The sequence below is a fragment of the Sparus aurata genome, chromosome 23 (genome assembly GCF_900880675.1).
Source record: "Sparus aurata chromosome 23, fSpaAur1.1, whole genome shotgun sequence".
Taxonomy (NCBI): domain Eukaryota; kingdom Metazoa; phylum Chordata; class Actinopteri; order Spariformes; family Sparidae; genus Sparus; species Sparus aurata.
This window is the reverse complement of record NC_044209.1, coordinates 23,297,160-23,438,364: the sequence shown is the minus strand read 5'-3', so window position 1 is coordinate 23,438,364 and position 141,205 is coordinate 23,297,160. Positions and strand designations below refer to the sequence as shown.

The following is a 141,205-nucleotide window of genomic DNA, read 5'->3' as shown; positions in this document are numbered from 1 at the left end:
TTCTTAACTGTCTCTTCAGCTGTCAGTGTTTGAAATGTGCCTGTTACCTGTTCGGTTTGTGTCGGTAAATGTTAGCTTAGCTTACAAATTGTGACTTTATTTACCAGATTTTCGTTAACGTTTCACATTAAACCTAGCAGACACAGTTCATATTTGGTAGCAGAGGGTTTTCTTTGATTGTCATACATTCAAAATGTTCCTCATGATATCTTATCTTATTATTTGAGCTGCAGCTGATACTTCTGAGTACTTTACACAGTGGATATACTTGGCCAAGAGTTATGTCTTTAATCAAATCGCCTATATTTAGCCAAAGTTGACACCCCATTATGTCTTTGTTAGTGTTGCTTGAAATATTAGAATGAAACCAAATATACAGTATGTAGCTTCATTTTCATATTTTCACATCTAGCTTGCCATTTGGTGTAAATCTACCTATTAGTTATTAGTTATTATAGGTCAAAGTTATGTTATTAAGTTATTATGATCCAACCTTGCAGCATCAAAGCTGACATTTCTGAGTTTTTATGTGAAAATGAAGGTTAAATGTGAACATAACACAGCCATTTTTCTTGTTAACAGTGCAACACATCATGATTTATATCTCCAGTGGATGTGTTATTTTATTTTCATCAATATAATCCACATGTAGGCAAAAGGAGGGGTCTACTCAACTTTTCCAGGGGTTATATAAATCATTAAATTCAGTTAAATTAAATTAAAAAAAACCTTATTTGTTCCCGGACGGCAATTGAAGGCACGTGAAATACACAGACACAAACAAGTCAGCATGTTAGTTACACAGACACAAAACAAGCCCAATATAATAGAATAGACTAAATAAACTAAATCAGTATTTACATGAGATGCTAAGTTGCATTGAGGTAGGTTGGGTTGTGCATTTGGGTCCAATATTTAGGAGACCAATAACAAATATTTTCAACTGATATTTGAGCAACAATATATTAAAGTACGCTTAATGAGTAGAATTTTGAGGTACTTCACTTGATTATTTCCTTTATCTGCTAATTTGTACTTCTATGCAGATTTATATCATTAATTATTTTATTACTACTACTGTTATTATTGTTGTGTCTTATAACCAATCATTTTAATGCGTGTTGTTGTGGGTGGAAAACTGTGTGAGAGGACGTTGCATCGGAGCCAAAGTTGTTAAGTAAGTTTGTTTTATCTGCAATCTGAGAATAAAATAATAGATATCGATAATCAATCAGGCCTATAGTCAACAACAACATTTTCTTCCCATTATCAGGACATTGTACTTATACATGTATACGAGAGCGCTATACACAAAGGCTGCTATCCTCACGAAGACGCCCACATCAAGTTGAAATCATTAACCCGGCCAGCCTCCCACCAGTCTTTTTCATCAGCATTTCAAAAACATTTTCTTTTTACTCCCTGTGGTTACAAACTATATGCACAGTTTCAATTTCAGCAGACTGCCTTTAATGACTTTCTCTCATTTACAAAGTGTTGCAGTGGCAGAACATTTAAAAAAAAAGAGAGAAGTAAGTGTAATGAAAAAAGATTAGCACTATACACAAATGCTGCCATTCCCATGAAAACATCCACATCTGTGGTAAATCATCCATGCAGATTCTTGCTAGTGTTCCACTGGTTAAGCAAACATGGATTCCTCAGGTTGCTGACCCCCAGCATAATGTGTCTAAACAGGCTATATAGTCCAATTTATTAAGTACGTTTTGTTTAGTGTCCTCGTCGTGTCTGTGGTAACGGTCAGACAGCAACAGAAAGGACATAACAATCAAAGACAGGCATTTAACAACAACAACAGCAGCCATCATAAAGAATTTCAGTGCAGGGACATATTTAACAACATTCGCTATGTTTCCTCCAGTAATGAATTTGAAAACAGATGAGGTGCACTTTCAGTGAAGGTTCACTCTGCACATCTTTCCTTAATGACTTCCATAATGAAATCTGACAAAACAACCGTAATTCCCCAAACATCCTGAATAACTGGACTTTCTGCTTGTTTTCTTGGTTTTAAACAAAGTCAAAGGTTGCGCAAATGTTTTACCTGATGAGACTCTGCAGAATATCAGACAGATACGAGCTGAGTGCAGTGCAGGTGATGACTTCAGGGACGTAGTATATTAAGGGCAACCATTCAGTTTATATCTGTTCTGTCTGCCTCAGAGTTCACAAGGCTGTGCTTCTGTACTCAAATGAATCAGGTGCTCAGAGTTGGCTGCCTCAAACCTTGGCACCGTATCCAGCCACACGGAGTGTCCCAACATGGAGGCAGAGTTGGCGGAGTCAGAAACCATGTGACAGAGTATCGTCACTGACTTGTGATGTCTTCACCTGCATTTTAGGGTTGCCAATTTCGAAATTAGGTGTTTACTTACATCTGTTTCACTGGCAGCGCAGCAGAGAGGCCGTCTGCGACAGGAGAAGCCAGTGTATGCCTGAGTATGTGTGTAATGCTGTTGGCCATTTTGTGACATCAGTGGACTGATGACCGACTGAGCAGAGAACAAGATTAAATGACAACCTTTGCCTCTGAAAATCACAGGGAATTGTTGAAGTCATTAATCTCCGAACTTTGAGCATGTGAATGTAGTTTAGAATTAGAAGTAGATCATCAAGGATTCAGTCTGAACAAGTGCCGCTCTAACTCACCTTCACTGTCTGTCCCGCTGCATAGATAAAGACCTTCTCATCGATGGCCACGCTGTGGTCAAAGATCTCCGCTGTCCTGCCTCATAACGAGGAACAGTTTCCACTGCAGTTCAGTGACAAAGTGGAGTCAAGTGTGGTGGAAATGCTGAAACGCTGCAGGCAGCAGCTGTACAGCGACACTACGAGGACCAGCCGGCTGCTTAATGCTCACATCATTTTGGATTTTTCGTGGGAGAAACTCAACACAGGAACATGGCGTGACGTGGACAAAGAATGGAGACGTGTTTATTCTTACGGCTGCCTGTTCAAAGTGGCCGCGCTGTGTCGTGAAGATCCGTCAGCAGACGAGGTCCTGCAGGCTGTGAAGACATGTGACATGGGTTTGCTCATGGGTGCAGCCATCATGGATGATATACTTCAGGTTATTGTTCGGATTCTGCAGAGTGAGGTCAGGAAATCTACTAAAGAGGAAGAAGAAAGTGAGCACTCCCAAGTCAAGGTCAGTGATCTCTTATTTAAACCTTATTCTGAGTTTGTCAGAGGTTCTAAGCAACACATCTGCATCACGATGCATCTTTCAATCAAAATATCCTCAGTTTTAGGGGAGCTGTGTTCTTTTCCAGTCTCTCAATGATTCAAAGTTTACGACCTAGAGTGACTGATGAGGAGGTTGTTGAGAAGTATTACATGTGTTGCCCTTCATCTTGTTTCCCAGCATCAGACATCACCGAAGATAAAGTGCAACAAACACTGAAATGTCCCTTTGTTTTCGATCCCATCAGAATTGAGATGGAGAGTGCAGAGAACGTAGTTGGAATTATCTGGATTACATTTTTCTTCTCTCTTAGCCTTAAAAAAAAACTTGCCCTGGGGTACAGGCCTCGAGTATATTCAAACACCAGAACTATCCGTGTCTAACTGCAGTCTCGAGTGGTTGCAACCAACAAACTGTTTCAGTTATTTTCTCACTTAATCCATCAATTGGTCAATTAAATTCCAGAGAGCCCCTGGTGACGTTTCAAATTGCTGTTTTTTTTATATAACAATCTAATGTAATATAATCAAAATAGTTGCCGATCACCTTCCCCTGCAATCTATTTCTCATTTCAGCTCTAATCTTACAGATGCTTTCGGTCCTGTTTTCACCTTAAAGCTCTCAGTTTTAGGAGTGATTTCAGGACTTTACAGACCCTTGTTATTTTGGCATCATTAACAGAGAATAAAGATCGAGGGCCCACGTGTTCCTGTGATCAAAGAAGAGCTGGCAGTTCCCAGGATAAAGTGTCCTTCACTGGAGAGCTTCAACACGGACTACCTGCTCCCCCTCAAACCAGTGATTTTAGAAGGGATCATCGACCACTGGCCCGCCCTCAACCAACACCCCTGGAGGTTTGTTTTCTTCACGGTGTGTTCGCTTGATGTGGCTTCATCCATCAGTGCCTTTTTTTATATCTCTGTCCAGGTGACATCACCGTGTCACTTTATTTCCCTCTGAAGAACACATGTATCATTATTAGTGTGTTTAACTCGTCCGGTCAAACAAAGGTCTGCCGGAAAATTACAGATAAGTTAAAAGCATAGTCACATAAAGCACATTTTCAGGTATTAAATCACCTCTGTATATGAACACTGTCTTCATGTATTATTATTAGCAGGTACAGCAGCAGTCCTCCATCATGGTTAAACACTACAGCCCTACTTATGCTCAGTCCAGCCATGTAATCAGACTGATTTACACTCGTGATGCCAGCTAAGAGCACTTATCTAGCTGAGAGGAGAGAAAACTGTCAAATGTAACACACAATTTACCTCCGTTTAATACCAGGCATCTACGTATACAGTGGGCGTGTGTACATGCGTGTGCCTGTGTGTGTTCATGTATATATAAATCTTCGATCTTAAATGGATTAGTGAGAGTAATAAACGGTGAGTTAAGGTTGGTTTACTTGTCACAACATCTCTGATTCCTGACTCCTAATGCCTGACACCAGAGTCTGATGTAACTGCCTCTCCATTTAAGAATATCCTTCACTGTCCTCCCTCTCACTGCTGACTCCTGACAGCTGACTATTCACTCTGACATCTGACATACGGCTCCTGGCATCTGACTCACCGCTCTGATGGTGGAGGAGGACATCCAGAAGTGATACACATGATATATTTTTGTGCACTGCTAGAATCCTGGATTACCTGTTTTTTTTTTTTCCCCCCCCTTTATGAATTATGCCGCAGTGTCAGTGTAATGTTTAATTAATTAATTTTCTCCCCCTCTCCTCCCCACTGCAAAGCATAGAATACCTAAGATCTGTCGCTGGTTGTCGAACGGTTCCTGTTGAGGTGGGATCAAGGTACACGGACGAGGAATGGTCGCAAACACTGCTTACCGTCAATGAATTCGTTGATCGGTACATTCTAAACAAAGTAAGTTCGTCCTCGTGTCTCACGCATTAACATGAAGTAGGCAAATGAAGATGAAACGCCTTCATGTAATTTCTTACATGTTATTTTCATTTTCATCTCCCCTGCAAATCAAAATGTACCAGGATGGAGTAAAAGCTTCGGGTTACCTCGCTCAACACCAGCTTTTTGATCAGGTATGGAACTGTATTTACTTTGAAATGACAAGACAAAGGCCCAAAATTAAACAAAGTGTTGTTCTCACTTTAGATCCTGTGGCTGCCAAAAGCACAGCCAACTGTTAATAAGAGCATGCTAATAAATGCATGATAAAATATGTATTCATCTTAGTAAAGCAATAAAAAGCTTGGTAAGTTTCTTATAACGATATAAAAGGTATGGTAGTGAGACTCATAAGGCTTTTATGAACGTTCTTAAGTGTTTCTCATCTAAATGTCACAATCTAACAATAAACATATTTATAGTCTTAACACATAATAATGTTACTAAGCATCTTAAAATGACCTATAAAAAGACTAATATTTATTAACTAACGCTTATCACGAGGACCTTTATATAAAGTGTTGCCATTAATTTTGTCGGGTTACTAAATTATTAATCAGCTGATATTTTTCAGCGCTGTGAAGAATACAGTTTGCCCTTTTTACAGCTTTCCTCCTCACACCACTCTGCTCTGAGCAGTATTGGCTCTTCAGTCCTAATTTTACTGTCCATGTCAATACATCGTCCGAGTTGAACTTTACAAAAAGTGCACCTTGTCAAGCTAAAAGTCATAGTCTGTTGTTTATTTATATGCGTCTACGAACCGGCTTTGCAGTGTCATATCATCACCAGAAAGAAACTAATGCGATGAGTCTGGGTCATTTAACTATTGTTCTGGTGACAGCAATGCTTCATGTTACCTTCCAGAAAAAGTGATCATTGTGAGTATCATGCAGATTTTAAATTTGGGGGAAAGTGAGAACTGTTATTTAATTAATATTGTGTAACAACAGAAACTGTATCATAAATATAGACACCATAATTCTTACCACTAAGACAGAGAAAGTGATCATTGCAGATGGTGCAGATAAACAAATAGGTGACATCCTGAACTACTGTGAAATGTCACCATGCTCACAGTGACAATGCTAATATGCTCATGTGTTGCAAATGTAATGTTCACCATTTTAGATTGCTAACATGCTAACGTCGGCCAATTGGCATGAACTACAAAGGGTAAATGGGAATGTCATCAGTTGTGCAGGTATTTGGTCATCAACTAGAGTAGAAGACAAATTAAGATTTTAACTTAAAGCTATAGGTGTCAACAAAATGATTGCAGTTCATCCTGAGGGGGAACATGAATGTCTGTATAAAGTTTAGTAACAATCCATCCTGTTGTTGTCGAGATATCAAACTAAAATATGTCAAACTTAAGGTAGCACTCCATCAAACGTCAGGGTCACTCGGTAAGCTTCATCCTCTGGAGACCATGATTATGATGATTATGTTTCAGTCTGATCCGAAGTGATGGACAAACTGACAAACCAATGTTGTCGTCCTTAGAGCCATGCATTCTTTAGTATGACTAAAAATACCACAAAGCAAATGTAGAGTATAAAGAGATATGGAATAATTTTTATGTTGCTTGCTTTGGAAACGTCTGCAAATGTTCAGGTGAGAAACAAGGCGCTGTTCAGTCAGCCGGATGAGTCGTAAATGCCCTCTCGGTGTGATTTTGTTTGATTGATGTTGCCTCAGATACCGGAGCTGAAGGAAGACATCCGCCTCCCCGATTATTGCTGCCTTGGCGAAGGAGATGAAGACAATATAACTGTAAATGCGTGGTTTGGGCCCGGAGGTACCGTGTCTCCTCTTCACCAAGACCCTCAGCTGAACTTCCTGGCTCAGGTGACAATAAAACAACGCCGCTTTTATGAATCCAGTTAGTGTTAAGAATCTGTCACGTGGCCGCAGTTTGTTTACCACATGGGATTTTCCCCCTCCGTATACACATTAGGTGGTGGGAAGCAAATACATCCGCCTATATTCCCCGGAGGACACCGACAAGCTGTACCCTCATCAATCCCAGCTCCTTCACAATACCAGTCAGGTGAGATTGACAGTCCACAGATAGCTCACGTTGAGCCTGCAAATGTATGCAGCACTTTTCCAATTTCTCCTTCCGTGCAGGTGGAGGTGGAGAATCCAGATTCTGAGCGGTTCCCGGAGTTTGCCAAGGCTCCCTATCTCGAATGTGTGCTACAGCCTGGAGAGGTGCTGTTCATCCCTGTCCGACACTGGCACTATGTCCGATCCCTGGAGCTCAGCTTCTCTGTGAGCTTCTGGTGGTCGTGACTGCACATCCGTGATGAAATAAATATATATTTTAGCATTAAATATGCGTTTGGCTTGTTTACTCCTGCTGTGAAGGGAAATCAATCTGGAGTTTTTAAGTAATGCGAGGCTAATTCTCATAAATCTTGAGACAACTACTGATCACACAAACCTTTTGATCCATGAACAATGAACACACATTGCTGAATGATTAGTTTAATTGCGCTGCTGATGATTGCAACAACATCTATTGTGTGAAAAGCTACCAGCAGAAAAACAAAAAAAAAACAAAGACAAGAACAAACAGATGAGCAGTTCAAACTGTTTGTGCTCATTTCATCCCGCATATAATTTACAGAGAGGGTTGTTAGTCATCTAATTTGATAGGGTATGTTTCTCTTGTCAAATTGGCTTATTTAATTGCGTTCTCAACCTTATTCCTACAAATATATCCTCAGATGTGTGATTTCCATAATTCATGGAAATGAGGCAAGTCTTTTCAAATTTAATAACCGAGTGAGCTACAGGTACAGAAATGTGGTAATAAACACGGGTCTCTGGTTAAACTGACAGTCTGAAGCAATCAAGCAGGACACAGATGGAAATTAATAAATGAAATGAATTAATCCCCTGGGCACAGACAGACAGACTTTCAAATTAAAACTGTCTCACTGGTTAAGTAGCCTGACAGTACAACTCCTGTCGAGCACCAAAAAACACAACACCTGACAACAAAGACGGCGGCGCCTCATTTCAGATATCAGACCTCTGACGAGCCCCAGTCCTGTATCCCGTAGGTCCATTTCCATCAGGCCCTCTAATTAGAACCGTGAAGCATGTGAGGATGTGACAAACCGAAGCAGATCGGCACCGATGTTCACATTTGATCTGCTTTCCAACCAGATCCGCCGTCAGCTGAAGTGGTGTTGTGGGAAATCAAGGCTGCATGAGGCGGAATACTTCTGAGCAGCAGGTGAAGAGTTCTGTGGGAAGATTTAAGTAAACACAACAGCTCAGGACAATTAAATTAAATTTGATGTCTTACCTGATTTTGATGAGATGAGTGAAAAAGGAAAAAAAAGAGTATGAAACGTGCCTCAACCAGCTTGCTGGAGGGAAAATACTGCTGAATGTTTGTGTCTCACTTTGGAATCACTTTTCTTTAGATCGTTGTTTCCTTTGTATCATATATTACTCAGTACAATAATATAATACTTGGCATACTCATTTTTTAATCACAAATACTTTTTTGGTACAGATACATATTTTTTCCTTCATGATACCGATTTTGATAGCAGGACTTTGTGTATTGGTCAATATGGAGTACCGAGTCACGGAAGCCCATTTCTGCCAGCTAAAGAAAAAAAAAGATGAAAAAATTCCCATTTTAAGTCTTAATTATGAGATAAAAAGTGGTAGTTATGCGATAGAAAGCCAAAATTGAAATCCTAAGTGACTCTTTTGGATTTTTGGATAATAATGTTGACATTCTATCTCACAATAAAAACTTCTTCCCCCTCATAATTTCTATGGGAATATTTTTTTTATCAAGGCTTTTTTATAGACATTTTGTTAAAATAAAAAAAAATAAAACATTTAAAACATTTTCTTTAACTTTGAGAGATGGGCTTCGATACCGATCCAGTAAACATGTAAAAAAACATAGATATACACCAGTCAAAAGTTTGGGATCAGTTAGAAACCTCCTTTTTTTTTAAGAAAATATGTTTTTAAAAATTTTAATGGGAAATATATCCTCAAAAGCATATGGAAGACCACTCTCAGCTACTCTTGTGGATATATATATATACATATATATATGTATACATATATATATATATATATATACATATATATGTATATATATATATATGTATATATATATATATATATATGTATTTGTATATATGTATATATATTTATTTGTATATGTGTATATATATATATTTGTATATATATATTTATATATGTATATATATTTATATATATTTATAATTCACTTATTTCAAGACCTTTTATTTTTACTAATGCATATTCTCGTCTTTCTTTAGCGTCAAGTACAGCCATTAGTCGGTTGCACATTGTATCAATCAGGTCACTCAGTCATTCATTATCTCAGCATCCACCGCAGTGCCGCAAATAAAATGTGTAACATTTCTGTTTATTTATTACATGTAAGGATTTTCAATCGAGGAAACATTGTGGAATAACTCATGTTCGCTGCATTAGACGTGCCAGTGTTCAAGTGTTCAGGTAACGGACTCCTCCAGCTCTACTAACTTTCTGTAAAAGGTCATCCCTCTGGACTGATAATATGAACCCTGCCAGAATTTAACTCTGTGAGTAAATGCTGTATACTTCACTTAGCCCGTCAGTGCTTTGTTGTTGTCAAGTAAGTGGCACAATTGACTTAAGATCACACAAAACTGCTTACTCTCATTATAACGTAATCAATACTCAATTACCAGTGAAGTAATGTGGGACCTCTGGGCCTATAACCCTTTCTCCTCCACCTAGAACCCCTCACCCCTCTTTTGATTAATGGCCTCATGGATTTTCAAATAAATCTGGCAAATCAGGATTAAATCCAGGAGATTTATCTTGTTTTGTGCTCCAATAAAGTGACGGGGTACACCGGCTGCTTTTAGGTACGTAAATCTGAAACACAGGCTGATGTAAAAACTGTTCTCAGTGAAGTTGTTCAGCAAACCTGTATCTCAAAACAGAGCCCTCTGTCTGATTTACAGTCACAATAGGCACTTTAATATTCCCCGACATTATTTATAGATCAAACGTCTTAAGTCTGTTGTTTTTCAGTGGCTTCGACGGTGTTATACATCGACAGCATCCGACCCGTCAATACTTCTGATCTCCAGTTTCCATTAAATCACAGCAAATGCAAAATGCGAAGAAATTTATTCATCAAAGATCCACGATCCGGGATTGTGGAAAAACACTGACGTCATGCAAAATGTACAAAAAATAAAAAGGTTAAGAACAATGATTGTCTGGCATTAATTAGTTAGTTCTAAAAACATGACAATAACAATGTTGCATTATTTCCTCTCGTCTAGATATATCAAACACAACTACTCTGACAAGTATTTAGATACATGAAATAATTTCAACAACAGTCTTTAATGACGAAACCTGAGCTGGAAGCGATGCAGATAAGTAAGAGATAAGGCGAGTGGCTATTTTTATAACCCTACGGTAAGACCAACAGTGCAAAAGTGCAGTAGGAGCATAAAGTTGATGATTAACGATGAGAACGTCTAGTGTTCTGTGTGCAGAGAACAATCTAGGCCCTATTGAGAACTATAGTATAATGTTCAAAAGTTGCATTAAGGCAGCTCAGTTTCAGTTGTGGCATTAACCTGTATGTGACTGTTATCCACATTTCCTATGACCAGCAGTGCATTACACTAAAAACAGATTTTTAAAATGAACCCCTGTAAAATGAGAGATGCAGGGTTTGTTTTCTCTGGCGGCCTTACTTCCTCCCACAGTGTCTCCGGTCTAACAGAACAATCGGAGCTGACACAGAAATGTTTTCCTTCTAATATTCCTGCAGATCTGCGGAGAAGTTCTGCATCCTCTCCACCACGAAGAAGCAGAGTGTTCCGGTGAAGCCCAGGAGGACCATCAGCAGGAGCTGCCACATCAGCAGGAGGTAACCGCTGTAGAAGAACGCCACCGCTGCGAAAATAGACTGACGGGGGGAAAATAGGTGTTATTTTGCTGTGATAAAAATGTCTTCTCCGACACTGAACAGCTAACCCGACTTCACCGCTGCTTTTCAAACTACATATCTCAGCAGTGCAGTTTACTAAACCCTCCAGCAAACATTGAGAGTCCAACGCCCTGTTTTGGCTTCATGTGCTGCGGCCGTCGGCAGCTAGTCAATCACGAGATAGCCACGCCCTGTGAGACTACTTAACTCTAAATGGGACCATAATTACTAAATAAGCATCGTGCTGTATTGAAGAAGACTTGAAACGAATGACTGAAACCATAAACTGGTGAAAAATCCAAATGTTCACTGAAGAAATTATTCAAGTGAGATGTAAAGCAGGCTAATTTTCTCATAAGCTTACGTATAATCAGACTTATTTATGCAACCAGTAGAGTCGCCCCCTGCAGGTCACTAAAAACAATGCAGGTTTCAGGCACTTCCACACTGGCTTCACTTTTCAGACCCGAAAGCTATGTCCATATTTTGCACGGTCAGTGGTTTTAGCGTTGGCTTACCCTAAATAGCTACAGCTGATCAAGTTCAGGCGACAAAACAGAATATAGGCTAGAAAGTTCATTCCAGCTCTTAGCCTGAACAAGTTCTCTATCTGAGTGGACAGTATCTCATCACATGAATGCCTCACTAGGGGAACCAAGACAATCAAATATATAAATAATATACATTTCTCCCTTTTTATTGCTGATATTTTCTGAAAGGACAACACAGGACTTGAACAGATATGTGAGCTGTAGCCACAATCCCCCAATTTCTAAGGTTTATTTCTTCTAAGAGACCAATTTGGCCTCAAAACAAAACGGGAGATTAAGCAGCGAATGCGACTCTTGTTCTTTTCCATTTTAATGGGGCTTCAGGTGAATTTATTTCATACCTGACTAGACAACATTTTAACCCAGCTTTGCTCGGCTCCGCTAACAACGTCTGAGAATTGGCAGCTCGGGATTACCTGGATGAATTTGAAGATGGCGAAAGCGGGCGTGCTTTGTTCAGCATAGACATGGCCTAAAATGCTGTAGAGCTGCGTGTTGAAGCAGCTGTCCCCGAGTCCGAGCAGGAAGCTGCACAGCAGGGCGATGGATACACTGAGAGAGACAACGGAGATCTCGTTAAAGCGGAACGGAATCGTGACTAGCCTTCCGCGTGTTCACTCCCCCTTTCGTTGTTGAATTGTTACCTCGGAGTTAGATACGGATTCTTTAGGGTGTTGGTGTCAAAGACGACGGGGGCGTCGTTCGGGATGTTGAGGAAGATCAGGTAGAAGGCGACGAAGTGGACGACCATTCCCAGGAAGACCACGGAGGTCCGTCTGAAGCGACTGTTCTTACACATCAGTCCGAACAAGCCTCCACCTGATGAGAAAGCACATGGTAATGAATTCAGTTACCTCAAGTGAACTTCAGATCACCCGAACACACTCCGATCGAGGGACTTCAACTCACCCACGATTTCTCCAACGCCTACCACGATCCCAGAGATCCCAATCAAGCCTTTGGCTGCTTCTCCGAACTCTGAAGTCGCTCCGATACACGTCCCATACACTCCGCTGTAGAACGATAGCTCCAGGCCTGCAGAACAAGGAGTTCACGCTGTAGCTTCAAGCCCAACTGGAGGCTAACACACTTACAATATTAATGCGATCTCCGTTCGACTTACCGCTGTACGCCATGCAGGGACTCAGGAGCAGTATAGTTTTATCCTTCACAAGTCGCAGGATGGTTTCTGAACAGGAGGAAACACAATGCACTCATTTGAATTGCTAATAAAAATACCTTTTATATTCCAAACACTTACTTACATCTGGATTGAGCGCAGATAAAAATGCAAAAAGGCCTCATTACCCTCTGACAATGCAGATAGAAGATGGGAAAATCTCAATAAGCCAAAAAGCCACATTTAAATGCAGGCGGAAAAAACACCCAGGAGAGGATTTCACTCAGGCAGTTAAGGGAAGTTCAACTTTAAAAAAAAAAAAAAGAAAGAAAGAAAGAAAAGAAATCCCAGCAGCCTGGTTGCCCTTCTTGACATGAATCAGCGTGCGTTTTTTCGATAAACCCGAAAACCTTTAAGGCAGGTGTACACAAGTTTACATGCGCACAAGATAGAAGCGAGACAGAGAGCGATCTGATCATCCCGACAACTCCGGGCCGCACTGACGGCGGGCGCGAGAGCAGCAGAGTCTCCTGTTGACAAAGAGAGATATGATCTGAAATAAAAGTCGAGCACAGGCGGTTTTCGTGTACTCGGTTGTAATGCTACGAGAGTTTTATCCAGGCGAAAGCAATTTTCACTTGAAGGAGAACAAAACTGCCTGCTTGTTTCAGGCAGCGAGCGGCGAAGTGTGAACAACTACAGGTGACCCGCAGCATGCCAAACAACTGGGAGAGAAAACGAATCTAACACTCATTTCTGGAAGATCTTGAGTGCCTTTTTCTGTCTTTTCTATACTGAATGTGAAAAATGTGTTCCTCAGATGACACGGATTCACACTCCGAGGAAAACGCGCAAGCAGCACAGTCTGCCAGTCGGGCCAGTACTTCGGTTCAGATTCTAATGTGATCCCAGAGGAGGAAGCTTTGTGACTGTGGTGACCCCGAGACATTTCGTCTAACACCACCTGCAGGTTTAGTGGTTCACACAGCATCACCATTAGCTGAAATGTGTCAGGAGCTGTTGGGTGGATCGCTGCGAAATTTGGTGCCAGTTTGGTGCGACGTTTCCATCATCCTCACGTGTACTTTGTGTTTTTCTTGTTGGCAAATGTTAACATGGTAAGATGCTAAGAGCCTCCAGAATAGATGGAGACTCTCAGACCCAAAATCCACACTGCTAATCGTCATTGCACACCCCCAAATCCAAAGGTTGGTGAGCGAATCATTGTATTTTTGTGAGGTAAAGATGCTCTTTTAATGTGCACGATCCCTAATTATTAATTCATTTTCATAATCTAAGCACAGCAGGCAGAGACAAACTTGAAGAACTGTCAAACTGTCCAACTATTTTGTTCCCCTGCTCGTATTCTTGCTCGCCTCTCAGGTCGGCACACACTGCGACATGTGTTTGCTTTTGACCCTCCAAAGGAACAAAGTTTGGGCGACCCTGCTTTATACAAACATGTGGTGAACTTTGCTCCACCCTCGATTCACCCTCGACTGAGCCTTTGGATGTCCCTCTCATACCAAATCACTTTTTTTACCCCGTCTCAAATCCAAAATAAGAGTTTGTTTACAATATACAAAGAAAACATAATATTTACGTTATTATCATTCAATATATTGTCCTGTATTATATTTGTACAGGATTGTATGAGTTGTTTCAATAGTCTGTGTCAGAAAATGATAAGCAAATTCTTACTTATTTACATTTCACACAGTTCCGACCTTTTTTGTAACAGAGGTTTCATATTGTTTTAGCAGCAGTATGCAAGGAAATCAACAAACTTTAAATGTTCTGCTAAAAGGAAATAATACAATACATGTGATACATCATCTGAATTTCATTGATAGTTTAACTAAAATGTGTTCTGCTGTGACTTTACATAATTCTTTTTTTTTCCCATTGTCTTCCCAGCACTCAATTTATTTTAACCTCTCCCAGCTGAGAGCAGAACCTTCATTTGCTTTCGTGCATTGCATCACGGGAGAACAATGTGCCACCTACAGCACGCTCGCAAATCGATTGTATTTAGTATGCATGCTGTGTGGCTGGAGCATAATTCAATTTGTCACTTTTCCAGTGTGAACACAATGAAAAAAAAAAAAAAAAAAAACTGCCAAGAATGAGTATGGATTAGGGAGACACTATTAGTCTCGTTACTACCTGAGGTTAATTAGATAAACGAGCAAAAAAATAGGCAAATTCATGAGCAAAATTCCAAGATTTACTTCGGCGGAGCAGGTGATACACAGTCTGGTGATCCAAGAGCGCTGACAAAAAAAAAAAAAAAAAAAAACTTACGGAATTCTGTCTTGGCATCCTGCACGGCGGTGTTCGCTCTGTGCTTGTACCTGAACAACAGAAAAGCAAATCGATTTCAACTTCCTCAAAGCCGAAGTTAATCAATAGAAATACTCTGCGCACACAAACAATAATAATATCACTTCCTTCCAGGGAAGAACAGGTGAAGTAATTTACAAATCAGAGAGACTTTAGCTGCACAAAAAGATCGCTGTAAATCCCAGCGCACTGTGGGAAAAAAGCGTGTTTTTTTTTTTTTTTTTCCTGGGTAAATGACGGCTCCCTGCAGGTTTCCTTGTTATGCTGTTGGAATCATGCAGACAGTCAAACTCAGCCAATACGCGGGGATCAAATACCTGCGCCTCTGAGATACCAAAACAGTTTGTAAACACAATCTGCTGCCAGGAAAAACAGACAGAAACCGGCTGAGAGGAAAAGGATTGAGCGGTCTCACGAGATGTGTGCATGATCTAATTTCAGTCTCATCGCTCATTACCCAATTTTTGTTACCGTCCTCACTGGCCCTGTCATTTTTCCAGGACCTTTTTCGGGTCGCCACTCGCGCCCGCCATATCTTCCATTTTTCTCCATCGTGTGATTTGAGCCGCTTGACGTCAGAGAAAAAATTGAAAGATGTCTGAAATAAAGGTCGAGGGTCTCTAACGGCTGTCGCTCTCGCTCTCAACGAATCTGCCTGATCGCACCCTCCTCGTGCAAAAGTGCGATGATGAGGCTCGGCCGTCGAAAATCTCAGTGATCTGGAGAAAAACGGTCAGCGTCGATTTTTGTCTAAGTTCTAACACTCAGAAACCCCTCGAGAAAATTCAAGGTAAAATTCAAAGCAATCATTTCTGAGGTGGTTCGGTCAAAAGGTAAAATAATCCAGTTTTTTTTTTTGGCACATTCGCTCTAACAGCCCTCACAAAAAAATAAAAGTTGATTCAAGTTTGCTGGTAGAAGGGTTATTTGGATATTTAGCAGCAACCACAGTCTACTATCTCACATTTTATGCTTCACTAGAGGTTCATACCTTACGTTTCCTTTTTCAGTTGTGGGTTTAGACATTTTTACATATTCTGGGTGGCTTTCGTGAGGCTGCGGTCAAAAGCGTACACATAAGTATCTAAAAAAAGATATTTATTTACATCATCCGAGTTGAGAGCAGCGCCTGGCCTTCCTCTTCGGAGAGCATCTCCTCGTCGTGATGGCTCTTTCTCAACACCAGGAAGCTGAGCGTGCCGAGCACGGAGGCGACCATCAGGGACAGAAAAATGTTTTTCCTGCTGCCGTCTGAGAGAGGAAGATTAAAATAAACCGCTTAATTAAAATACACAAGATACATTAACAGCATTAAGCCGGAGTGAATTCAGAAGAACCAAGCAGTCCCGTAATCCTCTTGATATTTTGCTTTTCATCATCACGCCGGATTTTTGCTTATTGTGCTCATGACAGCTCTTAATGAAGTCGAACCCCACCTGATATCTCTGTTCGTCCATTCCAGTCAAAGTAAATGTAAAGATTGCCAAACAGCATGCTGTAAACAGGAGGAAAATGGGGTCAGTCACGGGAGCATATGACAGTAACACACGACAGTGTCCATTGCTGCAGCACCTCTATTCACCCTCTGTCCGCTGGCTCTGTTTGACTGACAGCTATCGCTACCCCTGCTAACATCGATGCTACTGCTAATTTATGCGAGTGGCGCTGATACTGCCAGAGAGGAAGTCTGGTTACAATGGTAATTACTACGTATGACGATTAACTATGCCCCCATTCGTTATTTCCGAGAGAAGGTTGATGGTAGACGGGAAGAAAAGCCGACTCGAGGGGGAGGCTTAAAATCCCAACTCGAGGTCGATTTAGAATTTGCTCCGGAGCTTTCATAATTACGAATTTGCTGTGTGATCCAGTATGTCAAAAATAGGCACCCTTTGAATTCATACTCAAATCACAAGAGTAATCGCTAACTGCTGCGAACTGTAGCTGCCATTAGCTCAGTTAGCCGTGCAGCTAGTGGTCCGGACTGGGAGCTTGGAGACCCAGCAGAGTGTTGGTGTTTACACAACTGGCACAGGAGCTTTGGACCAGAGCCGAGATGGGCTAGCTGGTTAGCATGTTAACCTCAGTAGATACCTCTTCAACAGCAGTCATCATGTCAAAACTGTTATTTCTTCACGTTCTACCAACACGTTTGGTTTCAGTCTAACAGCTGATTGTATTGCATTGCCTGTGGAGGTTTGTTTTGTCCAGCACATTTCATGTCAATCAGAGCTCTGGTGAAGGACTCCGGGGCTTTCTCAGTTTTTGACCTTTAATTAAGAGCGCCCATTAGGTCAATCACTGTCTAAGCACTCGCTATACACGTCTGTCCGTAATGTCATCAGAGAAATCGCGTTTGACGGACAGCAGAAGCAAACGAGGAGGACTTTTCGGAGGTCGGATCAAACGCCAGCTCTCTAAACACGATAATCTGCATCTCTGCCTCTGAGAGTGCTTCTTTTATTTTTTTTTCTTAAAGCTGTTTATTTGCCTTTCATGGCGAACAGTGCCCTGCTTTGAAAAAAAAACTAAAAAACTGCGGTCTATTTCTGCCTTTGAATAGATTTTCACCTAAGCTTAAAAAATGTAGATGAGCAATTAGGTTCCCCCAAAGTCTCAGTGCGGGATAACGGGGGGGGTTATTTCTGAAAAATAACTGCGCTCCCTGTGTGTGTTTGCGTGCTGGGAGGAAGTGACTCGGAGTTTACCGGGGCAGGGATCACCGCTGCAGAGTCAGATTAGCATTGCCCTGTTGTGAGCTTTGGCGCAGGTGACAGCCAGTACAATTATTATACAAAAATCAATTTGCATATTTTAAACAAACACAAACGAGTTGTCCGAAGCCAAGCGCGCGAGAACGGCGAGAGATGAAAAGGCCAAAACGCTCACCTGCAGAACTCTGTTGTGAGAGGCTTCGGTGTTGTTATCTTTTGATGGATGACAATTTGTTTTTCTTTTTTTTTTTTTTTTTTTTTTAATAAAGCACACGGTAATATCCTGTCAGGCTAAAAATACAGATCGGGTCGTGTTTTGGCTGCTGAGGCGCAATTATATCCGACATCAACCGCAATGGTTGCATCAAAGAAAAAGAGAAAACAAGCAGGAAAAACACGGTCAGGAATCGTGTTTTACGCACTGAGTGGAACGACTGGAAGAGTATAACCTTGGTCTGGTGCCGATTAGGAGGATTTTTTTTTTACATTCTCGAATTTAATTTTACTCACTAAAGGTCAGAGTTAAATTATTCTTGGAGTATTAAAAAAGCGGTGCGGATTAATGAACCTTTAAATCTTAAATGAAGCAGTGCACGGAGGGGACGGTTTTGGGGGGCTGGATCTATCACAGCTGAACTGACTGCAGGACCGGAGTCTGTTAGTAGTGTCGGCAGCTGCGCACCTGCACTGTAGGAGGCCCCAGAACACTCCCGTGTTCCTGTTGATGGTGGAAGCCTCTGAGTTTTCCACCAGAAAGTGTCCTTGAGCTGTCCAGAGCACTGTGGGAAAGTGAGTGAGAGAGGTGATTTGAGGGGGGGGAGAGAGAATTAACCAGTCAGTTAATTGGCTGCACGAAGTGAGAAATGATCTTTCTGTGTGAGCAGCTCTGGGACGAGATCAAAATTCATCACATCGCAGCGACTTGATGCTGCATTAGAAACAGCCAGCGGAAGCTCATCATCAGAGGCCCGTTTTCTCAGCGTTTCCACTCACATCTCCGGGACGGCTCAAAGTGCCGCAGACTATTTACAGACACCGCTCCTAAACCATTTAAGGTCTAATTTGGGATGTAACGTTTATGCGCGTCAGCACGACCCAGTCATGATAATCCCTGTACGCATGATTAAAAATTATTTGGATGTGAACACAAAAACTGAGGTTGCAAAGGCTGCGAAGAGCAACAGAGTGGAAGTATTTATGTGCCTCAGTCTCTTGAGCTATTGTCTGCACACTGTTTCTGCTCCAAAACCTGTAAGCTAACACTGAAACAAAAAGTTGATGAATCAATTAGTTAACCAACAGGAAATTATTGTTCTTATAAACTGTTTTTAATAATGTAATACTTATTTCTGACATTTTTCAAGCATAAATTCCAAATATTTTCCTGGTTTCAACCTTTAAAACGTGAGGATTTGATGCTTTTCTTTGTTCTGTATGCCAGTGCTTGGGGTTTTGGAGCATTGGATGGACAAAACAAGACATTTGAAGACTTCATAATGAGTATTTTCATCCGATTTAATACTCAAAATTGATTAATTTGAAAACGAAAGAGACAGATTGATCCATTATGAAAATTCTGTATTTGCAACCGTAGTCTAAGCAAAACAAATCTAATGACACTCCACATGTCCTGTCAAACTGTAGACACAGTCGAACTAATATTGGAAAATAGAATAACTCAATTAAAGGGCAACTCTGCCAATTTTACACAATAAAGTGTGTTTACAGGTCTAAGGGAGTACTACTGCACATGTGGAGAAAGTTCTGTATGAAGCCTTTTGTAACTCCACAGGAAGTTAGTTGCATTGTGGGTAATGTAGGCGCCAGGTTTTGAAAGGAAGAACAACACGTGGTTGGGTCTGATTTGCAATTTGCTCAGATTTGGGAATTTGCCTGGAAACTGTTACAGTATTGTCACACACAGCCTATCACCTCCTCCTGAGGTTATCTCAAAATTAGAGCTGCACAATAAATTAAATCAGATTGCAATTATTTTGGCGGATATTGCAATTACGATGTGATTCGTGGTTAGTGGGAGTGATCATTTTTGTATCATCTTCACTGAAGCCTGTTGAAACCATGATGATGCGACATTTGTTGGAGTCTGTATAAACAAACATGTTTTCTTACATCTGGATCTGCATCTCTGCAGCACGACAGCACTTCACTATAATGCTGTTTTGTCACATACTTAACATAACATAATCCTGCAAGTGCAAACATATAAAAACAATTCGACGCCTGATGTCACAGTAGAATTCATGCGAGGGGGAACTCACTGGCTGCTCCGATGCCGATCAGCACAGAGGTGAGGTAAAAGGCCCATGTTGAAGGGATGATGAACACGGCGATGTAGCCACTGGACAGAAACATTTAGAACAGCAGTGAACAACAAGCCTCAGCTGCAGCAGCATCCTGTATGTAATCACCATGACCATGGTTACCTGTAAAGCAGGCCACTGAAAAACATGGTCATTTTCGGTCCAATTACAGTAACGACTGTTGGCGCAAGTAAATTGGAGAACGAAAACACCCCATAGATGATGCCCAGACTGTAAAAGAGGCAAAGTAAATTATTATTATTACAGCTGTAAGATTTATTTCCTCCATCCTGAGCTGTGAACTCGCTCGACCTACCTGTTGTACCCACTTCCACTGAAAGTACCATTCTGCAGGCTTTTCACCACAGTTTGCTGAAAGTAAGATAAAGCATAAAACTCTGTGAGGCACATGGTCAGACCGGACAGCGTGGCTCATAATTAGGTCCTCAAGTCATTCATCAGGTTTGATAATTACACTGACCATTGAAGAAAACTGGAAGCACGAGATGCGCCTGACTAGCTGCTCTGATTGGCCCGTTTCCTACCCATTACGCATCTTCTCACAAAATGTGCGCCAAGAAAAGCACAAATTTATTTTTGACTTAGCAATTCTTCAGAAAGTATTACACAAATACATAAAAGTGGAGATGTGATGATGTCAACATTGGATCCATACAAATTCGGCTAATGCCAATTAGACATCTGCAGCTGGATTGTTGGATGAATTTTTTATGACGAAATGTCCGCCAAAAAAAGCACAATTTAATTTTTATTCGCCAATTCTTCTGTATAAATTATATAAACACACAAAAGTGGAAATTAAATGGTGATTACAATAACTCCATAACAATTCGGCTGTGTTGTTATATAATTATAATTATGATAACACATAACATATTCTAGATGTGTTTAATAGCAGCATGGGATAATCTTTGATTTTTTAATGACAACACGTCCGCCAAAAAGAGCACAATTTAATTTGTATTCGGTTATTCTTCTGTATAAACTACACAAACACACCAAAAAGGAAATGAAACGATGATAACATTAACTCTACAAGAATTCGGCTGTGTTGTTATATGATTATAATGACATATGACAGATACTAGATGTGTGTAACAGCAGCATGGGATTATCTTTACATTTTGTATGACATGTCTGCCCAAAATAAAAAGCACAATTTAATTTTTATTCGCTAATTCTTCTGTAAAAAATAGACAAACACACAAAAGTTGTAATGAAATCACGATAACATTAATTCCGTAAGAATTCGGCTATGTTCTTATATAATTATAATAACATGACAGATGCCAAATGTGTTTAACAGCCGCATGGGATTATCTTTAAATTTTCTAATTATTTCCACAGAGCTGAGAGGCGGGAAATCTTTCAATCCATTAAAAAACAATACTACAAAAACAAAGATATGACTCACAGTCTTATGAATGACTGCTATGAGGTCACAGAGTCAAACCTACCTCAATGTTCCCACAGGTGGTGAAGGCGGTAAAAATGAACAGAAAGCCCAAACCCAGAATCACAACGTTGAAACTCCTTCTGTCAGCCATGGCTTCGTTTGTCCTGCTCGTCCTCACAAAACACACCTCACATTTAAAGTTGCGCTGAGCTGCAAAAAAAAAAGTCTAGGAGAGAGTCCCGCACGGATCCATGAAACAGTCGGACAGATCCATCACAACAAAGTTGACTTTTCTAACAGTTCGGTTCCAGTTCGAGGCGCAGACAGTGAAGGACACACACACATACACACACACACACAGTAGTCCTGTTATGAGGCCACTTCCCTCCTGTCACACCACGCACGCATGACTACTTGTGACTTTTATTAGAACTAATTTTTTTTCGGTCTTTCCTTTCTCTTCTTCGATTTCTCCGTCATGGTTGTCTTCCCGCAGCTTCTGCTTCTTCTTCTTCTTCTCCTCCTGTTAATTTGGGCCCATCAGGCTTGTGCTGCCTTCCAGAGGTAACCCGGAGGATCTTTCTCCCATGAACAGGGAGAACCGTCCTCTGGCAAAGAGGGATGACGTCACCGAGGACGGATGAGGTCACTCACTCGCTGTTTTATTGTTTGTTGTGTCTGTTTGGGTTTATATTTCATGACCAAGCACAAAGGGCCCATAATAGCACAAGCCTGAAGGGCTAGAATGTAACTAAGTACTTTTACTCAAGTACTGTCAGATAGAAATATGAGGTTTGTACTTTTTGTTTGTATTTCCTTTTTATGCAACTTTACACTTATACTCCACCACATCTTAGAGGTCAGTGCCGTGTTTTACTCCACTACATTTGACAGCTTCAGTTACTAGTTACTTTTCAGATTACTTTTTTTCCCCCATTGAAAACCACGTGTCCAAATTTGGTGATTTTGAGTAAGAATTGTTGTATTGTATGTATTTGTTCTCTCTTTGTACTTCTCATGTTTTCTATTGCATATGATCTGTGGTTGGTATAAGTCACATCTCTTTGTATATCATCTTTATTCCGCTTTAGGTGCATGTATGTTTTTACCTACAACTCCCTATTTACTTCTCTTTTAAACTTGAAACTGTTTGCAGTTTGTTGTTCCCAAATTCCGAATCGAAGAAGGGGGAATTAATCTTTCAGGTTTTTGGCACCAGCTGCATGGAACAATCTACAGACTGAACTTAAACTTGTCACACTGTACCACTGAACAGCTTTCAAACTGTGGTGCATCAATTGAGTCCAGGTTGTGTGTGTGCAAATGTTTTCTCTCATTATTTTTTCTGTTCATTCGTTGTTGTAACTCTGTGTTGCTGCCATTCTTGGTCAGGTCTCCCTTGATAAAGAGATCTGTGGCGTCAGTGGAGCTAACCTGGTTAAATAAAGGCTAAAAACACATTTCTTTATTATAAAAGTCGATAAAAGTTGTCACTGTTGTTGATGTAGAGTTGGAATCTTTGTAACCTAGGTTTAGAAAAGTTCCATATAAATAAAGTTTATCACCATTAAGTTATAAATGCTTAAAAATTTATGAAATCTAAACATTGTTTTTCATGTCATACGTTCACATGAGCAGAATTTCCAGTTTATATATAAAGAATGTAAATTCTTGTAATTTTCCAAATAGATATAAAAAAAAAAACAGTAAAAACCAAGCTGTTAACACTTAGACTACGTTTATGTAAGTGAGGTTTTGAATACAGGACTTGTGCTCATGGTGGAGTTGAGTTAATGGCTCTTATGCTGTAGTGTTGATGCTTTACTTTGCTAAATGATCTGATGCATCCTCCACAACTGCGTCCCTGCAGCTCCCGTAGGGTGAAAAGAACCTTAAAACCATGGTGAAGATAGGAAACGCACACCAAATGAACAGCATCATGTGTTGTACTTTAAAGCAGTAGGCCAAGGAGAGTTAAAAGTCACTCTTCATTTTCAAGCCATCAGAAAGAGCTGAGTGGTTCAGATGTGAGTCCATCAGCGTGGAGAAACTCTGCTGAAACTGGGCAACCTGCATTTTGCTAATGTTTTTAGGGCTATTAATCTTTTTTTCTGGCCTAAATTTCAGATTCACACAATTAGGTAAGTGGAACTGGCTGAGTTAAGTAATTTCCCAAATTATTCTAATGCCAATAAAATGGAGCCCTCTGCTGACATAGACTCAAAGATAGCTATAAAGAAGGCTATTTGTCCTTAAAAATGACTAAAGGGAGATCTATCATGTCCGTCACAGTCTGGGTGTTGATGGTTTGACAGGTTTTAGAGGGGGGAGAGGTACATTTTAATTTGCCATGGTTGGAGATGTTCCTTTTCTTTTCTTTTCTTTTTTTTCTTTTACTTTGTTTCAAATAGTCAGCAAACAGTGACAACATGGATAGAAATAAAACATTGAGAGAGAAAGACCAGAGCCACTGACAAACAGAATAATATGACGTAAAGAAACAAATTCAACAAAAGAATAAGAAAATGAAAAGAGATTACGATGCATGAGTTAAAAAAAAATAATTTGAAAAAGGAAAATCTAAAAGTATCACACATATTGCAGAAATCTATAGTTTTTACTGCTTTTGTCTTTTGTGCAAAAGAGATGGTAGATGTGTGTTTCTCCATTTCCTTCATAAGCATTTGGAGACGTTTCATAGAATTCAATAGTTGGCGATAATGCATCATCTTAAACTCCCACCGTCAAAAGATATAAAGGAAGAAGAAAAGCGAGCCAATAGCCTCTGAGTAAAGTGCCACCTCTCGGTGCCTGCTTCTGCTGCCACAACAACAGAGAAGCTGGACGGAGTGAGAGTAGTACCAACCGCTCACTTCCGGGTTTGCACAAATTCCCGTATATGGTAACATCGCACGGCCTGAGTTTTCAATGATTGCAGTGAAGATACTGCCCTTGCCCCAGAGTTGTGTGACTAACTTATATTGACACATTATTTCTTTGAATACAATTTAAGTCTTTTGGTATCAATAACAACTTAATTTGCAGTGACTTCAGTTAGTTTCATTGACGCATGCGCGTTTCAATTCTGTCTTCCCTTCCCCCGGCTAACTGAAACTACAGATGTTTTAACGTCGTGACGGTAAGCATTTTTAATACCTATTATACCATTCATAAAACATGTAGTTATTTTACTTCTTTCTGGGCTGGCATGTACGTCTGAGCGTGACTTTCATCACTGTCGACTTTCTCTTCCTGAATATCAGAGCTCATCCCGCTGTCTGTAGTCTCTTTGCCACAACCTACAACAGATTGTACACAATCATCATGGCGACCCAGGATGGTGGGTACTGAGAAAATGCAGCAGTATTTCCTTCATATCTTTACATTGAGCCGTGACACTGTTAATCAAATGTCACTTGTTTGTTATTGGCATGTTAATATATGACCATAGCTTTGCGGTGTGGTGTAAATTTACGTTTCTACGTTACGTTATTCTCTAAATGTGGTGTGGCTAGCTAACGTGAACGAAAGCTAACATCAGTCAAATTTAGCTTGATCTGTGGAGGACTGGAGCTTCTGGTGAATATTTAACCGGTGTCAGGTTCGAGTCGGTTGAATGTCGCTGCTAAGGAGCTAACTGGTTAACTGTTAGGTTATGAATGGTAACGACTAACGTACCAACGTACAGTATGTTGCGTTCACGGCACCCAGTTTGGGACCCAGTAAGGCCAGGCGTGTTAACCTACAAGATTCTGTGTTTTGCGAGGACATGTTTCCGTCTGAAAATAACGTCTGTCCAGGGTCAAACGAGGTTAACTCGGATATATCACTTAAAATTGAAACACAAGTAAGAACAGCTGCCTGTATAAAAAATTCAGCGATGGAAAGAGCTAGAAAAACCACGAGACAGAGAAGGGGGGGTGACGGTAAAAAGCGAAACTAGACTTTATGACATTGTTTATGGCGTTAACTCATAGTAATGTGGGGACGTGTGGGGAATCCCATACAACGTAGACATCATTTATACTATAATATTTTTTTTTTAAAAGTTGCTTTCAAAATAAACAACCTACCCAATGTCTTTTAAGTGAGGCTCTAGAATTAAAATACTTGGGACATTTTAAAATAAATAAAAAAACTTACTTACTACCTGGAAATTGTCTAAAATTAAAAGAGATGTAATTTGTTAGATTTCAAATGTGATTTGTCTCCAGATCATTTCAGTATTTGTATTGTAGGATCTTTATTGTTGTGTCGTTCTCTGCTGCGTGTCTCGTCGTAGGGCTGTGATAATGTTTTGTTAATTTGCTCGTCTCGCTGCTTGCAGGCAGGAATGTGGATCAGTTTCACTGTACCGGACGGACGTAACTTGACTTTGTTCTGCCGTATTTCATTGGGGGTTACGAAACAAAAGGAGAGCAGATAGGAGCCCTAGAAACACAGATATCAGCCTCGCATAATCTGAGTGACACTGTTTAAACACAATTATAGCAAGTCACAACTGATGATTGGATCAGTTGTCAATTATTCGATTGATTTCCAACTAATTTGATAGCTTATTATTCGCTTAGGTCATTTTACCCGAGTTAAAAAGTCCAGATTCTTTGAGTCCAGCTTCTTAAATGAGAGTGTTTTCTGGTTTCTTTACTCGTTTGTTACAGTAAACTGAATATCTTTGTGTTTAGAACAAAACAGGACTTGGATTTGAGGACATCATCTTATGGAGAAAATAATCAACAAATGACTTGACAGTGAAAAAAATAGTTAATTGAAGCCCTAATGTTATTAATCTCTGTGGTATATTGGACCTGCCAGGTGTGTATTTCTGAATATTTGAGTCCACGCTGTAAAACCATGGGATATATTCCTCTGAGAGCGAACAGCTTCCTACTAAGCAGCTACATAAAGTTTAATTTCATTGATCTAAATGGATGTCCTTTCATGCTCTTCCAGGAAGTGAGGAAGTCATAATGGAAACCGAGGCAAAGCCAAAAGAAGCTGAACCGCTAGTTGAAGATGCAGAAGCTACGTCTCACACAGATGCAGGAGACACCACAACTCAGGACTCTAGTATTAGCAATGGGGACGACGCCGACGACGACGACAAGGAGATGGTGGACTTGAAGATTATCTGGAACAAGAATAAATATGACCTGAAAATTCCTGTTGATAGCACCGGAGCCAAACTAAAAGAGAGCATCCATTCTCTCACTGGTGAGCGCGAGTAGTAGTTCGCCTTTAGCTCAGCGTTTCGGCGGCTCAACGACGTAAACCTGTAATAAACGTTGTTTCTTTGTCTTCCGAGGTCTTCCACCGGCAATGCAGAAAGTGATGTACAAAGGACTGCTTCCAGAGGACAAGACGCTACGTGAGATAAAGATTACAAACGGTGCAAAAATAATGGTGGTTGGCTCTACAATAAATGATGTATTAGCTGTGAATACACCCAAAGAGGTCATTCAGCAGGAGGTGAAAGCCGAAGAGAACAAGAAAGAGCCTTTATGCAGGCAAAAGGTGAGATTAACGACATTTCTGCAGAATCGAGTGAAATATGAATAGAGTGCTGTGATTTTAAAACGTGCACTGTCATTCCAGCAACACAGGAAAGTTTTGGATAAAGGTAAACCAGACGACATAATGCCAGCTATTAAAGGAACAAAGGTGAGAGGAGATGAAGGGGAGACGATCCTTATTTTTCTGTTTGTCTTGCACCGAGTGCCGCCGAAGCCCCGAGGCTGTTCTTCGTTTGATAAATGTTGACTTAACTGTCTTGTTCCACTAACAGGAACGATTACCAACAGTGCCTTTATCCGGAATGTTTAACAAGTCCGGAGGAAAAGTTAGACTCACATTCAAACTGGAGCAAGATCAGTTGTGGATCGGAACAAAGGGTGAGATTACAGCCGGCCTCGCTTCGCTGAAACCGCTGCGACGCAAACGCACAGATGATTAAATGTTCTTTGTTTTGTGTTTGTGGTTTTTTTTTCTTTACAGAGAGAACGGAGAAAGTCCCTATGGGCTCCATTAAAAACGTAGTGTCCGAACCCATCGAAGACCATGAGGACTATCACATGATGGTAACTGTTCTTGCCGCTGCCTGCATCTCACACTCATCCATATCATGAAAAGTCCTGACACAGAATGCCCCGAGGCTGACGCAAACATATACGTACGCAGAAGGGGGAGTTACAAGATCATTGTTACAGCTTTGTTGCAATTGATTCCACTAAACTAAGTGGCTATAAAAGATACTCTGTTGGAGGGGGGAGTGCAGGTTGAGCTGTCCAGTGAAGTCACTGTAGTGCGCGTCCATCAGAGTGATGGGGCCATCGTGTGCTGTTTGGTGCTCTGCAGCGGAGCGGGAAATGTCAACGCTCTCTCTAGATTAACCTTTCTGTCTCGAGGCACTTCTGTTCTTCACTGTCAGTGAAAATAGAAGTTCCCAGAACAAGGAACTTAATTGAATGGGGTTGTCTCATGGATATCAAGATCTGTTTTCAGTTTCATAACAGCAGCCATACAAGTAATGTAAAGGTTAGGAGAGTATCTGCTGTTACATATATTTCTTGTAACGTGAACTTGAAGTGAACATGTGGAGAAAAGAAACCTGGTAATTAAAATTTAGTACGAACTCAGGGTGAGCATTATTTTAAACCCTGAAACCAGAAACCTCAAGTACAGGCATTAAGCATCTGCGCATATTGTTTTCAGGATAGGCGACAATTATGAATGACGTATTTTCGTTTCCTCCCTGGAGCTGTCCAAAAAAAAACGACATTATCTTCGGCATTCAGTCTGCTAAGCAGACCAGTAGCATGCTAACAGCTGTCGTAGCGTATAAAACTTACCCGTGACTCATAGGTTAGCAACAGCCTTGAAAATGCCACATTAATTGATTGACAGAAAACGCTGTGCTAAATTCAGAGATGTGGTGCATCGTTTATGTTTTTGTGTTGGGTTAAGTCGGCGATGTTCAAACTTTGTGCTCGGTGCGCACCAAAGAGCAAGCAGAAATCTCAAGGCACGGCTGTGTTCATATCCGTGTATAATCGGCTCTTCAACACGTGATATCAAATCACTCTGCTAATGTTTATTTTTATCTACTGATACCAAATAACATTTGCTAAGCAACTGGATTACTCATGAAATATTTATTAACAAAGGGAATCAAAAATTAATTTGAAAATGTGTAAACTTGAATAAAAGCAGAAACACGCAAACTTAAACCAGACAGTTAGAAACGTTAGAAAAGACGTGAGAAAACAATTAAAATATTTGAACAATTACTTTAATTGTAGTGAAAACTGAGACAACTTGATAGTGAATGTTGAGAACCAGGAGATATTTGTCAGCCATCCAAGCTGGACACCCAGACAAACCTGCTCGTCTGGTTAATGTACACAAAGCGGCAGTATAATGTGTGGATTTGCAAAAAAAAAACCCAAAAAAGTTAATCATGAGATTTAAAATCTAAGCGACCGTGTGAGTAGACATTTGAAAGAACGTCCAGATTTTCCTCCCTCCTTGTTGTTTACTACCACCTCCCACTGACTGAACATGTAGGTGAGATCGAGCTGTGTAGCCAATAAAGATGTGTGGGAGTTTATTGCCTGAGCGGTTCAGCTGTGTTTCATGTTATGGATCCCAGAATGTACACCGGACTGAAAGTCTGTTTATCTGAGTCAGTGTGTTGTCACGCCTGAAGTGGTGAACAGTGGAAGTACAATGACTTTGTGCTTTTTTTAATGTTTTGGCCCAAAGCATGTTCCTGCATCACTGAGGAGTTGATCATGTATGAGGAATAGATGGAAGACGGGATGAGGAAGATTTCAAATGTCAGTGGGCAGGGAGCGTATTGTTCTAAAATAGCATCCCGGTCATTGATATTAGTGATCCATCCTGTTTACCCTCACTTCTTAAGGGGAAGCGAAAAAACTTGATGTTTTATAGGAGTGAGCAGCAGCACCGGTGAATATGAAGGTCACATTTTTTTATTTTTTATTCCAGACTGGCTTTTGGAATGATTAAGTGGGCTGTAATATACTGCGGAAGAGGTCTTTTTTCACTGAAAGGTCTTACAAGAGGCAATATATTACACACAGTATACACAGTGATCAGTCTTTGAATGTTGAACTATTGAATAACTTTATTTTTATTCCATCTGATCATATTTTGAAAGGTTAAATGTTATTTAATACCTACATATGTCATGTTGCATCCACACCCATTTGTTGGTATTTGGTATTTACGTGAACTGTAAAATAATTAAATGTGTTTTCTCTTTTTTTTGTTGTTGTTGTTGTAGGCTTTTCAGTTGGGTCCGACGGAAGCGTCTCAGTATTGGGTCTACTGGGTGCCTGCACAGTTTGTCGATGCAATCAAAGACACAGTCCTTGGAAAATGGCAGTATTTCTAATGTGCCTCTTTTTTTCGATGATGAACTGGGATTGAGAAGAGGAGCCAGGTAATGAAAAATAATGAAACTGGAGTCAGCAGTGAGGCTTAAGGAGCGTCTTATTGGAATATATTGGAAGGAAACAGACGGATGCCTGTGGACTAATCATATTGTTTTTAGGTTAAAAGTGCACTATGTGGCAGCATAACATTTCTCAGCCCTGTTGATCATTCAAGGTTTGCAGCAAATCCGAGAGAAAATGATGAAACAATTGTACAGAAATTGCTAACACTTTTCTTCAGTTATTCTTAAAGAAATAAAACTTATTTAATGAAATGATTTCACTGTGCTGTTGTTGTTTGTCTCCACTCAAACTTAACTTCACACTTAACTTTTGATTAACTTTATGTTGAAGTTTGCACATTTTGGCTTGGCAGGTCTTCCAGCGCTGTAGTTTCAGGTCCTGCCACAAATTATTGATTCGATTAAGATCCAGAATCGGACACCCCAGGACTTTGAACATCTGTCTAGCGAAGAAATAAAACTTCCAAGTAGCAGTTTCCTTGCTGACTGCAGCATATTTCCCCCCATAATTTCTCTGTATTTATCTTTAAGCCTATCAGGCCGGCTCTGATCTATAGTGTTTGGCTTATGTTAAACATAACTTTGAGTATTATGACCAGAGTGCTTGATCTTGGTGGCAGACCATAGAGCTGGATTCTACTTTGTTTCAGTGTATCGCGCATGGAGTGCTTGATCCAGCACAATGCCACAAATGATAAACATAAATGTTTTGTTTCCGAAACAGCCTTATTTCCCTGGTCATTACTGGGGTGATAGAAATGGAAAGTATTTTCATGCATCTACGTGTGACTTGCAGGGTTTATTGGAATTTTAATGCAAGAGAGTAAGACGGATAAAAGCTTTGTAATTAAAAAAAAATTAAAGCAAGGTCAAAAGCTGCTTCTGTTCATCTACTTTTTAATTAGCAGTGCAACCTGCCCGTTCATGTTGTTGTAATGAAAGCTTTTTTTCTGAATAGCGTTCATCAACAGGGTTTTACCATTAATTCAACATCAGCCATCCCTAAATTTGTAGTTCACACCACAATTTAGATTTAAATTGCTAAAACTGATTATGAATAAAACAATGCAATTACATTTTCTGATAATAGTAATAATACATTTGTGAAAACAAGTGAAAGAACCTACAGACTTAAAAAAAAAACAAAACAAGTATAAACTTTCACTGAAGAAAAAAAAGATTTCACCAGTTCTCGAGTCATAAACACAAGAGAAAAAAAAACATAGGACACAATTTATTTCAGGAGAAAAAACACTTTTTTTAAAATGCACTTGAAACTTTTTTTTCAGACATGAAATTATTTTACTCTTTGAAAGCAGGAAATATAATATTTTCCGAAGATGTTTTTCTCAGAAATAAAAACATTCTTGTGAAAATCTTTTTGTTCTGAAAGACAGTTTTTTTTTTCTTGGTCAAAAAAAAATTGGATTTTGGATCACCTAAATAAATAAAGAATGCTTTTTTTTTAAAAAGCTCTTTTTCAGACATGAAATTATTTTTTCATGAAAAAAATAGGTCAGACCTACAAAATGGATCACCAAACTAAAGAAATAAAGACAAAAAATGTTCAGGTGAAAGAAAAGCTTTTGTTCAGGAAAAAATAAACTTTTTTTTTTTCAATTATTTTTTCTTAGAAAAATGTCTTTCATTTTTTTCACATGTTCATACTATTCACAGATGAAAAAAAAAAAATAAACTTCTAACCAGTTCTCAAGTCATCACCACAGGAGAGAAAAAGTAACCACATGAAAAACTTTTTTTCAGCTATGAAATTATTTTTTCATTACATAAAAAAATTGGATCACTCTCTCAAGAGTTTCACATAGGGTTGGGCCTGCAAAGTGGATAAATAAACTAAATACTAAACTAACAAAGGTGCTGTATAAATGTTTCTATTTGTGCTTGTGTCTGTTTCAATATGAGTGTGTGTGTGTGTGTGTGTGTGTGTGATTGGTTGCAGGTGTGTTTGAGTGATTGAAGGTTGTCCAGGGAGCTGATTGGTTCCTGCCTCGCAGCCAGGAGTTTAAAGGCCGGCTCCGGAGTTTTTTCATGTTGCGCCAGGGTTTCCCCTAGGCCCTTGTTGTTATTTTTCATTTTTTTCACATATTCATATTTTTCACAGATGAACAGATCATGCTGATCACCAAAAAAAATAAATACTAAACAAAACAAAAAAAAAATTGGGAGAAAACATTTTTTTTCAGGATAAGTTTTTTTAAAAGCATGTGAAAACCTTTTTTTTTCCAGACATGAAATTACGTTATCTTCTGAAAGGAAGAAAAAGGGGTCTTATGAAAATATCTTTTTCACAGATGAAATAACAAAACTTCTCAAGTCATTAACACAAGAGAGAAAATAATTTTAGCGTGAAAAAAATGTTTTGGGGGAGAAAAAAATTCAAGAGAAACATGTTTTTGAAATCATATAAACCCTTTTTTTCAGACAAAGCAAGAAAAAGTAAAATCCTTTTTAAAAAAAATACCTTCTCCTCAGGGGATGCTTTTACTTTGAAAGATTCCACACCGGAAGAAAAGCTGTTGCTGTCTAAAAGACACGCCCACAACTTCCGGATTGATTAAACGTTTGGCGGGACGCGGGTAGCTCCTTCCTCAGCCCTGTAGGAGCCGGAAGGATCAGTGCTGGGAGACAGCACAGGTCGGTCATGTTGAAAACAACCGGAGAGAGGAAACGGTCGCCGCCCGTCAAAGTGCTGTCCGGTCAGCTGAGGACGGCGGAGCGGAGCGGGACAGCCGACTGCGGAGATGCGTTCACGGTCAGGCTGCGGGGCGGCCGCTCTCTGCTGGCCTCTCTGGTGTGGATGCAGGGGACGGTGCTGGAGCTGCAGCTGGACAGGAACACCGTCCTGCTGATGGACGAGACCGGGACGTTTGCTGTCCAGGGTGTCAACAACATCCCCAAAGGAAAACCATGTTTGTCCCAAGGTGAGTTAATCAGAATGAAGCTTGTTCCTGATCAGTGAAGAAGTCTTAATGAGAACTTCTCAGGTGTGATACAGCCACCTTTAATCTGTGGAGGACTGTCAGAAATAAATATGTCCATTAGTTACCATAAATGTAGGCATTCATTCATTTAAGTTGATATATTTTTCTTAATTTGCTACTATTCATTTACCTTTTGTTAATTTCCCAGTTTCTTTACTTCCGTAAATAAATTTAGATTTTATTGATTAATTTACTCATTTTTTAAATGTATTGCCTTAACTATGTATTACTGTATTTATTTCTGAATGGTTGCCTTATTCATTTTAACACCTATTTATTTCTACACACTTATTTCTGTTTCCTTTTACATTCATGCTCTATATTACAAAATGACTAAAGACAAGGCCCACTGTTTGTCAAATAGTCTCAGTCATTGTTTGTGAATATGCACAACAAGGCTGCAACTAATTATGATATTCATTACTGTATAATCTTGTCAGTTGTTAATTGATTCATTATTTAGTAATCACGTCCTTGCAGCTCTAACACTTTTAGTGTCTCATCTTTGTCACTGAGGAACTTAAAGCTGTTCAAACTAAGTAGTCTGCAGCCATCATTAATGTCATTATTTACACCTGTGTTGTGTATGACAAGAAATAAAGTCTGCTGTGAGAGTCTGTTCAGGCTTTTGCACAAAACACTGCAAATTCATAACCTTAGAATCTGATTGTAGTTTTAAGAAATAAAAGCAGTTTTTATATAACGATAATCTCTTATTGATCCTCCAGAGGGATAATATCAGGTTACAGCATTTCAAGGACAGAATGAGCAAAGATAACTAGAGAAATGTGAATGTGTGGTGACGTGATCATTCATTCTGGGCTTATTTACATGAAAATCTACCCCAACCAGCCCCGAGTATGACGAATGTGTGTTCCCAAAGCAGGAGCGTTAGGCCTCAAAATAATGACTGCACATGAATATCTTCCTCTGACAAACAGTCACGTCCCCCCCCCCCGAATGTGTTGTCACTGAACAATCGACCACCTGCTGCTGTTTTTTTTACAGGCACATATGTCATGGTGATGGGTGTCATCCAGGCCGTCTCCCCGGAGCCAGTCATCCGTGCCGTGAAGATGGCAGACCTCTCCGAGCTCGCCGCGCTTCACAGACGGATGTGGAAGCTGGAGGTGGAGGAGCTGCAGCGGCTGCTGGCCTGAATGCAGAGAGCTGCCGGTGGAAACGCTGCATCCGCCTGGCAGCAGGACGACCCGCTCCTGTCACGCGTGTCCGGCTGGGTTTGCACTGTTCCAACTGATTCTTGACAAATGGGAAAAAACTATGTCGCAGGACTGAGCAGCAGCAGCAGCGGCACAATCTCCGAGGGTGTCAGGCTTGTGACCGGGAGGCGTGATGCAAGAGTGACAAAGACTCTGACACGAGGAAACAGTATTTACACTGTGATGTGTGACGCTTGAATAACACAAGTTATTTCCCATGTGGCTCCTGCTCCTACAGAAGTGGAGCTGCTGGCCTCACTACCGGATTTATAAATGTGTTTATTCCGTCGTGTCTGCAGTGCTTTGCCTCGGGACAATCCCTAACGCACAATGAAAACATAAGTTATCCGGCTAAAGACATTATCTCTCCAACCACCGTACTTAAAGGGCCAGTTCACAACAAACTAAGAAAACATTTTCCTCTCTTCTGTTGTGCAATTTATGAAAGCGCAAACAAAGAAGATCTCAACAGCAGTGTCTCTTTCCAGAAATGATGACCTGGTTATGTTTTCTTTCCCCGTCAACACACAGAGGGAAACATGTTCGTCATGAGCATGAATCTCGTGACACGGAAAGAAAACTGAAAACAGCTCACGACAAGGTCCGTGGATGATCTTTAATAACCAGTTCATGACATCTGTAAAGAGACAGTGTTGTCTAATCCTAACCCCATTATATTATATTATAGAGAAGTCAGACGTCTTAAAAACTCAACAACTCACACCAGAGTAATCTAGATGGATAAATAACGTCGCAGGTAAGAGGAAAAATATGTATTTCTTGATTCATGGGTGTATTGACGCTTTAAATTATCAACACTAGAATTGAAATTTTTGTGCTCGGTGAGGAAAAATATCTTGTATTTTAACTGTGGAAAATTTCTTGTCAGAATCATTTCTGTAATAACTTGAATATAAGATGTGGGATTGTTTTATAAATATTAAAGATTCAGGTTTTCAAGCACTCTGACTACTTTTCTCTACTAAAAACTGAACTATTACAATCCTAAAGGAAGTTAGTCTGTGTGTGAATTTATGTCCAAGAGGGAAATATTGGACTTTTTTTTACTCAAAAGGCAACAAAGATTTTAAATTTAAGTTTGTAAGATCTCAAATATTACAAATAAAACTACCAAACTGTGTGTAAAAGTAGCTTCACCTCCTGCTTCAGTAAGAATATAACATATAGAATAACAATTTTTTTTTTCTGCATTGAGTACTTTTAGTACACTTTTAAAAACACCTTTAAAGTGTTTTATTACTGCATTTAATGAAGGAACAGTTCTAAATCCCTTCCCCGGTAACAGAAGTGTAATAAAAACACGCAGCAGTTTAAACACAGATTAAAAAAGAAGCTTTATTTCTTTTGGTGCCCATTACACTGGTAACACTATTAGATAAATGGAAAGTGTGAACTGAACTCTCGATTTAAGTATTCAATACTTGAAACTTATTGAAGGGTAAAGATCTTTAACATATAAGAAAATGCTTATGAAAAGAAATTACTCGTTTGTTTGTTTTTAGGTCAACTTGTAAGAACACGTCTCTGATCAAGGTTTACACATGCCGTTGTCATCACCAGCTTCAGATATTCTACCGAACGGTGCATAGCAAAGCGTCAAGTGTCTATTTGCTGTTAACGATAACACTCCTGCAGTTCAGATCAGAGTAAACCAGCCACCAATCAGAGTGCCCCGTCCTGAACACCCTCTTTAAAATCATGCTGTGATCAGGCTAATTTCCTGTGCACCTCAGAGGCCCTTTAAAGGATCACCTTACTGTTTTGAATACTGCATTACTTGCAAGTGAGCGCGAGCATTGTCATCACATCATTATATAATGTCTTTAAGCAGAAAACTGTATTTTCCAAAGTCATTGTCATTTGGTGCTATAAGATGGTCTTTTCTGGCTTTGGCAAGTTTCATCAAAAGGAATTCCCTGCGCTCCATCCACTCTTTTAGTTCCTGATCCCCGTGTGCCAGCTTACACAAGTCATCCTCTGTGCACGTGCCTTTGAGGAACCTGCCAGAAACACAAGGTCAACCGTCAAAAAGAGCCGCCGGAAACATCCAAGTATCCTCAGACATGCAGCGTTCTGTGACTCATAATCTCACCTCTCACAAACTTTGAAAGTGCCTGTGGGAAATCGATACTGCCAGCAGTTCTGATCATCCTCAGAGTTGAAAACTCTGTCTTTGTGTTTTTCTGAAGTGATGTGCTGCTGCCACTGTTTCTCGCTGTTGCAGTTCTTACCACACAGCCAGCAGTGATTGCCAGCCTGCAAAAAAAAACCACACACAGAGTAATCGCATTTACACAGATGACTAATAACCGCCCGTTTCTTAATCACCGATTATTTTTCATCACTCGGAAAATAACAAGATTTTATCGAAATGTTGACACGGTTTCATCATTAGGCACTAATAGTTTTTTACTGCATCGACAGATTCCGACAACTAAATGATTCTCCACCGAAAGCAATAAATACAGCTGCTAATGAGTTGGTGTTTTCCTGGCAGCACAGTGAAACACTTAAAGATATTAAACTGATAAAAACAAAACTGCAAACTAAGACAGGAAATTAACATTTTGTCAAGTGCAACAAAAATGAAACATTCCTCTGAACTGTTTGTACACCGACCTTGATTACTTTGATTACCGTCACACAAAAGCATTGATATCATTCCAAAGTTTTTCCATTCTCAATTTAATACGAGTCATTTTAACAGCATATTCCCTTTGGATATCCACAATTAGGCTACAGTCCAAATATATAATTGTCCGATTAAGACACAGAGATATTATTCTGGTTTTAGGAACAGTCTTTGGACATGCAGCACATTCAGAACTTTACTAGTTTACAACACAAGGTCACTTGCATGTTTACAGTTAACAGGATCCTTTAACACAATAACAGTACATATAACTATTTATATTAAAATACAATACTGCTGCAAAGAGCAGTAAACTATATTGAGTGGTTGGTCTTTGGGTAAACCTGCACAGTGTTCCTTTTTTTATTTTTTATTTTGAGGGCTGCTGTAAGTGTGTTTCAGTCTCCTGAGGCTGAACACAACCGAGTTAACAACTTAAACCCAACATGGGGATGTTTGTCGTGGGTGACTGGGGAGAGTTTTCTCAGCTGAGTGAGTAACAGTGACTATTGTGACATGCTATTCCTGCCCCTTTTCCACATCGATTATGATAAACGATGTGACAGTTAACACAACTGCATGTCAACAGGAATATTATTTTTAATCAGCCATGTAAACTGCTTTGTTGGAACTTGATTTTTCAAAAAAGTGCAAAAGACTAAATGTTTTGTGCATGTAAACGGTCTCACTGTGTCATTTTTGCTGGACTTTTTAACTCACCACTTCCTCAGCGTAGTCTGTTGGCATGTGGATCTGTTTGCCGTTCTCCCGAACTGAGTTATTGGAGGTCTCTTCGCCCCAGCCAGGCTTCTGAGACTGCAGCCACTGCTCATAAAGCTGATCCATATCTGGAACTAAATGAGGGGATAAAAATGAGCGCGATTACTTCTGGTGCATCACATACTAATTACATCCTACTAATTAAATTCTACCAAGGAGCAGAGCCAATCTCCTTGACAAACTCACTGTTGTTTTCCTTCATGTAGGTCCAAAGGTCTCTTTCTTCAATGCTGTGAGCAAACGTGCAATTCCCAATGTACTGACACTTTTTGCCAGCTGTCACGTGCATGCAAATCTGAGGAAGAGAAGCTGTTTGGTAAACACTGCTGGAAATCTGTTTCAATGAGAAAACAAACTGTCTTGAGGTTAAAATAAGAAAAGGTTGGACACATACCTCGAACTGAGACGGGATGGGTTTTTTGGTTGGAAGTGGTCTGACTGTTGTCCACTTTTTCCTTTCATGGGAACTTACAAGCACCACCCGCCTGTCTTTAGCCCACCTGAGACAGAAAGATAGAACCTCAGTTTCTATGTATGTATTGTATTGAACTATTTGACTTGTTAATTCACCTCCTGTCCACAGTTCACATGTTAGAGACCTTTGTAACACTCACGTGTGTCGTGCCTTGGCTGAGCAATACTTCTTGTTTTTGTCAGCCTCGCTGAGTTGGCCATTTCTCCAGCACTGGCCGCAGACAAACATCATCTTCAGATTTGGAGGGCCAAACCGTCTTTGTACACTAGAAAGCTGCTGATAAAAATGCATTAAAATCAGGTTAAAATCTATCTATGGGTTTAAGCAGTGATAGAAAATACAACAATCAAGGGAGACACTTTTCATGTCTTCTTCCACTCTAGTACAAAGAAAACATCCAGAATACAGAAGTTGCTTATTTTCTTTTCTTAAACCTTCAGAAAACATAATACAAAAAGTTGTTAATACAAGTCATCAGCTGGGGAAATTTCATGATTCCATTTTTCTTTCTTACTGTATCCACCATTTTTTTGGTCTAAATTTTTAATGCATATATTTAAATTTGATCAAATTCATTTTTTTCCCCTCGGACCCTGAGCCACTTCAGTAGCACTTACATGCACCAAACCTTGCTGTCATTTGATTTATTTACATTTTATCCATTAAAACAAGGCAAAATCCTATATTTTTTAAGGCAGTTGAAAGTATTTTCTGATTGTGGATTGATAAAAACTGCTGTCCACAATTCCCGATGTAAATAAACGATGACTAATACGTCAACAAAATGAAAGCAGAATTTTGAACCCGGCTTTATCCAATAATCAGATTCTGTTCTGAAAATATTTGCAAGTTGGTGCATTTTTTTTATCAAACGATGCCCTATTTGCATACTTAAACATAAAGTTTCATTTTAAAAAACATAATGTAGTGAATGTAAGTAATCAACAAGGAAGTATATCTCTTTGAGATATCTCTGTCTCCCTTTATTCAGCAAAGCCAGATCTAATTGAAGTCAAAGTCAATTAGCTGTAGCTGTAATAAAGGCAACCTCAGGCTGACAGTAAAATTAGGACATGTTACAATAAACATAGAATCAGAGGCCTGTTGGGCTTACCTGGGCTCCTTGCAATGATGCTGTTGCATTCCAAAACTTCTTTGCCTCCTGGACAATACTTTCATGAGTTATACCTATGATTAAAAATAAAAAGGGGAAAAAAAAATTGTACACTTGAAGAGTACTACAAAATGTGTTCTTGTTGGCAAATGGAAATTATTGGAACATTCTAAAAAGAGCCCTGGCAAACAGTTTTTCTAAAAATGTTGTTGTAGAAAAAAAAAAAATCTGTCTTACCGAGCTCGTGCTGCATCATCCAGACCTTCAGCTCGATGAGGCTGTGGGCGTAGAAGCAGTCGTCCTCTCTCACGCAGCCGTAGCGGACTTCATGGCGACACAGATCCAGCTGACACTGAGAAATCAACGGTCGGATTTTGGAATAACGGACCGTATTCTCTTTCAAAATGTGGACCAGGCACCTTAAAGATAATCAGGGCAACAAATCAGCACAAGTGTATCCTGCTCTCATTTCCACACGTATTTGCACAGGGTATATTGCTTAAACTATAATTTCACGGGGGGAGAAGCCGGCTTCAGATCTGTAAAATGCGAATTAGCTTACTTATGATCCTCAAAGACGTGCTTCGTCACTGGATGAGAGCAAAGCGAAGGGTCGTCTTTGTTGGTTTTGCTGATTATTCTGGGCTTGTGGTCAAAGCACACCTGCAAATTAAACAAGATGTTTTTAGGAAAAATGGCAAAACTCGATAAAAACAGGGCAGATTTACTACAGTGATGACAGACAAGGACACGAGCCTCGGGGGAATACCATCAAACATCACTCTTAAACTCCCCGACAACTGATCCAAGTACGCCAGCTGCTAATGAGCAACACGCAGCAATGTTTTTTTACAAAGACGCAAAAAGATGAAAAGCGCAGCATTGCATTTCTCACATACCATTTATCACATTAACATTTTTGCATTTAATGGCCTTATTTTTCTGGATAAGAAAAAAAAAAAAAAAAAAGCACTGCTCGGTAATGTTGTGGCTCATTGTGAGCAACCATCTGTTGTCTTGACAGCAGAAGAAATTGTTCCACTCCTCCCCGCTACATATCCATTTACAAATTAGTTGGGCACATTTTCTTTCTCCTCACAATGGGAGCAAAACACAATATTGCAATTTGGCGTCACTGACGACATCGGCGCTGCAGTCACGGAGGTCATACCGGCTGGGAATTAAGAAACTAAACACTCACTCCGCACAGAAACATGAATATCCCGTGATGCTCCTGTAAGATCTTGGGGACAGTCAACCTGACATTGGTGTTTGGCCCGTAGGGATCGAAGAGAAGTTCTCTGGAGATAAATCCTTTTCTCTCCAGAGTCCAAACGTCAATCTCTTCCTGGCAGTATGCAAATGTGCAGTGGCCAGGGTACAGGCACTCTTTCCCAACAGCCACCTCTGAAACAACACCGGGAACATGTTTTTAGAATCAGATTTTATGCCAGCGTGGCAATAACAAAGTGTTAAAAGCTGCCAGAAACAAAGAGCTGCTTGAATAATGTGAATATTTATGTGTAATAAACAGAAGTGTCACGATTCCATTCCACTTCCGATCATTATTATTTATTTGTTTCGGCACTGACGGCTACGCTACAGTTAGACTTAGCTTTTGGATTTGTCTGTCAACAAATCATTGGTTTTATGCTCCGACAAATGTAATTTACATTTTCAAATCTTCTTTAAAAAGATGTGGGCATTTTATAACAGCTCGATTTTCTCCTGGTGGATTTTTGTATGCTGGAGTTCAGCGAGTTCAAATAATATTCAGCAAAAATAAAGATTACAGAGTTCAACAAAAAATATCCTTCTGCAGCGATTCAGCAACAACAAAAAAAGATAGAAATCGGTTTGTTGCAAGGTTCAATTTCTCAAATCTGTCCAGAGCAAACTCTCTTCCTGATTAAATCAGCAAAGGATCTCTAGCAACGATATCACTTCTGCTCAGTTAAGTTCTCCTGCCACGAGTAAACCCTCTTCTCCAAGAAATCAATAAAGGATCTAAGAAACATCATTTAAAATCAGATTCCCTGACCCTAACCCTACTAATAAACAAGGATAAACACACAATCGATTCTCTAAACCATGATAATAAATAAGACATTTTATTTATAGGCACCTTTCAGAGTACTCAAGGACAAATGACAAGATCGAGTACAAAAAATATAATAATTAGGTATAAAATAATGAGTAAAAAAGCTCAATGTGAGTGTAACCTGTACAGTCAGAATCAGAGGTGTATGCCGTTTTGATAAGGTGCGTTCTGGGACAGGATTTCAAGGTCGAGAGAGTCAATACTGTGAATGAATGTCTTGTGGGAGAGAGCTCTGAAGACCACACGGTAGTACAGCGGGGAGACACTGTAGTGGGTTGGGTGGCAGAAGAGGCTCTGAGGGTGTGGGAGGGTGTGTATATGAATGAATTCAGAAAAATACAGAGGAGGAGGCTGATGAAGGGCCTTAAAGGTGAGAAGCAGAATCTTAAAATCAGTGGGAGCAAGTGAAGCTTCTGAAGAACCGGACTTATTTGATCTATGGACAGAGATCTGGTAATGATATGGGCTGCAGAGTTCAGGACCATCTGAAGTCTTATGCAGGCATTTGAAAAGGGAGAGCAAAGAGAATAGAGCTGCAGTGGTTTATGCAGGATGCAATCAGGGAGTGAAAGAGAATGGCAGTGATGTTTGGAGTAAGTGACGGGAAGAGGCGATTATTATTCAGGAGATGAAAGTACGCAGACTGAGCAACATTGTTGGAGTGACTCTTCATCTGAGGGAGGATACCACGAGGGAAAACTGTCACGACATTGAGGGCATAACATTTTAGATTTTTATCTAAAATATAAAGCATAACAAGGCTTGTGTACGGTGTGTTAAGAACACCATCCAAGTTAATTACAGCGGCGCAGGAGTCAACTCACCGTTGTAGACAACAGCCAGAAAACACGGCTAGTTATGGTGTTATTGAAAATGCGAGAAATATGTAATGAAACGGTTAAAAATATTCAGAATCGACATCAATATGTTTGACGACACTGACTGCCGAAACTGACAACATTTACCAAGGATTTTACCAGGATTTTGGGGTTAAAGAAAAGGAAGAAAATGGTCCATGTCAATATTCATTAAAAAGTAATGACATCACAAATGTTACCTTTGCAAATGTAATAAGGTCCGACATATTGGGTTTTTGTTGGTCTGGGCCGAATGAGCTTCCACGTTTTGTCTGGAGAATGTTTGATTCTGCCGAGCAAAGCGTCCTTTTTGCATTTGTGCTCCTCTGTATGAAGTGTGTAATCCAACACGCCGGGCCCTGTGAATAATTACACAAAATAAAATATTAGCCCAACGCTTAGACACACACACACGCGAAACTTGACTGTGACAACAATCCTCACCTGTTTTAACGTAGCAGATCGAGCACGCTTGTTTGAATTCATGTGTTTCTGCTAAGGGGTTCTTCGCTAAATCCACAGCAGCAGGAAGGAGACCCTTCACTTCAGGCATACCCACAGCCATTCCCATAGGAGTATCATTATTGTTCAGCTGTCAAAAACGCATGAAATATGACAAAATATAAGCGTGTGACCACATCCTCACTTAGAATGCCTCATAATTAATGCCATAAACAAAAATTACCTGTGGAATGAATGGACTTGGAGCAAAATCTTTTTTTGACAGAGGGGAGAAAAAAAAACACAAACTAAATAAATGAAATTAATAAGCAGGTTAAATATCAGTCAGCTGATATTGTTTTTGGAATTAATATGTACAATATTCATTTCGATCCCATGATTAAGCGGGCTACGTAGCAAAGAACAATACCTGTTTTATAGTCTGATATGGTGAGACTATCCAGGGAGTCCAGTGGTGGGGGGAGGGCGTCAAAAGTGTCCATACCAAAATACGCACTTGACCCTGACTTGTGATACAGAGGGGGCAGAGTTACAGTGCACTGCTGGGTGCTGCTGTGGAGAAATGGGTTGATGTGAGATGGCATCAGGAATGGACTCGACATGGAACTGCCCGAGGCAATACTGGTTGGCAAAGGAAGAGGCCCCTTCACTGTCGGTATGACCTGGAGAAAGACACAAAATAAGTCACGCTTTCGTCCAGATAACGACGCGCTGATAAAATGTATTTATCAGTGGCGAAGTGACGATCTCAAGTTATTTAAGTTGGAAGAAAATTGGCAAAGACAATGTGAATGAGTGCTTGTTTCCATCCGCTACCGTTACGTAATAATGAGTTGGTTCAGAGAGATAAGCAGTAAATGGTGCCAATTCTTCTGTACGAACACTATCATACCAAGGCAGAAGAAAAGGGTGCTACAAGATGATGTCAAGGAAGGTCCCACATCAGCAATGAGAAGAAGCTTCAATCGGAGCACAAAAAGCTCTTTAGTCATGTGACTTAATTGTTCAGAACTTAACCAGAAGAGGTTTTCATCTCCTGAAGCGAATAACTCTTTTCCAAAAAGGCAAAAACCACTTCAAAACTTGTGTGCGCGATGGAAGTTATCACCTTTTCTCACGGGTACTTCAAAATGCATGTGAAAATATGTTGATGGAATTAGCTCATAAGCTACTAAGCTCACTTACCATGGCTGATTCGGGGCCAGCTTGGTCCAGCAGATCATCCAGGTCATCCCCGATGATGTCCGCGTCAAAATCTTGACTGGTCTGAAGAATTGGGCAAGGCTTACTGGTTCTGCACCCGTTAACAAATGTGGGCACAGGAAGAGGAACCGACGTGGTTACAGACACAGGCAAGGAAACGGACTCGAAGCCTGGTGGCTCAGACGGGGTCACAGACGAGATACTGTTGGTGGGTGTAAGTTCATCCACCACCGCTTCTGTTAGAGGCGAGTGAACTGATACTGGAGGCTGGATTGGAGATGGGGCTGGAGCCACGAAACAGCCATCCTGGGTGAGCTTAGGCACTTCTAAAAACACATCAGGGAAAAACAAGGTGAGTGACTGCTGTCCTGATCATCTTTAATTATCAACGAGAAGCTGAAAAAGTACAAAACGTACCCGTTTCTATATCTTCAACTGAAGATTCCCCATGGGAAAACTGAAAAAAATTAATTTGGTGAATGACACAATTTGGGAAAGTATCAAGGCATATTTCAGATTATGTAGTGATAAAGTTGTGTCTTACCTTTTCACATGATGCATCTTGATAACTTGATCCTCGCAAAACATTCAAGGCAGGCTGTTAAAACACAACAACAAAACTGAAGAACAGCCATCGTTTCATGGGCAGAAACCATCAATAATCAAAAGCCATAAATCAGCGTACGGTTTCAAATGTGTTATAATATTAAGTGATTCCTGAAACACACACACATACCTTACTCCTTACATAAGCTTTACGGATTTTCAATCCCAAAATTTTGGCTAGGTCCTGAGTCAGCTGTGTGACGCTGGAATCCTGTGAAAACAAAACATAAACAACTTTTATTATTTATTTACATTTTATTATGCTCATCAAATGGTAGAAATGATTTGATTTGAATATTTTAGGGCTGCAGCCAACGGTGTTTATCGTTGATGATCTGGTATCTGTTGATAATTTCCTCGATTAATTGATTAGTTGTGTGGTCAGATAATGGTGAGATGGCGAAAGATGACATTCTCAAATGTCTTGTTTGTCCACACCGAAAAGATATTCAGTTCAGAGCAGTAAAGATATCAGAAAATATTCACATTTAAGAGACTGAATTTAGACTTTTTTCAATTATAAAAATTACTCAAACCAATTATTCAACTATCAAAATGATTTGCCATTACTGATTAATTCAAGTAATTGTTGCTATAGTATGTTTTGTTTTTTTTAATATAATTTTGGTATATGCTACATACCACTTATTTTCCGACGTTGCTTTCGCTGACTTAACAAATGCAGCATCCACACACTCCACTCGTCATGCAACTCATCTTGTCAAACTGCAGCACCTTGGAAGCGTCAAACTTATCATTACCAAGTGCTGTTGTTGGTTTAAAACTGCGCTCAAACTTCAGTATTTTATAATACTGAAGGCGAGGGAGGTCAGTTAAGTCCTGTCAAAATGTTCCTGCCACAACATATCCAGACAGACACTCCTCTCCATATACAGGATTACATTAAACACTCCAGGGATGGAGCTGCAAGGCTATCAACTTCTTAAAGTACAGCAACACAGCTGTCAAACGTGCCGCTTTCCTAAATTTTAAGTAGGCATAATTCTGTATTTGTAGGACCAACTGAACGGAAATGTAATGCGTTCGGACTGACCGCTGCAGCAGCAGTAAGAAGTCATTCTAACCAGAGGGGGACATCTGCAATGCAAATTAAATGTAGCTGCTGCTGCTGCTTACACCAAAAAAGACTTGCATCACTTTGATCTAAAATGCAAATTAAAGGTTGTGCACTAATAGTCAAATGTCTTTTAATGTCGAGCTACTCTCTAATGCAGCTGGAGTCAGGCGACATGTCAGAATGACCAGCACTCCACTGGCTGTTTTCTCTTCCTGCTGGCAGCCTGGACAGCATGTCAGCTATTTTCTTGAATCTTGTTAAATTCACAGAGACAGAAAAGTGAGTGGATTTCCACCACACTTTTAATAAAATACCATAAATACACACAGACGTTAAACCTTACCTGAGGCACTGCTAGAGAGCATTTGGCAACAGCCTCATAGGCCTCTTGATGTCTCCCCAACTCCTTCAAAGATTTTGCTTTTCTGTACAGTGCTTTGTGGTTCCCCTCATTCAACTGGAGAGCCTTTTCACAGTCTTCTAGTGCTTGGTCATACAGTCCCTTGGAAAAAAACAAATACAAGTCCCACAGTTAGAAAAAAAGGCACAGTGAACACAGAACAAAGAAGAACATAAATGGACTTTACATGTTGAGTGAGCAGTGTCAGGTATGGGTGTGGTGTCCCCGAAGACAACAGAGTGTTTTTCACGGCCATGTAAAATGATTCAAAGCAGCCAGACACGGACAGGGAATGTTCCTCTGAAAGCATCAATTTTCTACAAATTGACGTTTTCTTGGCAGCTCCTCAGCTGAGACTTGCTGTGGAATATGCCAACAGTGGCTTGGTCATATGACACCTCTCACCACTGAGTGAAGAATTTCGTTAAACAAGTTTGCAATGTTCAGCAGCACAGCCACCATTAACTCAACGATGCCAACATTTTAATTCGACCAAAGCATTAACGGCAGCAACACTCTGAAACACAACACCAGACTTTCCAGTAACTGTCTCAGAGCCAGAACAATAAGTTGTTTCACACGAGCTGTAGGATTCTCATTCTTTTAAAACATTATCTATATATCTATTTTTAGTTAGTATTCTAACCAAACATAGGGACAGTGTTGACCGAGTGCAAATGGTTTTTTTATTTCTATCAAATGTAAGCTTGAATTTTTTCTATTTATATTAATGCATATTTGTAATTGTTTATATTTTAATGCAACTCGTTTTCTTCATGAAATGTGTTATACTGTATTCAGTGTCATGAGTGGATCCCAGGAGGGTTAGCTGATTGCCATCAAATAGCTATTGGGAATCCCTTAAATAAACACATGTTACAGATCTAAGAGATTATCACGACAATGCAAATGGAAAGGATGGAGCCATTATTTACCACCGTAAATGATCAACAGTACGTTAACATGACACTTGAAATGTGTCAAAGACATGTTCTGATCCAGTGGAACTTTGATGTTACTGTTCATCACATGATACTACAAAGTCCACTGAATGTAGTTTATAGCTTAATTATATGTTATTGTTATGATGTAGTAAACCTGATGTAATTTTTGTTTTAAACTGTCCAATGAGTCTGCCTGTGTTGTAGGAGTGTAATACTTGGCTAGTGAACTGCTTTTCAAAACTGCTGCCTACATTACCCACAACACAACTGAGGCACTAGGTGACAACACCAGATGCGGTCATTTATCAGATTAAATGCGGTGTTCTCTGGAGCCACAAAGATTTTCACCTTTGCCACAATACTCATTCATTGATTCATTCATACTCCCTGTGACCTGTGAATACACTTAAAGGTGTGAAACTGGGGGGGTGAGCCTTTAAGAGCAACACTGTTTTTGCTTTACAAAAGGATCAGTTTGTATTTTCAGGATATACGCTTATTTGCTTTCTTGCACAACACTAAGATGACAAGATAGTGAGCCTCTTTGTCTTGGACAAAGACTAGCATGTAACTAGCATTAGTGCTGGCTTTCTTCCTTTTCAGTGTGACAGCAGCCACTAGTGTTTCCATAAAGCACTTTCTGCACATTTTGAAGAATGTTGTATTCGTATAAATTTTATGGAAATGGAAACATTCGAAAAAAAATATCCTCTAATTCACAAAAACATTTGTATGCTCGCTTGACGTGTTCTTGCCTTTTGAAAATCAGAGTTAATTTAGTTAGTGTTTGATAGAAACAGATTTGCCGAATAAACTCTGACGTAGCGAACATTCAGCTCATGACTGCTCAGCTGTTGCCACTGTCTGCTGCGTGCATTATAATCATTACATCACTTCATCTCCGGACAGCATGCAACATGTCCAGTGCTAGCTGACATGCAAGAACAATTGCAACTTGCCCTATCAAAAGTAATTCCAGAGGACCTCTCTCCATTTTGTCTCCTGGTTTGTTTACCTCTAGCCTCTGTTTACTTCCAAATCCACCTGTGATGTAGCCTACACCGCGTTATCCTCTGATGAAATTACACATTACATGGCCCAGTTCATTTGCTAAAAACAGTTTATCGAAACGTTTTTTACAATACTGACCATTACCACCCAAGTTAGACAGGTGGAAATGTGAACGTATCATAATTTGTCTGACGAAATATACTGGCACTTTACAAAGCCGATCAATTACAAGTCTTGGTGAGGGCAGGAAAACAGCAAATGTGATGTGGTTCAATCAATAATTGATTGCAGAGAGAGTGCAGTCATTTATGATACATCTCTGAAGTTATAGCACAATATGCTATGAACATGTCCTAACAAAACCAGGAAAAGGTTAATGCTGACTAATGGGACAGAAACTGTAGACACCCAACTTTGACAGTCACTACCTACTCACCGGAACAATGTTAAGGTACGCAGCAGCTCGATTTGCATACAGTTTTTCCATTAAACCTGTTGGAACACAGATTTCTTCTGAGTCGGCATAGTCTGCTATACTCAAGGCTTCGGTGTACATCTCTATGGATTTTGTCCATTCCCCTTCTTTAAACACATCGTTTCCTTCTCCAAAAAGATTCCACACGAGATCCTTAATGAACACCTGAAAATTGAAGAGAAACAAATCAGTACAAAATATAAAGAGTGAAGCTGGTTTGCCCTTCCTTTTCAGACACATCTATTTCAAAAAAAGAAAAGTTACAGGTTGCCTTTCATGTGATCCAGTCAGTGTCCTTATATCAGTTCAATTCAATACAGCACATGTGGTGATTGCAGGCAGAAGCTGGAGACTTAAAATAAAAAACATTTACATAGCTTACCTCATACTGCTCTTGACTTCCAGGAAACGGAAGGGTTGATCTAAAAGCAAAAAAGAGTTTCAGGTTACAAAAAGAAATGTCAGCAACAGAAACACGCACAAACTGGAGCGACAAATAAGGTTCACTTTCAGGACTAATTAAGTTTGATTCACTGAAAAGTAGGACTAGTAACGATTAATCTCACAATTCCTTTCTTGATGAATCATATGGTCATCCTACACATCATAACATCTACTATCTAAATGTTTAAGAAAAGCTTAAGGTGAATGTATTCAATGTGTATTGTATACTTTGGTTGATTTGAATGCCTCAGTATCTCAGTAACACTACAGGTGACACTATGCATTAAGTTATGCATCGTCATAAATTTTTTTTTAAAAACAGCTGAACTTGAGAAACCCCATGACATCAAGACAGGAGGTCTGTGTTGTTTGTGGTTTACAGTGTTGCTGTGTGTGTGCAGGTGCTGACGACACTGGCTGCTGAAAACATTCTGTAAACAACCCTTCACTCTCTCCATCTCAAAAAGAACGAAAAAAGGAGATTAAACTGAGCTCTGAAAACATCTAATTGTTACATTTTGTTTTTCATTTCTGAAGTGAGGGTTACTGTTTCCAATTATATCAAAACATAATAAAAACCAGGTAAATATGGCTGTATTTACTACAGGTCTGTATGCTGACACAGAACTGAAGTTACTCTCAAGATTAATATATTTGCCAAATTGGGCGCATGATTTGTTTTAGCTACAGCATATTCAAAGGTCAGGTCATTAAATGTCATGATGGAAAATTCTTGCAATAATCACTGTAAAGCTGTTTTGTTGTGCCGGTTTCTAGTTCAGCTGCTATCTGGCATTAAAAGTGGTCTTTCCTCTTCTGCACACTGGACTTTTACTGAGACATGCTGAGCTCGTTTTCAGACTCACGAACAGCCACGCAAAAAACATGAAACAAAGGCAGTCTGTATATTCATCTTACAGAAAACACAATGACCACATGCTTGCTATGTTTAAAAAAAGAAATCTTATAAAATGTTGTGACCTAATCCATTTCCTGATTTCACATCCTAAAAACAGCTGCTTCCCATTCTGATACATTTCTAGTATCAATTATTAGTCTACAGGTTTTAGGATAGTAGACTGATAAGAGATGGGAGTATTTACTGATATAATATGCATCATTAGAGGGTCACATTAGAACATGTTTACAAGTCTTGTGGAGTCCAACTGCATTGGTGAAAGAAGCAGTATAAAGCCTTCAGTGGCTCGAGAGGAAGCTGTTATCTGATAAATTTGTTTCCAGCTATGTCACTCAAATGGCCAAGTTGCTTTGTGGGAAATGTGGGCATCTGGTTTTTAAAAAGGAAGAAGAATGCGTTGAATAAAAATGGGGATTTCTCCGGTTTAGTTTTAAACTATCTATGAGACCATTTGGAGTGAAATGCTAGACCAGTGGACTGCTTACAAAACCTGGTGTCTACACTAGGCAACCTAACCACTGAGTGACATCCCCAGGGGAATTTAACAGACTTCATGCACCTTCCTCTCGAGCCACTTTTTTCACATGTGCAGTGGTACTTCCCAAGACATGTAAACACACTGTAACTTGGAAAACTGGTGGAGTTACCCTTTAAAGTGACAGCACAACACAACATTAAATCAGTTAAGTTGCAAGCTGACTCTACAGTGAAGTATTTTAAGTATCACTTTTGTTTTAACGATAAAAGGCCCTGTCAGATTAGATGAGACGCAACACTGCGCTGCCTGGCATAGCTCTGAAACAAACATGTGAACATAATGCCAGCCGGCCCGATGCATGGAGACAAAGCTCAGACCAGAACAGGAAATATCCAACATTAAAAGCCAGTAATCAGTTGTCTCGCTGACACCCAGCTGATCCGCACAACAACACCGGATGACAAACCGTTCTTGCATCATACAGTCTGTAGAGGCAGCCAGGCATGTTTTAACACAGGCGACAGCAACAGACAAGCACTGATTAGATCCTAAAGAAATCCCAGCTGATGTTTATCCTCTGCAATATTTCCACGTGAGAAAGACAAAAGACAAAGCAGGAAATGTCCAACTCTTAACGTGTTAAATAAAAGTAAAATTCAGTTGCTTTGGGATCCTTTGGGGGGGGGGGGGGGGGGGGGGGGGGGCATTTTCACAATAAATGCTCTAAAAGAAGACACTTACTGGATGAACTGGAGGCCCTTCTGAATCTCCTGCCAGCGAATCCTTCTGTCCTGACACGCTCCGGACATGTTTGCGTGTTTAGATATCCACTCCTAAGTCAGCACCTGAAATGATGATTTACAGTACTGTATCAAACAAACACACACAAGCATACACAAAAAAAAACAAACACAACAACATCAAAAACCCCCCTTGCTCATCATTATTAATCACCACAAGCAGGCTGTCCAAATGGTTGCTGACAGATCATAAGCTCAGTGTTGTAATACTCAAAGATCCTGCCAGCCCTCACTGTTTATAGCTTCCGCATTTAGTCATGACGACACACGTGTAGTTCCGGAAATTAAGGCGAGACACTTTATGTTAGCTCGCGAGCTTATAACGTGAACAAAACAGCTGTTCGCTGTGTGCTACAACCAGTAATACACAGACAATGAAATTTCTGAAGCTGGGGATGATAAAGGGTGAACTTATTGGCCCGGGGAAACTGTTTTATCGTAGCATCTGGACGCAAGAGGTCCATTATCGGACATCATGTCGATGGTACTGATTGATTATTTAGCTTTTAACGTCCGTTTTCTAGCAAATAAAAGCGATTCGGGGCACACGGATTACACATAGTGCCCATGAAGTATGTGGATGAGCATGTAACGTTATTTTCATCCGTTTAACGTGTTAAGATAAGAAGGACTGAAGTCAGATGCGACCAAAAACCGCCAAGTCAAACTATCATCCTGCCTCGTCATAGCTCATGTCCAACACCCACTGTTGTTTTCAGCATTTCTCCTTTATGTCTTTACTCAAATTAAGATCTGGGTTATAACTCATGACTCAGGGAGTGGGTGATATTGTTAGCTTCAGACGGATGCTCACATCTACGTTTCGACCACAGCAAAGTCAACATTAACTTTATTCTAGCAGCATTTATCTTATTTTTTTTCATCGCTTAACAGTCGTGGCTAATTCCGATTCTCAAGCAGTTAAAACACCCTTTGTGTGAAGTTTTATTGGGGTGAGGAAGAAGCTCGTACATGGAGGTGTCCGATAATGGGCTCATGACAGTTAGCGCACGTGTGTTACCCGCGGCTTGGGACCACCGAGAGTAGACTTCTCGTTAGCAATCATCATCTGCTAGCGACGGTTAGCAATGTGTAGCTCACATAGTTTAACCGCTGCCTGAACACACACGTACTATAACCTGAGAAACAGTTTTCTCCGCTCTTGGAAATACACCCGACCCAGCCAGCTACATGACGCCACCCGACAGCTAAGTTTCTAGGAAGTAGACTGAACCTAACAAAGCATAGGCATGTCCAAGTTAAACTAGTTCCCCCAACGCAAACAATAGCGAGCAGTGGATGTTTAGCTTCTGCCTCTGAGCTGCTACACACCGCACAGTTTTATTAAACGCCGGCTGCTGTGTGTACTTACATGAATGGATCTTTATTCCAAACAAACCTTACGTCGGTTATCTCAAAGGAGGGAAAGTGGTTTTTCGTTATGGCTAAAATAACTTGGCTAGATTGTGCTGTGGCTGTGTCGCTGAAGGCCGCCCTTTGCCTCTTCTTCTTCTTCGGTGCTCAGAGGCAGAGCGAACATGGACTCCAGCGCAGTGCTGCACCCTACACAGAGGGGCGGACATGACAGCGTCCCACGTCTTCATCAAGCATGGACCATTCATATAATAATGCTACATAAATATTTTAAATTATGGATTATTATCATATCTATTATTCATATTCAAAACGTTTCTTCTTCTTCTTTTTCTTCATCTTCATCTTCTTCTTCTTCTGCTTCTTCTTCTGCTTCTTCTCATTATACAAACCTCCGCTAAAAAAGAGAATCGGAGATCTCCAGTGGAGGATTTTACATGGTGCCATTGCAACCAATGCCTTTGGTTGGCAGAGATTTTTAATGTTTTAACCCGTGTTTTTTGGTGTCCTGTTTACTGCCCCTGTTTTTATCTGTGGAGTTGGTTTAAAAAAAAAAAAAAACAGAAAAAGCAAAGTGCCAACTCCTGATCTTTTTAATTGGCGAAGCCAAAATGTCAGTCTACCTGACCGTAGGGACAAACTGCAGGGTGGGCCGACTCTTGACCCTGTGACCTTGTGGAGGCACAATGTGAAGGCCAGACTGAGGCTGGAGTTCTGCTTCAACAGGATCACAGGGAACATAGATATGTTTGAACAACAGTGGGCTCATGAGGAGCTGTTGTGCCGGGTGATTGGTAGAGATATACAATTTGCATCTTTCCTCAACTTATTTATTGATTATACAACTGTCAGTTTGTTTTTAAACCAACTGTAAATAAAGTGCTGTTAAAAAAAAAAATCTTCTTCTACTTTTTCTTCTTCTTCTTCTGCTTCTTCTTCTGATACTTCTTTCTTTTCGTCTCTTCATCTTCTTCTTCTTCTTCATCATCTTCTTCTTTTGATACTTCTGTTTTTCATCTTCTTCTGCTTCTTCTTCTACTTCTTTTTCTTCTTCTGATACTTCTTTTTCTTCTTCTTCTTCTTCTTCATCATCTTCATCTTCTTCATCATCTTCTTCTTCTTCTTTTTCTTCTTCTGATACTTCTTTTTCTTCTTCTTCTTCTTCTCATTCTTCTTCTGACACTTCTTTTTCTTCTTCTTTTTCTTCATCTTCTTCTGATACTTCTTCTTCATCCTCTTCTTCTTCTGATACTTCTTTCTCTTCTGCTTCTTCTTCTTCTTTTATGCTATCATATAATAATAACAATACTACTACTAGTACTACTACTACTACTACTAATAATAATAATAATAATAATAATAATAATAAAAATGCTTACGTTTTATTTCATTTGTCCCCTGTGTTTGTTAATGAAGATGATTTTCTTGTTCGCAATGACTGACTGACTGACTGCGCGGATCCAATGTCTTTACCATCGCGCCGAACTCTCTGCTGCATTAGTTGTTTTGTTATTTGCAAACAAAGCTAACTTGAGGTTACACAGGAAATCCTTCAGGGAAATGACAGAGAGCTGCCACATTGACGGAAATGAATCTGAAAGTCATGCCTTTGCAGGAAATGAACCTTTTCATTGGCCAAGACGCTTATCAAAAACTTGCTACGCTGACGTCTAAAGTTCAGGGCAACTCTAAGATGATCCTTCCTCCCTGTGATGCCATTGCTTGCAAGAGAATACATAGCAATGTGACAATTAATGCCACCATATCTTTAAAATTATTTACCCAAAAATATATGGCATTGAAAATACATATATTAAGTCTAACACTGCCAATCTTTCCTATATTGCTAGGACTCCCTGTTTCCATGTCCTCAACCAAATCTGTAAAAAACATAACAATTCATACTGTTCATGCCTGAAGCAATGAAAACTCTTCTTGCCTTCAACTTCTTGTATTCCTTTGAGAATTCCTGCTTGGTAATTAATTCAATATTTCAACACACTATGTCTCTAAGAACACGTGCTCCTGTAAATGTGGAACAGTGAGCTCCAGAAGTGCTACATTTTATACTTTAAAATGTTTTGAAATAGTTTTAATCGGATGAATTATTATGTTACAAGAGTTGAGTTTTACTTTTATAGATTACAGCCCGGTCAGTGATTTAAAAAATGATAAATAAAACAACAGTAATTCTCTTTTGGTACTGATGAGTTAGAAACGGTTAACTTGGAGGGTTCTTTCGCTGTTCTGCATTTTGTATGTATGAAATGTCAAACCAATTACCATGAAAACAGCAGATAGTTTAGTCAGTCTGTTTTGTCAGAGTTGTGTTTGTAATGTGTTTCTGAGGATTTCCTCCTAAGCACACTCTTTAAGAAAAGAAGTAAAGAGTCATAATCCTCTGGATGTTTCCGGTGCTTCTTGTTTTAATCTGCAAAATGTATTTTGGACAGCTTGTTTTAGTCAAGTCTCTCTGTTGCATTTTACCTCAGCCCTCTGAAGAAACCCAGGATTGAACACCCCAAAGTGTTTCACCCACTGTTCAGTTCAATGTGGCTTATTCAGGCTTCACAGTGACATTAAAATGTTCAGTCAGGTGTGTTGGACGTGATACAATCTAAATGTTGACTGGATGTTTTGAGACGATGGATTGTCTGAGCCTCAGACGATCAGATACAGGGGGATCGAGGGACGCTTCTCCTCTCATGCAGTGCAGTCATCCCGGCAGCTACAATAACTGCCAGGAGGAGGCGCTTATCTCACGTCGTGCAGAGGCATCACTGAGGAACTAAGTCACAAAAAACACTGTGAATGTGTCCCCCTGTTATCACAACCCTGAGCGTGTGCCTTTTGTGATTTAGCCGCCCTGACATTACCACATTATGAATGACAACAGGGTACGGCGCGGCGGAGCTGAAAAAAAAAAACACACTCAGAGAAACATAATAAAAAGATGAAATGCAGTGATATGACACAATTCAGACCAGGTGTGCAATTTGTCAAATAAACAATCTCCCCTGTTAAATCCAGACACTTGCATTGCGGCTGAGTAAGTCATGCTGACAATACAAACAGCGACAGTCTGTTTTTGTAGAGTTTTCTTTACAGCGAGGAGCGGCTTCTGTTCACCCCACGGACGTGTTTATTTACAACAGGAAGAAGAAAGTCTGGAGGAAAAACCGTATCACAGGAGTGTAATTACCATAATCTACAAGTCTGGGTGCATTTGTTGTGAGGCAGTGAAACCTTATACGGTTTTGCTTACAGTGAGTAAAAATGTGCTGTGTGGGCGACAGTTAGCCCCCGAGCTCGAGACGTCTCTTTCTTTATTTAATTTGCGCCGTCTTAATCATCGGCTCTACACGTGTCTTCATCAAACAACTTTTGACACGATTACAGACTTACAGAATTTAGATATAATTACTTTTAAAGGAGACCTTTTTTTGCTTTTTCCTTCCCTTCAGTGTTTTATACAAGTTCTTGAGCATGTAAAGGTAAAAAAAAGAAAAAGGTTAATAAGGTCAATGTCCTCACCAACAGGAACTCCTCTCTCCCGCATAAAAAGGTGCCTGAAACGCCCTGCAGTAGTCCCGCCTTTTATTCCGTGACTTTGTGACATCACACTACGCCACCGTGTGACACATTTGCATCTAGTTTGGCATGTAAGAGTTGATTTAGCACGGCTGCTCTGTTGTTGTTAGTGGTGCTGGCTCAGGCCTGAATGAGATTTATCATGACAAACTTTTACACAAATGTCTGATTGGACAGAATGATGAAGAAAGGGCGTTTTTTATCCGAAAGGTCAAATATCATCATCACTGTGACATCATAATAAATGAAAGGTTCCAGTTCACTAATAATCAGCGCCTCAGCTCAGGAACAGCCGCCTGACCGCTGCTCAGGGGCTCAAAATGACTTGAGTTTTATGTGTAAACCATTCATTTGAAATTAAGATTAGCATCCAGAGTGACACATCTGTAAAATGTATAGTGTTTGATTTGCCTTCCTGCCTGTTATGTAACATCTGGTTCAGTAAAAAGAGTCGCAAACTTTTCCCTTCAATCTTGTGGCGCAGGGTTGGTACAACACCCCAGAATATCTTTTAGAGGCGAGGATGAAGACAAAAAGAACATCAAGATAAAACAAAAAAAACAGTGATGTTACGTAAAGGAAACAAGTCCTGAATGGTGGACATATAAAGACAAACATGTTTCCACTGCTACCTGTACACATTTGATTTTTACAAAGCTTTAAAAAAGTTACACCCAATGTATTTTATCTGCCACAAAGGACACCAGCGCAGATGAGATTTGGAGTACAAACACGGAGACTCTGGTCTAGCTGAGGAGAGGCAGTGAAAGCTTCAGGCTGTTTCCTCCAGGGGGCATCGCCATGGATTAGCCTCTGGCCAATGGTGATGCTCAGGAGATTACTCAAACAGCGTCTAAAAAAAGCTTGCCACTCAAAGCTGCACTCAGAGTGTGAGTGACTCTCGTGTGGAGTTCAGCTGCCTGTTGCACACCATGACTGCGTTTTACCGGTTACTTCTCCTGCTATCAGGTAAGTTCATTATTTACTTATTGGCTATTGTGGATCTCTCATTAGTTTTGAAATGCAGCAAACTTCAGAAGTTGTTTCAGGGGATGCAGAGGCATTCGGTGCAGGTAACAGCCTCGAGGGGACACAACCCGTGTTTACATCTGCTGAGCAAACCAGTGAAAGTGTTCATCTGAGGCAGGACGTGCAAGCAAACCAAATTACTGAGTTCTACAAGATTACAAACGCTGCCATCATTTAAAGTCTGAACGTCTGTCCAGACAGAGGGCAGATTCCTGGTGTTCATGAGGTGTGAGATGTGACTCAGTGTAAAGTCAACCCTTGGAGTCCTTTTTTTCCCCTATAGCACTGCAGAAACACACACATGTGTCTTATGAAGGAAGACTTAAATGTGCATGTACCTTTCCATTATGTGACCAGGGTTAGGGTTAGGAAATGGAACTTTGTACAGTCAGCTGCTGGTTTATCAAGTACACCGAGCTTAAACACAAATCAATCCTTCCTTCATGAGACTGTGATGTTTGTTTTTTGTTGAACCTATTAAACAGAGGTGTTGATTCAGCCGTATTATACTCACAAGTATTCCGGTTATTCAGGTTACCCCTGTTGATACAAGTGGGATGGACAAAATAACAGAAACATCAAAAGCTGTAATGATTAATTGATTAATCAGCTAGTTGACAACTATTTTGAGAATCGATTAATCGGTTTGGTTACATTTTGGATGGAAAGAAATCTGATTCAAGCTTCTTAAATGCAAAAAAATCTGGTTTATTAATCTAATCTAATTAATCTATGAGACTTAAAGTATAATATATATCTATAGTATATATAAAGTGAATATCTTTGAGTAATGGACAAAAAAACAAACATTTGAGGATTTCAGCTTTGGTTTGGGAAACAATGATGGACATTTTTTCAACTAATCAATTAATTTAGAAAATGATCGACCTGTTAATGGACACAGTATAATAATCATGAGCTGCAGACCTAGAAAAACGTCCCTGTCTACAGTCCAACAGCACCACAAACTACAGCACTCCTGACATAAACTGAACATTACGGCCTTCAGGATTCAACAGTGGCGGACTCAGGATGTTTGAGGGGCAGGGGCAAAAAAATTAAAAAGGGCACCAGCGTGATACATTGACAGTAAAGCGATGGCACTTCACACTCGTTTCTCCTCTGGAAGGGCACGCTAGAGGACACTTTATTCATTATCTCTGTTGGAAAAAATGTGAGAAAGTACTTCTAATGTATATTTAATTAAGTGGTTACTTAATGGCCTTTTTCTTTGTTTATTTCTCTCTACAGTGGCCGTGGCCTCTGCGGCGGCACGCAGGACCCAGCGGACAAAGCGGGGGTTACTAGAGCTGGCAGGAGCCATCAAATGCAGCACCGGGAGATCTGCCCTGGCGTACATGATGTACGGATGCTACTGTGGGCTCGGGGGCCACGGCTGGCCCAGAGACAGAGCAGACTGGTGAGGAAACGGCTTTTAAAAAGAACGGAATTCAAGAATATCACAGCCGGGCACCTGATGATAGTGTGCAGCAAAATGTAAACACTCAGCTGACACTCTATATAAGTCCCACCTATACATTATGTGATGTAGAAGATATATAATTGGGCGTGCAGCGGTGATGGTTAGCCCTCCTCTCACACACATGTTTTCCTCCCCCTGGTTGCCTCTGGTTCTTCCCTGTCATCCTACGTATAGCCTACACACAGTTTCCGCTTCTGAATGAGCAGACCGAACCACAAATGCTGGGCGATGGGATGGAAAAGGAGGGGATGTTATCCAGATTGAGCAGACTCACTCGGTCCGTTGGGTACTTGAAAATAGGTCCAAAAATTCCACACCCAAATCCTAACTGCCGGCTGTTGCTTTTCCTCGTTCGCCGCAAGGCATCGAACCCCCTCAAACCAGTTAACTGCTAACTATCAGTTGTGAAAACTCATGTGGCGATCCTGCCCTGCCTTCAAAATAGCTTTGGTGTGATTCTAACCACAGGGCTGTGACTATTGCCTTCTCGACCCTGTCTTTGTCTGGTCTGGAGTTCAGCTTTCCCAATAAAGACATTTTATCACGCTGTTAATCTTTCTGCACATGTAAATAGGTGCTGCCACAGACACGATTGCTGTTATGGGGATGCAGAACGCCTCGGCTGCCAAACCAAAACAGACCAGTATCAGTGGACGTGTGAAGACAAGACAGCTGAGTGCGGTAACACATTTTCTTTTTAACGCCTGTGCAAATATTTGTGTGTTTGTATTTGGATAATAAGACAGCTGCTGCGATGATAACCAGTATAAAGCACCGACTCAGATCAGGCTGATCTACAAGTATCCACAGTGTTTATGAAGTATCAGTATGCAGGCAGCTGATTGGAGGGGATAGACGGGAAGTTTATGACATATAGCTAATGGTATTTCAAGCCCGCGTAAACCCGCTGTTATTTCTATAGATAAATAGCATCAGCCTCAATTAGATTTAAACATATTCATTCATCCATTCATTCATTCATTCAACCTTTGTTATAATCTGCAATCACTTAAAACTGATTAAACAGACAAAAAAGTACTTTAAAGGAAACAAACAACAGGACAAGGTTACATTCAAGAGCCGAGTGTAGCCACGTGTGTTGCTAAATGTTTAAAATGTTCATAAAGTACGGCTTACACACCAGACTTTGAGCATTAACCAATCACTTGGTACAGAAAAAGACTGTAACTATTCACTCCAATAAAAGTTCAGTTCAAATTCAGGCATCACCTACTCAACCTCATACAAAACCTTTCTGGAGCTTCACAGCAAAACTGTGTCGCAGCATTCTCCTTAACAACTGAGGTAGACGGAGACCTGTTTTGAAATGTGAAGAAAATACAGTTTGTCTGGCGTAAACCAAGTCTCTGGAAAGCCCCAAGGTCTCAAATTGATTTAAAAAAACCTTATTTACACCTTTGACGTCAAGTTGTGCACCCACTGCAGACGGATTGCGTGCTAATGCTTCTAGTTTAGCAGCTACAGTGAAGATACAGGCTTATAAAAGAGTGTCAACACCGATCTCATGGCTTCCGGGGACTTGGATTCTGTCGTACAACCTGAATGGAGCCATTTTATGCATTTTTAATGCTCTCGAACTAGTACCCCTTCAGTTGTTTAGGTCAATGCTACAACACTGTTTTGCAATGACACAGTAGAAGCATTTTGTGGACTTCGAAACTTTACCTGACTTTCCATCTGCATGAGGGTGGGTGGATATTATAAAAGATATTTTTAGTTTGGGTTTTCCTTTAAGGGCTTCATAAGTAAATAGAAACCAATGCCTGCCATCTCTAAATCGTACAGAGTGTGTAGAATAACAGTCAACAGCAACGAATGTTAGGATGACTGATACCCTGAATCTAGAATGGAGGCGAGGGCTCGTCTATAGATTATATCTCTGTAATCCAAGACAGACATGGAGACGTGATTATCACAATCATGTCACAAAACAATTTTTGGTACTTGAAAAAATCAATATAAACTTAGATTAATAATATTCACAATTATTGTTTCTGCAGCGCATGAACCATTAGGATGCAGAATGAATAAAGTCTTTGAAAGCATTGGCGCAACGAAAAATGTCACAGTGGTCGTGTGTGTTCTTCTTTGCAGATGATTTGGAGGACAAATGTGAAAAGCTGCTGTGCAAGTGCGACAGAAACGCTGCGAGATGTTTGAGGAAAGCTCCTTTCATCCGGAAATATGCCCTGTGGCCAGATTTTCTCTGCGGTTACGAACACCCCATGTGTAATATTTACTGACAGAACTGCATCCGGGTGTCCCGTGTGCCTTTTGTAAATAGAGCATGTTACAGTGAAAATGTTAACGGCATTGCTGTAAAAATAACCAATGACACTTGTGTTTTTTTGTAAATGTACATAAAATAAGTTCTAAGTTTCTCCCTGCTGTAGGAACAGAGACAGGAACTTTTAATCAGGTGAGGGCTCTTTGTAATCAGTGGCTCTTTTATTGTGTTTTCGCACCTTTTACATCGAATACCATTTTAATAAAAGACAAAAGAGTTTACACTGCATTAAGAAGCTGCATTTATAGTTGTGATTTTACCGTGACCGCCTTGAAAGTCCTGAGGTTTACAGCCGCAGCAGAGTCACACAAGGAAAAAGGTAACTCGAGCATTTCTCTGTCGAAACTCAGTCAAAGCTCAGACTGAAGGTCGAATGTTATTCAGCCAGAGAGAGATCAGATAGCCGGTCCGCTCAACAGTACTTTTATTTGTTGGGAGCCCGGTGCGGGTCGCTGCCTGTCGTGTTACTGTGAGGTCGACTCCCTGTGCTTTGGGAATGCCTCTGACTGCACTTCATTCATTGGGGGTTTTAAAAAAAGCCGTTTGGAAATGTAGTGAGCTAATAAGGCAAGCTGAGGTTTTCACTGCGTGTCTATTTTAAAGTCTGCAGTGACACGTGTTTCTTCCTCTTTTTTTTTCCCCCTCTGAACCCAGTGTTTTAATACTTCAGCTGCATTGTCTGCAGATGCAGTAGAAGTACACAGATCCTAGCAGTAACACAGTGTAGAAATACACTGTTATACGTTAGAGATGTGTATTAGATGTTTACCTAAGCAAAAGTATGAAAGTATTACCATTAAAATATACTTGAAGTGCCAAAAGTAAAAGTAGTCATTATGCAGAGTGGCATAGAATAATAATAATGCGTTCATTACTTTCGTGTTGTAGCTGGTAAAGGTGGTTTACGTACCTCTACTACTTATAGTTTATCTTGGTAACTTGTGGATTTCCTCTCTGGGGTCAATAAAGTTTTATCTTAATCTATGATATTACATCATATTTACTTGTGGATTATATTTGCCTCTGAGTTGTACCTCAAAACTGCACCGAAGCAAAGCTCCACCACCGGCTGCACTATGTCACGGACATCACAGCCAGCTGACGGATTCAGATCTTATTTCAAAAACTTAAATCTTACAGTAAAGATGTGTGATAACTCTTAGACCCTTTCCTTTCCTAAGAAGGACATGAACATTCCTTTAAGTTGTTTTGATAGCATCACAGCATGCTCTCAGATTGTTGTTCTTTAAGGAGATTTTTTCAGGAAGTCTACGGTCGCTAAATAGCTGTTAAGTGATCTCATATCCCCTTAAAATTATGAGCATGTGCGTGACCTCATCGGCTGTTTCAAGTCAAGTCAATTTTGTTTCTACAGCCAAGAATCGCAAATCACGGTGCCGCAGTGGGCTTTACAATCCGTACAGTGCACAACATCTTCTGTCTTAATGCCCTCGAGTGGGTGAAGAACATTTTCCCCTAAAAAATCTGTGTGGCAGGAAGAAAAATAGAAGAAACCTCAGGACGGGATTTTTCTCGCTGGCAGGAAAAAAACATTCAGTAGATGTCACATGTAGAGGACACACCAACAAAACCACAACATATACAGATTACAGCAGCGGAAGTTCAGTCACAAGTCGAAAATAAATGTGAACAATGTGAATCAGGAGGACGATGGAGCAGACTGAGGCGTCGCCAAGTGGCACCTGTGACGTACGACCTCTCCGTAATGGTATATACTCTGTATATACTCTGTTCTTCACATTTGCAAACAGAAGAAATGCATTTCACTTGTACACACTTTGCAGAGTGGGAAGCCTTCACCAAAGAAGTAGCAGAAAAATCAGCTGGATTGTTGTGTGTGAAGTTTGAATATTCACCTGTAGATGGTGCCATAGGAACTAAACTTCGAGCTCACTGACTCAACAGGAATTGAGCATTTACTGTGTGTGTAGACTTCCAAACAATGACAGAAATTGCACCATATAATGATGTTAAATGAAGCTGATATCATTGTTATTTTGGTCTTCATAAAACACATTTTATGTTATGAAGTCTGTAAACGAGCTGCCTGTTGCTGACTGTGAGTTTGAATGTTTAACACGCAGTAAATTACTCTATTTTGGTCCACCACAGTTGGTTTTGGGTTTGGCTCGGTGAGACCCCTTCAGATCGAACCGCTGATAGTCGAGTCAAAGCCTTCATTTTCCCTCTGACACCCAGTAAACAGCACCACCATCAGGGCTGTAATCACAGTAAACACAGTCCTCCCAGATGTTGCAGCTGAAGTGAACGTTCACGCTCCTCAACAGCGTCTGCGAGCTCACACAGGAATCACGGTGCAGCGCTCAGCTCATGAGTGTGTGGACTGAAATGGGAGATGATGCCGTCGTCCAGTGTCCAGCAGGACGGGGAGTAAGTATCTGGGTCATGGCCCACAAACACTTGCCCGATTGTGTCCAACCTTCAGCAAGGAACGAGCTCTGAAAGTTGTGGAAGTCGTGCGCTACATCTCAGAGGGTGGTTCAGCGTCCCACTTTCCTGCTTGTGTAGGCTGTTCTACCTCTAATTTGTGCAAATCAAAATAAAACTTATTGCAATTAAGGTTTTGCTGGCATTGCTCTTCTTACCACAAATTGCTGTATATCCAATTTAACTGAGAGTGTTTACATGCAAACAAACCCATTTTATATCAGCGTTAAGAGAAAGAACGTGTTGTTTCTGTGGTGTTAAAACTAAAAATATTTATTCAATTAGTTATATTCTTAGCTCAAGTAGATAATTTGCCAGTGGCAGCTGTTGGAGTTCGTGTGATCTGAAGCTAGATATTGCTTCACAGTTGCAGAGCCCTCATCTGTTTAGCATTCCTAACAGAGGCTGCGCTTTCTAGAGCAAAAATAATTTGATCTTAACTTTTTCTTTTACCAAAAGGAACATTGCAGAGTTTGAGTCACCAGAGCTGCTGAGAGATGAGCATAAATTTGATACCTCTCATGGATTGTACTTTTCTGGCAACGAACCCAACAGCCTATCCACATGCAAACCTTCACAGTGATGTGTGGAGGGGGTTCATTAGTTTCTAAAACATCAAATGTCTATATTCCAGTGCTCATTCCATGATGGACAGAGGTCGAAGTCAGAACAAAGACGACGCTTTGAGTGTAGAGATTGGGAAAGTGCTGAATCTCAGACTGGTCCTGTTGGTTAGAATTTCATAAGTAGAGCTGATAAAGACAAAAACACTCAGACAACACTGAAAGACAAGTCTCAGTTATGTGTCAGGATTGAGTCCACTCACATCCCCAGAAAATAGTTTTTAAAGGGCCTGCGTTATGCTCACTTCCAGGTTACATAATTTTAAAATTGAAACATTCTTTATTTTCTTATGCTGTTCATTGCTGCAGCACCTCCATGCACTCTGCCTGAGCGCTCCGTTTTAGTTCCTGTCCCTCAAAGTCTGCTCTGATTGGTCAGCTCTCACAGGCATGATCAGGCACCGTCCGCCATGTTTCTGCGTCAGTTCTGCCGGTGGCTTTTCTACATAAAATATTTTTATAAAGCACCTAGACCTGCTTTTAATCTCCCTTTCTACACTATATGACCTTTAATTCAACAGCTCACATAGACTGTGTTCAGGTTTTAAAACATATAAAGCATCTTTATCTGTTTACAGGACTGTGATTGAATTTAGAAAATTTAGAACATTTTTCTTTTTCTTTTATTCTATTCTTTGTATTTTTTATCAGGCTGTAATCGAGGGGTTTTCCTTTTTGCATTGAATAGAGAGTTGTTGGTTACAGCTTAGTCTTTAAATCACCCATTTTCTGTGTGTGTGTGAAAAAAGGCCACGACTGCATATCATTGTGCATTCCCGCATTGCATAATGACAATAAAGCTGAAACTTGAGCCCTTTGTAACTCCCCCCTCTTCTTTTTCCTGCTCTCACACACAGTCCGCTCCACTCTGTCTACGTTTCCTCCTTTCCTCTCCCTCAGATCTACAGATTGAAGATGGGTGTAACTAACATGGGGGGGGGAGTACGAGAGCAGACAGGCCCTGCTCACTGCTGACAACACATTGTTTTCAGATCGGCGCTAAAAATAGTTTCACTTCTGGGAAAGTGAAACTCACAGAGCCGTTGCCACAGAGAGGTGAAATGGCGGAGAAAGCAGTCCAGCTGGAGAGGGAAACCTTCTCCTGTTCGATCTGTTTGGATCTACTGAAGGACCCGGTGGCTATTCCTTGCGGACACAGCTACTGCATGAACTGTATTAAAAGCTTCTGGGATGAAAAGGACGAGAAGAAAACCAACAGCTGCCCTCAGTGCAGGCAGAGCTTCACACCGAGGCCTGTCCTGGTGAAAAACACCATGTTGGCAGCTTTAGTGGAGGAGCTGAGGAAGACTGAACCCAAGGCTGCTCCTGCTGATCTGAACTGCTACGCTGGACCTGAAGAGGTGGCCTGTGATGTCTGCACTGGGAGAAAGCTGAAAGCCCTCAAATCCTGTCTGGTCTGCCTGGTGTCTTACTGCGAGAAACACCTCCAACCGCACTATGACGTGGCTCGGTTAAAGAAACACAAGCTGGTGGAGCCTTCAGAGAAGCTCCAGGAGAACATCTGCTCTCGTCATGACGAGGTGATGAAGATATTCTGCCGCACTGATCAGCAGTTTATCTGTTATCTCTGCTCCATGGATGAACACAAAGGCCACGACACAGTTTCAGCTGCAGCAGAGAGGGCCGAGAGGCAGAGAGAGCTCGAGGTGAGCCGGCAAAACATCCAGCAGAGAATCCAGGGCAGGGAGAAGGATGTGAAGGTGCTTCAGCAGGAGGTGGAGGCCATCAACCGCTCTGCTGATAAAGCAGTGGAGGACAGTGAGAAGATGTTCTCCGAGCTGATCCGTCTCATACAGAAGAGAAGCTCTGATGTGAAGCAGCAGGTGAGATTGCAGCAGAAAACTAAAGTGACTGACGTCAGAGAGCTTCAGGAGAAGCTGGAGCAGGAGATCACCGAGCTGAAGAGGAGAGACGCTGAGCTGGAGAAGCTCTCACACACAGAGGATCACAACCAGTTTCTACACAACTACCCCTCACTGTCACAACTCAGCGAGGCTACACACTTATCCAGCATTGAAATGAGTCCTTTGAGGCACTTTGAGGATGTGACAGCGGCTGTGTCAGAGGTCAGGGATAAACTGCAGGACGTTCTGAGTGAGAAATGGGCAAATATCTTAGAGACAGTAACCAAGGTGGAGGTTTTATTGTCAAAACAAGAACCCAAGACCAGAAGTGAATTCTTAAAATATTCACGTGAAATCACACTGGAGCCAAACACAGCACATCCTCGGCTGGTATTATCTGGTAGGAACAGAAAAGCAACTAACATGGGTAAAAATCAGTTTTATTTTAGTCAGCCATACAGGTTCACTGAATGGCCTCAGGTCCTGAGTAAAGAGAGTCTGACTGGGCGTTGTTACTGGGAGGTGGAGTGTGGAGGTAGAAGAGTTGGTGTAGCTGTCGCATAGTATCAGTATCAGCAGAGCAGGGGCGTGGAAAACATGTGCATTTGGATACAATGATAAATCTTGGGCGTTGAGATGGGAGACACACGGTTTTGACTTTTGGTACAACGATGTCAAAACCCCTGTCTCAGGTCCTTGTTCCTCCAGAGTCGGAGTGTACCTGGATCACAGTGCAGGTATTCTGTCCTTCTACAGCGTCTCTGAAACCACGACTCTCCTCCACAGAGTCCAGACCACATTCACTCAGCCTCTCTATGCTGGACTTTGGCCTATGGATATTGGAGACACTGCTGAGCTCTGTACATTGAAATAGACTGAAATAATTGAAGGCACAGTGGATTGAATCATGAGGTTTAAATCTTTGTTAAGCAAATATTGAAATGTTTTGCTGAGACCTCATTGCAGATCACCTGTCAGTCAAACATTACCTGGTGGCACTTTGTCTTCTCATTTGTTGTTCTGTATAAATGCTTGAGTTGCTTTAGGTGGCACTCCTTCCTTTGTCCGTCCACTGCCCATGAGGACCAAAACCTTACTGCATGGGAGCATAAGCCTCTCTGCGCTCTGAATGTTTGTTGGTTGTTTGCATCAATATTTTGGGATGTTATTGTTTTGGTTCCCACTGCACGGTTCTGAAGATCGAAAGCAGATCACAAATGTGCAAAGAAATCTCTAATCACATTTATATTGATATGTTTTTTCAAATCCATATGTTGGTTATGTTCAAAGTGATGCACAAATGAGGCACTATGATGTATTATGCAATTGTAATATTCTTGATTATTATTATTTTCCTTTAAACAGCTGAGATTCTGGTCAGACAAAGTGATTGTGGTGAGATGTTTGAACGAGCTGAATGATTATATAATAAATTTAAAGAACAAAGTATTTCTCTTCTTGCTTTCCCTCCAGGGTGTCATACCAAGCTGAAGGTGACACCATGAAGCTGAAATGTGATTGTGACTGAGGCAGTTTCTCTCCCAAAACGCCACAAACTGACACATAAAAACACACACAACAACCCGCGCTGACCTCGTGTTAACATTTCAGGAGCAGTGTTGCGCTCTTGAAGAAAAAAAAACAGCAATTGAAGAAATGCCAGTCGCCCATCCTACATATGCATGACAGCGTGTTTGTCACAATGAATGAGCGCATTCTTTAATCCCTGCCGGGGCGAGCCGACAGAACCTGTTCCACGCTAATTGCGTCCTTTAATCAACTGTTTGGCTCCCCAGCCGAGAGCCAGATGGCACACAATGAAGTCTTGGCTTAAACGGCTCCAAACATAAACAATAACAGCCATGTGCCGAACAAAGTCTGACTTCCCATCAGCACAAGTTGTGTGTTCCTGCTGGGACTCTCCGGGCACTTTGTTTTCTTTCAAGGACAGCTTTGCTCGACTGTCCACTGATGTGCTGTGTTGTGTTTAATTATATAAAATCCACAAAATAACATTTGAAGAGAAAGTGTTGAAGGACTCCAGTCTCGGTTCAGAATGCTGCCGCCCACACGAACGACGAGGAAATCAATGTGTGTGCGGCCGGCAGCAGCAGACCAGGTCCTGCTGCCAACATCCTGCATGTTACACACTCTTTCATCCTCCTCCTCCTATTTTAGCCCTTAAAGAGAATAAAATAAAGAATATAAAAAAGTTGTGTGGTTCCATCACAAAAGTAGAAATGCTTGTATAATTATAGAGGCCTGGTAAATTAAATTAAAATCTGCATAACTTGACAGGAAGTGTGCAGCACAGTAAAAATGTAATTTTGTCTATAAACATTCAGCGTCGTAAAAAGTACCCAAACGTTATACTTAAGCAGAAGCACAGATATCGTGTTGAAATATTACTTGTACATGTGAAAGTCGCCAAAATGAACAGTATGTAAAAGTCTTGAGTTGTCTTTAAGTGTTAATATAGTTTAAAGTAAAGTCTTAAAGTATGCAAAGTCTTGAAAATACAAGTACAATATATTATACAGGCTACAACTGATTGGCCTATTTGATATCTATAACTTTCCTGGTTATCAGACTAGATCAGTTTGAAAATGTGATACTCTGGCTATGATGCAACGTGTTATCTGTAAAGTAACTAGTAACTGAAGTTATCAGATAAATGTGGGAGAGTACAAGAACAGTATTTGCCTTGTGTATAAGGGAGCAGAACATGGAATAATCAAGCAAAGTACTTCATTGTATTTGATTGAATATACTTATTTACATTCAATCAATGTAAATATTTTAAAACAAATTCAAGAGGGAAGACACCATACTAGTTACAGTTTAATACTATTATACAATAATAGCAAAAGTGTGAAAGTGATTCTGATTAATGACCAAGTTTAGGGAGGGGGGAAAATATGCAGCACAAAATCTGCACACAACTCATTTACAATGTTAAGTAGCCAGTAATAATTACTGATATGCAAAAGTTTATTTGGATTAATGTTTCCACCATCTGTCATTACCTCAGGCTGCCACCAGGGGGCTGAATTTACTGTAATTTATGAGTCGATCAAGAAAGGAAGCAGCCAGAGGGGTTATATTTCAGCATGACACATGGGAAACACAATAACAGTGTAACATAATGTGAAAATGAAAACTGAGGTGAAGAACGTGGTGACTAAATCTGACCAATTAGCTCCCTCAGGGACACACACGTCTCCTAATTGGAAGGGCAGTGCTTATCTGCTTTGTTAAACCAGCTTAGTGAGGACTAACAGAGATCTGTCTACCACACGGCCTCCATCTGTGCCACAAAATCTCCAGGAAAAAGGGCGGCGAGAGTCTGATCATTGAAACGTAAAGAATGCACACACTTCTCCCGTTGCTATATCCGGAGTTTGAACAGCAGGTGTGAAAAGGAAAAAACTATTTCGAACGGTCCTGATAATTGCTTTCCTAAGCTTGTTGAGGAAATGTGACGCGACATGCTCGTTTCCACCAGAGTGAGATCGTGTCATCTGCTCCTGTAGGTTCACGTTTATGGTGAGACATTATTTCCGGATGACATTCTTGTTTAATTCAAACTGTCTCCAGATCTGTTCGTCCACCATAAGGTAATATTAGGTAAGGTTGATGGATTGTAGAAAACAAAAAACATAAAAAAATAAAAAAATAAACAAACCATGTCAGTGTATTTGTTCTCTCACCATCTGTCCTCCCAGGAAATCCTCCCGGGGAGGAAAAAAACAGAATAAAGTGTTGTCTCATATTACTTTCATAGATTATGGGATCAGTGTTTTTTTTTCACTCTATTATTATTATTGATACTATTCACATGCACACACACACACACACACACACACACACACACCAGCACAAAAATCATACAGGTTACCATGGTAACAAGCTGCTGGCACTGCAGCATGTCAATCACAATGGCCTTGACAGCACGATGAGCTCTTTTTTTTTTCCTTTTTTTCGTTAGAGCTGCTGTGGAAAAATGATCTTGAACGATTAAGAGAACAAATTCCTCTTAAACGAGCTCTTTACCTCAACGTTGAATCATAATGTGAGGAGACATAACAGAGCCCTGCCGTGTTAATCAAACCCTCTGTATATTTTGTTTGTTTACATGCTCGCATCGTGTCATAAAAGACAAAGATGAATAACATCCCGAACCGGCAATTTCACCATCTGGATCTGATTTGCAACGACCAAGGTGCTGATTTACATTCTAAAAGCAGCATTTCACCTCACAGCGATGGCAGTTGGAGGCTGGACATTATCCACCAGCGATGTGCTGTGGATGTTGCCGACTACGGTTTTTTTTATTTTGCAAAACACTGCAGCAGCTTCCAGTCGTTTCCCTCCCAGCATCACGCATCAGTTTACAGCGGGTCACTTACAACAGATGGAACGTGATGATACGCTGCAGCATGAAGCGGATATGAATCATTGATGCCATACAATGAGCGTTACCCAGGAAACCGCGCTAGACTTCCTCCAGATGTGTGTGCACACTGGAATACTGTGCAAAACACTGTTAAATTACATTTGATGAAATTCTGAAAAATACACAGCTGATTGATGAAATGTGAGGGGAGGTTGTTTCACCTCTAACCTTAAAAACATACCTGCTCAACTTCAGGTTAGAAAAAATGGTCTTAAAAAGTTCTGCAGGAACAACCGCAATAATATTAAAGAAAAGGGGGGAAATCTGAAACTAAACTTAAAGAAACAGCTCACCCAGAAATGAAAGTTAAGTCATTAACTAGTCAACCCCATGCCGATGGGAAATATCAGGTGAAGTTTCATAGTCAGCAACACATTTCGTAGGCAACTGGACATCTTTCAGTTTCATGAAGACGTTTCACCTCTCATCCGAGAGGCTCCCTCAGTTCTAACTAACTTCAGGCTTCTGAACTCTGTGTGAGAGTGTCCTTACCTGTTGACCCAACAGGCCTCCATGTGGGTTGCAAGGGCTAGGTGAGCCCAGGTGTGACTTGTAGTTAAACTGTCTGTACTGCAGTGTAGGTGGGTGAAAAGTAATGTCGTAGGCCACCTCCTCCACTATCTGTCTTCTCTGGCCAAGATGGCCTACAGCTCCCCTCCAGTGATTAGAACTGAAGAAGCCTCCTGGATGAGAGGTGAAACGTCTTCATGAAACTGAAACATGTCCAGTTGCCAACGATACAGCACTTGGATTTGAGTAAATAAGATATTGTATATATATTAAATATATATTTATAATAGACCAGACCTCTGAACACTTGATATTTTACTTACATATTTACTTTTACTTACTTTTACTTACTTACTTTTTTTTTATACCATTCTTTTGTTCTTCTAGTTGAATGTTTGTTATGTTATGTTTAAGTTCATGTTCATGTTTACGTCTGTACATTGTGAGCAAAGGAAAAAAAACTGTGTCAAATTCCTTGTGTGTGTTCACATACTTGGCCAATAAAGCTGATTCTGATTCTAAATTTTGATTTACATTTCACTGCACAATCCTGTGTTGTAGCATTACAAAGAAATAAACTTTGTCATGTGTCAAATCAAAGCAGAAATACACAATGCTGATTGGTCAGTGTGGCTCTCTTCTTAAAAATAATAAGATTGGTAAAAACATGAAAAGGTGACTCTATTGAATAAGCTGTGTACAAAAGGCACGGACGGGGTTCGAACCCGCGATCTTCGGTTTACGAGACCGACGCCTTACCACTTGGCCACCGCGCCTGCGCTGATTTCCAATCAGTTGCCTTTAAGAAGTTCTCGTTTCCACCCTGTCTGTGATTGCAGGCCATAAATATGCGGGCGCGGTATGTTGCCATTGTTCTTTACATGATGCAGAGACTCGACTTCCTCCCCCCGACAAACACAAGAACCACGTGAGCTGCTGAGACAGGCTATATGGATACACGCGCTGCTGTAACCTGACCACCAGGGGACGCTGTTACCTACCGTGTGCGCACAGCGTGTGTCTGTGTCGGTGGCAGCTTCCAGCAGCAGAGGTCTCTGCTCGCCTTCCTGCAGTGTCAGCAACAACAAAGAAGCACAAAGGAGGTGAGAGCTCACTCATTACACTGTCATCCCTCTTTTTTCTCTCTCTCTTTTACATACACGCGTTTAATTAATTGACAAACAAAGCAGTCCAACACAAGTAAAGGTGACGCCTCCTACCTACAGGGAGGGGAAAGCAGTAAATCATACAGTTGTGCAAAGCAAATTCAGCAAGTTTAGTTTATGTTATTTAAGAAGTGGCAGTAGATATTAATAAAACACGTGATGACGCATGAGTGAATATGGCAGCATTACCCAAAAAGCTATTTATTAAGTGTTACAAAGACGAAGCAAAATAAAAGACAGCTGTTAAGATCAGTGGAACCAGCAGTGATATACATACATAGCAAGCAAATCTCTATCTGTACATGTTTCAGTGTATAATGTGGTTTTGAATTGTATACCAGTAGGCTACGTTGTTGGTCATAAAAGAAAAGCCGCTGGTTCATAAATCAAATCCAATCAATTGTGTTAATATAGCCCAGGATCACAATCACATTGCCTCAGTGGGCTAATATCAGCTGATTATATCACCAAACTAATATTCTATCAGACTCTTTAGCCCCTGAAGTACTCGCATACAGCACTAATGTATGACGACAGAAACAAAACACAAAGCAACATCTTGTAAAAAATGCTGTTAAGTGGAAATTTTGTGGTGCCAGAGAAAAGGTCAGAGGTCACCACAATCAGTGTTATGTCTAAATAAACAAACTCTCTTTGTTTTCATGACTGAATGAGCTGAACACACAAACTGACCTTAAAGGACAACACAGTCTCATACTGTACATTTACTTTGTTTACATGTGGCGGACCCTGCCACCTCTCTAGCTTCACACAGTGTTCTGGGGACCTTATTCTCCCCTGACAACAGCTTGTTTATTCAGTTCTGGAAAAAACAAACATTTCTGTGTTTGTATTAGTACCTCATTAATAATGCAAATATTGAAATTCTTCTCCCAAAACTACAGGGTACATAAACAACTGCATAAAGGGCTCCTCAAAATTAATTTCATCTCATTTGTCGGTTGATATTTCTGTTTTTAATCAATTTCTAACAAAATATGCCTTTATTAAGTTCCTGGGACACAATCAGTCTTTTACAAAGCGGTGGGGACGCGTCCACAGCGGCCCTGAACGACACCTATGGGAGCCACTAATGTTACAGTGTGCAGCCTCGTCAAGATGTTGTATGTGAATCCATACTGAGCGGGCTGAGATTGTGAGATTGGGCTTGCATAGCTAATAACTATGAGAACCGGTCGGCTGCCTGTAATTCTCTTTCTCAGCGATACAATATGCATGAAGCCCGACTGCAGCTTTTCTCTGTCTTTCTTTTCAAAACATCAAAGATGAATGCTCGCCCGAGGGCCTTCCCCCCCCATCCCCTTTTTTTTTTCGGATCAGATATCCTAGAGGCTGTTTGAAAAATGAATAAGACTCATTTCCATTGGGAATGAGTTAGCAGTGGAAATCACAGATGTGGAGTATTCACCTTGACCTGCTTACAACGAGGCGTCAGCACGCAGACGAGAACGGGGTGGTGGGGGGGGGGCTCCGCTGAATAAACCACATAGGTAGATTTAATTCAGAGCACCTTGAAATGTGACACAGGGAGTTCAGCCCTGCTTTAGTTTTCCATCTGTTTGAAAACTTTTACAGAAAAATAATAATTCTAGACAGCGTTTAGGCTCATTCCAGCCCCACGAGCCATATCATTTCCAGATGCACAATAAATCTATCTCCCATGTCCCAAGGTTTTTTGGGGGGGAAATGTGAATGCCGACAGTTGAGCTGTAATCCTTTTAGGGCGTGAAATATTTGTTTTTCATCCGTTATATTTAGAATTTATTCTCTCCGTGCCCTTAAGACGAAGCTTTATTGAACGAAATGTCTTGAAAGCTCAGTCGCTTGTTCAATCTATAACAAATACTGATCGCCTTAGCGGATCTAAAGAAATGTGCATTTTCAGTTGATTTTATAGTATCAATGTATTTTCTATTTCTTATCATAAACCTCTGCAGCATCACAACCGGGGAGAAACAATGTGTTCCAGTCAGAGATCACACCCGATCTGTTTTTGTTCATGTGGGGAACACCAAGCCGCTCGCTCCCTGAGAGAATAAGAAGTATCACTGCAGCAATCTGTTTAATTATTTATTGGTGCATCGCTTTGAAGAATCATCTCATTTTTTGCTGCGCTTGTGCAAGAACACTGCTGCTGTGCCCCGAATCTGTGTGTGAATATTTTTTTTTTTATTTTTTTTTTTTTTGGTTCAACAGACACATTTTGTGTCTGCACACAGCTCTTTTGTTATGGAAGAGGCAGTGAGACGCAGGTATATTCTCTGTGTTTGCATTCTGATAACTGACCAGCAAAATGATTTAATGCGCCAGTCTAGCAAACCTCCTCGGGCTAGTTTATCTTCTTCCTGTAAGTATGTTGGTGTAGTCACCTGGGTCTATTTATATTGATTTAGGTTTCTGGAGGATGACGTCATAGTTCAGCGTGCAGGACTCAGCAACGTATCAGGTCAAGTTTTCATCCTATGATGAAGTGGATGTAGGTTCATATGGATTTGAAAGTCTCACCTGAACAGCTCTGCATCTCAGCAGGTGTAGCCCACTTGGAATCGCTCTAAATCACATAATCAGAAATGTTATTCCTCTCTGCCTGAGACTTCCATGGATTTATCTACGTTGATTTAAACTTGTAGCAAGAGTTTTCATAGTCCAAAGGCTACTTTTTGTGGTACGATGCTAGAAAAAAAAATCTCACCATTTGAATTTCAAATTTAGCAGCTAACTCCGTGTCCTGTAACTTCATGTAACTTTCTGGCATTAAGTCCCACATAACCTCCAGTAAAACAGCAGATTGTTGTTTTTTACACTTTAGTTTTTGTTCAGTTTTATATAAACTAGGTATGAAATGTTAATCATTAAAATGTAGATGGGCTTGTCAGTGGATTTTGTGAGCCAGGCTAGCTAGTTTCACCCTCTTTCAAGTCTCACCCTAGTGTAGTAATTGTAGATCAACTTAACAATCATATTCCGACATGAAACCCATCTTAATACTTTTCTGCAATGCTCAAATGAGAGAGATGATTTGTCTAAAAGTCAAAAAAGTCAAAAAAATGGTCTTAAAAAGTTCTTAAAAAGCATTCAGTATAAATGTCTAGTAACCCGAACAAGTCTCACTCCTCATGCCTAAACCAAACCAACACCACCAAGAAAGGCACGAAGAAGAGAGAGTCAAATCAAATCGAATCAAATCAATTTTATTTATATAGCCCAGAGTCATGACTTCACCACCACTCTTATCATCTAGCTAGCACACAATATGTCAAGCTAACTCTCGGAAAGGATGCAAATAAGTGTAAAGTTATTCTAAGATGTTGAACTAGTCATACCTTCAATAGTTTATAAATAGTTTGGCTGTGTGTGGAAGCTTGTATATATATGTTTTGGATTACTTTAGCATTAGCTAACGGTTAGTTCAGTATAGGTTGACCGGCATTCACATTTAGTTCTATGACATAAAATAAGTCACTGAACAGCCCACTTGTGTATTACAAAGTGTTTAAATGTAATGAAAAAGGCAGTTGCTAACAAGTGGCTATCTGAGACTACAGAGGCTGTTGGGGGCTTTAAGCATCATTATGCCGACACGAGGCTCGACTTCTCACTTGTCTCTAGTTGAACCCACTCTGTCTTTACAACTTGTAGATTGGTTTATTTCTAGTATATATAATAAGTGTAAATATCATCATGTAGGCTAGCAGGAAGCTACAGTAAGTGGTGGTGGCGTTGAAGTCACGCAACTGAAATATAGTTTGTTTGTAGCTTAACGTTAGCTTTTTACTTCTAGCAACTGCATTTATGCTTCAAAAATAATAAAAAAGTGGTTAAAAATTGTGAAAATCATCTTGCTGAACAAAACATGTAGGTGTCATAAACTTGTATTTCCCACAGCATTTTTCTGTTACTCTGCAAATCCCCAAGACTTTTTGTCAAAAAAAGCAGGATGATGCTAACTACGAGGTTAGCCTACAAAAATATGTTACCTTTGCCAACTGTTCTTTCACTGTTTCTTCTTTAAATACTTGCATTTAATTAATATTTCTGTACAGCCATAAGGGATCTTTTGTGTTTTCATATTTATGCAATTTTTTTCTTTTTGCTCTTATTTCATACACCCAGTGGTACAAGAAGCAAAACCCCTAAAACATATGAAAAACTAAATCTTAAACTTTATCTACATAATTATCCATACATGTCCAGACATATATACGTGTATGTATGAACATGCATATTTAAGAATGCATTTCATTCATGCCTACGTGCAGATTAACTAAGAACCATGATGATTGAATGATGTAGGTAACTGGACAGACCAGGCGCTGAGTAAGTTAGCAAAGTTAGCTAAATGCTAATTTTAGCTTTCTGTTCATTAAGAATTTGATAGTTAGGTCAAGCTGAACCATTGTCTTGAACCACTCTGAGGCAAAATGATAAAGCATCATCCCAAAATTACACATGGTAACCAACTGATGATCTTTTTAATCAGACTAGGATTCTGTTCTGTGGAAAGTCTTGCTAACAAGCTAGCTTCCCTAAGTTTTAACTTTTTGTTTGCAGTATTGAGCTTTACTAAAATCAATGATTTATGAATTCAAAGACAGAATAATTAAGTTGGATGTATTTAGATATTCTACTGTTTAACATGCAGTGAGTTCCTGCAATCAATTGATCGATTAAACATCAGAGATAAGAAAAGTTATTTCGATTTCAGCGACATGTTTTTAGCAGCTATCTCTTTGGTATAGTGCTGTTTGTCTTTGTGATGTCTTATGATCTCACTTCAAATGTTCCTCTTGAAATATGTATTGTGAAAATAGAATTAGTGATATTAACTCAACTTCCTGTTTGTACAGACTGCCGTCAAGTTTAAAATCTGGGAATAAAATGTGTTTTAATGCGTCCCAATCCAGACAAATGCAACCAACTCTGGGAGTCTTTGCCGGCGCAGCATGAGGAGAAAATTGGTCATTGTGAGGAGGGTATGCTGGATCCTGACCCCGGCCACAACCAGACGTGCGAGTGTGAAATCCGGTTTGAAAGGTAAGCAGCAGATAAAGCTACATAACAAAGGCAATATCATCTCTCCCCCTTTCTCCAAAATGTCTTTTCATCCATCTTTCCCCTCCTTTATTTGCATTCACCCCCTCAATCAGCGGGCTGTTTTCACAACTTCATACGGCAGATGGATGCAAGTGTAAATAAAATATCGCTTAATAATTCAGCTCATCGAAAAGCCTTCAGGGCTGACACGTGAAATGTCCAAAATAATAATTTGACGCGGCACGACTCTGCTTCATTTACGTTTCTCTTTTCTTTTTTTCTTGCTTAATGCGTACGGAGCAATTAGGTGCACATCACTCATGCCTGTTGGGTCTGTTACCATAGCTACAATACGATTGTGCAGACAATCATCTGGTCCTTGTTTCCTCCAATGGGGTCGCACGGCTGGAGCTGCAATATAAAGTAAAGATGCTCATCTTTCAGCAACACACGAGTAAGAATCAGAAACAGGTATATGAGTACGAGAAAGTATTGCAGAGTGGCAGGCAGGGGACTGCGCCCAGTCATGGCGGACCACAGAAACAAGATCCGACGAGCATCACAGCAGGAGAGGAAGGTGAGAGCATCTACCATTTTGAAATTCAACTCCTCTTATTGTTCCCTGAAAGAGTTTGGCGGAACAAAACAGTGACAGTAAACAAGGTACGCCTTTTGCATTCACGCTTAGGACGCAAAAAAAGGGAGCGGGGGCAACAAAAAGGAAGTGTCACTTTGAATGAAATGCATTGAAAGCAGACGGACATTCTGCGTGTACTGATACATGTAGTCCGAGGCTGCTCAGGTCAAATTTACTTTCATTTGGTGAGATCAAAGAATTCCAGCTGAGCTCAGCCTGAAAGAGAGATGCTCTTTTTTTTTTTTTTTACGTTATATATGATGGAATAGCTGGAAACTGGTCAGGGGAAAAAAGTCAAAACTGTCCTTGGGGTTTAAATGATCAGAATCTGTCGTTTAGAAATTTTGCAAGTAGTTTTTTTTTTTTCTTACAGATGTGGCCTCAATTAAAGAGAGCTCCAAATCCCTTCAATCAGAACATCTGAGGAAAAGATGCGTTCAGGGACAATCGTGGAAGAGCTTTGAGGCCAGGCTTGTTGAAATCAAAGGCCCGAGAGCTGATATCATTTTTTTTTTGCAGGCTGTCTGTATTATTCTGAGAAAAAATAAACGTGGTCAGTTAATCTGCGGCTCGGAAAAGGACAACAGCCAATGCAGCATGTTCAAGCTGCCCCCCCACTGGGCGGCCCATGAGCCTGTCGATATGGTGGTTTGATGTTGGATGGAAAATAAGAACCCCCCACAACAAACAGAGAGGGCTGGAACAGAGAGACTGGAACAGAGAAAGAGAGGGTAGAAAGGGAAGAACCATCGACAGATGGACTCTGTTGTGATTAAAGATGGCGGCAGTCTTCACTGCAGACTACGAAGGACTATACTCGATCCATAGAAAAGCGGTGGGAGTTGTCTGCGATTCAACACAACAGAACCAAGAAGCGCACTGTAAGGTAAAGCAGCAGGTATGATGTCTGATTTTGAATCTCTGAGGACGGAGACCACGGTTAACAGCAACTTTCCATTGTTTTGTTTATCGCTCCATTATGTCTGATATCGCGTTTCATGTCAGTGCCATACTGGGTTTTGTTGTGTCCTCCCTCTCATCAAAACCGAAGCACATCATTTGATTTGACCGGTGAATGTGCATCCCATGGCCAGACTACTGAAGACCCCCCGATAGACTGGACGCTTAAATTAATCAGATTTTTTTTTTTTCTCAAGCCAGCACACGTCTGTCAATGTACTTTCGCCGTTTGGTACACGGCTACGGATGTGTGTCTTTGGTATTATATCACCGTAGGACATGTGGGCCCTTTTTTAATAAGAATTTTTTCCCCTTCTTGTGGGAATCTGATGCTCTGTGAGCGAGAATATCCAGCAAAATAAACTCAAGTCTGCAAATTGCTCAATCCTCTGTGCCTAATCCACTCCAAGCCTTGTTAGTCATGATATATTCAACCAGGACAAAGGACATCAGCAGGACTCCAGAATACATTTTCTGACAGCGGTTTGATTTTACACTTTGGGTCATTTTTAGACCCTAAAACAAACACTGACTACCTTTATTACGCCTGGGACACGTTTATTAACACCCTCTTATCTAAACGACTTGATGAATGATGTCTCTGATTTTTTGAGCATCTCACTTTAGTCTACAAGATCTGTGTATGTTTTAGTTTTTGAAAGACGTCTTTACGTCCTGTTGTTTCTTTTTGTCCGTCTTAACTTTCAGTGAGTTCTTTGAAGAAACAGCCAATTTGAGAAATATAAATCTCTATTGTGCTCACTCAGAATGGGAGCATTCATTTAAACGCCTTAATGGGCTTTTGTTCATCAGTGAGTCTTCAGCAGAGATAAGCCTATTTCAGCCGAGGCCTACGAGGGAGTCTAAAATCCACACTGACAGGTGGAACAAAAGACGAGTGAAAGGACTGAATCGGGAAACATGAAGTTGTCCTCTGGTAACACTTAACTGCACCGGGGTGTTTGAGATTTCAGAAACATTCTGACAGAAATATTCAAGATCTGTTGATTATTCACAGCTTTCAATTTATCCCCCTTGAGGAGTCACGATTAGAAAGAAACTCTTTTGACAAACTACATTTGCATTTTTTCTTTAATCAGACACCAAGATCACTCATCAGTGAACACATGACAAATAATACACTCAGTAACTCCCACTGAAAGCTTTTTACTGCCACGTTTCTTCACTAATTCTGACACGAAACACTACTTTTACATAGCTGAGTTCATAAATAACCAGTTCTGGTTCTTACAGTCACGCCAGAGCCGAACGAGGATCGTCTTCTATTGTTCCTCTGCCTGCCGAGCGGCTCTGCTGGGCCACTCGCTTTAGGGCTCCTGTTTGTAGTTGCTGAGAAAAGAGAAGAGTATTTTTCATTCACCCTCCGTCCCCAGCTGTTTCTCGCTGTTCAAGAGATTCAATTCATCAACCTCCTGGTCACGCGACTTCTCGCTCTCGTGTTGTTTTCAGTGAAAGTGTTTGTGGAAGTACCTTTTGAATAGGATGCCAATAGAAGTCAGAATGGGTTAACATTTGATATTGTAAGACAAGAGAGGAGGGGAGTCTATTTATAAATGTAGAGGTCTGGTTCATTATGTTTTTATCTGGGTTTTATTGGTGCGAATAAAGCTTTACAGAAAACAACCAGAAATTACTTGATTTGATTATAAGCTGTGATTCTGTACCGCAAAATTTACATACGACAGTACTGCTAGATGAGTGATATGAAATACAAGCCATGTACAATATCTACAGTATCTTTGGTTTGACACAGTAAGAGACCCGTATGGATTCATTTCCTGATGAGTAAATAATCTAAAAAGGCCAAATGCCAGAAATGTAATGGTTTAAAATGAAAAAGTTAAGTCAAATGAGTGGTCGCAGCTCATGAGTCGAAATTCAAGGTGTTGCATTCATCGAATTCAGTTGAGGTCATAGAAAAATAAAAGGAGTTAAGTTTTTCTGCTGAAAACAAAAGAGGTAGTTTATGACGTTGTTAAGTAGTGTGGGATCATGGGAGTTGTTGTCTTCATCGTTAAACAGCCACCGCTGTTGATGACATAACTCGGGCAGAAATGTTCACGGACGAGGCGACGTTTTAAAGTTTTTCACATTATGTTTAGTAATGTGTGTCGCCATCGTTCCTCACTCTCTGATGCACATCTGAGCTTTCCCCAAAGGATGAATGTTAGCTTGATTAAAATGATGTATTTCTCTGGGTTTTAACATAGTTCGAGACATTTGGGTGGAAAAAATACATAACAAAGGGCTTTTTTGACCTTTTAATGTGGCCTTGTTACATATTATATCTTTAATTTGTATCCATATTTTTCTCCTCCACTGCTGGTGAGAGACTCATATTCATGCTCTCCACACCAGCTCTCACTTATGTGTTCCTTTTTCATTTTTTTCTCTTCATCAGCACTACCCTCCATTTGATCATGCCAGGTTCTTGACCATCGGTTTGATGTGTAAAACAGCACTGCTGAAAATTCAGTGTTGGTCCAGCTAGCAGAAAAAAAACTGGGACAGGCTAGAGAGGGTGCTGTGTAAATCTGGTGACTCTTTCAACAACTCTCTACACCCTCATCCAAGTCAACTTGTTAAACCGAAGCCAGGGTCAGTTTTTTTGTGCACTTCTCACATGGATCACAATGAATTCAGCACTTTGAAGGTTACTTTTGAAGTGCAGTTGTATGAGGTACTTATCCAGGCGGCACACCCCCGGTTTTTAGAGAAGCAGCAGGAGTAGGTGTGTGGGAACTAAGCAACACATGTAAAACATACTTTATCTGTGGAAAAAGACCCCCCAAAAATCAATATCAGTTGAAGTGAATACTATATTCAGCATATGTTGAACACTTGACATCAGACAGCCCTTTCTAACAGGGAACTGAAGCCGTCAGTAATTTTACCTTGCAGAACATGAGAGTTGCTGGTCTAAATCAGTTGTGTTATTGTGTGACGTTGGTAGATCCAAACTAACCCTTTAAAAGACCAATATAACACAAACAAACTAATCGATCCAGTCGGAGGTTAGTGTTCTCAGAGGTAACCCTAACCCTCTTTTTGTCGAAGGAGACTGATGGCGTTGAAGAGATGGCTATAACGGTTTGAGTTTCCTATTAGAAAGGGCGTTCTGACGGCGAGGTAAAGCTATGGAAATATTCAAAACAAAGCGTACACTAAAATGTATGTCAGGCTTTTTTAGGTGGCTAAATTGCATTTTGCTGCAGCTACCTTCCACAGCGGTTCATCACATCGTCTCCTACACCGATACTCCTGCCACTTTAAACTGGGGTCAGGCTGACTACCATCTACTGTAGATGACTATGGATAAGTACTTCATACAACCCCCCTTAAAAAACATGCACTATCCCTTTACTTAGCTATATTAACTTAGCTGCTGAGGCTTCGTGATGGGTCCAGACACTCTTGGGGAAACTCTTGATGCATGGGTTTATAGCATGAAAGGGTTGGGGGCTTAACCTTTGTTACTGGTATTGTGTAAAACTTTATCTACATGTCTTAAACGTGGCAACAAAACAACAACAACAAACAGGAGTCCCGTCTTGCTTCCCCTCTGCCGTGTAGACCTGACAAATATTTCTTCTTCTTCAGGAACAAATGGATGGCAAAGACAAACAGTCATGGCGACATTCTGCTTTGGCGAGGCCTTCTTGGGTCGAGGTGATGAGAGGGATGTTTCTATTTCTGCAACCTGATGTGCTCAATAACTGTGAGATGGAATCCTCACTAAATGGATGTACAGCTGGAGGATGTGCGAGGAAGACAATCAAACTCAAGGTAAAACACGACGATCTGCATGTAAATCAACATTTTGTCCTTCATCTTCATATAACTACTTACAGAAGGAAAGCATAAAGGGCCAGGACATACAGTATGCTCACTCACATAGAACACTACATGAATGGACATCATCAGCAGGGTGTGAAGAAACAACAATGTTGATGTTTTGTCAAAGGCGCCTGCTGTATGTACTGTGTTGCAGAGATAGCTACTGAAGTTAACATGGTGGCCAGCTGCCTCTGACCCATCTTTTCCAGTAAAACCACTTTTTTTTTTTACTAAATTTCACAAGATCTTAGCTTTTAGTGGAACAACTGAACAGAACAAATTCACAAAATGTCATGAGAGGAGATACTCTAAACAGACAAATACAACCAAACACCTGAATTCAAGTTTACGTCTTTGTCCTGAACTAAGACATAAGTAAAGTAAAACTCACCCAGACAGTAGTTGGATTGTCTGTCCAATCACCTCTGGTTTGGTTAATATACAACCTTAATTCACACAGTAAGATATTAACATATTTCAGCTCTACATGCCTCTGTGTCCCCTGCTGCTTCATGTCTCTCCTGGTCACACTTGCTGTGTCTTGTCTCCCCCTCAAAGTCATAGTATTAGTCAGAAAATCACCTGTAAATCGCCTCCTTTACAAATGTCCTATCCACAAACTGGCTGCTGTCAGTCTTGGAGGCTGTGTTCAGTCATAGTATTGGTCAGAAAATCACCTGTAAATCGCCTCCGTCCTGAATATCCTAGCTTCAAACTGGCTACTGCCAGTCTTGGAGGCTGTGTTCAGTCATAGTATTGGTCAGAAAATCACCTGTAAATCGCCTCCTTCACGAATGTCCTATCCTCAAACTGGCTGCTGTCAGTCTTGGAGGCTGTGTTCAGTTATAGTATTGGTCAGAAAATCACCTGTAAATCGCCTCCGTCCTGAATATCCTAGCTTCAAACTGGCTACTGCCAGTCTTGGAGGCTGTGTTCAGTCATAGTATTGGTCAGAAAATCACCTGTAAATCGCCTCCTTCACGAATGTCCTATCCTCAAACTGGCTGCTGTCAGTCTTGGAGGCTGTGTTCAGTCATAGTATTGGTCAGAAAATCACCTGTAAATCGCCTCCGTCCTGAATATCCTAGCTTCAAACTGGCTACTGCCAGACTTGGAGGCTGTGTTCAGTCATAGTATTGGTCAGAAAATCACCTGTAAATCGCCTCCTTCACGAATGTCCTATCCTCAAACTGGCTGCTGTCAGTCTTGGAGGCTGTGTTCAGTCCCAGTTTGGGTCCGAGAAAACTGTATCGTGGGTGGCTTGGGGCTAACTGATGGTAGCTAGCTACAGCCAAGGACAGCCAGCAAAGAGCAGCGGTTGTTGATTGCTTTTGTGAAATGCTAACCCCATGTCTACTCTCGAATTCTAGCCATATTTTACAAATTGCACCTTTAAATCCTGAGTTGCTCTTTGCCTAAAGTCAATAGCACATTGTAGTAACAGTGTCAGTAGACCTGCAATTCTTTGCCACAAAAGTCAAGCAGGATGGCTTTATTCTTTGTGTGTTTTGTCAGAATAAAGGGTAGTTCTGTGCTGCTGCAGATGTAAGACATTTTGTATGTATTGTTAATCATCAGATTGAGTTGATTTGCAGACTGTAAACTGCCATGTTAAGCGAAGCGATCACATCCTGAGCCTCTTTATTCAAAAGTCCAGCATCCGCAAACCGGTGTCATGACTGGAAGAATTCCCTGGTGGAAGAAATATGGATATTTGACATCTGTGTTGACATTAAAATACTATTGGAAAGCAGATGAATAATAGAAACACAATAGATGGTCAGAGAAAACACTGAGTGTTTGAGCATCAGGATGCTTAAATTGTTGCTGCCCAAAATCAATTTTGCCTCGAGGAAGCTGAAGTGTGTTGGGTCTTTTTCATGTTTTATCTTGCTGGCATAAATATTGTAAGCGCTGTGTACACTGCACACTTTAACAGGGTTTCTAGGTTTGAGCAGGCAATTCAGGTGATGTGATGAGACAGAGTGTGAAATATATATTCCTGTTCTTTCTCGTGCTCCCAAATGGTTTGACGTAATTACATAATCAAAGGCGTTTATGTTTTTATGGCGTTCCATCTGCCTTTCATCTCAGACTCAGTAAAACCGTGTGACTGCTCAATGATTGCCTGGCATTAAAGCACAGAAATTGAGAACAGCCTTTATTGCTGCGTTTGGTCTGTCCTTTAGTCTTTGTGCGCTAAAATCATAAACCAACGGCGCACTGAAATGTATCTAACACTGCCGCCATGATGTGGTGAAATGTTCCGAGTTGAAACATTATTGATTGAATGTCTTGTTTCAAAGTGTCAGTACCAGTTGTTATAACATATAAAAGGTAATTATTGCAGCTCTATGTGCTAAACGATCAAAATACAGATTTAAATCTTGTCTAATTGTATAAAGTGACATGTTGATGGCTGTTTCCAGTACTGTAGAGTTTAAACAGAAGAGGTGCATCGCTGATTAGTTTGATTTTCACCGTGGATGGATTGGTTCTTTACGTAAGCACATCGGAACATGAACAAATGCTGCGGAGCTGAAATGGTGAGTTTCAGTTACAGTGAATGCATGCCAATCGCTTGAGTTTGATTGGTAAATATGGCATAATTTACACCAATGAAAATGATGCATGCTCTGAGAGAGATAGTTAACTTTGTGGCCAGTTGTCCTTTATGTGTTTACCTCGCGATCGAACTCATAAACTAAGGTTTCATGGCGTTTACTGCCGGTATTACCACCATGTCAGCTGTTCCGCTTAACAGAAATGTTAAATATTATGTCTTTACAGGACATTTTGAAGGTTTAAAGGCTCAGTGTGTAGGATTCAGTGGCATCTAGCAGCAACAAACCCCTTGTCTCCCCCTCAAAAACATTCCTACCTAGAGCCAGGGTTTGGTTTGTCCATTCTGGGGTACTGTAGAAACATGGCAGTGCAACATAGAAGAGTTTATACAATACATGTCAAATCATTTTGACCCGACTTTTACACTGGGAGGCTGAGGGGGTGGCAGTGAGGCCAGTGACCTCGAGCTTCAGTATATCTGTGGTTTGCAGAAACATACTGTACGTCGCCAACATTGGACTGGATATTAAAGGCTCATTATTATTATTTATATCATATTGCCCCAGTCCAATGAAGCTTACGGCAACACATGACCAAATCTGGAGTGCACATGTATTGTTATATGGGCTCCATATCTGACAACTTTGATCTGATTTGCCTCAGAAACAGCAGATAAACAATACATGCACAAGAATGCCTGTGATTACCAGAGATATACCAATACTCTTTTACTAGGGCCGATGCCAGTATCCATGTTAAGAAGAAGGCACTTGTGACAAAGAGTAAGTAGCAAAGGCAGGACAGATTACAGATTAACAATAAACTTTATTGTACCCTCGAAAAAATAACACCAGTGTACCAAAACTCACTGAATTTACTGGGAATTTAATCATTTTTTAAAAAGTTATCCCAAGCATATTTATCTGCATTGTTTGAAAAATACGCCAATATCGGCTGATAATAAAGACCAACGGAAACACTGATTTAATGATTATTTACTTGTAATTTAAAGGGGCAGTATGCAGTTTTGGAGAAGAAATTCAAACTCAGAATTGTTTTACTAAACAAGCTGCTCTCAAAGGAAAATAGAAAGGTGGCAGGGTCCGCCACATATAAACAAAGTAAAACAATAGGAAATTGTGTTGTCCTTTAAATAGGTCCTTTAAGGTCAGTTTGTTAATTCAGTATATTCAGTCATAGACAATTTAACAAGTTTTTCTGTTTAGTTTGTTTAGCCATAAATATAAAAACAAAAAATCAGTCAGTAAAGATCTATCGCATCTGATTAAAATATCTTCCCCAAAAACTTTATAGTGCCCCTTTAATGCTTGCAGTCATATTGAGTTTATATATAAAATGCATCGACTTCTTCCCCCAGTACATGTTATTGGTTTGAACTAAGATAATAAATACGCTTATATGCAAGATTTTCTTTTCTTTTTTTTTTTTTTACACTATTAAGATATATTATTATTTATATTATTATGGTACGAGTTTCCAAAATAAAAGCACATAGAAATAAATAATAAGGCAATAAAATAAAATGAAAAACCAACAGGAAGTAGTCTGTGCTGAGCCATATTCCTGTTGATTTTCAGTCCAAACAAAGCTCATTTTCAAGATATTTAAAATAATAAATAAGTCAGTGTACCACATGTACCGAGCAGCTCCACACCGGCAGTTTGTGTAGTGAACGGGCGAGGCGCTGTGCATCATCTGCCGTGCAGCCGGAGCTGCTCCGCCACAGACAGTGAGAGACAGCCAGCCATGGAGAGCTGGACAGCGGACTGTTGTCTTTGTTATTTTTAAACTCCTGCTAAATCGCAGCTATGACAGCGCTCGCGGGGACCGGCGCGCGGCCACATTCCCGATGCACCCGAAAGCAGCGAGAAGATTTCCACCGGTTAAGTATATGTCACTTTTTTTTTTCCTCTCCTCCTCTCCTTCTCCTCTCTCTGTCCCCCCTCTGAGCTCAGCTCAGCTCGGCTCACAGATTGGGATTGCGGTAGTCGGGGGGTGGAGGAATATGTGCCATCGCTTTCGGGGCTGGCTGTGAATCTGTGCGGGTATTGATGCGGGATTCCCTCCGCGTCCTCTGACGGTCGCGAGGGGGGGAGAAATGTCTGCGGTCGTCATGTTTGTTCGCTCGGCTCAGCAGCTGTTAGCGGCGGTAGCGCCGATATTAATAGGTGAATAGTGTGACAAAGTTGTGCACTTGTCGGTCGGCTTGCTGAAAGGCCTGGCTGTGGCCGTGTGTGTGTGTGACAGTGTATATATATGTGTGTGTGTACGGAGTTTGTTTCTGGCTCCCCTCCCCCACCAGCCGCTGCCGTTCTGCTCGTTCTGGAAGAGGCCAAGACATGAATGTGATGAGAGGCTCACTTCAGAGGAAACAAACGGGATCCAGTTTTCGGGGGACGAGAGAGAGGGAGAGAAAAAAAAAGGGGGACGTGTTCCCCCGAATTCACGCCGGGTGAACCTCACCCTCCGTGAGGCCCCCGCACACCTGTGACCGCAGAATTTCAATATCAATGCGCTAACCGGGCAGGGAGCGCCGGTGCCGACGGACAGGTAGCAAAGATGACTGCCAGTTTGATGTATCCCCTCAGAACTGATCAGCTAGAAACTAGATCATCATCATCATCATCAGTCCTGCACACCTGGCCCTTGTGCACTGTACACGTGCTGCTCACACTTCAGGACTGTGCAGAGATAGAAAAAGGCTCTAGTGCCAATTTAACTGTCTTTGTTCAATCAGGGAAATGATTTGTATCTGTACTGAACTAGACAGAGTGGGTGTGCCCTGAAGGGAATGTGATGGCAACCATTAAAAAATATATATTTATATATTTCTTTTCTTTTCTTTTCTTTTTTTTTTTTTTTTTTTTTTTTAAATTTGGTTAAATAACGAACCTAGCTGTCAACCTGTTTTTCAATCCCCGTCGACTCAAAGTGTAATTTTTAAAGGAGAAGTCAGGGGAGATGTGCGTTAAATCAACCTCGTTTCGATTCCTGGCCTCCGTGATTGTGCCCTTCCCACAGCTGTCAAGAAATATTAGCTGCAGCATTTTATACGAGAAATGAAACATAAGGAGGATTTTTTCTTTTTTTTTTTCTTTCCTGCGCTGATGAGGTTACATCAGGAAAATCGACACTGTATCCAGGAAGCTTAAACCTAAGCTGTATGTGCAGATGCACTGTTGTTGGCACAGCTATGTCTTTGCTCAGTGGGACAAAACACGAGGACCGGGACGTGTCCTTGAACGAGACATCCAATACCTAAAATCATAGGTATGCTGCTCTGCGGCCGACCCTGAGAAGGATGATGATGGCGGGGGGGGGGGATGAATTAAGGAGACGCTCCGATCAATAACATTTGCGCTGCCGCTTATATCAGCTTACAGCAGAGAGACCTTCAGTATTGACTTCCTGCTGTAAAACCTCAAGTGGATCTCTCAGTGTGATGATACATTAATGCTAATTTGGATGAAGCTGGTGTAGTAGCGGTGTAGAGTAATGATTTGCATATGCATATAAATCAGAGGATGTTGCTGCGCACCACATTAACACTGAATTCGTACTACTGCCCTGTAGAAAGCTGCCTTCGGCTGCACAGAGTAGCGCTGAAGCCCACGGATCTCTTCCTGGATTACCATAACTCTGAATGTGACCCAAACCACATTATAGACCATTAAGACCACATTATAAGCCCGATGACTCCGGCTTTTCAGCGCCTGCCTAGCTGTGCAGATGTGATGATGAACAGATGAAGTGTAGGGTTGTCTCATCGTTCACTGTGCTGTAGTAGCCAAACAATGTATTCATATATTCCTCTCATCTGAATGTAAACGGACGTCATCGCCATCATCGCATTGAACGTGCTGCATTTCAAAGGTGGACCAGAAGCTCCTCTCCGGCGTCGGAGCTTTAAGAGGAGCTCGTCTCGTGGATTTCCTGCAGAATTTGCATTAATTTTAATGTTCAGCTGGAAAACTGGCCTCGCGATGAGTTTTTCATGAAAAATCTGATAAAAATGCAAACTGTGCAACATTTAAGAAGTCCCTCAAGAGGAGCTGCTGGTCCCTCTCCAAGCAGGCACGTGGCGATTATGACACATAATTGATCGACCCACTGGATCTGTTTGATATGAATTCGCTTGTTTTTGTTCTTCGGATAATGCTGCATAGAATGAATCTGAGTATTAAAATGTCTTCTCACCTTTCAACGATGTGATGAAACTGCGTCTCATTCTGTATTCTTCCTCCTTCTTTGCAGGAGTTTTTTTGCTGTGGCATAAGTAGAGGTCTGGATCTAGAAGTCGTGCAGCGTGGGCTCTACGGGGACGCAGTTTATGGATGCTGGGACTATGAGCATAAGCGACAAAAGGGGCTACTTAGCAGCAGACCTGGGAGGCAGCTTCACTGAGGATGCACCCAGACCTCCAGTCCCGGGGGAAGAGGGCGAGCTGGTGTGCAGCGATGGACGCCAATACAGCAACCTCGGCTTCTCCTCGAAGAGCGAGAACCTTAAAAGCGAGGCGTCCGTGGCTACGCCCAGGCGACCCGACCTGGACCTGGGTTACGAGCCGGAAGGGAGCGCTTCCCCTACGCCACCCTACTTAAAGTGGGCCGAATCTCTTCACTCCCTCCTGGATGACCAAGATGGCATCCATCTGTTTAGGACGTTCCTCAAGCAGGAGGAGTGTGCCGACATGTTGGACTTCTGGTTTGCGTGCAGCGGCTTCCGCAAACTCGAAGCCAACGAGGGCAACGAGGAGAAGAAGTTAAAACTGGCGAAAGCGATCTATAAGAAATACATCCTGGACAACAATGGGATTGTTTCCCGACAGATCAAACCAGCTACCAAGTCCTTCATCAAAGACTGTGTCACGAAGCTCCACATTGACCCTGCGATGTTTGACCAGGCTCAGACTGAGATACAGACTATGATGGAGGAGAACACCTACCCTTTATTTCTTAAGTCTGACATATATTTGGAATATACACGGACAGGAGGAGAGAGCCCCAAGCTGTACAGCGATCAGAGCTCTGTTTCCGGGAATGGAAAGGGCCTGTCGGGTTATTTACCGACTTTAAACGAAGACGAGGAGTGGAAGTGTGACCAGGAGCCGGAGGAGCAGCCCGAGTGCGACCCCACGCCGAGCAACCGGCTTACTCAGAAGCTGCTAATGGAGACGGCGCCGCAGCGTGTTGCCAGCAGCGCGAGATTCCAGGACTGTCACGAGTACAGGTAAATCCTCCCTGCAATCTAGACAAAAAGCTCTTACTGCACAGCTCCTCTCTGCAAAGTGCTGAATTAGAAATAAAGCTGAAACCCCACAATACCATGAACCGCTGCTTGAAAGTTTGTTTGAAATGAAAAGAGAGCGAGTGTAGCACAGGAGACAGTTGACGGGAGGAAGGCGGTGTGTTTCCACCTGTGGTGGACAGGAAATGTCAGAGGATGCACTTGTTGTTAGAAGACTGAGGTAGTGTTCTTTGTTTTTCTTGTGCTGGTACTCTGGGATTCGTGTTTCCCTGTTGGACAGAACTTGATTTATGTGAGGAGGAGCTGTTTTAAAATCACTTATCCTGGACACCGTAATCTCTCCCTTCTTCTTCTTCCTCCTCCTCTTCTTATTATTGAGTCTGCGGCGATGAGAAGTGGTGTCATATTCTGTATTCGTCTTCTTTGCGTCATCTATTACATTAATGTGCACATACGCTGCGAGCTTACTGGATTTGCAACAAGGCTTATGACAGTGTGCTCTAAGTGTGGAAACTTTTTATATTTCAGACACATTTGTATCAAAATCGATACCAACGTAATGTTTTTCGTTTGGCCCAGATTGAAATAGAACACCCAAAATCGATACCAAGGTTCGGAAGAGCAAATTGCTCACCAGTATTTATTCGGTGGGTCTGTAAAGTTTGTTATTTCTTTGGACTTTCAGCTGCAGTGCCAGAGCTGACAGTGTCGTCCAGCTGTGTGTGTTCGCTACTGCAGCAGCTTCTCATCCTCGGTGTGAGAGGTCACAGTAGATTCACACAGATGTTATAATCTGCTGATATTGAGGCTTAAAGCCACAAGATTTTAGCAAGTTTATAAGTTGTAGACGGTTTTTTCCAGGTCTTTGTGGTGTTAATGTATTGCAGATTTTATTGGATAACAGTTTGGACTTTTACGGACAGTGTTACACAGTGTTCGGGCTACAGCGATTACATTACTTTGACACCGCCCAAATGTTGTTTTGCCTTGTTTCCATCAATATGACAAGAACGACGGACGCTACAAATACAAACTGAAGGCGTCTGTTTCATACAGCATTTTACTGGCAGGATGATGAGGGTTTGTTGTCAGAGCGAAAAGCAACTATTTGTCAGCATTTCAGATTTAATTAGAAAACCTGATGATGTCAACGAGTGAATAGAAGCTGGTTACCTCAGTGAGAAGGTGGAGGTGTGCAGCATGTCCACTGACTCCCACATATTGTATAACAGTACTCATTGCAATATTCAAACTGATCCGCTGTCAACACATGTTGAATGCAACTTGTGTTTTGACAGTTAAATGCTTTTGATGTTACAAAGCTACAGGAAATGCTCGGTTTGCATCAGGAAGTTATTAGTTATTGTAGTTGTGAGACCAGTGTCATTGGTAATATCAGTGTGTTTTCTTCATGTCATTGGCAGGCAAACTTGTAGTGACCCCGTGCGTTTTAACTCATATTATGAATTTTAATCAGCCTTTCTGCACGGCAGCAACATTCTTCTTTTCTGCTAACACTGTACAGACCAACTGGGCCACAACCCGGCTGCTAACTCAGAACCCCTGGTAGGTTTTGTCCAATAACAGTCTCGATAAAGTTTATTCAGACAGATTAGCTGTGTCCTGAACGATGTTGACCTTGTGCAGTTCTACTATGAGCTGATGGAAGGAAGAGTAAAAGAAAAATGTGGTGTTACAGAAGGTTAGAAGAAGTTCGGTTTTACATCACAACATCAAAGCTACAGTTTCAGCCACAACATGTAAAAAAGTAATCCGACAATATTGAAGCAAGCTCACTATAGTTATAATGGAGGTTTTGACAGCAGCAATGTGGGATATCAGAGTGTTGGACTGCTCAAACTGCTCCGTAATCCATCGGATCGAGGAAATGTATTAGGTGTCGTTACCCGCCCTCAACTACGCATCAAATGATGACCGATCCAGCAAAAAAAATTCAAGCTCGTGCTAAAATTAGTTTGGGAAACCAATTCTGGGCTAAAATTGGGTTTAATCCGCACAGTTTCTGCCAGGCTTAATACACAGCAGCAAGCGGAGCGAGAGAGCCGACCCTGATTGACTCCAGAAGGCTCCGAGCATTCAGACTGCGGATGCTCGTTTACATACTTGTGATCCTCAAGCGTAAGAAACTGTAATCATGTCAAACGAACGAGGAGGAGGTTAGCATTGGCTACATGCTAATGCTTTCAGTCTCTGAAAAAGAAACATCAAATGACAGCGTAAGTTACTGCTCGCTACAATAACTGATGTCACTACTGGTTTGAAGACGAGCTTAAGGCCGCTTTCAATAAAAAATGTCCAATAACAACAATGTAAAATGACATTGTTAAAGGAATAATACGCACTGTCGATGCTGCAAACCAACAGGGACATTTAATATCCTAAAATGTGGGCTGCTCGATGTAAAAACAAATCAGATTGCGATTATTTTGACTTTTGATATAATTCACGATTAGTGAAAAAAAAGTAAAAATGATCATAATCATGATGATTTGACTTATCTCGGGTCTGCCTGACTGATTTTTGGCGGCGAAACCCTGGAAACCCACGACAACTTCTTCCGCTTTGTCTGTGTTATAATCTTTCTGAAAAATAATTAAAAAATCAGATCGACACATATTGGACATCATACATGGCGATCTGCGATATTACTGCCAGTATCAGCCAATAATACTGTCCGACTGAAATATCGGTCAGGCTCTGTTTGTCACCTTTACCAAAAAACTGCAGCCTCTCCAACCATAATCTGCAAGCCTGTCTTTACTTTAGAGAGTAATGGAAGATCACTTCACAGTTGGACGCCACAGAAACTTTCCCATTTCTGATCTCTGCTGCTGCGGCACCAGTGTTAAGAGCACAGACAGGAATTCACGTCTGCTGACACACAGATAAGATTCCTTTCAGATAAGATTCTCTTTGTGACTAAAACACTTGGAGTCAAAGCAGTGAAACTAGCAAAGACTGGTGTCGAGTTAAGATATCAGATCACAAAAACTGAACCCGTGTGGTTCAGTTCAGTTTCTTTCCATGGTCTGGTCTTGTGTCTCGTTACACTCTCCAGCGCTGGCATGCAGCTTTTCTGGTTGATATCAAGATGAAGGAAGTGCATGTTTGTGTTCAAAGGCAATTTCATTGAAAGTCGTTCGCTTGAAGAAGAGGAAGAGAAAAAAAATATAGGAGTTTTTATTAATGAGGTTTATTTTCACATCATTATTTCAGCAATCACGCTTTTTGGCTGTAATTACAGAAGGACACGCTTCATTTTTTAAACAGCCGTTCAGCAGCAGCCGTCAGGTTTTTATGAAACTGAATTTTGCACCAGTCGTGTCGGATGTGTTCACAGCAGACAGGCGACAAAAGACATTAAACAGTCTTTCATATCAGCTTTCACGAATCAGCCGACTTGAAACAGAATGACCTATATGTTCGTTAATGTTGGGTGTGATCTGTGAAATGTGAAGCAGCTCAGTTTTGTTCTCATTCAAGTCAGTCGTGAACTTTAAAGGTGAAACGTCACTGTTTTTTTCCCTAATTTTTCAGTGGTCAGGCAACAACTTGCATGCTGGAATGAAATTGAGGCAAACGTGAGATGACAATGAGGATAAACAAACCTTTTTTTAGAAAGTTAGCTAACACAAGATTTTTTTTTAAACCTTTCCATGTATTTACCAGGCGACATGAGAGGGAGACAGGCAGGATAAAGGGAGAGACGAGGGAATGTTACGTGTGTTTTGATCACACATTGAGGTCACCTGAGGACATCATGACCAGTATCATTCAACAATGTGTAAATGTATAAAACGTGTTTGACAAACCACAGTTATTTCTTGAACACACAAGATTATTATCATTTATATGGGACTTCTAGGATGATGATGGCAAAGCTGGTGTGTTTGTTGTACCTTTTTTAAATTTGAACACTGAATTGTTTTGTTTTGGTGATGATATGCATAAATAAGTAATATAAAACAAGGAAACAACATGATGCGTGAATCATTTCAGAAAAAATGAACAATTTTTCAAGTTAATATCCATCGATTCTCTATATACTGTTTTTATTGTCTATTTTTAAGGCTGGGTAACAAACACTGATGCACCTTTTATGGCACCGGCTGAATCCCCCCCGATACTGTCAAATATCGAAAGTGTTACTTGATACCAAATTTCAATACTTAAGGAGTTTATCTCATTAGCCAATAAGCATGCAGCATGCTTGTTGTGTCACGGTGATCCAGGTGATTGGCTATCTGGAGGTGTACAGGAAAATTACTTGGTCACGCCCAGATGCAGGGCTTGTAACGTGCATGTGTTTATGTAATCTTTTGCTAAACGGATTCATTCATTCATTTCAAATTGGTCTCATCCACGAACCAGTATCGAATGTTTATATTAACGATACACAGCCCTGTTTTTTGTCTAAAACGGCGCAGCAGACGTAAGCAGTGTTGCAGAACACTCAAAGAATCATCACATCCGTCTCTCGTGAAAAAAATGAATAAATTAGATGAACGTTTTGCTTCTCTCCCCCGCCATTTCCTTTCATTTCCCATCGTCAGAAACGCCGGCACCTATAATGACAGCAGTTTCCGAGGGCTGCACTTTTTATTGGTCCTAACTCTTCGCCAACCTGCCGCGGCAATTATTCACTGTTGTTGAATGTGGATGCTAATGAAAATCGGTGGGTCACAAAGGTTTCGTTTTGAACTCCGGGTGCCTCTGCATTCCAAACAGGGAGGAAGACGGGGATAAAGGCTTCGGGGAATTCCAATTTGAATAAAAAGAGATGATGCCTAACATCTTTAATTCATGTGTACAGAGCCCTGTAAGAAGTGCGTTCAGCAAAGTCAATCACTGAGAATGTAAATGGTGTCAAATGAAGTCCCCCCTCCTTTATCTCTCAGCACTTTTTAAAGAATGTGCACCAAAATGGAACCTGCAGGTAAACTCCACCATTCAATACTCTGGTATTGAATTTTGGTGAGATCACAAAGGCTGCCAGCGAACAGCGGTGTACTCACTGTGGCTGTAGATTTGTCTGGATTAGACCAAACAAAAGGAAGAGGAGCTTCATGGTGCATGGTACTGAATCTTTTATGACTTTAAAGGTGAAATATGTATGGAATTTAATTCAGTACATGAAAAAAATGCTAATATCAAGTCCCGGCTCGTGCTGCCTTGTGATACCACTTTGTATCTCAAGAGGCGATAGTCTGATTGGATAGCTCAGGAGGTTGGGGAGGTCGAGGTGCTGATGATGTCTGACCTCCTAAATGCATTTTTACAGTCTCGCGGCCTGTTTCCTTATTGTTTTTTTCTTAGCATGTCTTGTCTCTCTTCCTCCTCTTCCAGGCATGCACCATGTCGGGAGCCCATCAACCCGTACTATGTCAACACTGGTTATGCTATGGCTCCTGCCACCAGCGCCTACGACAGTGAGCAGCAGAGTATGTCCAGCGACGCTGACACCATTTCTCTCACCGACAGCAGTGTGTACGTATCTTCTCATCCCACACGTAGACATCTCATGCACTTCATTTACGTTGTTATACCAGGTCATGAAGGCTGTGCCTGGCTGCATGTTTGGCATAAGTATTCCCAGTCTTTATTTAGAAGGAAGGTATGTCATATAAGTAGGAAATTATGGGTTATTTGACTTGAAAACTACACTTCTTGTCAGTGTTTACCTGCGCCTGCACATGACAACAGAAGCCTCAAGTCCCATCTGCTCATTAGCCAAACCAGTGAAAGCTTTAAGAATTGATCCGTGATGCAAATTGGGAATCCTATGAAATCTCTCTCAGCAGATATAAAACCGTGTCCGATTGAAAGTGCAGAACTTAAACCACTAACCCACTGACCCCTTTTGCAAATGTTGCCGTAGCACTTCTTCATAGTCACAGTTCTTAAAAGCAGAGTTTGTCTCTCCTCACAGGTAACTCAAGAGCTTACTGTTTGTGCACAAGCACGAGGCCAAAGTCAATGTTGTTTACTGTCTGGGATCACCTGCACACAGGACTCCAGTTATGTGCTGATGAAAGAAGGTTTGAAAACTAATGTTTTCTAGGTGCAGAGATGGCACCGGGGAATTATGTGAGGGGAACTTCAAAGCTTGCACAACTGGACAAAAATGTGTTTGAAGCTGGATGGATTAGGGGCTGTTATCAGCTAATTGGTCCAGAGCTTCCAGCACAGGAGAGTCTGAAACCCAGCATGACCAATACCACATGGAATTACACACTCGTGGATGTGTAGCATGTAACCGTAATCTGCCAGACCACTTGTGGTGCAGGAGGGACACAGTACGCCTGTGAGAATGCCTGTCCTGCTGTACTGATTAATCGAGACTTACAAGGTGTTCGTTTCAGGCGGAAATGCATCAGAAAGCTTTCAACTTCAAAGCCGGCTGTGTTGTTTATTCATGAGAATGTATTATGAAAAACGTCTTTGTTGTTAATTCCAGAGATGGGGTTCCACCCTACAGATACCGCAAACAGCATCGCCGGGAGATGCACGAAAGTGCCAAAGCAAATGGGCGAGTGCCACTACCTCATATTCCGGTGAGTTATTCATGGGCTCTTTCCCTTCTCCTCTCACTTTCTGCATCTACGCCTCTCTTTAACTGTCTGTCTCTGCCGTATTTTTCTCTGCTCCACCATTGGAGATGTGCATATTTAAGTTCTGCTGTGTCGCAGGGCCTGTGATTGAGTATAAGAATAGCTGATGGTGAAAGAGAAGGCTGTCTAAATGCAGCTTGATGCTTTCCTAAGCTGTGTGCGATGAAGCCTAGCAGACATGAAACCTCCCCTGTGACAGCCCGATGCCTCCCTCTGCAGCTTACGCTGTCTCTTGGTAGGAAAACCCCGGCCCTAATTAGGCCTCTGAGTAAAGAGTCAAATTAAAACCCAACACGTAGCATCCCATTAGGATGCATGAATTGACCGTATAGTAGAGCACAAATCCCCAAAGCACAGCTCTCACGTTTCACCAGCCTCGGCAGATTAATCATGACTTCACTTCATCGGCAGTGAGAAGATTGACTGGGCTTGTGGGACATCTTTTATTTATTTTTTTTGGAAATGTCACTTTGTTTTCCAACCTCTCTCTTTCTCTCTTTTTTTTCTTCTTTTATTTTTTTTTTTATAAAATGGTGCCAAATCAGGAGTTAACTGCTTTGAAGTATCGTAATTGCAGTGCAGCAACTTGTGCTGACAGCAGAGGAAATAAATGTCACTCGTGTGCTTATTAAGGCCAAGTTTATTTGTGAGGCACATTTTATCCTCATAAAATGCCTTACATAATGCATTCAGAAAGGCAAAAAGAGATTATGTATGTCACTTTAGATGTATGTTTCCTATTTAGAAATATGAAATGAAACAAAAGGTCGGTAACAGATCTAGATTGAATCCTCCTCGCTGCAGAGGATGTAGAACCTGCGAGGTAAATAATTTATGATGGGGAAAGTTAAACTCCAACCTCTCTTTCTATACCACACAGGAAGCATGGGAACACTGATTTCAGTGGTCTTGCTGCACGTTGTGTCACATTTAAACGTACGATCCCTTTTGGATGTTGACACTTGACACCGTCCTCTTAAATATTTCCTGCCTGTGTGTTTGAATCCCTTCATATGCTCACTGACAGGATGTAAAGGGGGGGTCAGGGTGTTAAAGCTGGGTCCGTATGGCGTTGACAGCAGTGCAGCGGTAGCAGAAATTCGGCGCTTACAGTTTGACGTGTCTTCCCCCAGCGCCCAAACCGGATTCCAAAGGATATACACGTGGAGCCGGAGAGGTTTGCTGCAGAGCTGATCAGCAGGCTGGAGGGCGTGCTGAGGGAGCGCGAGGCTGAGGAGAAACTGGAGGAGCGGCTGAAGAGAGTACGACTGGTATGTCCATTGTCCACTGTTAAAAAAACACAACTGGCTCCACTGTTTTGTTAATTTCGCTCAACACGTGTGCATGAGCAGCATCTTTCAGGCGATGTTGCAGAGGTTCACACTGTGGAGCCACTGTCTCCGCATCAAATTACATGAACACAATACAATGGAGGCTGCGCAGGGAAGGACAAGGAACACTCAATTTGTTTCTCAGAGTGATTCTGAGCTGCATTTTACTCGGTAAAGTCTCACATTCAGGTCATATGAAGCGCTGAATATTCCTGCCACCATGTGAGCTTCTGGTGACACCAGCTGAATAGCAATAGGTGCCATGGGGGAAAGAAAATTGGAGTATGGATCACTTAAGTAGAGGAGGTTTGGAGCTAAAGAAGCTGTTTTTAAATATCATTTTAAATCAGCCAGTTATTTATTTGATTAAAGATGCACTATGTAGTTTTCGGGACGAAGGAAAAAAATCTTTATTGATTGATTTTCATGACCGAATAAACAAACTCCCCTCAAAGAACAACACACTTTCATACTGTTTTGCTTGCAGCACCCTTTCTAGCTTTTAACATTCTCTGAGGACTGCTTGTTTATTCAGTTAAGAAGATGAATACATATTTTGTAATATTACCTTACATGTATTGAAAGCACCACCTTTCTGAGTCAGTTTTTATTTCACAAAACACCATAGTAAACCTTTAAATTACTGAAAACGCCCATTTTCACATCCAAATTCCTTATTTTATGTGAGAAATGTTATGAAAACCTAAAGGTATTCAGCTCACTATCATATAGCACTTGGTGATATGGCCATATAAAAATATTGTGATATTTTAGTCTTAAGCTGCACAAGAGAAACACTTCATAAATGCTTAGAGTGGGAAACAAAATCAAATATCATGATGTTTTTGACCAAATACCTGGATATCAATGTTATCGCTATGACTATTGCAGCAATGTATTTGTACTTTCACAAAATATATATAAAAAAAGAGATTTTTGATGAATAGTCGTCAGTAAAGGAAACTATTAGAGCAAGAAGAACAGTCTGGTATGTTCAGAAAATGACGACACTTCACTGTAATGCAGCCTTAAAAACCAGGAAAAGACACTTATGTTATATCACCATACAAAAATATCTAATACCTCACATGATATATGGTCTCATATCATGATAACAATATAATTTATATATATTGTCCAGCTGTACCATCACATATGACAAGGAAAAGCAGTCAATCTTCACATTTGACAAACTGGAATCAGACAATATTTGGCATTTTGCTTGAAAAAATAATTGATTATCAGAATGTTTGCTGATCAATCTGTCTGTCTGTCCAGTTAATTGATTAAGAAACTTGAGCTCTTGAGCTGTCATATTAAATATTAACTCCTGATGTGTTGGTCGGTGGCAGTTGTGTTGTTCTCACCAATCTTCTGTTCTGAGAATCTCATTTAAAATCCCCATTCTGATTTCAGATGACTCTTTTTTTTTCACCTGAATAACTCTGATTTACTTCATTAAAAGGATGATTAAATAAATTCTGATCATAGATAGTGGACTGAAAAGCAATTCCCAATAATGATTCCCAATAATCTCACCAAAGCCCGTTCCTGAGCCAGAAAGCAAGGTGTGTGTCTGGCCGTTGGGCTTAAAGTTTTTAGCAACAAAGGAGACTTAAATCCGTCTGGCCCTTAATGAAATTAATGAGGCTAGCCATTTGAACGGGGAATAAAAAAACATTATGAATCATTTGGAGAATTCAATCCTCGGCCTGTCAGCGATCTGGCTTTGTCGATGAATCGGATGGAGCACCTGCACGCTCGGCCACTTGTAAGCCCGGAACAGTGTGCTGCCTGTTTGATGTCACTTGAACGGTGATGAAATGGTTTGCCGCTACCACAAATGAAATCGCTCTCAGTGCACGGTGCCAAGTATTTAGTCTCAAGGCAGACAATTTATGTGGTTTTGGCCCTGAAAGGAGAGAAGCTGCCATCGCGCGGCCCGAGGTTTGCTTCACTGAAGCTGGCGGCGAGCTTGAAATGACTGCTGTCGTCAAGTGGAGCTCGAAATCATAGGTTTTAAAAACGATATGGTTATAAACATGAATGATTTATGTTGCAAAAGAAGAAATTCCACCATCTGCTTAAATATTGATGTTTTTATTTTATTGCTGAGGAAATCATCCGCAGGATTTCACGAGGATGTGAGCGACTAAACGTTCTGCCACTCTCCTGTCACACAGTCTGCTAAGAATTAAATCACGGCGCCACTTTAACGTAATCTTTTGCAACAACGGACCTTGTTGCCCAGCTATGCACTGGATCATTCACATAAACAAGAGCAGCAAAAGCAAATCAATAGTGAAATGACTCATGTGTTGAGGATGATCATTACTCGCTTGTCCGAGCGGGATTTCTATTTAGCGATAACAAGATAACGGAGCTTACAAGCATGTGTACTGTTCCACGTCAACAGGAGAGGCATCGTGTTGTGTAAATGAGCTTCTGTCGACTGTTATCAGTGAATCCACACCCACCACCTCTGTAACCTGTAAAACATCTCAACTGTCTGCTGTTGTCAAGGATTTTCATTTTCAAACACAAAGTGGGGGAAAATATGCTCAAAAGACAAAGATGATCTGGTTCCATGGAAAACGCATCAATTATTAAAAAAAACTGTGGATGCATGTGGATTCTCTTTACTATTATCCCTTAATTTAAGAATGCAGTGGGCACAGTGGAGTTAACTTTATGTACGAGCAGGATGATGTTTTGTTTGATACCGTTAAAGCAAATCGATGGCGAGCCCGGGGCGATGGCAACAAAAAGAGTTGGTTTGGCATGTTCAGAAGTGGAGGTTTTTATTGAATTATTAACATAACGGATAGAAAAAGTTTGGCCTTAGATATAAAAGTGAAGCTCCCACCTACTGTTGTCTTTCCACTATACGTCTTTCATCCCTCTCCTCCCTCTCTCTCGCTCTGCCAAAGTGTTTCTAACTTTAAAAAGCTCTGCTCACAACTCCAGCTGCCTTCAAACATGGTTTTGAAGATGTTATGTAGCGTCTTTTGAAAAACTCAAAACTAAGTTTCAAGCCTCAAGTTTACTTCATTTATAAAGCACTTTAAAGTACACTGGTTTTGCACCTGTGTCCTTAAAAGAAAGACATATGTTTACACACACTGTACAGGCATAAAGACATATGTGTGTATAATAAGACAAGATAGAAACACAAAAGGAAGTAGATACAAATAAGACAGGGGCAGGTTAAACACACAAGAAGCATCAACAAACTATATATGATATAAACGCGTGTATAGCAAATACATTTCGGCATTTTAATCTCTAAAAAAAGGTTTTCACATAGGCGCATATCAGGCAACCCACAATTTAAAACCTAATCAATCAGTTCAAGAAAGTTTCGTAGTCCACAAAACATTTCTGGAGCTTCACAGCAAAACACAGATGCAGCTTTCTCCCCAAAGAAATCAAACGCATGGAGGACTTGTTTTAGAACGTGATAAAACAACCTAAAAAAGCACAAAATGGCTCCATGCAGCTTGTCTGGTGTAATCCAAGTCTCCTGAAGCACTTGGATCCCAAATCGATGATGTTATTTGCACCCTCCACATGTAGCTGAGCCATTCCACCTAAACACTGGCTGCGCTTTCACCTTCTGCAGTGAGGTTTTGTATGGAAAAAATTATGTAAATCACATTTTTTGGGATTATGCTGTATGAGCTATATGGAGTTATTTCATGGTTTCACATTTTAAAACAAGACTGATCCACTCACAATAAGTCGTGTTTTGCTGTGAAGCTCCACAAACGTTTTGTGGACTACAGAAACTTAAACCGATTCCTGATCGACATGTTGGTGAGTAGATAATGACTGAATTTTCAGTTCTGAAATCGTTGATCCTTTAAAACCAGCCGGCACCATTTTGGACCGGTTGTAAATAGGAAACGGTGGCGTGAGAGATGCATGGATAGAGGAGAGTTACAGTAAGCTATATATTTAGTGATGCAGCGAACCACATTTCAGCTATGCAGCTCCAGGGAGTTGGGTTTAGTTATTCATTTCTTTGTAATGTCTGTAGCAGTGTTGGTGCTGCGACTTAACCATAACCAGTTCTACATGACTGAATCTCTCTATCTGCTGCTGTGTTTGTGTTTTATCGCTGCACGCCCTCCACTGCCTACAGTGTCTGCTTATCAAAATCCATTATGAATGCCTGCAGCGCCCCACCCCATGATTCCCCCCGGAGCGGATCCTGTCAGAGTGCGATTTTTGTCCCAGTCACTCAGAGCTGAAACTGTATCGGCTGCGCTCGTCGTACACATGAAACAACACAAATGTGCTGTGTGCATGCGTACAACACCCTGAATCTGATACTGTTTCATCCTTAGTGCAGGGCCGGGGTGGGTAATCGGGAGATTCGGGAGAATTCCCGGTGGGCCGCTTCACTTTCACTTCACTTCTGGGCCGGTCTGGAAATTTTTTTCATATATATTTTGTTGTTTTAATCTTCTCTTAAAAGCGCAGTGACACCGCAGCCTCTACCTGACAGCGCAGCCTCTGCATGGCAATAGATGGGTTGTACCATCTGAGGGCGACCCCTCCCCCCCCCCCGTCTCAAATACAGTTGGTTGGGTCCATAAAGCCTTTGTTTTCCAAATAGTTTTACCGGCAATTAGCTACCGACAGCCGCCGTCGCTATAAGCGTTAGTGACTATGGAAGGTAGGAAGAGGCCAGGAGGGGCTGAAAAGGCCAGATTGAGGAAAAGGAAGGCGTTGGAGGAGGGTGCTGCCAAATGTGCCAAGCTAACAGATATTTTTTTGAGAGGACAGACACAAGAAGTGGCCGCTGGTAAAGAGAGATCAGAGAACGGATCTGTGTCACCAGTCGGACAGTTTTGGCTAATTTGATCAAACTTTCTGTTGAACCTAATATAAATGATGGTGTAATGTTTTGAGTTAATCTAATGGTGCAAGACTAAAGTCTCACTCCTCATCTTTGTAACATATACATGGTTTGTCTTGACAAGAGTTGTCATAAGGACGCTAACACCGGTGAATTAACGTTAGCTGTGTGCTACTGTTTGCCTAGTCGGACACCCCGGTCAAACTGATCCAGTAAAGGGCCGCTGTGGCTGCAGGTTTTCATTCCAACCAAGCAAGAACACACCTGATCCAAAAAGTCAACTGTGTGAAGACAATTCATTTGATTGAATAAGTCGAGTCAGCTGTGTTCTTACTCGGTTGGAGTGAAATCCCTGCATCCACAGCGGCCCATCATGGATCAGTTCGAGACACCACTGGCGAGCTGCTGGTCGTCAAATGCTCATTAATACAACACATTCAGGACCGTACTTCCTGCCCTTCACAATAAAATGACATGCTTTAAAAGCTCCTAAATATGCTGAAAAGTCTTCTTAAATAAAAATTGATTATTAAATAATTTCCCAGTCATTAAAGTAATTCTATCTAATTTCCATTTTTAATGTAAACCACCACCACCTGACCTGCTCAGGCTGAGCATTGCCCCAACCGTTCTTACTGCTTTCTCTCATCAAGGTCACTTTCTTTTACTAATTAATAAAAGTATAAATGCCCATGTACAAATATGATGATTCTTAGTAGTGTGTAAGTTAGTTCTACTTCAACTTCAGTGGCAGTCACCCAGTAGAAGCACCAGCCCTAATCAGAAGCAGCGTGAATATTATGCTAACATCAGCCAATGTAGTATGAACCTATTCGCAAGCACAATAGAAAATTAATTGAAATATTACACCATTTGTATCACCCGATATATGGCAAATCACATAATTAAAAGAATATATATTGTTCAAATATTGATTAAAAAAACTCCAGTAAACCCAGTGAAATGACTCTTGATGTTTTTTGTGTAGCCTCTGAGCAGCAGATAAGCCAGTCTACTGCTGAAAGGGATGATGAAGAGGCCATGACTGCACAATGGACAGGTAGAGAGGATAACAGAGTAAACCATATAAAGTTATTTCATCTGAGATTAGATAACACACAGCAGAAGTGATGATAGATTCTATATCTATCTATCTATCTATCTATCTATCTATCTATATATCTATATATATATATATCTATCTATCTATCTATCTATCTATCTATCTATATATATATATATATATATATGTATGTATATATATATATATATACACACACACACACACACACATATATATATACACATATATATGATATCCAAATATTCAGAATGAAGTTAACATTAGGCTATAGATTCAAAGGTATGTTAGACTAAACAGAGTTCATTGCAGTCATGACATCACAGTGTCTATGCCCTTCTGCCTTTTAATTGCCATGCAATACAGATGAGTCAGATGCTGAGAGAGATGACAGTGAGATCATATCCAGGGAGACAGCAGAAGCCCAGCAGAAGATCCCAGAGGCTCAGGCAGATGCTAGTCTAGATGAAGAGAGTGATCATTTAGATTTTTTTGCTCATCCTCAAACACAGGATCTAGAGGTGTTTTTCAGTTACCATCCTCAGCAGCCCACAAAACACCCCCTACTGGCTAAGGTGTTTCACAGCAAACATGGTACCAACCGCAAGTGGTTGACATACAGTGAGAAAACACAATCACTCTATTGTTCTGTGTGTTTGGCATTTGCACCCTCTGCAAGTGATAGTCCTTTCATAAAGGGAGGTATGAAAACGTGGAAACATGTTCATCAGCGGATAGAGGAGCATGAGAAAAGTAAAATCCACAGAGATAGTGCTGATGCTTACTTTCTGTTGGCTCAAAGGGCAGATGTAAAAAGCCTTCTGGCTGGCAAACAAATGTCTTTACATCATGAGCAGGTGAAGAAGAAGCGTCAGGTGATGGAACGCATAGTAGATGTGATCAAAGTCATAGGCAAATGTGGACTTAGTTACAGAGGGGATAAAGCAGAGGCTGCTTATACACTTGAAAATACCGCTGTCAATCATGGCAACTTTCTGGAGTTGATGACACTTTTGAGCCGGTATGATCTGTGCCTTCAACAACACATGAGCAGTTGTATTGAGCAAAGCAGGAGGCATCATGACACTGGTGCAAAAGGAAGAGGTTCTCTTGTGACTCTGCTCTCAAAGGACATTGTTGGTAAAGTCGTGGATGTTCTCAGCCAAGTGATAAAGGGCAAGATTGCAGATGAGGTTAGAGAGGCGGGAATGTTTTCAGTTCAAATTGATACAACCCAAGATGTCACATCAAAGGACCAGTGTGCTGTCATTGTCAGATATGTCACAAATGCCATTCATGAGCGGTTGGTTGCTGTAGTGGACTGTGAAAAATCCACTGGCAAGTACTTGACAGAGCTACTGAAACACACATTAGAAAAACTCAACATTGACATTGGCACATGTGTGGGCAACTCCACTGATGGTGCAGCAAATATGCAGGGACAGTATAAAGGGTTCTCTGCATTTCTCTCTGAGCAGTCTCCAACACAGATTCATGTCTGGTGTTACGCACATGTTCTCAATCTGGTACTGGCAGACACAACAGGCAGTGTTATAGAAAGTGCATCTCTTTTTTCATTGCTTAATGAAGTGGCAGTTTTCCTCAGAGAGTCATATAAGCGCATGCAGAGGTGGGAAGAGACAAGTGAGGACAAACGTCACAGGAGACTGTGCCCAATAGGGGAAACAAGGTGGTGGGCTAAGGATCAGGCTCTCACTAAAGTCTTTGGGTGTTTTGGTAATCCCCAGGATGCATTGTATGTTGACCTGCTGCTGACCCTAGCCTCTGTTGAGGGAGATGGGAGTATGAAGCCAACAGTGAGGGTCAAAGCAAAGGGATACATTGAAAATCTTCAGAAATATGAGATTATCCTCACTGCTCAAGCCTTCCTCCGCATTTTCCAACATACATCCCCCCTGTCCAAGTACCTACAGACACAGGGAATGGATATCGTGACAGCTCAGCATCTGGTTGAGGGGACAGAGGATAACCTCAAAAAACATGTCAGGGACTTTGAGGGAGTGAAAGGAGCAGCTGATGAGTTTGTGAAGTGGGCCAATGAAAAGCTCCAAGAGATGGACAACTGTGAGCTAGCTGTGCAGACTGCACTACCAGAGAAGCGTGTCCGAAAAAAGAAAAGAATGCCAGGAGAGCTTTCAGATGATGACACAGTAGCGTCACCTGATGCTGCCTTTGAGGTGAATGTCCATAATGTCATTCTGGACACTGTGGCAGGTGGCATCAATAGGAGGTTTTCAGCAAATGCAAAACTTGCTTCAGATTTTGCTTGTCTTGACCCTAAAAACTTTCCTGAAATAAGGGCAAATGGGCTCCCCAACTCAGCGCTTAAGGAAATCAGCAAATGTCTGCTTAGGTTCGATGACAGAGCTACTGTTAGCACATTACATACTGAACTTTCTAGCCTGGCATCCCAGTGGGAGAGACTGAAGAAGTCCCTGCATGAAAGTTACACTGTCAGGACAGGTTGTGAGATGGAGAATGGACAGGAGGATAGTGGTGGACGGTCACATATGGAACCAGAGATGGAACTTGAGAGCAGGACCTGTTCTTCCTGCAAAAACTGTGCCATTTGTGTACATCAAATCCTCTCACAGTATAACCTCCTCACAGATGCTTACCATGTGATTGGGCTGGCATATAAGTTTCTGTTGACACTTTCCATCACTCAGGTTGCCTGTGAGAGAAGCTTCTCAACCTTAAAGTTTGTCAAAAATAGGCTACGAAGCTCAATGACACAGGACCACATGGAGGCTTTCATGCTAATGTGCACAGAGAAGGAAATCCTTATGTCTATAGACAATGACAAAGTGATAGACAAAGTTGCAGAAACCAGTGCATTGCTTAGGCGGCTATTGATGCTGTAGATACTGTTGGTGTTATTTGCAGTTTGCAAGTATAAACCAAAACAACTGTGCAACATGCCTCTCTGTAAGGAAGAATGATTATACAACTTTTTATTTCAAATGTTTAAATTTTAAGCGGGCATATCGTTCTATGTGAAATGGGCAACTGTTTTTTGTTAACTTGGTGAAAAAAAATTAAATTCTATACGTTTCAAACATGTTATGAATAAAACTACACGATAGTAAGAGCTGAACTGTTGCCTCATTTTATCAATTTCAACCATGAAAAAAGTGGGCCGGTCATGGGCCTGAAACTCCCGGGCTGAAAAGTGGCCCCACTCCGGCCCTGCCTTAGTGTGTCTCCAAACCTCTGCAGTAAGAATGGGAAGACACATGTAAGTCTATGGTGAAAATCTGCCATCTGCTGGTTGAAATAAGTGCAACACATGCTGCCTTATGGAAAAAAAAACCCTTAGTTGTTTCAAATGTGTAAAGAATGAGCTGTTGGATGTGACACGCCGCAGATGTTCTTTGGATTTACACAATTTTATTCCAAAATTACATAGTAATGTTTTGTTGTGTGTGTGTTTTTACTCTACAGGAAGAGGAAGGTGATGAAGTCATGTCCGTATCAACATCATTTTACAGTCACAGGCTCCCACCTGGTGCTTATCCGCAGAATTACAACCCGCGCTACGCTGACACGACCTACCCTTTAATGAGAGACGCTCACGAGGAGAACCCTGAGAGCATCCTGGACGACCACGTCCAGCGCGTCATGAAGACTCCCGGCTGCCAGTCACCGGGCACCGGCCGCCACTCTCCCAAGTCGCGCTCACCTGACGGTTTACCAGGGGGCAAAGGGATGGGACTTGGAACGGCGCTGGGCTCGGGCCAGGGTAAACATCAATCCAGGCACGGTCTGAAGGGCGACACCAGCCACCTGTACCACCACAAACACGTGCACCACATCCACCACACAGGCGTCGGGAAGCCGAGAGAGCAGGTGGAGGCTGAGGCGGCCATGCGCGTGCACGGTGGCTTACCCTGGAGCGCGGAGGCGAGTCATTACGGATCAAAGTCTCGCAGCTACGCAGACGGCATGGGATCCAGCTCGATGGAGCATGCAGGGTATAGGTATGCACCAACTATAAGCACCATTAGTTTTTCCGAAAATGCTTGTTTTTTTTGCTTCTTACCCACCAGTTGTTTTTTTGTCATTATTCAGCAGCAAAGGTGGCGCACAGTGTAAAAGAGCGTTCAAGAAAGGTGAGGAGGTGCGGCCTTATGACATGCCGGCGCCTGCAGAGGAGATGGAGAAAAACCAGAAGATCCTTTTGTGGCTGATGGAAGGACAGAAGGAAATGGTTCAACATAAGAGGAGCCCGTACGGGTCAGTGATGACACTTAACTTTTTTGCTCTTTGTTAGCAGAGAGGATGTTACTGTTTTTATTGTCCGGAGTGAAAGTGATAGAAGAGTAAGACCTGACTAAGAAGAATAAAACCCTCCTTGCATCCTCTTTCTTTGTTTAGTTTGATTAATTAAGTCATAACTTAACATTTTAGGAGTACCACTGGGTCTAAGAGGACATCGGGCCATGAGGGATCCCGTCCCAGTGCGACGGAGCGGCCGGGGCCGGTGCACCCGTGCGTCGGCACCCAGCTGCGCAACAACGTGCAGCCGTCCCACCCTTTCATCCAGGATCCCACCATGCCCCCCAACCCGGCTCCCAGCCCCCTCATCCAGCTAGAGGAGGTGCGCCGGCGGCTTGAGGAGGAGAAGATAAAGTCTGGGACGATACAGCCCAAGCAAAGGTAAGTTGCCCAGTTAATCTGAGACGTTTTTTCAACTTGATCCATACGGGAAGATGCCGGAGCTTTCCTTTTATTCTGTCGTTAAAGTGAAACCCTTTTGTTGTGTAGCCTGTGTGCTCCTCGGGGCTGCTCTGTGTCTAACTGCTGGGGTTGTTCGGTCCCTCAGGTATGTGATGGAGGTGATCCAGAGGGGTCGCACCGCAGTCAGGCCTGCACTGTTCCCTCCGCTCAGCGTGGTGCCCGCCGTTTCTGACAGCGAGCTCTCCGAGCCCGAGTATGTCCAGCACCAGCAACTTTTTTTCCCCACTATCTCCAAACACCCCGTAATCCCCATAAGTCACGGCACCCACACGTCACCTCCCATCCTCATTACTGGTAGATTAGTGACCCAGAATGATGTGGGTTGTTTGTTTGTTTGTTTTTTTTCAAATCTGTAATGAGCATTTTCCTTTCCTAATCCCCTCCTCTGTGTGCTGCATCTGTAGAGTCATGATGTAACGTCCCGCACTCCATCAGGGAGTTTGTTTGAATGTGTAATCCTGTCTAGTTTTTCATGCATTCATTCATGTATGGATGAACCTTATCAACTTAAAATGGAGGCTGTTATTGCTTTTACACAACAAGGTGTCCAAAGAAAGAATGAACAAGATTATTAGAGGCAAAGAATGGCATCATGTGAAGTCTGTTATTAGTGATCTGTTCTGTGACAGGTATTGTGCAATTTGAAATACTCGACAAGACTTAACTACTACTACTGTTAACTAGCGTACTTCTCCACAAGACCTGATGGCGTATCTGCTCCCTCGATGGTTGTTTCCCATCAAGACCAGAACGAGGATCACAGACGAAAGTTGAAGTGTTCTTGCTGAGGCTGAAGTGTTGCAGGAGAGGGTCGGCTTTTTGATGTTTTTTCTGTCAGAAAGGCGTTTTCCGTTTGATGTTCGACTGCCCTCTCAGACGGCTACTTAACAGATGGAGGGGGAAAAAAGGCAGAAGTGTGTAAGAGGCAGATGAAAGGCAGATTACGTTGGCGCTGCCGGAAGAGTGAAGCCCGCTCTCGGAGCGCTGAGGGCTGTGAAGAGGTTCGGGACTCGGTGCGAACCTGGATCACAACTGAATGACCTCTCAGCGCTCCCAACGTCTAACCTTTTAGAATGTCAGAAGCAACAAAATGAAAGGTTTCTAGATTTGAAAGAACCCTGGTGGTGATGTGTCGAGTTGCAGTCTCACTTTTAGGAAAAAAATGGAACAAAGAGCATCAGACATAAAAGTATAAAGCAGCAAAAACGGATGATTTAATTCGCAGAGCACTGCCAGAAAGAATCCAGTAAAGCAAATGATGTATTTCTTTACATTGTGCAATAAGAGTATACAGAGGTGGCCGTTAGTTTTTGTGTATACAGACAGCTGAAAGCACTTCGAAACATGATGTTTGATATGCAAGTTCCGGCATCAGGGGTGAGTTTATTCAGTCACACTGAATCTAAAAATATCTGCGTAATGTCGGGTTTGACGGAGTTGCGACTCAGACAAGGAGGGACGTAAATTGACGTAAATTGCAGCAGTTGGATGCGAGGGGTGAAGTACCTTCTTTGCCTCCATGAGATGTTTGTCGCAGCTGCTGCACCACCTAATCTACATTTCTACCGTCAAACTGGCCTCCTCCTACATGCCGGCATCTGTTAGAGGAGGAACAGATAGATGCAGCATGGTACAAGTATTTGTACTGAATATTAGTCTGAACCCTTTAGTAACTTGATCCCTCGCAGGCCAGTCTGTCCATTTCCAGCGACCATAAACAGTTTTTGTGGTTGTACAAGTTGGTACAAAGCACATGAGATCACAGGGGATAACATTATCTCACTGTGCATTCGTGGCACACCCACAGGCTGCTGGTAGAAGCATTACAGGGCCTCTCCCACCCAGAGGAAGTCGTGAATACTCGAGAACACCCATTTACTAAAATTGCCAGCGAGCGAGTCTTAGATGTTAATTTAACCAGTTCCGCTCGGTGGTTTTCAGTCCTGCAGGCTCTTAGCGGTTTACCGTTATTTGCTGAGGGTTTGAGATATCTCTTGCTTTTCATCTGGATCCATTTCCTCCCATCTAGGAAATGGCAAAACCTGTTTCCTGGATACCTATTATTCTTGTGTTGTTCTGGTTCTCTACAGTAGCTGCACTTCAGTTCATTTACGTATGACCCGATCATCCTGTGGTCATGATGCTCGCCATTTTCCTTGTTTACCGTGTTGTTTGTGTGTCCTGTCTATATTAAGCCGTCCTTAGATGGCCCCTCGGTGTTGTTTACCTCCGGAACTGATTATTGAAAGACTCTGCTTTTTTTTTTTTTTTTTGTTCACTGGTCCTGATCTAAAAACCTGTCCGACTTGTTCAGAACTCGAGTCAGTCAGCCGGCATGTGAACCAGAAAACACGAGCACGGACGTTAGCCTGCGTCGCTCCGCTCACCGCCTGTAATGTGATTGCACATATTGATCGGAAACCCTTTACGATGCAGAGTATAGTCTGACATCAGTACATCATTCCCTGTGAGGCTGTGTTTACATCTTTCACTAAAAAAATACAAGAGTTACTGTCGGACTAAATCATTCCTCTTCATTTTATTTGACTTATTTAATTTGTCCATCCTTTTTCTGTAATACAGGGTTTGAAATGAGTGTTTAGGGCTGCAACTAACGCTTATTTTCATTTTTGCTTTAATCTAAAGATTAATTTTTTTAATTAATCGATCAGTGTTTCCCAAAGCCCAAGATCGACATCCTCAAATATCTTTGTTTGTCGCAGTTCTCCTCCTAATCACATTTAAGAAGCTGAAATCCAGATAATCTTGACTTTTTTTTCTTAAAATATACTCAAACTGATGAATGGATTGTCAAAACATTTGGATTACTTCAATGGTTGACAGCTAATCCATTAATCGTTGCAGCTCTGATTGTTAGTTTCCCCACAGTCTCTCATGAATGTGAGCATGTCTGTAATTTATCGTTCCCATTAGTCCCTCTGTTTCTAAATAGCTGTCTCTCTTTCCCCTCGCAGACATAAAGCCACTAAAAAGCAGCCGTGTGAGAACATCACTGTGGCGTATTACTTCTGTGAGGAGCTCATACCGTACAGGACGTCTGTCAAAGGGAGGATCGTCACACTGGGCCAGTTCAAAGAACTGCTAACGAAGAAGGGAAATTACAGGTGAGAGTGTTTGATTTAGATTGACATTTTTTACAAGAGACTCGACACAGCTCTGATATCAGCGATGAGAATTGTCTGTTGAATGTTATTAGAGCTGTCGTTATCTGTTAAACATGCACACCGGTTAAATACACTCGTCAGGTGGCTGGTGTAGAATTAGCCTCTCTTCAAATGTTACAATCACTGTCCAACACTGGTTTCTGATGTAACATTAAGATGGATAAGTTTGAGTGAACGTCACAGCTGGAGAATTTAAACTCTTCGCTCTGTTTTCAGGTATTATTTCAAGAAGGTAAGCGACGAGTTTGACTGCGGGGTGGTGTTCGAAGAGGTACGCGAAGATGACGCTATCTTGCCCATCTTCGAGGAGAAGATTATCGGGAAGGTTGAAAAAATCGATTGAAGTGCGAACGTCGAAGGAGGAAAGGGTTGAAAAGAAGCCGGCGAGTGATAGGTCGAGGAGCAATTTGGAAGGTCAGGGAGCGATTGGAAGGCGAAGAGGAAGTGCTGTGGGATTGAAACCCGGAGGAGCGGAGCAGAAAGTGATACAGTAGAAGTGGATCTGAGCGAAGCAGTGACCACAGCAGATGACTTTTTAATGCTTGACAGCACCGCTGCAGTGATGTCGGACTAGAAGAGGAAGAAAAAAAAGACCTCATTCACTTCATCTGGAGTGTAATGTAGCATTGTAAAGTTTACTAGATGAATGAAGAACAAAAGTGCTACTAAAGCTACATATTTTTGATATGATGTATCAGAAGGTGTCCTTTCTGAAGTAACCACACTTGTAATTTTTATATGTATTGGTACTAGATGTGTACAGTTTGTGTTAAAAGATAACAAGATTTTATATCTATTTAAGTATTTAAAATGCTCATTTTCACTCCCATTGAAGCAGGAGTGTCGCCCCTGGTGAAGACGATCAAAACCCTAGAAAGGGTTGATTTTTGTTTTGTTTTGATTCGTTCATTGTTCAAGAGTCTTCTGGACTCTAATGTTCATGTTCCTCTTAGCGCTTTTACTACTTTACTCACAGTCCTTTGTTTTTGTTTCAGTCAGGCTGCACTTTCATCGTATTTTATACCACTGACCACGTAGGCTGCAGCACCAAACACGAGTGACCAGAAAAATAGAAACACCTCTACAGCGCACTGCGATCCTGGACAACAGTGTGTGCTCAGTGTCTTTATAATAAGAAGATGATGGTGTTTTATCATCATAAATAAAAGGGCCGATGTTCAGGAATATATTCAAAAACACTCAGAAATCTACAAAAAATCTTCAAAATGTGAGGAAATAACAACAACCCTCCCCTGGCTGCCGAGCTCCCAGTCCAACCTGCTACAGTAGCTGAGCTAACTAGCTAACTGCAGCTACATGTAGCAGCAGTTAGCGGTCACCCCGATTCTATATTTTGCATATGAATTTTCTAAGTGGAGTGGATTCAGTTCATCATAAATTGAACGATGTAACCTTCACAAACGTATTTTGTATGTGGGGGCGTCGTTGTGTTTGGTTGCACGACTGCACGCTGTACTGGATGTTTCTATTCTGCTGGTCATTTGGTGTGAGCTGCGTGTGAATGTAGCTGATGGCCATGTTTGTCTTTTAGTGCGTTGTCTCTAACCGAACCCAGTTGGAAGTTATGAAATAGCACAGTCGATGCAATAATGCAGTAAAATGTGAAATGATTGGAAACGTGAACTATGCAAGTCGGTTTATAGTTTAGTCCCCGTAATCCAAAAAAAACAAACAGTTTATTGGCCTTTTATCTTAACTAACTCCGTATATAGGCAACATTAGAAAAATGTTCAAAATAACTGAAGGCTACTCGTGACAAGAGTCAGGTTATTAAAAACCTGTTTGAAAAAATGTCTCCTAATTTAACTTGATCCATTGGGCTGAGATTTCAGTCGGGTTGAGGCTGTTTTTAATGATTTAATCTTGATCGGGGCTGAGTAATTTCACCTTTTTTTTTTTTTTTAAATCAGCTGATGAAAATGTGGATAATTTCTCTTCGGAGGCCAGTTTGCCAATTTATTTAATTCCACTTCTATCACTGAACTGCTTATTGCTCAGTTCATAAAAATCAAGTACTGCCCGCAAGCATTAGAGTGCGTGTGAAATACAAGAGCAGCTGTTCAGCCTGCAGACACGCGCGTGCATACGAGTTCAAGTCCCTGCGGCACGGCGAGGCCCTCGAGTGTGTTCATGAGAGGTCGTATCACAGCATTTGAATGAGAAGTCTCCAGAATGTCGTTAGAATACAACCAGCACGTTGAAAGTCACATAAACGCGTATTCAAAACGCGCTGTAATGTAAGAGCTTGACCACAGCAGGGTTCAGCTGATGAGGGCTAATGTACACTGAATTGTTGCACTTTTATGTTAACGTCAAGTCGTTTTTATTTTCCCTCCCCAGCTTTTCGATGTTTATCTCTGATCTCCAAGACTAACCATCCCCCGGGGCGCTGACACTCCGACCGTCGAGCAATGTGAGGACAGTCGGTGAGCGTCTCTTGCTCTTGTTGTTGCGGTGTCTTTTTTTGGCAGAAATCACTCTCGATTTGGCTGTTGAGCTAAGCGAACCAGTGCACAAGAAGAGAAACGGAAAAAGAAAGCGAAACCCCATCGAACCTGTTGCAACTACGTTTTCACCCATCTTAGCAGTTTCCCCTTATTTCGTCTCTTTGCCCGACTTTTTAAAACAACAGTTTGAAAGTCTTAGTCCAAGTCTTTAACAAATACAGACTACCACCACCTGGTGGTATGGAGAGGTACTACTCTCACACAAGTGCAGAACTGGTGCGATTTTACGTTCTACGCTTTGTGCTGCGTTCAAGTGCAGCTTCTGGCCGTGGCATCACAATCGGCCCTTGTCGCCGCCGGTGCTGTTGTTGTCGGTTTGGTGTGTCGGGGCCCTTTTAAACTTTTTAATCACTGCTTAGTTGATCGATCAATCAAGAGGAGCTGATCTCTAACCTGTTAGCCTTCTGTAGCTTGTCACAGCTACATCTTTGTGCCTGGCAGGAATGAATTGTTTAGCGCTAAAAGATCTACTTTTGTTAGATCACGTTACACCAAAGAGAAAAAAAGTAGACGGTGTGTTCCATCTGTTGGCCCGCTCTTGAATTAACCCTCTCACGTCGATATTCCCCTTCATTTTTATGGCAGCACTTATTATTTGTGATCATGAAAACACTGAAGCTCTCGCATGAAAGGCTAGAATGGTTTTTATAATAGAAAAGATGCTTACGGTTGCAGTTTGAAGCAGCTATCAGCTTGCAGGGCATTTAGATCTTTTTTTTATTATTGCAACACTGAAAAATATTCCTCGACCCAATTTATATTTCCCGTCCCTTCTTAATTTAGCCACGTAAAAGATAATCTGGCGTTGGGGGAAAAAAGCACACATTGAAATGAAATTAAAGTCCTGGCGCCGTCAGCTGGAGAAGCCACGCGACATCAAGATTCAAGGCCGCCATGTTGTTGTTTGTTTTGTTTCTGTACCCCGTCACTGTGCTGGAGTCCACAGTGACGAGCGCACTTCAATAAGAGCCTTTTCTTTTGTTACGGAACAAGAGGCAGAAAGACAAGTGGGCCTTGAAACCAGAGTGCTGTATCGTCCTTGTCGTCGCAAAGAGAAACCCAGGGGAGGAACGTCTCCTGGTTGGAGATGCTGGGCTTCTTTGGTGCTGCCTTTTTTTTTTTTTCTTTGACTCCTAACTTAAATCAATTTAATACATGTCGTGTATTTCACTCTTTTCTTTGGAGTATATGATCAAGTTAAATACTACATGTGGTTGTATTGATTATTTTATTATTTCTTTTGAATAAAGAGCATCAAATCTGTTATGATTCTTACTGTGAAAGCCCCGAAATTAAACTCCACTTATTTAGGATCAATGAAATGTATATAATAAACATCAGAGTGCCTTTATTACTATGCTAATGATGTCTGCTGTGCGACTTTCAGACCGATGTGGGGATATAAAAACCAGGGACTTGCTTCTTATTTGTTTGTTTTTTTAGACATTTTCTTATTATTTTCTCTCATTTAATGTTTGTCACTATTCCACCTTTTTTCTATGTAAATATGTAACTTAACTTGTCATGAACCAGCAGCCCAGTCAGCACATTCGGTACCCTGGACCTGTTTCTGTTCACGTTAACTAGCATGGTTACCATTTGAAAGGTACCTGGACAAATAAATACATGCAATAAACCAGCACCTGAGTTCTGAGTGTACTTGACCCAACCTTCATCCGCCCGCCTGCTGTCAGGAACCTGCCAGGATGAGTTGATTAAGCGATTACTCGACTGTGAGAACCTCAGCTATTTAGATAATCGGATAATTGTGTCGGTGATTTTCAAGCGAAAAGGGAAAATATTTCCTAAAGTTAAAGTTTTTCCGTCATTCATGTAGATACGTAATATATTCAGAGGCATTCAAACGAAAGTAACGAGCCAGTGTAAAAATGAGAAGTTGTCAAATACTCATACCTCATTGAATTTATGTTATTAAATGAGGAGACTTTGGGTTTTTTATCATTTTTTTTACTCATTAGATACCAGTCAACTGAACATGGCTGATATCTTCCAACAAGATCCTTACATTATCCCTGAGAAATTAATAAAATGCTAAAGAAAGTGAAAAATAAATTATCCTCATCTGTATCCACACCAAAAGTTAATGGGACCATCCGTCCAACCAACATGCTCCCTTGTGTGAACATTTAATGTTACAGGACCTGCGGTGCTCGTGGTGCTGTGAGCCTTTAGAATGTGACAGATGACTTGTTTATGCTATCTGTCTGTGTGCGGATGAATTTTTAATGGGAGCCCTGAGCGCTGCGTTCTGTGTGTGCAGCGTCTTTAGTTTTGTTTTTTAAAACTGAGCAGAAGTGCAGTGTTACGTCACAGACTGAAGAGGGCACTCTCAGGTTACTGGTGATTGGCTACTCTGTCTCAGAGAGTCTTCCACCGAAAAACTGTTTGGACAAGCGCATCGGATGATCCAGAGGATGAACTGTGGAGGAAACAAAAGCTGAATAGGTTTTACGAGGAGAACGGGGCTGTGAAATCCTGCTGGATGGAGGAATGCAGCAGCACGCACTCCTCTCTCGTCTTGCGGGTGTTAACATATTGATTTTGGATAACTAATCAATTTCCTGCAGAGACAGCCTGCCGTTAACTTGACTCAGTGACACAAGCTAATCAGCGCTGCATACTGGGGAGAGCTGCTGAAATGAACAGGATCTTTGGCACAATTAAGGATGCTGCTGCTGCCGCGGTGTGTTAGTTGTGTTCTCGACCCACAGGCTCAGACAGGACTGATGATTTACCAGGCGGCTCATGTTAGAAAATAAAAAATAAACAGCCTCTGTTGGTGACATGAAGAAGCACCTTGTTGGAGTTTAAACAAAGAAATAACCTTGATTTTTAGACGGGTACATTAAAATCGCGAAGCCTCTGATGCACTGCAAGTGTTTTGATGTGATTGTCTCACACCTCTATGACTCCGTTTGACTTCTTCCTGTTACATATTGTTCCTTGTTGATGAGATCACTCTGCTGCAAACACGATCGCTTTCATTCATCTCCTCCGACGATTCAACGTGGCATGAGTTTGTGACCTCGGCAGAGTGGAGTCAGCTTGGATATAAAGGATACTTTGTTTGCCTTTTAGTTTGTTATCCTGGTTTGGCACAACATGGCGAATAAGAGGCTGGTGCACAGCCAAGCAGGGATGTCAAGATGCACTCACCTGATCTGATTCTCTTCTGATGGCAAAACACTGAAACAAGTTGGATCGGTTCATTCTCTTCGTCTGCGTGCTAATGAAGTGCTGTCATCGAAAAGAAGGGGAGGCACACGCTAAAAATGTCACACCGATCCTCGCAGAGTGCACCGACGCACTCGATAACAGCTGCTTCTCTCTGCTGGTCAATTATCACCTCAGATATTATGTTATTCGTTTGGAGAGCAGCCATCGCTGTGCTGCCAATCTCGATGCTATGAACATTCATCAGCGCCTCAAGCGGTATCTTCCGTGAGAGGGTCGGATCACAGCGGTACGTACACGTTTACTCCAAGATACAAGTTTTCAACACTTCACATTGTTATGACATAATGTGTCAATCTGACAAATTGCTACAGACCTGGGTTTTTGTATTGACGTCAGTGGTGTTTCACCCTGTCACTCACTCTGTCGGGGGGCTGATTTGATGTCCACAAATCATTTCTAGAGCTTCACAGCCAAACACTGTCTCTTCTAGCATTCTCCTTAACAACAGAATAAGAAGGGGACCTGTTTTCAACCCCCCCCCCCCCCCCAAAAAAAAACCCAAAACAAAACAGAATTTGGCTTCTTACAGCTCATCCGATGCCATTTTATGTTTTTTTTTTCGTTTTTGGACACTTTAAAACAAATCCCCATCTGCTTCAGGTGTTTAGGATTTTCAATGGTTGCCATTTGATTATGACTACATTTTCATTTTGGGGCGAACTTGTCCTTTAACGCTCAAACCGTGCACTTTTCAATGCAACATGATCTTCAATCAATCTTCATGTGTGGATTCTCGTATGAAGAGAAAGAAAACGTATAGAGGACATTGATGCATCTTTACTAACTCTTCGCCTCCATCTACAGCTCGACTCTTTCTGAGGTGTGATCATTCCTTCAACTGTTAGTCAGTCCATCTCTTCCTTGTGCTGCTCTTGTTACGTACGTAGCCACATGCAGCCTATTTCAGTAACACATCAGGTAGATTAATCAGCCAAATGCAACTAAACATAGAAATCTCATTTCCCTCTGGCACCTTGAAGGTAGAGCTGTTTTTCTAACTGTAAAGAGCTCTGCGGCTTCTTCACACAGCTCTCCCTTTTCCTGATTGTTTGTATTGGTTTGTAAGACGTGTCCGAGCGTAAAGCAGCATCTCCGCGTCACCTTTCGCCCAGCAAGTGCCTTAATTACAGCCTGACCTCAAAACCACCCTGTGATCTGAACAACCTCTGGGAGTAATTGCAGCATGCTTTCACAGAAACAGCAGCACCTACACAAACCCGCGCCAAGGTTGCTTGTGATGTAAGCGTATGTTTCCTGCAGCAATTTCCATCCTAACTGGCCTCATTTCCTGCATCACACAAGGTTTAAACATTCACAAGAAAACACCCACGCTCTGACCCCACTTTGTAGACGCGCAGTTAGCTCGGTGTAAGATGTGTGCTGCAGTGAAAAAGCTTTGTTCCATCAGCGGCGGTACATTTAACTTCTCCGGTTAATGGAGCGGGTCAGTGCGTCTCTTTATGTCGTCTGCTGTCAGAACTACGGAAAGCCGGAGAGGCCAGGAATTATGTCGACATCGTGAATCATTGTCACGAATTAATCTTTTTAGAATCATAAGAAGGGGGGAAAAAAACACCTGGGCCCGTATTCACAAAGAATCTTAAGGCTAAAAGTAGCTCCTAACAGGTGAATTTAGGAGCAACTCCTAAAAATAATGGGCGTGTCAGTCGTAACTTTAGGACTCCTAATTTTTGAAAATAAGAGTTATTCACAAAACATTTTAAACCTAAAAGTAGCACCTAAGTCTGGGAGACCTTAGAAGTAGTCCAGAGGACTCCTAACTCACTAAGACCTGGTCACAGCCGAATGTTTTGGAGACGCTAAATGACAGGGAATTATTAAAACGATGTCAGATGGACCGCGAAGGGATTGAAGTTGTGGTTGCGTTGGTGAGGGACGCAATAACGTCCCCAACCAACCGAAACAATCCAATAACGCCAGAGTTAAAATGTTTGGCAACACTACAGTATTTGTCTAGGGGGAAAATGCAGCTCTGTGCACGGGACTAGTATTACCTGGGGACCTCAAGTGATTAAGAAATTATCCCACGTCAGTGTTTCGTGCGGCGCATTCGCACATGATAAGCGAAGTCTGTGTTTTAACTCGAATTTACTGACATATTCCCCGCGATCGATTGCACCGTAGCCCTTACTGGAGCAGCACAACGGTTAGATATGGATATTTTTAATGTAACTGGTGAGCCTGTTGAAAGATGGAAAAATGTTCCTTACCGCATGCTGCCATGCATGTATTACATCAAATCATCTTTCGAAATTTTGCTCTCCTGATGAGCCTCCTGAATTTGCACCCAAAATGCTGTCAGAACTTTCATTTATAATTCCCAACGCAGCCTCCATAATTCTCGACCGGGAAAAAGGCAGAAAAAGGTGTGGAAAACACAAAAAACCTTAAGAAAAACAAAAAACGACCCCAAATCACAGAGATGCCAATTTGCACAGGACTAATATTATCAAATGACCTCTGTGTTTGGTGAGATATGGTAGGTAATTTGCGGTGGAATTTTTACATTACAAATTAAGGACATGGCAGATTCGCACGGGATTAAGATCACAGACGACCTCCGCAATTATTACAAATTACTGGAGGTCCCCAGGTTATACTAGTCCCGTGCGAATAGGGCTTTTGTCAATCGGAAAAAGTTGCATTCCATCAACACGCAAATTGTATTTGACGCATGTAATATACTGGACATTGTTGCAAAATGGCCCAATTCCTGAATTTTAATGGAGAGTTGTTCTCCAATCTTCTAATTTGTAATTTTTGTCCTAAGTGTTTTTTTTTTTTTTTTTTTTGGGGGGGGGGGGGGGGGGGGGGGGGGGCACTGAATTCTCCTCATAAATACATTTCTTTATCCAGTATCTATTCATAGGCTTTGTCATGGGCTTGTAGGCAACTTCCTTATTTTCACTTCATGCATTGCGTAGCCTAAATTACTTTTCAATGGGCTGCCCTGTCACTCAACAACCAATCACCGTTGTCACCGCCTCTAAGTGCGTCCTTATAAAATGACATCATCCATAGCAACAGAGAGTTACTTCTAGTTTAGGAGTTCACTGTTTTCATAACTAAAAGTAGGTCTCAGCAGCTTTGTGAATTACTTTTAAGAAACGACTCCTACATAAAAACTTTTAGTCCGATTTAGGAGTACTCCTAACGATAAGATAAAAGTCTTTGTGAATACGGGCCCTGATGTTAAGGTTTGAAACAATGGTTTGAATGATTAAAAATGTTTTGCTGACATGATAACGTAATCTCTTCGCCTCCCGCATGAGTACAACAGCTAGGTCGCTAGCTGGCTAACGGACAAACTCAGACATTTTCAACAGTGTATACTTTTCTGCGCTATTTCTCCCGTATTTGCGGAATGATCTGCTGCCTTTCGCTCTATTAAAGCTGCCATGAAAGTCGATCTGAGAACCGACACAGGTAAATATTCATGAGAGCCGCACGAGCTAAAAATATTCAGTGAGCTTAATTGGTTTTATGTTTGCTGACCTACACGCTTGACGTCGGCACAAGCAGCATTACTTACTCGATATTACGTGCGCTGTGTGAGGCCATCTCAATTTGTGTGTCCACGGGAGCAAACAATTATTGAGACATCGTACCGAGTGCGGCTGTAGCATGAAAGTACTTTTAAATTACATTTATTAGAAGTTAATGGGCTCCCTCATTGGTCCAAACGAGGGCATTAATGGCGGAGCGCTCGGAGCGAGGAGGCCTGACACAGACATCTCTGCAGGGTTGCTTGTGTTTGACAATTAAATCTGTGCGTAGATATCTTTTATTGGATTTTTCCGTGCACGTTCTCATTTGAATCAAACCCCCGCTGAAATCTCACAACAGAAAATATTTTATTTGGTCATTCAAGTACATCGTGTTCTCTCAACCATTTCTGATTAAATATCTTTTTGAATATATATGCAGTCTTTAAATCTACAGGCTGTGACGTCATGAAACCAAACAAACAGAGAGACACAAAGTACACACTGCAGAGGAGAAGGGGAGAAAGATCACAGTAAACACACCGGACAAAAACTGTTCAGTGGGGATTATTCTCTGAAGAGGAAAATTACATCTTACACAACTAAGAGGCGAGAAGATATTTTCTTTTTTTTCTTTTTTACAGCTCTGAGGTAGGACACAAGCTCACAGCGAGACGGAGAGAGATTCGGAGGATCTGCTTTGTTTGGAGAAACAAACCGAAGGTGTTCACAGCTTTGAGAAGTTTAAATACACAAAATACACACATTTGGAAAAAAAAAAGCACAATTTGTTAAATGCTTAAGTGCACTCATTGATAAACATATTAACTTCAAATATATGATTTTTAAATTTTTTTTTACACCAAAGAGAAAAACATGCCGTGAATACAATCATCGCGGAATACAAGTAAAGCAAAAGACTGGTTGTTCGGTGGGGTCCAAAAACTGTGAGTATGCTACACCAGATTCCAAATCCAAATTCTGAGATTTTAATAACTGAATAAGCTTTTCTGAGAGTCGTTTTTCACGTCATAAAATCTAATTCAAATATACCAGTGAAGATATCCTGACAAGACAGAACAGCATCTGCATGCAAGATACAAAAGATTATATAACGTCTTGCGGCAGTTAGAAGCACTGCACCCTGAATATAGGAGTCGCATTTAGTCACAAAGGTTAGAGTGAGGATTATAATTGAGTTTATAGACCCCCGAAAAAAAAAAACATCGAGTAGCAGGACATACGTACGGTCATACGTGGAGCGGGGAATCACTGCGGCGTTGTGTTGACTGGAACAGGACGGACAGGAGGAGAAGCGCCACTTCGCAGAGGAACGCCTTCCCGTCAGACTTTATAAGCGGGACTCTGACCAAAGAGCAAGTTCTGCTCTGGAACTGCCCTCAATCCACAGCAGGGCCATTTGAAAAGGTGAACCGTGCTGTAACACGATGAGACACATTCTGCTGCTGCTCTTAAAAAAAGTGCTGGGATGATGTCGATTCTCAAATGCTGAAGAGAAGTTGAATAAATACCAAAGTGCAAGCCACGGTTAAGGCAAATGGTGGACACGGGACATACTGAGACCTTTGCACTTTATGAAATATAAACCTTTTTGATCGAGTGTGTATCTGATGGCGGAGCATTGTGGAAAGTAACATCTGGCTAAAGCACACATTTTTGCTGGTGGACTATCCCTAACCCTAACCCTAACCGATCTGTAATGATCAACAGAACTGCACTCTGTTTTCTATTCTATCGGCTGCCCAAAGAGCTTCACAACCCTCGTCACATTCACCCACTCATACATACATTCATACCGTGATGGCTGACCTGCTCATCAGACTGACCCGCTTATCAGAGGCGGTACGGCGCTCGCTATCCAAAGCGCCCAGTTTTATGCTCAGCCATCCACACACACTCACGAACCAATGGACCAGCTATCGGGAGAAATTTGGGGTGCGGTATCTCGCCACAGGACACCTCGACATGCCGCTGTGGGATCCAGGGACCGAACGCCGACCTTCCGATTAGCGGACATGTTGGCGGACGACCCACTCTCGGTCCTGAGCCACAGCCGCCGTGTTAAAACATATTTCTGCGCTCTGATCCTTTGCCACCAAAAGTGTGAATCATGATGAGAAGCTTGCACATTTTTAGTAATAATTGCTGCAGTGTCTTTCACATAAGGCAATCTGTACTCAGCAGAGCTGAATCACTTGTCAAGTCTGCCGCTGAAAGGGCAAATTCAGTGTCACTGTGGCTTCTCTTGGCTCGGGCATCGGCCTGTTAATCATTTCACATTCATTCTGTCGCACGTGCTCCTCGTTCATATGGGACACCTCCGTGGAGCCTGCTTCGAACCCGGGCACGGTGTTGGCCACATGAACCACATGAACCTTATTTCTGCCTTTTTTACTGAGGATGCAGCTGAACACCTTCTTGAAGCCTTTGCGAAAGTGCTTGGACACCAGAGCGTACACGATGGGGTTGACGCAGGAGTTGGCGTAGGCCATGCAGTGAGAGAGGAGCCTGAAGGCATACGTGGTCTGATTGAAAGGGAAGTCTCCGTACAGGTAGCACAAGATCACCACATGGTACGGCAGCCAGCATATGCAGAATAGCACGGTGACGATGATGATCATTTTGGTGACTTTGCGCTTGGCCCTCTTGGATTCTGACATGCCGTCCAGCGGGTCGACCGCCGTCCACAGGTACTTGATGGTCCGGGTGTACGAGAGACTCACGATCAGCACGGGGATGACGTAGCCAAACATGAAGGTGCACGTGTCCAGCACCTTCCGGTCCTGCTCCTCCCACCCGGGGATACACACGGTACTGTTGGCGTAGTCGATCAGGTCGTAGTAGCTGAGATAAGGACCCGCGAAGACCAGGGAAAGACCCCAGATGACCACCATGGCAACCACTGCGTTACACGGGGTCCGGAGCTCTCTGGAGCGCAGCGGGTAACGGATGGCCAGATACCTGCGAAGACACAAAACAATACACTCACATATTATCAATGTAATGTGAGTCAAATGCAGAGAGCTCATGTGAAGAGGACGTGACGGGGGATTTTTTTGTGCCTTCACCGACAATTTCGATCACATGAAGGGAGCATCCACCTCCACACTCGCTGCTTCAGGCGTCACGGCTCGCGCTGAAGGGTTCTGTTTTTGGATGATAAACAATCACACCTTATCCGCTGGTGGGTTTCCTGTTGTTGTTATTCTGCTGGATATTCAGCGGGACCCGATCCTCCATGCGTCACCATGACGATAGCACAGAACGTGTTTGTACCTTGTGCTGGGCAGGTAGGTGTTAGAGGCACCAATCCCATCATGCATCACGAGGCATCATGAAAAACAGAGGGTGGTGTTTTTACGGCTCCCCTTCGATAATCTGACAACACATTCCTTCCCGTGCGTTATTGCCTTCTCATCACCTGAGCTCATATTCGACATGCTGCTTCCCGAGCGGTCCTCTGAGGGGAAGGGTGTCCTTGAGGGACGGCGGCCTTTTTCACCCTGAGGCAGGGATTCTGATTAAGCTGTAAATCCATGTCTTCCCTGTCCACATGCTACAGGACACTTCAGCTGGCTCTCCAGAATCAGAAGAAGCAGCAGCAGCCTCTCTCCGGTCTCTGAAGCCTCGCTAAAATGGGGCTTAAGACATTTATGCTGCACATGAAAGACAAAAGGATACCTACTTGTCACATCTGGAGGCAGAGTGGCTCGAGATCGGACAATTATGACCCCAGACGCCAGATGTGTGTTAATGATTTTTGTGTTTTTGTTTTTCAGTTCGTAATCACGTTTTGCTGAATCTGAAGCCGGTTAAAAAATGTTGGAACGCAGTCTGTGAAACATTTGTTGGATGAAATACAGAATCACCACGTTGAGTTAAATTTAGTTCTCAAATGAAATTCAAAAATATCCCTCAACTCACAAACTCACTGACTCAACCTAGATCTGAGTCTGAGTCATTTTTCCCAAATGTCTGCACAGAACCTAATGGAGATCATATTGGATTGTTGCCCAGGAGTTTTCACAGTACTTGGAAGACCTGACCTGCGGACGCTCCTTGGCTGTTGTTGGCTTCAGTCAGGGCATACTGGGTCAACTGAGGTGTCAATCAAAAGCTAAGACTGCAGTCATCGTGATATATTAATAATACAAAGCAAATCAGTTGAAGGATTGGGCAGAAAACAGCATACACGATTGCAGATTTGCAGACTATTTATGGATGCATTACTGTGTTTTGGACTAAATATTCTACTTCATCGGACTGACTGGACCTTTGGGAGTATAACAGAACTGTTCTGTCGGATTTTATTGGACCAGTGGAAGACCTGCATGGGTGAGCTGTCAAAACTTCATAAGTAATTGGTTGTTTTGTTGGTTGTCCTGCTGTCGTGGTTGTATCTTTTAATGGTCCGCATGGATCGAATCACAAAACTCATAGCTTTCCAACAGTATGTGGAGTGAACACCCACTTAAACTGAGGAGCTACAGTTTGTACTTTAAAAGCTCAGGCTATACCAGTAGATGAACTTATGCAACTTACGTTCTTATTTAATCTAAACCCTTTATCTTTGAGTGCTCCACGATGTTAACCATGTCCCGCATCGGCTCTCCACAAAAAAGGGAGGGACTGGTGTATGCACTGCACACCATTTGAAAGTGAAAAGATGCCTTGTTTGAACATGGATTAAAGAGAACAGGTCGATGTTTAAAACTGCAGCCTTAACAAACTACACAAGCGCTCAAGTGCAAATCCCTCTTTAGAGCAGCAACGCCTAATTGTTTTGTTTTATGTGGAATCATTTTCATATTGATATTTCTCTCTGGCATAAAATCACAGTGAATGTGAGTGAGTGGGCGGCACACTGCAGCAGCAGAGACTTTCGATCATCAAAAGGCTGCGTGAGTGTGTGTGTGTGTGAGTGTGCTGCTGCTGCTGCTCATCCAGGCTGAACTGCAATTTCATCCCTGCTGGGGTTTCCTGGTCCTAAAGTGTAACTATAACATGCTGGGTTTTCTTTCTTTCTTTCTTTTTTTTTTTTTTTCACCACACTTGTTACACAGGAACTGAGGAAGAAAAAAAACTGCAGAAATTCATTAACCTCACAACTGCGATGTTCCCTGCTCTGTTCCAGACGGAGCAGGAAACGTCTGGCTGGCAGGCTGTAGAAAACTATTCAATCCTCTGTAGTGTAAACACAGCCAGAGTGTGTCGGCTGCAGAGGGCAGCTGAACACTGACTCTGACTCTGTGCATATTGACGGAGATGACAGTGTTGCCCGACAACAGGGATGAGTGCTCACTCTGGAGGGTGGGGGAGTCGTTTGTCAGCCGGGGATAATGCACGATTCTCATAAGATATTCAATTACAGATGCAGCAGGGTCAAATGGGTCTGTGATCAGTGCTCTTTGTAATGAATTAATTAAAGAATTCACAGTGTGAAGAAACAAAGTGCGGACTTGGATAAAAAGCTTCCTCACGGCCACCCTTTAATGAGTTTTTAAGGCTCGATACTCATTTTATAAAACCCGTTCACACTAATGAGACGTAAATTTGATTCCTATTAACAAACACCATCACTGAGAGTACTTGGAAGGGAAGGTGTTGTATTTGGAAACACAAATCCTACTTAAGTTATATATGTTTTATTGATTCATTAACTCACAATGTATGGCTGCAGGATGTCTCATGAATACCTGCTTCTCACCACTGACCCGCTGAAAATACCGACTTAAGAAGCGGAAACATACATTTTGACGCGAAACCGTCAGGACCAGGCCAACCTCATCAGAAATAAATCAGTGAAATCAGCTTATTTTGATGCATTTTTCTAGGCGGCGGCCTCCACCGTCCGCAGTTGTTATCATGGCACCAAGTGAGGGAGTCAGGCGACGGACTTTCACCCTGGAGACTGCTGTTCATAGTGAAGTTACTCCCTGTACGTTACGTGACAGAGCGTGCATAAGTGACGTAGTTATTTTAAGCCATGTTTTCCTAAATCCATACCAAACTGCGAGCGGATGATGATGGTCGTGTGTGCCAGTCACTGGTGTGTTGCAGTGGTCATTTTGTATTGGGAACGGTGATGCACAATGTTGTATGAGTCACTGGCAACCGACCTATTCAGTTATCTTGCCTTAACTGGTAGACAAGGTTAACTTTTTACGTTTTATAATTTAATAATAAAAAGAAAAAAAAAACAAACCCACAAGGGAAACAGAGGCTCTAATGATACTCTGTGGTTGCAGCCAGCTCATTTGCCTAATGACTAAAAAAAAAAGGGGGGATGTTAAGAAAAACAAACACTAGCCGTGTTTTTTAATGGATTAACTCGGCTTAAGCTTTAATTTCTGTCAAGGAATTCACAATATTTCCCCTTGGACATCAATGGGCTACAAAAAGTAACTGTGAAATAACATTTATTAGGGAAATGTTTTCTACACTTATTGTTAAGCGCTGGAAGAATCTGCACTGCATTTGATGTTGTGGGTCCACTAAAGAAGAAAGAATCTGCAGGTACAAACAGCAGCAAAGAAACTCCAGCAGTCTCTTCCCTTTAATTACTAGTTTGTGTGGTCGGTCTATAATTTCCTTCCCTCTATTCACTGAGACATACTCTAGAGAAAGTCTTTATTCATTCCCTTGAATGAACCGCTAAGTGCCCCTGAATACATCTTGGTTAATTTGTCCGCTTTTGCCTTTTTTCTTGTGGAGGACAGCGGCGTTAACATTGAAGAAAAGAAATCTGTGATTGAATTTTAGAGATAACGCAATATTGTTTTTCAAAAGCTAAAGCTCGATCCATGTACAAGATAAGTCTGGTGAGAAAATATTTAATTTTTAGGCAGATATTACATAATAGATTAATAGGGACAAAACAGGGAGTGCAAACATTTGTGATTCGAGGAAGTGGTTTGTAATTTGAAAGTAACACTATAATTTAGAATGGCTTTATAATGGCCATCATAATAATGTCTATAGATGAAGTACGCAGTATTTATCAATCATTTACAAGGTGATGTAAACTCAAGTTGCAACTTTACAGTAAAAAAGGTTTATTAATTAGTTTATAAAGCAAACAATCAATTGAGCATTGAGTGTTTGCTAACAGTGAAATAGATTAAAGCAAGAATGAACTATAAATTTACCATCTATCAATGATGGTTTCTCTATAAAGCCAAAGAGATACTAATTACTCAATTAGTCAAGACACAGAACATTAATCATCATGTTGTGAATTATCATGTTGAAAATGTCACACACTGTTTCCAGCTCCTCAGATGTAAATATCTCTGTATTTTGAATCACTGTGAGCTGATTACCCGTGCAAAACCAATTAATGGACTAATTGATAATGAAAATAATCATTTGCAAACGAAAAGCGAGGAAAAGGGCTTCATGGGAAAAGTGGCCTTCACCGCCCCTCGCTCTCTCATTTCACAACAATAATTACTCCAAGGCCGTTTGAAAATCGTGGCTGGATGTTTTGAACGGTAGGTAGGAGGAAATTAGTGCTTCCTGCGTTGCGTAATGCACTGCAGTGTGATTACGTGCACAATAAAGCAATTTTCTCTCCTGGTTTTAGACAAAAAAAAAACATAGCGATGAACGAACCTGTCGACGGAGACGGCGGCCAGCGTGAAGCTGCTGGCGTACATGGTGAGGTTGATGAAGAAGTGCACCACCTTGCACATGAAGGAGCCGAACACCCAGCCCTCCAGGGAGTAGATGGTGGCTTGGAACGGGACGCAGAAGATGATGAAGAAGAAGTCGGCCACGCTCAGGTTGAGTATGAACAGGTTGGTGGTGTTGTATCCGACCTGCCCGCTGCGCAGGAGCACGGCGAGCACCAGGCTGTTGCCGATGGTGCCCAGCAGGAAGATGAGGGAGAACACCACCGACACGATCACGCTGGTGGGGTTCAGCTGGTAGCTCTCGGACACGTTGGCCTGTCCTCCCAGCTTGCTGAAATCCTCAAAGTCAGACATTTTGGAGGTCTGGAATAGAAGAATAAAGAAGATGCTTGTGTCAAAGGAACCTTAGACACCATCCACTGTGTGGGTGGAAATCTTTAATCACATCAGCTGAGAACACTGCGGCGAAATTGCATTTCCCAACCCAGCATCAGCACGGGCTCATGCACCGCTGCTCGGTATTGATACGAAGACAAAGTGGCTCAGTGAGACAGCTCTCTGTGCAACTTCTAAGATAAATTGAAGAAGTTGACAAGTATTCACACACCAGATGATTTCTTTGTCCAATTAAGCCCCAGTGGAGCCACGATGCACATTAATAAGACAAGATCGAGAGGCTGCTTTTTAATTGGCTGCTGATGTTTTGTCAGATGTGTCCAGGGAATACTTTCCCTGTTTAGTCACGACAAAGGCCGTCATGCAGTGTATCTCTAGTTTTAGGTTTCGATTCTCAAGGTGCAGTGCAGAGTTTTCTTTCAAACACACAAAAGAATGTGTTTTAATTAAGTTATCCTCGTGAACCACAGTCTGGCTTGGGCTGCCAACCTGAACTCGACAGGCTGGCATTCGAAAACAAGACTCCAACACAACACAGTTGATGTAAACTGAAGCACTGAGTTTCCGTGCATTGTGTTTTCATTCATGTAAATTTCCTGCAGCTGACTGAAGCGCATTTTTGTAATGTCATAGTTTTGCAAATTAGCAGAGCAGATAAACATGCACGTGGGAGGGATCATCTTTTGAAACACGTGCTTAACGCTGTGAAAGGTTGTATTTTTAACCCAAACCAAGTTTTTCCTAAACCTGACCTAAGTGTTTTTATACTCTAAACTTAACCAAGCAGAGTCAGAGAACAAAATGCACATGGCAACATAAAACACACCTGCACACGCACAAGATACAAACACATTGCGGAACCACTTATAAAAAGAATTGCTCCATATCCAAGTGTTCAGAAACTCCACAGAGTAGCTTTCAGTTGAAATGTTGAATTTAATGGTGATGCCAGATGAATCTTTTTTCAAAGGTGCGCTGCTGTCAGAGTGACGCGATGGAAAAGTAGGTCACTTGTAAAGTTTGCTGGCATTTAGTGATGTAACACTGCAGCGATTTGTGGCCTTCAAATATGAATATAAGTGGGCCAGGCCGGTGGCAGCAGGTGATTCAGCCGCTCTCCTCACCAATATGAGGGGTTGTGTGTTACATTCGAGAGCAGAAATCCATCTCAACTGAGAGACTTTCGCTTTCAGCCCAAAAAACACATCATCCATTCGTGGCAATTTCTGACATAAATGGAGTCGTATTGGAGCTTCTGACGTGTTGCACCTTTGTGGCGTCTCCAGCGTGCACTTTCAGGCTTTCTGTGTTTTGAAAAATTGTCATCTTGCTTAATGGCGAGCTGTGAAAAGACGGACTCTTAGAAGTAAAGAGGTTCTCTTGATGTTTAGTGAGTACGAGTCACAGTGATGAGGGACACAAACAAAATTGCTATCAATCTCATCTATCTGCGAGGGAATTCAGCACTGGATGAATGGGCCGCGCTTATACAGCGCTTTCTTTAGTCTGTCGACTTTCAGCCATTCACACACACAGTCGGGAACGCGACAGCGATTTCTATCCAAAGTGCTCTACGATATAACTATGCATACCCATACATGGCACTTATGCCATCGACTAAAGTCAATCCATAGAATTTGTGTGTATTGGTGAGAAAAATAGTGGAAAATTTGTGTCTGCGTGCACGCGTGCTAAAGATTGACCCAAATGCCAGAATAAATGTTGGCAGTACATGTTTCTTCATGTTGAAACTTTACTTTTTATCTATGTTACAACTTTTCACTTCAGTAGGTTGTATCTTGTGACAAGGCTGTGCTTATGGTCTGCTGAGGTAGACACCAGAACCACCTGGTTAGGGTCAGGAAAGGTTTTCGTGTTTTGGCTTAAAAACCTGTTTTTTCGTCACCACAGATGCGGCTGGAAATCGTTCTAATGTCTCCTTAAAAAGCATCCAGTGGTTTCACACTTACAGACTAACGGACTTCTGGCTTTACTTCACCATCATCCCTTCCACCTCCTTATATCCTGATGTCAGGGTGAGTTTGATATGACATGTTTTGTAGAAATATCAATATGTACACCTGTATGTGGAGGAATCCAACATTTCAAAAGTTCTGCTTCAAACGCTGTCAAAGTACTGCAGAATTTTCAATCAAAATACCTAAACTGCAATGAAATTGAAATAAGTTGTGTCTTTCCCGCTCATCACGTCTAAACACATCGTCCACGGTGGGTTATGAGATAAACTGGAACTGCGATGGCGAGATATGAAATGGCAGTGAAATGAAGGGCTCAGAAACACTACAAACGTGGGTTCAAGTGGAAACTGTGCAGAGCAGGAGAAGAATATTTCCAGCACCGCAACTGAAACTGAGAACAGTGAGCCAGGCGAGAGTGCTGGTGACTACTTCAGCCTCATCCCCTGCTGTAACGGCTGCAAATGGTGCAACACATCCAGCTGAATAGAGAAGGCTGCTGTATTTTCACATCAATCAGAATGGTGGTACTTGGAGAGCCTTATATCATCTGAGGTGGTACACGGTGTAAAATGTTTAAGACACACACACACATACACACACACATCCCCCAATTTGGCATTACCAAGGAGACTTGGACATGAAGAATGATGGGGGCAGGGGGTGGCGCCACCGATGTCTAATTAGTGGAGCACTCCCTCAACCCAGTGTTGAGCTACATTTAATGAGCAGCTGAGACTTCAAACTCTGTGTTTGGCTGAATTCTTTTCAGCGACTTGACGATGGCACCACACATTGTTCAGAGCGTCGGTGGGTTGATCTCTTTTGGAATTTAACCTTTAAGTAGCAAATAAATAACATTTTTGAGGAGACGAGGTCGACCGCTGGATTGGATTCGACGTTAAGAATACTATTCTCAGGGTGTGAGCCAGTCATTTTTTTTTTTAGGTTTTTCAAGAGAGGGCTTCCACGCGCGCTGTACTTGATATCACTATGCCAACTGCCCTCAGAAGCTTTCGAGTGCCAGGAGAAAATGACGGACAGCTGGAAGCGCACGCACTTTATCGGGGTTCAAGTGAATTTTAATCAGCTCTTCGTGCAGGTTCCTGAATAACAAAGGAGGGAACTCTCATTCTCGTTCTTCAAAGCAACACTCGTTCATAAGCGGCTCTGCAATAGACACTCCTATGTATTTCTTATCAGGATCAAAGGTGGCTTGCATTTAGAAACGTCACTTTTGCCAAAACCCAAACTTAGTGGAAAACCATCGATTCCCATCCAGGTCTGTTATCTTCTAGATTACCTTGACATTACCACGTTCTCTGTAAAACAACGCTCCGCCAAACTCAGGCCTGCAACCATCACAGGCATTTTCAGACCGAGGAAGAAGAAGCAGAAATCACTATTCATGCAATCCCCCTAAAGCATGAATGTAGCGTGATCTGAACTGAGCTGAAGGTTACTAATTATCCCACCTAAATTAACAGACTAGCGCTCCATATGCAAGCCGCGTGGTTAATTAACGCCCCCCTTATCTATGGCTGTACAAGTGTGATCATTTATGAGAAGATTAGAATGCAACAAAGGGGCTTGTAGATGGACAGATTCGCTTTATTGCGGACGCTCGTCTCAAAAGGAACGATTAACAAAAAGTCAACCTCACATTTGCTGTCTTTAAAAACTGAATCACAGGGAAATCTTAAGCCTTCTCCGTGTTTATTTGCTCCCATCTTCAAATCTCAGCAATATCCTGCACCAATGAATTATTAAATGTTATTAAACTTTCAACACCCTTTGAGTAGAAACTCTGCCAGCCCTTCTGCATAATCAGAATCGTGACTAAGGGCAAAATGAGAAGGATATTCTGATCACAGTGAAATGACACTCTGAAGGGAAGAGAAAAAAAAAAGGGGCTGTTAATCGGCGGCGTTATAGCATCGGCTTCTAGACGCTGCAGAGGATCCTCTCTCATCCTCCTGCCTGACTTTATAGCAGCTCTGTCATGGTGTGGCTGGTTCCCCCCTTTCCCCCCGGGGAGGAGAATCCGGGCTGATATTAAATTTCCCGACTGCAGCGGGATATCAGGGGCAGAGACTCCAGCCAGCGCCGAACATGTGCAACAGTCTCAGGGGAGATCCGAGGAAACAGGGAAAGACACACTGGAGCTGCTAATAGAGCGTGCGGGACATGACGGGTTTTCAGAGCTCAGCGTGATGGGTGTGAGGTGGAAATTAGAACCTCTGTAAAAAAAGAGGAGCCAGTGAGAAGGAAGGAGGAGGAGGAGGAGGAGGAGGATGGGGATGGAGATGTAGCACAGACTCTATGGGGAAACATCTTAATTTGACAGGAGAGTCCTCAGCATTGTCAAACGATCAGCTGGCACAGATAAGGCAGCAGATTACATCACTGTGTTTTGAATAAAATGCATGAATATTTCATCTTCCTCTTTGGCGAGGACAGCCGAACTTTATGCACCATCCGAGCATCTTTAACATTTTCTGCATCTCACCCTAAGTCACAATTATTAGAGAGAAAAATCAGGAATGTGAATTGCAAATGTCCCATGTGGATCACTTCCAACAACTCCACACAGAATCAGCATGCAGATCCGGTTGTGATCAACCTACCGGGCTGATGACGGGTGGCCAGTATCCAAAAGCTTGAAGCGCTCCGCTCTGTTTAAGAACAACGCTGCCGGCGGACCTGCTCTGCTGAGATGCTCATGCTCTGCACACTGAAGCCTCCGCTCTCCCACAGCACATCACTATCTGCCTCTGTTGCTGGTATCTTACTCTTTCTCCGCCTCCCGCCTCCTCCATCCCCCCCCCCCCCCTTCTTTGTGAGGACTCCTCCTCCACATTCGCTTTAATGTTCACACTCCACTGCAGAAAAGGATTGCAGAGCGAAGGTATGGAGGGGAGGCTGCGGCGCCCAGCAATCTATTCACAATCAGCGCATAACAAGGAGGTTCCCTGACAAATAACCTTTGAGCCACATTGATTGCCCCGCTAAAGAGTCGCCACATGCGCTCAAATAAGCCTGCTCTCCAAATGAGGCGGTGACCTTTGCACGTGTATTAATCTTTAACATGGTTTGTTGTGTGGTAAGTGAAACCATCGTCTGCTAAAAGGCACCACAATTTAATCTAGACAGTCAATTCAGGAGGGACGCAGGAGAACGAAATACTGTCTGTGTAGGCGTTGGTCCAACGTCAGCCAAGGTTTTTAAAATGAAAGCAGGCGGGTGACGTCACGGCGGGTGGATGGGACTTCCAGTGTGGTCGTCTCTTTAGAACCCTGTTCTGTCCTAGGGGGGAAAATAATTCATTAGTCACAGGAAATCATCCAACGACTGTTCGTCATTTAGTCTCGAGACGACCGCTCATTTGCCAATTACATGATTACATAATACTTCAAAACGCTTTTATTCTCCTCTTCTCTCGTTCCAGCGAACCACCGAACTAACTCGCGCCGTCCGGTGAGTCACTTCAGGACATTTTCATATTTACAAGCTGTAAACCGTTTAGACTCCCTGGAGACTGCTCAACTTTCATCTTTATTTATCTTCATGGCCAAAGAACGAATTTGGCGAGAGTGAGATAAAGCGGTGGCTGTTTTTGCTCTTTAACAAAAGGTCTCCTTCTGCGGGGGTCTCTGTTCAATAACGTTGTCAGACCCTCAGAATCACAGTCTCAGCGTGACACTCGTGAAAGCACTCTGAGGAGGACGTTCTTTCTTCGAAAGTCAAAGTTGCCCTCAAGGATTACCAACAATCCCCAGTATAAATGTTGGGAATGTACGTCTCTGCAAAACCGCAGATTTGTTCTTTTATGTCGCAACTTTAGACTCCCGTAGGTTCAGTTTTCAGTTTCGTGTTGTGAGAACACTGTGCTGAAGCAACTTATTGTCCCGATGTCTAGTCAAAAATATGCAGTTTTGTGTCCACTCACGCGGCTGCTCCTCTTCATTCTCATGTGCGATGTTGCAATATCACAGGTTGGTACAGACGTTTTTTTATATTCTCGCTTATATCATCATGTATCGTCTTCATCTGTGTTTAAAAAATGGCATCTCTGTATGTCTCCGAAGAAGAACGTCACTTGTGGAGACCACGGGAGACCAAGTTTCAGCTGTATTTGTTCAACAGAAATCAGATATTTCAGTCATTTCCAGCCGTGCTCATGGCGACAGAACTGTGCGTTTAAAGCAATAACGAGGTCTTTTTCTAAAACGAGGTTCTCGTGCCTAAACCTAACCGGAGCACAAGCACAGCGCTGTGACAAGAATTGACTTAATTGAACCTAAAAGAACATAAAGGTTAAGCATATCTGTGGGGACCGGGATGAATGTATAATTGAATATGAGATGGATTCACTCCCCTCGACAGCATAAGATAGTCTTGTCTTATCTTACCCGTGTCATTATGTTTTCAAATGGACCCAGAGGAAGCACAGCTTTGATACAGTCTGACGGGAATCCAGATAAAGACACAAACAAGGGATAAAAATACCACAGAATCGAAATCACAGCGTGTCAGCACTGGATGGAAAGGTTACAAGAATAAGTGAAGAGTCAAGCTGACCAGTGCAAAAGTGAGCATGGGGACGGGGCAGAATGACTCACGCGATAGAGGATAGGGAGCAATTTTGAGCTGTGATTCACCCAGTCATGACCGAAACCGCCTTGTGAATAAAAAGCCTCGTAATTACAAGCACGAAAACATTTTGCGTATTTGTTGTTTTAAACAGTGAGATGTCTTTTTTATGCTTCCCTCTGCTCCTTTCAACCCGGCGCTCGTAACTTCAGCCGCCCATTCATCCACCAAACAGAGTGTGCATAGAGGATCATGTGCAGGAGGGAAGAGGCCGAGCTCGTGTAAGGTTGAGACTCAGCGCTCCAGTTGTTGACTCTCACCTCATTTATTTGCTCACTGGTTCAGCTGTAAACCCAACTGAATCAGTGAAGCTGTCGGGCATCACCGCCATCAACACAACGCTGCCGTGTGAGGAGAAAACACAGTCCAGCGCGGGATGGGCTCTTGGAGCTGTAGCTCAGTTTTGCTCTGGATCCTGAAGCGGGGTGGCACTCAGGTGCGACCTCACAGCCTTCAGTCTGCTCAGAGCACACGCAGTGACGCGCTGTCTGTTTTCATCCATCGACGAACCGTGTGACAGCGCTCAGACACAGCATGGGGACGGAGCGCCGCGTCCTTGACCACCTGTGGTTCACAAAAACACGCCATTATTTTACATTGCGATGATTCATTTATATAGATCTTTGTCCTTCTTCTACACGCACAGTACCATTTGCTACGGCGATACATTTCATGAATCTTCGTTTCTGACAATTAAAACTGAATTAAAAAAAGTTACCACGCTGATTACAGTCGCGATGAAAACCCATATTCCCCCCCCCCCCCCCCCCGGCTCTTCCAGCAGGACCACCCCTATTTTAAAGTGGATGGTGAGGGAAATGTGGCCGACGCCGAACAGCTTGAGCCCGGACAACGATGGATTGTGGCCTGAGCGTAAAGGCAAATTAACATTCAGACATACCTCAGGGTGTTGTTTCGCGCGAGCGTTTCCGTGGCAACCGCAGATGGATCAGCACAAAAGGGTGGTGGGAAACCGAGGGATTGATCTCCACCCTGAGCACAAAGAGTACAGTCGCACGGCATTTTACAGGATGGTGTACGCGGAATTGCTGAGAAGAAGTAAATTATTAACAAGCAGCTTCAGGCTAATGCTCATTCTCGGACATTTCTCAGCAAGAAGATGCATCTGAATGTTCGCCTTCCTTTTAATGATTTCCAGAAACCGAATAAAAGGCTCCCAGACCCCCCTAATGAGTTCAGACTTACAACAACACTCCTTTGTTGGTGTTTAAGCATAAGGAGGAGCATGAGACGACACCACGGCCCTCTGCGCTTGTGTTTTACAGATCTGTCATCCAGTAAATCGAATATGGATTCATTGTTTTCAGAGACGCTCCGGCAGAGAACGCAGGATATTCTCCAGTGCACCAGCGGCGTGCAGCGACACGGTTTCTAAGCTGATGAAAGCAAAGGAAACAGCCTCGGTGTGGCCAAACAATCAAACACCTCCTGTAATAAGAACATGACAAAAATGCTGATAGATTAATTAACCTCGAGATTCGGCATCTCTATAAGAATGCCGTGTTCTCAGATTCAATTACTTCAGGCAGACCCACTTATTAAAAAGCCATCTGGCGAGGTGAAAACGCAAGTGTCTTGCGGAGCTTGTTTGTCAGTCCCCCTCTCAATGCAGGAGATGAATCTGAGCGATAGGCTCAGAGGAAATGAGTGGTGTACCCGAGGTGAGCGGTTAACCTCACATGCACACACACCTTGGCCCGTGATCAGTGGAGCGTTTACATTAGCTGGATCCCGCTGAGCACAGGCCGGAGATAAGAGGAGCTGATGGATCAATTGGCCGGAGTTGAAAGTCACACTCAGGTCATCTTGTATTTAGTATTGTGAGTGTTCTGTGTGTTCGCTGTTAATTTCATTTTCATTAAAAACACTATTATAACAAAAGAGGCCCTGCATTCAAAATGTAACTTATGTAAAAGCAAAGAAGTACAAGCCAAATGTAATAAGTATAAAGTACCAGTTTGGCCCCTGGGACTGGTGCAATTTTATATTACATAACTATTTTTCATGATAACAGCTCATATCAACATAAAAGCTTTTCACTTTCGTAGCTGGTCGAGTTTGAACTAGTTTTAGATACTTCGAGACATAATTTGTAGGAATTCTGCATCAAAATGTCTAAAAACAACAAGTATTAACATCCAAAATGTTTCCAGCAATGTTCAGAGAAATCCATACATGATTTCCTTTGGTCGTCAGTCGATACGTCCAGATAGTGGATACTGAGGAAACGATAGTGGAATTGTTGCTGCAGCCAGGTTGATAAAATCAGAGCAGAGTCCGATGTGACTCCCGGTGTTTCTTCCTCCAGAACCAGCGGGCTCTAAGAGCAGCGACCATCTCCGTCACTTGTACTGATTTCTGCTGACTTTTCTCCGACCTTTGCCTTCTTAATGAAACATTAAATCGTTTTACCTCTTTGGACCCTGAACACAACCCTCTTCAACTCACAGACATCTAACACTCGACTGAATCTGTTGACCAGAGGTGAATTACAGGTACCTCAAAATTGCTCTTGAGTGAATGCGCTTAATTACTATTCACTGCTGCTTAAAAACCATGTTGTGTCATTTTCCCAGTGTGTGTGTGTGTATTTAGATGGATTACTTTCTCTTTCAGCAGCCGCTGTTTAAAGCAACAGCTATTATTATGCACACAGCGGAGCGTGTAATTAATATGTTGAGCGTACTCGGGCGGGAGCCACTCACCTCTGGCTCGGGTCTCCGCCACTGGGAAGAGGCATATTGACGAGTTTACCCGAGGCTGCAGCATCTCTCTCACTCAGATTTAATGGGGTGTTGGTGTTTAATCTCCCTATATTGTGTCTGCAGAGGTTAATAACACCTAACTATGTCTCCTCTCAGATGTGCCGCATGATTTTAAACTTAATCGCTTCCAAGCATTAGCAACTTTCAGCGACTCTACGCAGAGAGAGGAGCGTGACTCATGACAGTGTGTGTAAAAACAAAGCTTTGGATAACTGAATGCATTCACACACCTCCATTCAAATCGTGTGGGAAGCCTTCAAGGCTGCCTGAAACGGTCGAGTCACTACTCACTCATTCTACAACAAAAAGGTGCACAGAGATCAACTCCGTAAATTGCTCATTGATTTACGACGAGAGCCGACAATAAAACCCTTCACAAAAAGACCTGAATGTTGGATAAATATGAGAGTGGGTCGAATGCAGGCCGCGTTTCATTCCTGCGCACCAGCTAGCTGAGGCGATGACGAGTCAGCGTTTTTGGATTAAAAATCGGGCTTCAACATTCAGATTCAGATTGTAACGCGACGTGTAAAATGGGATGTGACAACACAATAGTTCCACTGAGCCCCTTTAAAAGACGGGGTTTGGTAATACCTTCAAAAGAACACGGTGTTGGAGCAAATTCTTATTAGCAGGCAGGAGTAGTAGATTTCATGTCTAAGACGTGCAAACACTGAAAGCCGTTTCGTCAGCCTCGGCGCTGTGATGTGAGTCAGAGCAGCGTCTGATCCAGCCTCATTAACGGACTCAAAGCAGCAGCAAACTGAAGCCTGATTGCGGACTGACAGTCACACGGTGTTGCGTTGCCAAAATGCCACAATGGGTCAGTCCAGGTCTCAGCCAGGTATGTCATTATTCGCTGGTTGCCGTGGAAACAAATGCAGATGCCGCCGTGTCTGCATTTAATGCTGAGTACAATAAATTTGTCTCGGGGTGTGCTTCCACCCAGGGTTGTTTCTTCTTCGTCCTTTTTTTAGTTACAGATTAAATTCGGCTGAGCAAAAAAGACTGTGGAGGCAGGCAGCTCGTTCAAAGAGCCGTTCTCTGCGGCTGCTGAAGGGGCCTGAAGATGACTTCATTTCAACGTAAGCAATGCCACTTTTTTGACAGTTTAGAAGTGTGAGATGATGCTCCCCGACATTGTGCTCGCTCCTCGGCAGTCAGACCGAGCATTAAAGGAAAAGTGACACCATCGGCAAGACGAAGGGATAAAAAGCACACGTTAAAGGTGCAATGCAACCGATTTTAGTTTAAAACTTTGAAAAATGTACATTAAATCAAAGATACTGATGTGTCTTTGCTGAACAGCTAGCAGCGACCCATCCTTTTTCCAAATTAAAACTTCGAGCTCCCAAATCCAGATCGCAAGCTGCATGGCTAACAGAGCTAATTGGCTAAGGGCAGCTACTGTTACCAGGAGTAAGCGGCTTAGCTGGATATGTATGAACTGTAGTGGTGGCCAATTCTCACATACTGCACTCATAAGATACAAGGTATTTTGTCCCCCCGCTACATTAAGATAACTTTCTCCACAAGCATTTTTATTCATATCGTAAATGCCACATTTGCGTGATCCAGACTTGGTTTGATATAATCAGTCCAAAGTCAAGATTACATGGAGGTGGCGGTGCCTTTATGAGAGGCCTTTATTAAGAAGGAGTTGCTCAGGCCTGCTGTCAATTCAATCAATAATGGCTCACACTCAAACAAAGAAATGCTCATCTTCCTCGAGAATACTTCAGCAAACCCCACCGGCCGGCTGGCTTGATTGATCGGCAGGAAAAGGGAAGCGTTCGCTACCCTCAGAGACGCCACTTCAAACAGAACATCATCAGAACAATAGATGGCCAGCGCTCAAGGTGCCAAATGATTGCTTCTGCATAATTAACAGACTGGAAGAAACACGAACAAACTAGGGAAAGTTGAACTGTACACAGCGTTCAGCTGTCTTCATCATCACAGAAGTAGCGCTTGTGATTTCTAAAATACTTTCCATATTAATCATTATACGGATATTAATGAAACATTTGAGGTTAGTCTTGATGTATAAATCATGACTTCTCAGCCTCAGAGCTGCGCTCCCTGAACGCTTCTTCAGACATCTGCAGCTGCCGGGAACGTCATGAACCCGCAGAGTGTTCCCCTGAAGTCTGCCCTCGGAAACACAGCACAACTAATGCTGGATTTATATACATTCACCCAGGGGATGTGATCCAGCCCAGAACAACAGGGCCTCAGCTGTAAGTCTGGAAGAATAATTGAAAACCTC

At 41.6% G+C, this 141,205-nt stretch overlaps 10 protein-coding genes and 1 non-coding gene across 22 annotated transcripts in view; 7 read left to right on the top strand and 4 right to left on the bottom strand.

The window, feature by feature from the left end:
* Positions 1-7,470, top strand: part of kdm8 (lysine (K)-specific demethylase 8) — a 7,591-nt gene extending 121 nt beyond the window's left edge. The window contains exons 1-8 of one of the 2 annotated variants that reach the window (XM_030406520.1): positions 1,121-1,177; positions 2,696-3,169; positions 3,887-4,059; positions 4,959-5,091; positions 5,214-5,264; positions 6,832-6,981; positions 7,091-7,183; positions 7,264-7,470. In XM_030406520.1, coding sequence (XP_030262380.1) covers positions 2,714-3,169; positions 3,887-4,059; positions 4,959-5,091; positions 5,214-5,264; positions 6,832-6,981; positions 7,091-7,183; positions 7,264-7,428 — 1,221 coding nt within the window. In that variant the 5' untranslated portion in view covers positions 1,121-1,177; positions 2,696-2,713 and the 3' untranslated portion in view covers positions 7,429-7,470. Of the gene's footprint in view, positions 1-1,120; positions 1,178-2,695; positions 3,170-3,886; positions 4,060-4,958; positions 5,092-5,213; positions 5,265-6,831; positions 6,982-7,090; positions 7,184-7,263 lie in introns of those variants that run through there. The other variant, XM_030406519.1, reaches the window with a different exon arrangement.
* A 2,834-nt stretch (positions 7,471-10,304) lies between these two features.
* LOC115576396 (UNC93-like protein MFSD11) lies at positions 10,305-22,222 on the bottom strand. Its single transcript, XM_030408992.1, has 13 exons — positions 21,668-22,222; positions 20,506-20,561; positions 20,313-20,420; positions 20,148-20,227; positions 18,551-18,647; positions 16,591-16,649; positions 16,261-16,405; positions 15,116-15,165; positions 12,815-12,880; positions 12,601-12,726; positions 12,336-12,510; positions 12,108-12,243; positions 10,305-11,119 (listed from the first exon to the last, which is right to left on the bottom strand). Exons 1-13 carry the CDS (start codon positions 21,755-21,757, stop codon positions 10,967-10,969), a joined length of 1,341 nt encoding a protein of 446 aa, XP_030264852.1. The 5' UTR covers positions 21,758-22,222; the 3' UTR covers positions 10,305-10,966.
* A 2,413-nt stretch (positions 22,223-24,635) lies between these two features.
* On the top strand, positions 24,636-30,340 carry ubfd1 (ubiquitin family domain containing 1). 3 transcript variants are annotated; one of them, XM_030408993.1, is made up of 8 exons: positions 24,694-24,745; positions 24,870-24,946; positions 26,560-26,820; positions 26,912-27,120; positions 27,202-27,267; positions 27,392-27,497; positions 27,601-27,683; positions 29,912-30,340. In XM_030408993.1, exons 2-8 carry the CDS (start codon positions 24,931-24,933, stop codon positions 30,020-30,022), a joined length of 852 nt encoding a protein of 283 aa, XP_030264853.1. In that variant the 5' UTR covers positions 24,694-24,745; positions 24,870-24,930; the 3' UTR covers positions 30,023-30,340. The 3 variants fall into 3 exon arrangements, with proteins under 3 accessions (XP_030264854.1, XP_030264853.1, XP_030264855.1); XM_030408994.1 differs by lacking the exon at positions 24,870-24,946 and having other exon boundaries at positions 24,636-24,745; XM_030408995.1 differs by lacking the exons at positions 24,694-24,745; positions 24,870-24,946 and adding an exon at positions 26,263-26,421.
* Positions 30,341-32,635: 2,295 nt separating this feature from the next.
* On the top strand, positions 32,636-35,270 carry rmi2 (RecQ mediated genome instability 2). The gene is made up of 2 exons (XM_030408222.1): positions 32,636-33,027; positions 34,096-35,270. The coding sequence occupies exons 1-2, from the start codon at positions 32,748-32,750 to the stop codon at positions 34,245-34,247; spliced, it is 432 nt and encodes a 143-aa protein (XP_030264082.1). The 5' UTR covers positions 32,636-32,747; the 3' UTR covers positions 34,248-35,270.
* A 367-nt stretch (positions 35,271-35,637) lies between these two features.
* On the bottom strand, positions 35,638-52,697 carry zc3h7a (zinc finger CCCH-type containing 7A). 2 transcript variants are annotated; one of them, XM_030408220.1, is made up of 23 exons: positions 52,480-52,697; positions 51,049-51,152; positions 48,849-48,888; positions 48,428-48,631; positions 45,980-46,138; positions 44,689-44,769; positions 44,497-44,550; positions 44,370-44,409; positions 43,935-44,278; positions 43,159-43,411; positions 42,973-43,001; positions 42,732-42,879; positions 42,488-42,646; positions 40,531-40,736; positions 39,892-39,992; positions 39,567-39,748; positions 39,330-39,403; positions 38,355-38,491; positions 38,135-38,240; positions 37,927-38,035; positions 37,681-37,814; positions 36,421-36,584; positions 35,638-36,328 (listed from the first exon to the last, which is right to left on the bottom strand). In XM_030408220.1, exons 2-23 carry the CDS (start codon positions 51,114-51,116, stop codon positions 36,139-36,141), a joined length of 2,982 nt encoding a protein of 993 aa, XP_030264080.1. In that variant the 5' UTR covers positions 51,117-51,152; positions 52,480-52,697; the 3' UTR covers positions 35,638-36,138. The 2 variants fall into 2 exon arrangements, with proteins under 2 accessions (XP_030264080.1, XP_030264081.1); XM_030408221.1 differs by having other exon boundaries at positions 38,355-38,488.
* Positions 52,698-56,959: 4,262 nt separating this feature from the next.
* On the top strand, positions 56,960-61,116 carry pla2g10 (phospholipase A2 group X). Its single transcript, XM_030408368.1, has 4 exons — positions 56,960-57,041; positions 58,353-58,521; positions 59,159-59,265; positions 60,700-61,116. The coding sequence occupies exons 1-4, from the start codon at positions 57,005-57,007 to the stop codon at positions 60,846-60,848; spliced, it is 462 nt and encodes a 153-aa protein (XP_030264228.1). The 5' UTR covers positions 56,960-57,004; the 3' UTR covers positions 60,849-61,116.
* Positions 61,117-64,855: 3,739 nt separating this feature from the next.
* Positions 64,856-67,295, top strand: LOC115574978 (tripartite motif-containing protein 16-like). The gene has a single exon (XM_030406697.1). The coding sequence runs from the start codon at positions 65,046-65,048 to the stop codon at positions 66,411-66,413; it is 1,368 nt and encodes a 455-aa protein (XP_030262557.1). The 5' UTR covers positions 64,856-65,045; the 3' UTR covers positions 66,414-67,295.
* A 4,224-nt stretch (positions 67,296-71,519) lies between these two features.
* On the bottom strand, positions 71,520-71,591 carry trnat-cgu (transfer RNA threonine (anticodon CGU)). Its single transcript has one exon. It is a non-coding gene; the product is annotated as a tRNA-Thr (tRNA).
* Positions 71,592-77,151: 5,560 nt separating this feature from the next.
* Positions 77,152-116,346, top strand: axin1 (axin 1). Of its 8 annotated transcripts, none has more exons than XM_030408421.1 (13): positions 77,152-77,613; positions 78,047-78,571; positions 82,255-82,440; positions 89,332-90,306; positions 95,692-95,832; positions 96,803-96,899; positions 98,090-98,227; positions 107,698-108,233; positions 108,328-108,489; positions 108,664-108,912; positions 109,079-109,186; positions 111,969-112,118; positions 112,395-116,346. In XM_030408421.1, exons 4-13 carry the CDS (start codon positions 89,408-89,410, stop codon positions 112,519-112,521), a joined length of 2,607 nt encoding a protein of 868 aa, XP_030264281.1. In that variant the 5' UTR covers positions 77,152-77,613; positions 78,047-78,571; positions 82,255-82,440; positions 89,332-89,407; the 3' UTR covers positions 112,522-116,346. The 8 variants fall into 8 exon arrangements, with proteins under 8 accessions (XP_030264281.1, XP_030264282.1, XP_030264275.1 ...); XM_030408415.1 differs by having other exon boundaries at positions 77,154-77,613; positions 78,193-78,571; positions 108,325-108,489; XM_030408417.1 differs by having other exon boundaries at positions 77,154-77,613; positions 78,047-78,559; positions 108,325-108,489.
* LOC115575973 (zinc finger MYM-type protein 1-like) lies at positions 102,665-107,342 on the top strand. Its single transcript, XM_030408413.1, has 3 exons — positions 102,665-103,097; positions 104,140-104,211; positions 104,599-107,342. The coding sequence occupies exons 1-3, from the start codon at positions 102,962-102,964 to the stop codon at positions 107,115-107,117; spliced, it is 2,727 nt and encodes a 908-aa protein (XP_030264273.1). The 5' UTR covers positions 102,665-102,961; the 3' UTR covers positions 107,118-107,342.
* A 5,474-nt stretch (positions 116,347-121,820) lies between the features above and the next one.
* On the bottom strand, positions 121,821-134,283 carry galr2b (galanin receptor 2b). The gene is made up of 3 exons (XM_030406510.1): positions 134,125-134,283; positions 129,106-129,488; positions 121,821-124,452 (listed from the first exon to the last, which is right to left on the bottom strand). The coding sequence occupies exons 2-3, from the start codon at positions 129,477-129,479 to the stop codon at positions 123,690-123,692; spliced, it is 1,137 nt and encodes a 378-aa protein (XP_030262370.1). The 5' UTR covers positions 129,480-129,488; positions 134,125-134,283; the 3' UTR covers positions 121,821-123,689.
* Positions 134,284-141,205: the final 6,922 nt, after the last annotated feature.

Excerpts from the sequence above, each read along its gene's own strand:
- ubfd1 (XM_030408993.1), top strand. Across the intron at positions 26,821-26,911 it reads GAGCATCCATTCTCTCACTG|GTCTTCCACCGGCAATGCAG; the intron begins GTGAGCGCGAGT and ends TTGTCTTCCGAG. Across the intron at positions 27,684-29,911 it reads ATGAGGACTATCACATGATG|GCTTTTCAGTTGGGTCCGAC; the intron begins GTAACTGTTCTT and ends TTGTTGTTGTAG.
- rmi2 (XM_030408222.1), top strand. The coding sequence starts at position 32,748 with ATGTTGAAAACAACCGGAGAGAGGAAACGGTCGCCGCCCGTCAAAGTG. Across the intron at positions 33,028-34,095 it reads AAAACCATGTTTGTCCCAAG|GCACATATGTCATGGTGATG; the intron begins GTGAGTTAATCA and ends TTTTTTTTACAG.
- axin1 (XM_030408418.1), top strand. The coding sequence starts at position 89,408 with ATGGATGCTGGGACTATGAGCATAAGCGACAAAAGGGGCTACTTAGCA. Across the intron at positions 98,228-107,697 it reads GGCTGAAGAGAGTACGACTG|GAAGAGGAAGGTGATGAAGT; the intron begins GTATGTCCATTG and ends TTTACTCTACAG. Across the intron at positions 108,234-108,324 it reads ATGGAGCATGCAGGGTATAG|CAGCAAAGGTGGCGCACAGT; the intron begins GTATGCACCAAC and ends GTCATTATTCAG.
- pla2g10 (XM_030408368.1), top strand. The coding sequence starts at position 57,005 with ATGACTGCGTTTTACCGGTTACTTCTCCTGCTATCAG. Across the intron at positions 58,522-59,158 it reads CCCAGAGACAGAGCAGACTG|GTGCTGCCACAGACACGATT; the intron begins GTGAGGAAACGG and ends ACATGTAAATAG. Across the intron at positions 59,266-60,699 it reads AGACAAGACAGCTGAGTGCG|ATGATTTGGAGGACAAATGT; the intron begins GTAACACATTTT and ends TCTTCTTTGCAG.
- galr2b (XM_030406510.1), bottom strand. The coding sequence starts at position 129,479 with ATGTCTGACTTTGAGGATTTCAGCAAGCTGGGAGGACAGGCCAACGTG. Across the intron at positions 124,453-129,105 it reads GCCGCCGTCTCCGTCGACAG|GTATCTGGCCATCCGTTACC; the intron begins GTTCGTTCATCG and ends GTGTCTTCGCAG.
- zc3h7a (XM_030408220.1), bottom strand. The coding sequence starts at position 51,116 with ATGTCCGGAGCGTGTCAGGACAGAAGGATTCGCTGGCAGGAGATTCAG. Across the intron at positions 42,647-42,731 it reads GATCTGCTACGTTAAAACAG|GGCCCGGCGTGTTGGATTAC; the intron begins GTGAGGATTGTT and ends AATTATTCACAG. Across the intron at positions 39,404-39,566 it reads GATGATGCAGCACGAGCTCG|GTATAACTCATGAAAGTATT; the intron begins GTAAGACAGATT and ends TTTTAATCATAG.
- LOC115575973 (XM_030408413.1), top strand. The coding sequence starts at position 102,962 with ATGGAAGGTAGGAAGAGGCCAGGAGGGGCTGAAAAGGCCAGATTGAGG. Across the intron at positions 103,098-104,139 it reads GACACAAGAAGTGGCCGCTG|CCTCTGAGCAGCAGATAAGC; the intron begins GTAAAGAGAGAT and ends TTTTTTGTGTAG. Across the intron at positions 104,212-104,598 it reads CATGACTGCACAATGGACAG|ATGAGTCAGATGCTGAGAGA; the intron begins GTAGAGAGGATA and ends CATGCAATACAG.
- LOC115574978 (XM_030406697.1), top strand. The coding sequence starts at position 65,046 with ATGGCGGAGAAAGCAGTCCAGCTGGAGAGGGAAACCTTCTCCTGTTCG.
- LOC115576396 (XM_030408992.1), bottom strand. The coding sequence starts at position 21,757 with ATGGCTGACAGAAGGAGTTTCAACGTTGTGATTCTGGGTTTGGGCTTT. Across the intron at positions 20,562-21,667 it reads CCACCTGTGGGAACATTGAG|CAAACTGTGGTGAAAAGCCT; the intron begins GTAGGTTTGACT and ends TCTTACTTTCAG. Across the intron at positions 16,650-18,550 it reads TGGGGCCTCCTACAGTGCAG|CATGCTGTTTGGCAATCTTT; the intron begins GTGCGCAGCTGC and ends TCCTGTTTACAG.